This window comes from Arachis hypogaea, chromosome 7 (assembly GCF_003086295.3).
Source record: "Arachis hypogaea cultivar Tifrunner chromosome 7, arahy.Tifrunner.gnm2.J5K5, whole genome shotgun sequence".
Lineage (NCBI taxonomy): Eukaryota > Viridiplantae > Streptophyta > Magnoliopsida > Fabales > Fabaceae > Arachis > Arachis hypogaea.
This window is the reverse complement of record NC_092042.1, coordinates 77,180,587-77,324,765: the sequence shown is the minus strand read 5'-3', so window position 1 is coordinate 77,324,765 and position 144,179 is coordinate 77,180,587. Positions and strand designations below refer to the sequence as shown.

General features: G+C 32.4%; 5 protein-coding genes, 3 long non-coding RNA genes, 1 other non-coding gene and 1 pseudogene across 21 annotated transcripts in view; 6 read left to right on the top strand and 4 right to left on the bottom strand.

Moving 5' to 3' along the window:
* Window positions 1–564: 564 nt before the first annotated feature.
* On the top strand, window positions 565–1,630 carry LOC140173043 (uncharacterized). The gene is made up of 3 exons (XR_011864172.1): window positions 565–716; window positions 1,230–1,335; window positions 1,459–1,630. It is a non-coding gene; the product is annotated as an uncharacterized lncRNA (long non-coding RNA).
* An 89-nt stretch (window positions 1,631–1,719) lies between these two features.
* LOC112701635 (metal tolerance protein 2-like) lies at window positions 1,720–4,131 on the top strand (annotated as a pseudogene).
* Window positions 4,132–9,104: 4,973 nt separating this feature from the next.
* Window positions 9,105–9,662, bottom strand: LOC112701634 (mitogen-activated protein kinase kinase kinase 20-like). Its single transcript, XM_025752373.1, has one exon. It carries the CDS (start codon window positions 9,660–9,662, stop codon window positions 9,105–9,107), a length of 558 nt encoding a protein of 185 aa, XP_025608158.1.
* Window positions 9,663–47,638: 37,976 nt separating this feature from the next.
* LOC112701632 (homeobox-leucine zipper protein REVOLUTA-like) lies at window positions 47,639–51,139 on the bottom strand. Its single transcript, XM_072198865.1, has 11 exons — window positions 51,059–51,139; window positions 50,903–50,977; window positions 50,455–50,561; window positions 50,139–50,322; window positions 49,699–49,887; window positions 49,503–49,583; window positions 49,138–49,272; window positions 48,715–49,046; window positions 48,496–48,601; window positions 48,248–48,397; window positions 47,639–47,868 (listed from the first exon to the last, which is right to left on the bottom strand). The coding sequence occupies exons 1-11, from the start codon at window positions 51,137–51,139 to the stop codon at window positions 47,719–47,721; spliced, it is 1,590 nt and encodes a 529-aa protein (XP_072054966.1). The 3' UTR covers window positions 47,639–47,718.
* Window positions 51,140–51,277: 138 nt separating this feature from the next.
* LOC140173107 (uncharacterized) lies at window positions 51,278–51,645 on the bottom strand. Its single transcript, XR_011864168.1, has 2 exons — window positions 51,579–51,645; window positions 51,278–51,393 (listed from the first exon to the last, which is right to left on the bottom strand). It is a non-coding gene; the product is annotated as an uncharacterized lncRNA (long non-coding RNA).
* Window positions 51,646–61,416: 9,771 nt separating this feature from the next.
* On the top strand, window positions 61,417–61,989 carry LOC112701631 (protein FAR1-RELATED SEQUENCE 5-like). Its single transcript, XM_025752371.1, has one exon. It carries the CDS (start codon window positions 61,417–61,419, stop codon window positions 61,987–61,989), a length of 573 nt encoding a protein of 190 aa, XP_025608156.1.
* Window positions 61,990–65,318: 3,329 nt separating this feature from the next.
* On the top strand, window positions 65,319–66,818 carry LOC112703546 (uncharacterized). Its single transcript, XR_003154640.3, has 5 exons — window positions 65,319–65,552; window positions 66,007–66,089; window positions 66,196–66,271; window positions 66,368–66,644; window positions 66,747–66,818. It is a non-coding gene; the product is annotated as an uncharacterized lncRNA (long non-coding RNA).
* An 852-nt stretch (window positions 66,819–67,670) lies between these two features.
* On the bottom strand, window positions 67,671–72,782 carry LOC112703545 (uncharacterized). The gene is made up of 2 exons (XR_003811229.2): window positions 70,422–72,782; window positions 67,671–68,034 (listed from the first exon to the last, which is right to left on the bottom strand). It is a non-coding gene; the product is annotated as an uncharacterized protein (transcript).
* A 24,224-nt stretch (window positions 72,783–97,006) lies between these two features.
* Window positions 97,007–130,665, top strand: LOC112703544 (receptor-like protein 14). 13 transcript variants are annotated; one of them, XR_011864171.1, is made up of 8 exons: window positions 97,007–97,742; window positions 124,643–124,798; window positions 125,080–125,154; window positions 128,308–128,382; window positions 128,509–129,427; window positions 129,500–129,657; window positions 129,771–129,933; window positions 130,005–130,665. XR_011864171.1 is itself a non-coding variant. In XM_072199700.1 (8 exons), exons 4-8 carry the CDS (start codon window positions 124,717–124,719, stop codon window positions 130,524–130,526), a joined length of 2,178 nt encoding a protein of 725 aa, XP_072055801.1. In that variant the 5' UTR covers window positions 97,191–97,742; window positions 116,680–116,896; window positions 117,021–117,740; window positions 124,643–124,716; the 3' UTR covers window positions 130,527–130,665. The 13 variants fall into 13 exon arrangements, 12 of the variants coding, with proteins under 12 accessions (XP_072055805.1, XP_072055795.1, XP_072055803.1 ...); XM_072199700.1 differs by adding exons at window positions 116,680–116,896; window positions 117,021–117,740 and having other exon boundaries at window positions 97,191–97,742; window positions 129,500–130,665; XM_072199704.1 differs by having other exon boundaries at window positions 129,771–130,066.
* Window positions 130,666–142,244: 11,579 nt separating this feature from the next.
* Window positions 142,245–144,179, top strand: part of LOC112701627 (uncharacterized) — an 18,896-nt gene continuing 16,961 nt past the window's right edge. The window contains exon 1 of the mRNA XM_025752367.2: window positions 142,245–142,751. Coding sequence (XP_025608152.2) covers window positions 142,349–142,751 — 403 coding nt within the window. The 5' untranslated portion in view covers window positions 142,245–142,348. The remainder of the gene's footprint in view (window positions 142,752–144,179) is intronic.

The following is a 144,179-nucleotide window of genomic DNA, read 5'->3' as shown; positions in this document are numbered from 1 at the left end:
ACATTACTCTCTGGCTAGTGAGATTAGTCTCTTCTACTTCTTGTTCTGTATTAAATGAACTGTCCAAGGGAGAAATTTGGGAAGCTCCAAAACTATTTATTTGAACCTTTTATTTATAAAAAATAATAGTATTAATATTTGATATAATTTTTAAAATTAAATTGTAGTATTTTAAAAAATTATTTAAGTGTTTATAGAGAAGTTAAAAAAAAATTCTTCTTTCATAATAAAAAGTTTTTGATCATATTTCTTTTAAAATAAATACTTTTAAAATTAAAAAATCAACCCAAAATAATTTATTTATAAACTACTCTTAATATAAGCATTTGTTATTTAAACTATTTTTTTAAAAGAAACTTAATTAAGCTAGGCCAAATTCGGGTTTGGTCTATATATGATTTGATAAAGTGGTTAATAGTTATTGAATTTTACTTTGATAAGTGAAACTTGTCGGAAACAATAAAATGTGATGCTCTTGTAATTTTTGGAGGTTTCATGTAGGCTGAGGCAAAAATAGCCCGTACAACATACTGAACATAGCAAAGTGGGCTTAGCGTGGAACCTCTTGTTCTTTTGAGTGCAGTGGTTATTCTTTTGTGGTCGCCTGAAAACTTGTGTCATTTTTCCACTGCAGGTTCTGAGTGGCATAGCTTTGTTATCTTTTAGACTTGCCAAGGCGCCTAGAGATAAAGAACATCCATATGGTCACTTGATTTGTATCTCCATGTTACTCCTTTTATCTCTTATATGCTTCAAGTTACTGTTTCTTATCCATATGCATGGACATTAAATGTTGGCATTTTATTCATTACTAAATGTAGGGGTCATTTGAATACGATTGTATGTTACATGTAAGATCGTGGTTATAAGAACAGAGGAGTATCACATAATGCAATTCTTTTCCTGATATTTTGTTGTGATTAGATTACTGAGTAGTGCATGGTTTCTGTTGATATTTATTTATGAGGAGTGTTATTAGAGTCAGCAGAATTTGTGATGTTTAGCCATCAATTAGCTATCATCAATATTTTCAATGATGTGAAATGACATTTAATGGTGTAGGATTACTCATTTTTCTTTTTTGATAGTTAAATGCTAGCCAGATTTCAATAAAAGTGCTGTTCCTAACTTTCTCTTTATTTATTTAGTAAAGATTCAAAGACTTGATTCTTTCATGTGGTTTTTTATGTCTTTTAAGATTACATTTCTCTATCATTGTTGTATCTCAGGACATGGAAAGTTCGAGACTTTGGGAGCTCTAGGAATCTCTTGTATGCTTTTGGGAACAGCAGGTGGCATTGCATATTTGCATGCCATGCGGTTGATATTTTGATGGTACACTTCAATAGTTGAATAATTTTTTACTTCATTGTCTTTGTTGCTTCACTTATTACTATGACCAAAATCATTCAAATAAATGCTGAATAAGCTTTTTTTTTTCCTCTTTTTTGGAAATAGATTGCAAGACATCTTTTCAATACTGCATTCTTATCAATCTGCAGGGATTGTTCTCATCTGGCCCTGAAATGGTTAGCCATGCAGTGGCACATGAACATGTGCATAGTCATGGACATGGAACATCCTATCCTTGCTTTGAATATGACAATTCTGTCAATATGTATTAAAGAAGGTGTAATGATATTATTTAATTTTAACATGCACATGTGTTAGGAAGAGGCCCTGTTTTCCTAATTCCTATTCTAGTCACCTATTCTAAGTATGTTAACTTTGCAGTGTGTTAACTATTTTAAGTATGATTTGATTATGTCCACTATTAGATTCTGTATTATATTTTAAATGTTGGGGATGTAACATATTGTTCCTTCTCCAAGAGACCAAGACCTCAGTATTTATAGGTGCTTGTGAATTGTTAGGCTTTACTGGATAACAAAACGAGCTGGTGAGAAGCAGGGTAGTGGACTGATGAAAGCAATTAAGTAAATGCATGGAGTAGTTGCTCTCATTGGAGTTGGTAAGGACTAAGGAACTTTGTTTCTGAAAGGTTATTCATTTTAGTTATTTGGTATATTCTGTTAAGATACTGGCTAAGTACATGTCACGGATTACGAGGCACTAAGGGGTGTGTTGTTGCCTTGTTGGGTTAAAAATAGTGACGGTTATGACGGGTTGAAGCTATTAGTATAATCATGACATCATTATAACTTATAAGGTCAAGGGACTAAATCAGTTGGAATTTGTAGTTTGAGGGATCAAGTTGATAAAGTTAATATCTTAGCTGCTATACAAGTATGCATATATTTGTCTTTTGAGGGACTAAAATTACATTTCGATCTAATTTCTGAAAGGCCGTAGATGTCATGCCTCTGTTTACATATCCTCTTTGCACAGGATTTGTTTCTCTAAACTTGATTTATGTCTTTTTAATTGCTTACAGGCACTGACCCTGGACTTCTATCTCCATTTTAGGAGGGTCTATTCTTGGAGTGAAGTTTCTAGATCCCCTTGCAGGACTGCTTGTGTCAGGCATGATTTTAAAAGCTGGGGCTGAAACTGGTTACCAAAGGTAAGGTTCATAATTATATGTTCCACCTCAGTTTATCATTGCTTGCTATGTGACTGTGAAGGGAGTTGGTAAAAGATTGTCCTTCTCCACAAGTATCTATATGCAATTTTAGTTATGTCCAAACTTCTAATCTAATCAACATGTTCCTTCTGATTGATTATCAGTATCTTGGGATTGGTGGATGCTGCAATCCCAGCGAGCATTTGAATCCTATTAAACCAAGAATATTGCAAGTTGATGGCTTCAAGGTTTTTCTTCTCCTCTTTGGACTTTGCATGTGATATCTCAAATAATGTCATCCTTTTTACTTGAATAAATACATGAAATTCTTGTTTCCATTTTTTTGTATGCACTGTGCTCTCTAGTTCTGTTTTGCATATTAATTTATGGACTAAGGTTGTATTCATTTCTGGTTATTGTTTCAAAACTTTCTTTCAATAATTTGTATGCAGGGGTGTCATCGCTTAAGAGGAAGGAGAGCTGGCTCATATCTATATCTTGATGTACATATTGAGGTTTGTTCTCCCCAATCGTATGTTATGTCACGTATTATGCATTGGATATTCCTGATTTAATTGCATTATGATCCTATCTCCGGGACTGACTTGCTGGCTTCCGGTTGTGGGTTGATCCTTTTTTAGTGTTAGACTGTTAGTGCTGCACATAACATTGGTGAAAATGTCCGAAAATGAATTCACAAGTTCCATCCAACTGTGGCTGAAATCTTCATACACATAGGTCTTAATATTCAATTTTCATAGTTTCATAAATTTCTTACTTGCCCAAGGAAGAATCTTATTTATTTATTTTAATATCAATTTCTTAGCTGATAAGATTATCAAATTTCTCTTGTAGATCCTGCAATGTCATGTCTTTCTCCCAGCACAACAGATCAACAAGAAGATTCTTGGAGTGAAGACAAGGAACATGGTAGTATTGCTTCTGCTAAGGATAATAACATTGAAGGAATTGTTTCTGATATAATCTCATCGAATTTCCCACAGGTAACATTTGAATCTATTCCATTGTTTGTGGAATTTGAGTTGAGTTTTGAAGTTAGAATCACTTGTATTTTCAGATGTCAGTTGAGGCGTAACACAGCACATGTTTCAAGGCAAAATTTTAATTTCCTAACTTTGATGAGTTTGACATGTAATTTGAACGAGTGTCTTGTAGTAATCTACGTTGAGTTACTCACAGAGATGCAATGGAAATAGCAAAACAAGCAGAAAGAGAGGTTTTGAAAGCTGTCTCAAGTGTTATTCATGTTGGCATTCAGCTACGTTTGGGGCAACCATTTTCACATATTAGCCATGGTTAGAAGTTAGACACATTCAAGAAAATTAGAGAGAAAAATTCTTGCATTTTGGTATGCATAAGGTTAAGCAGATTAACATTAAAAAATTGTTTTTTTTTAAGTATTATTCTATAGCCAATATTTTGGAAGCGGGTTCAATAGTTGCGAAAAATTCAATAATTTATTTATGATGAGAAGTTATGTTACCATGACAACAACAGAACACACTGCAGCGTGCAGAGTTTCCTTGCAGCCATGTAACACTACTGAATGAATGTGGTTAAACAATTAACAGATTTCTCTTTGAGAACCTTGTAGCTTTGGTTGACTGAGAGTTAGTTCAATCGTGTTTATTACTACTTCTGATTATTATTAAATGTCAGAAATTAAGACAACACTTTTCACCTTCTAAGAAAATTTATTTCTCAATTACAACAATTTGAGTGACTGTGACACTCCTGAAGTCCTGATACTAAGTACTAACCACCAAACAAATAACTGACCCTATCTTTTTTCATAAATAAACAAATTTCGATAAATTTGGCATTGGTCATTTTATCAGTCTTAGAAGATGTATCAAGACTCTTTAAAAGTTTATGCTAATCTATTTTACTTTCATGAAAATGTAAGAGTAGAACCCGCTTAACAAGATTGCCTTCATTTTGCTTCTTAATGACTTGAATTAGGGACCGTTTAGAAAAAAATTTTTTTTACCATTTTAGTCCAACATTATAATTTCTAACAAATTTAATTATCAAATGATTTCTAATTTTTTACTTTTAAGGTAACTAGAGTGAGACCCGCGCAATGCGTGGAGAAATAGATTATTTATACTATAGAGTATATTTTAATAAATGTTATATTAAAAATATTTTAGAGAATATATTATAAATAGGTTTTGAATTTATTTATTTTTAAAAAAGACATAAATTATTTATATTAGAGTTATACAAAACTGTATTTTCTTTTTTTTTTTTCATTTTTCGATTTGCATTAATGGCTATTCTTTGTCTTTTCTGCGGTTTTCTTGTTTGTAAATAATTAAAAGAATAAATGAATGAGAATGAAAAACATATAAAAATGTTACATTAAATTTAAGAAATTTTTGACAATTAGTATGAGAAATTAAGAAATGAAGAGTAGTAAGAGTCTTAATATGTATAAGTTGTAGAATTTGAATATTTGTAACTGAAATTTTTTATAATTATTATTATTATGACACTTTTAATGTATGTTTATTGCATTTAATTAGTACTTGATGTTTCAATTGAATAATAATAAATAAGAGATTTTTGTTTTAATTTTTTTAAAATATTTTACTAAATAGTGATTGGTTGATTTTCATCTTTTGTACTAACCTGAAATGAAAGGTAAATTGGCACTCCTCTTTGACGAAGATATTAGTTTCTCCTCATCCTTGCTTGTCTAAATTGGATAGATCTAAGTGTTTCAAATAATTGTGTTTCTACATTTTTAAAATAGGCATCAAAATCACCTTATGAATCAATTTACAATAAAATAAGAAAGGTGCAATAAAAATTATGTTAAACAAACCAAGCTACATAATCATATGCTGGAGGCACATATCGTCTTGTCTTCCTTTTTTTGACAGGATTTCTCAACAAAATATGTTATAAGATTTTTTTTGTACTAACCTGAAGTGGAAGCTAAATTGGCACTCCTCTTTGATCGAAAATATTGCTTTCTCCTCATCCTTACTTATTTAAATTGGATAGATCTTAATGTTTCAAATAATTGTGTTTCTACATTTTCAAAATAGGCATCAAAATCACCTTATGAATCATTTTACAATAAAATAAGAAATGTGCAATAAAAATTATGTTAAACAAACCAAGCTGCACAATCATATGTTGGAGGCACATCTTCTTGTCTTCCTTTCTTTGAAAGGATTTCTCTCTGCCTCTTTAATCTAGCAATTTTGGGTATTAACTCTTTCCGTCTATCATTACCACTGCAAATCCTTCTACAACAAAGAGAATAAGACATGGTCAAAAAATGATAATCCATTCCAAGTAACTGCACATATGGAATAACAATTTGAAAAAGAGGAACACATAAATGTAAATTGTGGAAGCACATTAATTTTGGTTGTGACTGTTAGACAGAACTGTTTAAAAAAGAGGAATACATAAACATGTGCTACTTACAATGAGTTCACAATTAAAATATTATTATTTATAACAAATAAATAGAACTATTGAAAATGATATTGAACAAAAGAATGAGAAGAGTAAACGGCAAAGTTAAAAATCTCTAGGAAGATACCTGGGACGAATTTCCTACGTTGGCGGCGTCGAATGGTGACATTGGTCTGAGACCTGGAATCGAGCTCCAGCAGAAAAACCACAACAGGAGGAATAGAGTTTGCCCTGATTTCTGCAATTTATGCAATGCGGCTCCGTCGGGGATGGACATTGCGATGGACAATTTGTTTCGAGGAAAAAACAATGGCTCATGGGACTGGAAGTGGATGGAGGAAATAGGATCTTGGTACGGAAGAAGTGCCAAGAGGAAGAGAGTTTCGAGAAGTATGAAAAAGGTAATAAACTCTTTGGTTTTCAGAACTTTTTGAAAAAAGTTAAGTTGTTGGTTTTGTTTTTTGTGTTTTTTTTATTTAAAAATAAAAGTTGATTTGGCAAGATTTGAGTGGTAGATTCTAAAATTTTGCCAAGTAAGCGATAGTGCTGACATGGCGTAAGTAGAAGTAGAAAAATAACTTAAAAGTAATGTGGGTAAACCTATGTACCTACTTTTATATATTAAGAATAGATTGATTTAGTACTATTCTTAACTTTTCTAAACCCGGTTCACTTGCCCATTACACTCAGAGACTTTATCGCACAAGAGTGTTAACTGCATTGTAAGTAATTTCATTGAAATTTAACTGTTGACCGGATAAATAAACTATTGACCAAACGTTTCGGTCACTTTGTCAAATAGAATATATATTTTGGAGGTTATTTTGTCAAAAATAAATGTTGAGATCTATTTTATCAAAAGCTAAATATTTCGGGTGTCAAAATAGCTATTTACTCTATAAACGAATTTAACAATAGTTATCAAACCCAATTTGACCAGAAACCCGATGGTCTAACCAGGTTGAATTACCCTTCAAACTGCTTAAACACCAGACATGCACAAAATCGGTTTGGTCCATTCGGATTTAAGCAAAATCAGTGAACCAACTGGTTTTCATAACTGGGACCAGGTCATGGTTATTTTTTTTAAATTGAAAACGACGTTATTTTCTAGTAAAGGAAAGCTAAAATCGTTCAGTGTCTCAGTCTCGTCACTCTCTCACTCAAGCTCTCTCATCTCTCGTCTCCAGTCTCTCTCACTACCTCCGGTCTTGCACTCAAGCTCGTTGTCGCTCTCTGTCTCGTCACCGTCTCACAGTTAGCATGCACCTTCCCTGCGCTCGTCGGCGGTGGCGGCAAAAGCAGAAGGTCCTGGTGCTGGTCGTCGTCGTCGCTCTTTGTCTCGTCACCATCTCACACTCAGTCGAACGCCTTCCATGTGCTCGTCGTCGGCGGCGGCAGAAGCAGCACGTCCCGGGATTGGTCGTCGTTGTCGTCTTCTTGCTTCGAGCCTCGCCATCAGCTTCCTCCTCGCCGGCATTCGCTGGTCTCCGATTTGGTGCGTTCAAAAAATTCCCCCGCTCTTTTTCCTCAATTTTGTTGCTGTAATTCATCTCTTCATCTTGATTTTGATGCTGAAAGTTGAATTTTTACTGATTATCATCACCGCACCTTGAATCTGTTGCTGTCTTGTTGAAAAAATCATTAGCTAAATTTTTTGTTGCTATAATTCATCACTGCACCTAGATCTTGTTGCTGAAAATATCACTAAACTAATTTTTTGTTTTTGAAAAAATTCACGGAGTTGAATTTCTTAATGATTATCATCACTGAAGCTTGACTCTATTATTGTCTTGCTGAAATAATCATTTAGTTAATTTTTTTTTGCTGCAAATCTATAAATCATATTTTGAGCTAAATCTTTTGTTGCTGAAAATTATTATAGTTGAATTTGTTGTTGAAAATGAGGTTCATGTTCTGTGCAACTCATAATAAAATTGTTCAGTTAAATTATTGTTCCCATGCTCTCTATTTTTTTGCTAGAATTTTTAAAATGTCTTCATCACAACTCAGTTGCATAATATTAAATTTAGGAGAAAAGATAAACAAATAATAGAATTTTTGAAATTTCATCAATTATTTTTCCATCACCCTTAAATAGCTAGGCTATTTGTAGTTTTTATTATAAATACTACAACTAGAAAAAAACAAGTTAATAATCCCCTAGAAAGAACGAACAGTGATGAGAAAAAAAAGAAGAAGAAAGATAAGTTAAGCATACAATTTAATTAATGAGTCCAATCCCTCCCTTTCAATTTCACATCCTTGCATCTTAATATTGTATGTATATTCTGCACTCACTTATTCCTCTTTGAGGAACACTAAGAGCTCAACAAGTGACACAAGTTTTACCTATTGATGATATTGCTCATAATTGATGTTATTCAGAGTTCAATAAATTGATGGTTTACTACTTCTAAAAGAATAACAACACAAGTTAACATTTTTCTATCTAATTAAACTATTTGATTATATACTAAAAGCAAGATTATAAAAGGAAGAAAGAAAAAGAAAATTGAAACATAAAAAGGAACTTATAACATCTGAAGCACAAATAGCAAACAAAATTATTGTTATTAACATAGTTTACTCAATCTTATAAACCACCATAAATGTTAAGGAACAGACTCATTATTCATCAATATTTTATACAGCTTTTCTATTTCCTAAGACCGCCCGACTCCAACTCTCTTTCGGCAAAGCCATCAAGGAGAAGAAGATGGCCTGACCCAAGAGACACTACAGCATAGCCATCCGGCCTTGGACAGGGGACACAATAAACAAAACCATTCAATCTTACCATGTCATCATAATATCTCTAACTACATAAACTATAAATAAGATTGCAATGAAACTAACTAAGAAAAACAATCATAGCTAAGTTGCAAGATAATATGAATGAAAAAGTGTGACATAAAAGAAAGGATGATCAAGAAGCATCTGAGCAAGCCACCTCTTGCTAGGATCTTTCACAAAGCACTTTTCTAGAAAATCATAATAGAAAAAATTGATTCCTTTCGGCTTCTTGGGTGATAGGTTCAAGATACTCAATAAAACCTCAAATACTCCTCATTAAGCAAAAGGTTCTCACCCCATGCAGGAAATCTAGTGAGCATTTCAATCACTATGCAACTAAGTGCTCATATATCCCTCGGAGCATCATTATGCCCGAAAAATGCTCCGGCGACAAGTACGACTGCATACCTCTAGACTTGGACTTCCAAACCTCAACATCTGCTTTCTCCTTTTTGGTCTTAGATAATTCGAAATCCACAATCTTCAATTGACAGTTTACACTCTCTTTGTCCAGTAAAGGAAACAGAAGAATGTTCTCTGACTTGAGGTGACAGTGGACGATTCCTTTGCCATGAATATGCGAAAGCCCTTTAACAATCATGCGTGCATACTTCAATAGAAGATTGATAAAGTACTGCTCGTTCTCTACCATGATCTCAGTTCGAAAGCCTCGAATGATTTCTTGGCAACCACTGCTTTCACCTTCGCACAATGATTTGAAAATCTGTTCTTCTTTCTTCAATGAGAATGCCAATCTGGGAATGGAGCTCTTCATAGCAATGAAGCTCTGATACGGTGTTTGTGTATCAATAACAATTGCAAGATAAACAATACCATAAGAACCCGCTCCCAAGACCTTCAGTTTCTTCCATTGTAAACTACTCATCTTTGATTGAGTTTTCTTACTCCTGTATCAACATCAAATGTTACATGTATACAGTGATCAAATAATATTATTTATCAATATACAAATTTTGAAGTACCTACAGTAGGCTAGTTCTTTTGGCTTTTCTTGTGGATTATGAATTGTGTCGTTTTGTGTTCTATTAATTATTACTAAGTTTGTTATAGCTTGTGCTATTTATATTAATTACTTTTTATCATTTGAACGAGTAGATTTCATTAGCAGCAAGATAATATTTTTGTTTGCATATATAATAGAAAATATAAAGACAGTGTCAGTAGGAATAATTTAAACCAAAAAACAAATTCAAAAATCTTGAAATATCTCTATCTTATGACAATTTTAAACCAACTTTAATTTTTAAACCCAAATAAAAAGTGAAATAAATATCTCTATCCCTATTTTCTTAAGGATTATAAGAATTTGTTAGTTAAAAAGGTTATGAAATAGAGATAATTTAATTTCAAAATCTTTGCCTTTGTTTCATAGTATTTATGTCTACTATGATCTCCATAATTTCTTTTAAGGTTTAAACGTCAACCAAATATTTCATTTGCAAATCGATCTATCCATCTACTTATTTAGTCTAGTTTGATTATCCAAAATTCAAATAGATGATATAATTTAAATTAGTGATTTAATTTAATTTGATAAAAATAAATGTACTCATTTTGCTATATTTATATGATTAATTATGATTAGTATTTTAATTTCCAATAATTGAAGAGCAGAGTGTCTGGTCATTGGACAAACTAGTTTAGGTTGCTTGCTTATTAGACGAACTGCATATATTATCCCAAAAAAATAGTTTTTTAGAAATAATAATTTTTTATTTATATAAAAAATATCCATTAATTGTGCCTATCATTTTTTTCCTTTATTATTTTTAAGTATTAAGAATTCTAGGAGATACATATTGGTTTATATGTTTCTACGTGGTGATTGCATTGAAATATTCATTGAATCTGAGGATAGTTTAAGGTTTATGGTTAGGTTTCATAAACAAAAAAAGTACCTAACAGCCAATGAATATTGGTTCTATCATTTTTTGCTTTAAAATATGAAGAGATGAGTTTTTGTGATTAACCTCATATGATTTGGACTCTCTTGCTTTCACTGCTGAGTTTATATGTTAGCTCTAGGTGCTAATTTTGCAAAGAGTTCTTGATTAATACAAAATTTACAATTGAGTGAAAAGAGTAATAAAGCATCATCTTGAGTATGTACATGTTACTAAAGAATTCGGTACAAAACCAATGCTCATCAAGAAGGTACAATAGTATACATTACATCTAACATGTCCGTTTTTTCTTTCATCTCCATCTCATGCATCTTATGACTTGTGATATCACTACAAGAGCGAGCTCTTGATATAAAAAACAACAAACATGGTGTTTAGCTATAGTTAAAACCGTGGCTAAAACCTAAAAAATTTTGACTAACACAACAGCCATGAAAACAGAACTGTGGCCATTCGGGGTGTTGCATTTATGATTTGTCACGGTTTTTTGGCTTTTAGCCACAATTTCAAGAACTGTAAAGAATTTAACTTAGCCACAACATAACAAAAATTAGCCACAGTTTTAATCGTGGCTAAATCCCATGATGAAACAAAAAAATTATTGGCCACAACAAATTTGCCATGGTTTTAACTGTGGCTAACTATGAAGATTCCAATTAAAAAGTTATATTCTACATTTTATTATAATTATATCAAATTTGGCAATAAAAAATATTTTCTTTTATATATATGAAATAAATTCAACATCTATACATATAGGATAGAACAAAGAAATTTAACAATGTAAAATAACAAAAAATACATAGAATTAACACTTAGAATTAACATTTCATCGTGTGTTCAATCAAAGGATTGGTTGTTAATAGCTTTCAACCTCCTCTGCAACTTCACTAGTTAGAGCTAAACATTGTAAGTGAAGACTTTCAATGTCTCCTGGAATGCTGGAATCATGCAGTAACGAACACGAGCTCAATCGTTAACGATCTGTGCACTGCCATGAAAAAAAATTATGCAATGGTGGGAAAGAAATATAGTGAAGCAAAGCAACAAGAAAAAAGTGAGACCCAACTTCAATGAATCAATGAATGACATGACTTATATTATTTGTGCTTTTTCTTGATCTGCCTCTCTTCTACATGTCCTCCATCATAATCCAAAATTCTTGAAATATTAATTTCATTTCATAATGTATTAAGTAATTAAGCATGGCGATAAAATCACGTACAAGATAGAACCATGTAACTATAGTAGAGTTGCTTTTACATCCAAGTAGTTTCTGAAAATTTTCATTGTATAATATCACCATCACCATTCCTACCTACAAACACGATAAAACAATCACCCACCTTTTTAATTAGAACATGATAAAAATTCTCAACTATATAAAATTTTCTTTACACTAGGTCATGAATTGACTTCTCTAAATATATTAGTAGAGAGTGTAAACTCAGGGCACATAATTGAAAAAGAAAGATACAACGTGAAAGCAGAAAACCAGAGCAAGGTGACAAAAACTCTTGCAACAGCAACACAATGTCAGATTGGGCCGAGATTTTATAGTTTAATGAGGTAGAGCTAATTAAGAAAAGAATTTTGACACTAATTTTAAAAAATTTGGCCCGAGATTGGGCTAAACATGCCGAATCGGGCCCATATTGGGCCTCCCAATGGCTCATTAATGAAAGGCAACATCCCTTCCTTCCCCACTCAAAAACTACATATGCTGAAACACTCTTGGGGAAGAGAAGAACAAAGAACCCCAACTCTAAACCCTTGATTTGATTCAAATCCAAATAACTTTTGATCTGGAGCTCTGATCGCCGCACCATTTGCGGCCAGGCGACCGCAGCTCTACTATAACACTCTACCACAGAGAGTCTTATGCTTAAGTAATAAGACAGAGGTAGCGAGGTATTATGACTTCTAAAAATAAAATTTAGTATATATAGTAGTGTGAAAATGTGTATAACTAAGAGCCTTTGAAGAAAAATGGGTAAATCAAAATCTTTAAAATGAAAGCGCAACACTTCGATCAATAACGTAAACGAAGCAGATAAAGTAAGACGACATGGATATATGTACAATAGAGTGCCAAGATACAGCTAGCAAAGCCTAGGTCTTGGTTCGCGAAGGTAACCAGTCCGAGCACATAGTTATACATGTATAGATGTATAGGAACAACCCAAAAGAAAACCCAAATACAGAGTTACTAAATCTGAGTCTCCAAAATAACCTCTAAGAGGAGTCAACACAGTATAGATATATACAATGGGGATAATAAGTATCTAAGTAAGTACATAAAACCAAAATAAAGTCCTGAGAGCTAAGGATCTTCGCTAAAACAGAAGTCTCCAGCATCCTCAATGAGGAGCCTCACGTCCTGCATCTGAAAACCATAAAATTCGCATGGGTGAGAATCAGAGGTTCTCAGCATGGTAACAGTGCCCACATATCTAACATATAATATCCTGGCAAAGCCGAAGGCAATCCTAGAACTCCTAAATTCATAATTAAAGCGTATAAACATAACTAAACCCTTAGAAATGAAAATAGGCAACTAACTAAGGATCTTTAGTCTAACAAAAACTCCCTTTTCCATCTCCTCTGAATCTCCCAACCGCCACCGATAATTTTATACGGAAACACAATTATATCAAGTAAAGAAATCACAAACAGGAAGCAGATATAGCAGTTAAACAAGTGGCCAGTATTTATACAGTCAATTAGGCATTCCAAACAAATCACACCAGACAAACATATAAATGCATATGATCCATGTCTGTCCTAGTGGTTGATGAGTCTCATCTGTCGATTATAAAACCAACCCGACGTGTCTGGTAGCTAACCCGGATACTATCTCTTTGTTGCATGTTAATACCGTTAGAGGGAATACGTGCCCTGTCACCGTTAGAGGGTATCTGTGCCCTGTCATCCTTACAAACTAGAGAGAAAACACAAGCACATTAACATCCAACACTTTCCATCATGATTCATTCATTAATTCTATATGCAACCCTAGCACACTCGCCACATGTTCAAGCTTCCTCAATCAATCATAATCATTTAATCATTAATCATATGCATATACATGCCCAGTCATAGTTCAATGTTTATCACAGCCATTCGGCTCATAACACACATACACTACAATTCCAGCATCATACTCAGCAACTCATACAAACATCATTAATCATGTTTCATCATTAATCCTCACTTTACTTCATCCACAAGTTACCACATTTCCTAACTTCTTTTCATTATTTAGGCTCACTATAAAGACTTAGGACTAAAAGGTCGACAAATGGAGACTTAGAGGTTTGAAATTATATTTCAAAAACACAAATTATATTTAATAAAAATAGGGTCATGCGTACGCGTGAGCGCCAACAAAATCCCCTGTTACGCGTACGCGTGGGCCACGCGTATGCGTGAGCATGCATTTTAGCCCATTACGCGTACGCATTGCTTTTTCTCGCGCACGCATGCGGACCAGGCAGAATCGACTGATCGCGTAAGAGAGTTTCATCTACGCAAAATTCCCATGTTATGCGCATGTGTGGGCATGCGATTTTGCCCGCGCACGAGATGAATGCGTATGCATGTTATGCAGAAATACGAAAAGCTACTAAGTCCCATCTTATCCAGTTTACACACCAAATTTTGATCGAGCATAACTTCCTCATTTTAAAATATTTTGCCTCCGTTCTTCGAACGACATAAACATCTCGGGTCCAATTTCATTTCTAAATAAATTTGACATAAATTGAGGGTCTAGAGACCAAGTTATGTTCCTTCAAAGTTGGGCCAAAAATTACTATTTTCACAAAATCCACAAACCTCCAATTTTCAAAACATACACTTCCAAATCCTTTTAAAACCAACCCAAACTTACTAATTCAACATCAAATGTTCTCAATCCATATAATCAACTCCCTCATTATATCCACATCCAACCAAGACTCCATTTTCATCAATTTCCAACCCAATATTTCTAATTTCACAACAATCAATATAACTCATTAAATATCCATATCAAATACAATATCAACTTCAATTTCATCAAATCATTATACACAACCTAATATATATCATAAATAATTCATACACTCATCAACAAGAACACCAAATTCATAACCTCCATGGATATTAGCCAAATGCATCATAATCATTTTCAAGCCAATCATCAACATCAACCATCCAATCCCTATCCTAAGGTCACTAGCCTATGTTTTCACATTACATTATATTTTAGATATAGGAAACCGAAACCATAACTTGGCCAATTCTCCGCTCAACCTGGAACATTTCCAAATTCAACTTTCAAGGTTCCAAAACTTCACTAACAGATTTTCAAGCTTATGGCTCCACTCCAAAGCTTTCCAAAACCATCAATCAAGCTCTAATGTACACACATACATTGACCAAGGATCAAAGAGGCACTACTAAGCTTTTCCTTCAAGCTAATTAGATCCTCAAGAAAAAAGTTATGGGCTTTGTAGAGCTCAACACCGCGGTCGTGTGGCCGTAAACGGTGCGGCGATCGGTGCTCCGGATCAAAAGTTATGATGGATTAAATTCCAAGTGAGGGTTTGAGCTCAAGGTTCTCTCCCCAAGTGTGTGTGCAGTGTGTGTTTCACTTTTGAGAAGAAGAGGAAGCTGGATTCTATGTGTTTATTGAACTTGCATTGGGCCAAGGGCCGAATACGGGCCCGGTTGGTCCGATTTGGCCTGTTCGGCCCAATGTTGGGCCGAATTCTTTAAAATTGGTGTCAAAATTCTCATTTTAATTTTTTCTATCATATTAAACCATAAAAATCATATTTATAATTTTTTAGAATAAATTCTAATTTGTGGGTTAATTGTATATTAATTAACCGGATTTTGTATCTATAAAGAACAGTCATTGATTAAGTATGAAATTCACTTCTCATTTTTAGTTCTCCCCTTCCTAAATTTTGAAATTCAATGAGTATCCCTGTTGAATCTTGTGTAAATTTGATGTTTAGGTTTGAATTAGCTTGCGGGTTTTGCCAGATTTAGCTCACTTGAGTTGTTGGTAAGGTAAGCACCATCAAACCCTTTGTAGAATGTTGAGTTAGTGAGCTATATGTTAATTGTGGTAGTAATTGTGATCTTAGATTGGAAATTCATTGTTAATTGGTGTGAAAATTGAGAATATGGAGCTTGGTTTGAGCTTTGGAGGCTATAGGGCTGTTCGGTGAGATTTTTAGAGTCTTAAAGTTTGGAAACGTTGAATTTTGAGGTGTTCTAGGTTTAACATGGAATCGGCCAGGGTATGATTTCGGTTTCCTGTAGTTAAAATATAATGTGTTGTGAAAACTTAGGCTAAATGACCTAGAATAGGTTGAATTATGCATTGTTGTATATTATGTTGAATTGAATATGGAATGGTTGAGTTGGTTATTATTTGGTATGAGAAAGTGATGGAGATGATGGTGTATATGTATATGTATGAGTTGTTATAAATTATGTTGTTATTGGAAACGAGGTATTGTGTGAGAGTGATTATAGTTGTGAAATTGGTATGATATAAAGCTGAATTGTATGTTGTGGAATGTTGAGACTTGGTTTGATATGGGTTGGAATTTGTTATGTTATAAAAATTGAGGTTTAAAACTCTTGTAAAACTTTTGTGAAAAATGAAAATATGTTATACAAGGAAAAGAAGAAAAAATACATGTTGGAAATACAATTTCATTAATAAATCTAAACCTTTCCTCTCAAATTCACATCCTTACATCTTAATATTGCATGTATGTTCTATACTCACTTATTCCTCTTGGAGGAACACTCAGAGTTCCACAAGTGACACTACAAGTTTTACTTATTGATGATGTTGTTGAGAATTCTAGTCAAGACAACATCATCACTAGTGATAATAATCTAGTTCATGTTTTTTTCATGCTGCTAAAATCAGTTAGAATTAGTCCTTAATCAAGGTAGCAATTCCAAGCAAAGACATGATAATTAGGGTCTATTCAGTTTTTGTTTTTATTTGGTAACTTGTATAATGAGTTAAACAAGGCATGGATCAATTCTGTTGGAATGTAATTCTATATTCGGTATAAATATTTTGCGTCTTGTTCTCTCTGAAATACGAGTAACACTCATGTAAACTAAAGTAATGAATCAAGTGTTGAACTTACTCAATTTGCATTGCACATTTGCACCAAATTTTAATGGTAAAGATATGTATCTTTGCTTTATATGAAATATTTTCAGTATACCCAAATGTTATTTAAATATTAAACGGTCAATAATTTTACTAAATAAAAATATAAATCACCTAACATCTCTCAATTTATCTTTTGATAAATAAGAAATTATCCACGAAACATTGCATACGCCATACATTTAGTTCTAAAGGATCAAACCTAGGACATTATCTTTAAACAAGTCAAATAACTACCATTTGTGTTAGCCTATTTAGGTATCCTAGTTTCCAATCAATTATTTATTTGATCATATATTGAAAGCAGGATTATAAAAGGAAGAAAGAAAAAGAAAATTGAAACAAAACAAGAAACTGATAACATTTGAAGCACAAATAGCAAACAAAACTACTGTTATTAACATAGTTTATTAAATCTTACAAATCATAAATGTTAAGGAACAAACTCATTATTCATCAACACTTTCTACAACTTATCTATTTCCTAACACCTCCCGACTCCAACTCTCTTTCGGCAAAAGGCATCAAGGAGAAGAAGACAGCCTGACCCAAGAGACCCTATGGTATAGCCATCAGGCCCTTGGATATGGGACACAATAAACAAAATCACTATCCAAGCTTGAGGTCACAGTGGACAATCCCTTTGTGATGAATATGCGATAGCCCTTTAACAATTATGCGTGCATAGACGCTCATGTCGGTCTCCGGGAGAGGTTTCTTGTGCATCAAGTCATCCAAAAAATCGTGAGGAGCATACTCCAACAGAAGATTGTAAAAGTAATGTCCGTGCTCTACCGTGGTTTCAATTCTAAAGCATCTAATGATTTTTTCGCAACCACCACTTTCACCTTCGCATAATGATTTGAAAATATGTTCTTCTTTCTTTAGTGAGAATGCAAATCTGGAAATGGAGCTCTTCACAACAATGAAGCTCTGATATGGTGTTTGTGTATAAAAAACAATTGCAAGATAAACAGTGCCATAAGAATCTGCTACCAAGACTTTCAGTTTCTTCCATTATAAGCTACTCATCTTTGATTGATTTTTCTTACTCCAGTATCAATATCACATTTTAGATATAATTATCAAATAATATTATTTATCAATATACACATTTTTGAATACCTGCAGGCTAGTTCTTTTGGCTCTTATTGTGGATTATGAACTCACTTTTGTGTTAGTTCGTTACCTTGTGCTATTTATATTAATTACTTGTATCAGTGAAAATTACATAAAATATATCTTTTGTGTTTTTAATATTGTTTATAATCTTATAAATATTTATAAAACGAAATTTAAATAAAGCTTTGCTATATATTAGGATTATATATAGGAATATAATTTTTAAAATAAAGGTATGTAGGTATTATTGTTATTTTTTCAAAATTCAATGATTAGATTTGACATAAATACGAGACACGACACAGTCTTATAAGATACGGCGACATGTATATATATATATATATATATATATATATATATATATATATATATATTGTAATGATATTTTGATATTATATTGATATTAAAATATAAATTATTTTTTTAATTATTTTTAATGTCTTATTTTAATTATATAAATTATTTAAAATATTTTTTTGTTTTAATTAATATTTAATAATAATATAGAGTATTTCTAAATTTATTTCAAGAATACATGTTAAGAATAAAGTTTGAACACGTCGACACATGATGGTATTTAAATGTGTCCAAGCATGTCCAAGAGAAGATTTTTTATATTTTATTAAGACACGGTTGGACACGACAAACACACTTGTCAGACGAGTGTCGATGAGTGTCATGTCTGAAACATGTCCAACACGCAAACACGGCAACTCAACAAAGTGTCCATGCTTAATAGAATTTTATTAACAGAAAGATAATATTTGGTTTGCATAATAAAAAATATAAAGACTGTAGAAATAATTTAAACTAGAAAACAAATTTTAATTTTCAAACCCAATTAAAAAAGTGAAATATATATCTCCATCCCTATTTTCTTGGGGTTTATAAGATTTTGTTAGTTAAAAACTGTTGTGAAATATAGATAATTTAATATCAAAATCTTTGCCTTTGTTTCATAGTATTTATGTGTCTATTATGATTTCCATAATTTCTTTTAAGTTTTAAGTCAACCAAATATTTTATTTTCAAGTCTACCTATCCATTTACTTATTTGGTCTAGTTTGATTATCCGAAAATTCAAAAAGATTATAATTTAAATTAATGATTTAATTTAATTTAACAAAAATAAATGTACTCATTTTATTATATTCATATGATTAATTACGATTAGTATTTTAATTTTCAAAACCAAATAAACATAATTAGAAGAGGTGGTTTCTAATTTTTTTCAGGTTAGTATAATTTCTCTTTACCTTTCTGAAATTCAAATTTACTATTTTTGTTGAAAAAGAAGTAAGTTATAATAGCTTGATTTGGGAAGGAATTATTTAGATACACTTGATGACAAAATGGTATTTCTACTTTTACCACGTACTGATGTGTTTATGATGAAGCAAATAGCAGCTTAAGTTTGGTTCATTAATTGTTCTCCATAGCTGAAATATTGAAACTGCAATTCAATGCTTGGTAGCTAGTCATAATGTCATTGGTGGTGCTTTAGAATAAAAAAATATTCATCAGGAATCTTTTTAGCCATAACTCAAGTCTTCCTTTTGGGAAACATATTTTCGAATGCATTCAAGTTAATTGCATCAATTTAGACATACGTTTGTAATGTTGTTACTTTAAAAAAAATCTATCATGCTTGTGAATTCTGCTGGATTGTCAAGCTTACTAGCTCTGCTTTGAAAATTGTATTGAGTTTTTAAACTTCACATCTAGTCTAACAATTGATACTTTACTGTTCAAACATTTCATTAAAGTATGATACTCTAATATATTCTTTGTTGTTGTCTAAAACATGCAATTATTTGGCACTCATTAGATAAAATAATTTTTTATTTCTAATTTATAATTTTAGATCGTCATGTGCTTGCTAGGGTTTAATTGATATGACACTATTTTCTTTGCAAGCCTAATTTTGATATTCCATTTGAATTTCAGTAATACATGAAGAAAATCTGAACTTTGAAGAGATTGAGAGCTACTAAGGTGAAGCATTAAAATGTGCATTGGGATGGTGAGCATGTAAGTACTTGTGTCATTTGACATTCTACTATCGTAGAAAAGTCGGTTATCTTGGTATTTTAAATTCTGATTTTGAAGATAAAAAAGATTCTAACAATATTGAAGTGCTATTTCTCCATTTATTACTATGGTCATATTCTTGTGTATTTATTATGCAAATTCTGGTCATTTCCTATGTTCAAGGTACAAGCCAATTCAGTTTGGAGTTCTCTACACTCCCGTTGGAAGGTTTAGTTTATCCACACCATTCTTAGAGTGAATGATCATTTTACAATGTTAAGTATCTTGCTTATGAAAATTATATTGAGGTGCATTTTATATAACTAGTAGCTTAATTTTTTCAAATTCCAAATATACATACAAGAAGGAGAAAAGCTTCGTTTCTAGCCTGGTTAAATATATCATCTAACTTTCTTTCATTTCATCTGCTTTTCTCCCCCTTCTTTTTTGATTCACAAATAAGGTATAGTTATGGATAAAAATGTCTATTGAAAAATTATGCTTTCTAACTTCTAATACTTTGGTGCATTTGTATGTGCTTCTATAACAGAAAAAATATCAAGAAAGAAAAAAATTAAAATAAATACGTAGTTTTTTTTATGAAACTATCTTTGTAATTAGTTTGTTCTATGTAATTGCTTTCGGTTTTAACTTCTTAGCTAGAATCCTTTTGAGAAATTTGGGTTGGTTGAATAAATTTTTTAACTTCCAACTCTAGGTTGAAAAAAATAAAAAAATACATTATGGTCTTGAGCTAGTGGATTTCTATCTTCTAGGACGTATTTCTTAGAAAATATGTGTTTGAAAACTCAGCTGTCAACTAGAATCTAGAGTCATAAACAGCTGAATGTAAGTTTAAGCATGTGTGTATGTGCGTGTGGGTGGGTGTGTTTATATAATAATAAAAAAATAATAATAAAGCTAGTTTTTATATATGTGATAGAATTAAAGAAGTATAAAATTTGGGGTTAGTAGTGATGAGCTAATAATAAGTAATAGACCTCTAAAAGAAATTTAGAAGCCAAAATACCAATCTACATAAAGCTGAAGAGAGCAGTTTAAACATGAAGTCATAACTAATCAACCAACTAACCGTTGAATAAGGCAGCTAAAGACACAGACAAAATGTGTCCCAAAAAGATATTCAAAATCAAGCTACCAATTAGTGCCGGATGCCAGCTTATATAAGGAAATGCTTATATTGTCATTTGCTAGAACAACACTGTTACAAGCATCAACTAATTTGACCTAAAATTTAAAGGTTGTGAATATCTTTTATCGTATATGCAGCATTTGAGAATTTCATTTGATATATTAAACACATGGATGAATCAAATTTACTATTTTTATCATCTTCTGCAATTGCTTCTATTGAGTTACAAGTGCCCAGATGGCTAAGATTTCAGTAAGTAATCTTTATACAATACAACCATATTGACGTTACCTTCGTTGAATCTAAAACTCCATTCAGGTTAGTATAGTTACTCTATTCTGAGGAGACTTCAAGGTTTAGGGTTGGGTTCCATAAACAAAAAACAAGCACCTAAGGTGCCAATGAATATTGGTTCTATCTTTTTCGCTTTTAAAATATGAAGAGATGTGTTTTTGTGATCAACCTCATATAATTTGAAAACTCTTGCTTTCACTACTGGGTTTATATGATAGCTCTAGGTGCTTATTTTGCAAAGAGTTTTTTATTAATAAAAATTTACAATTGAGTGAACAGAGTAATAAAGCATCATCTTAAATATATACATGTTACTAAAGGATTCAGTACAAAACCAAAGCTCGTAAAAAAGTGGTAAGCATTGCATACATTGAGTGAAGTGGAGGATTTGATTGTTGTCTCAATGATGGGAAATATTGAAAGATTTTTCCTCAATTCAAAATTTAAATAATTTGGTATGGGCTTGTTCTGTAATTTATTATTGAGAAATGCTAGATGATCATCAAAATTTATTGTTTTTAGCCATTATATAGTCATCAATGTTTAAAAGTATGTTGTTGGATTACTAGACTAAGAATTACACTAAAAAAATTGAGTTGACGGCTAAGTGAGAACCAAAAGTAATATATTTTGATGACCCCGTAATATTTCTCTTAATTATTTTCCTTTTTAAGTTAAAAGTATATATTAAACTTTGAGATATAAATAAGAGTAAGTGTTAAGTCTGTTATTAGTAAAATTTTTCAAAATTGTTTAATAAATATATTAAAAATTCAAATTATGTATATTTTTTATAAAAGTATTTCAATTATGAATTTTAACATGAGATTTTTTAATATATATTTCTTAAATTCTATGAATAAATTGGATTAGTTTTCAATAATTTTTTAAGGGTATGGAGTAAACAGCTAGAATTTCTTTTTTTAGATCGTTGTTACGAACTTGATCCAAAGTTAGAAAGAGAGGATTTAATTTGTGAATTATTTTCTTCGACAAATGCCATCAAAGATAAACACAGATTAAACAAAATACATATCACACTAAAATGGTATAGAAAACTAACAACCAAACCATAAAAAGACCTTCAAACAAATAAACAATAAGTAAAATTACATGACAAAACATGAATAACGCTTTCCATGTTTGTTGTTGAGCATTCTAATGTGTTTACCTTGTTTTAATTTTTTTTTCAAATGATTTTACCATACTGACCACTCATATCATTCTAATTTTTTATTGTGGTCTATCTGATATATCAATGATAAAGTTACCGTGCCGTGACAAGACTACGATAATCACTATATTAATATACTCAATGACATAGATCAAATTGAATTTGGATGAAAATTTTCAGAAATTAGATGCGAAAATAATCTCATGCATATCTATTTTCAACTGGTCCAACTTTAATAAGCTTTGAGAGATCATGTGTCAGAATGAAAACAAAATTAAATACTTTATTTCTGTAGAAATATTTATATTAATAAATTTGACTAAATTACATGATCATCAAAATGCACACTCCCAGTGAAATAATTTTATAAAATGTATGACACCTATATAAATAGACCCATATGAAAGACCTTAGATGTTTGTTTTGTACTAACAAAATATGCATGCATTTGTGGAGTGTGTGCTAACTTACTCACAAGATACTTAAACACCCTTAACAAAATAATTCAAGTTGTATTTTAAATATATATCCATTATTTGTGACAAGTATTTGTAGTTACCTAATTGACTGTCTTTAAAAAGCATTTTATATTCAAGTGCTTTAACGGAAGGAGTAACAAGTGTCTTCTCAACACTTTTTCAAAGAACTCTTCCAATGAGCATATCAGTATACCTGCAGTGGATCAAAATTACCTAGACATTCAACAAATTCAGAATCAATAAAATACCAAATGATCTCTCACTTTATTTTCTTACTTCATATATGTGAACATATAATATTTTTTATAACAATTTTTTTTACTATACTATTTAGTGTGCATTCTTACCTTACTCAAATTTCTGCTAAAGATACCAACAATGTACACAATAATTGTAAGTGCATAGACTCAGTATCCATCAAACTACTTCTGAACATATAAAAAAATTTATGCATTGTTGAACTTTTGAGGCACCTAATGAGACTATACTTATCTCTCTTAGAATTGATTATATATAACCTTATTTACAATTTCGCAAGCCACTGAAATACAACAATAGTAAAAGTATATTTACTCCTACTGAATTGATATACAATCTTCAACTATATTTATCTCAAAACTTGATGCATTATGAAATACTAATGATAAATTTTTTTTGAGAATATAGATGGAATTCTTAAACTTACAACTTATATATTTATTTATATCTTGTGACACAAAAAAATTCTACATAACAATTGTCTCATCAACATTGTTATTGAAAAATAATTTCTTATATTTATCTACAGTAACTCAAAATCAAAATATATCATCAATATTATTATGGTCCTAAATAAGTCTTCCCATAAAACTGAAAGGAAATTCTTCTTATAACTAATGCCTTACTTTTGAGTGGAGCCTTTTATAACAAAATATACTTAATATCCTCATATTATCCATCTAGTTTATTTGGTTTTCAATACCAATGACCTAATATTTTTAGGTAATTAATTAGATGAGTCTAAAATGTTATCATCTTTTATGGAGGTAAACTTTTTACTCATGGCACCAATACATAATATCCCACATAAAAGTAGGGTGGAGACTTGATATTTAGCGTTGGGTGGGTTTAGGTCATTGAAGATAAATTTTTTTGTTAAAGCCTAAATAATTAATAATTGGCATTTTCTATGTAACTATATCAAATATTATTTCAGCTATTAAGTTTCATTTACTTGCTTATAATATTTGAAGATATAAAATTAATATTATATAAATTGTGTACTAATTATACATTGTACCTAAATCATCATATGTTTTATGTACTAGTACTTGTGTCATGCAATTTATGCAATGTAATAACTTCTATGAATTAATGAGAACGTAAAAGATTAGTTCTAATTAAGCATTCATGATGTTAATCTATATGAATACATAGGAATCATGAAACTATTATAAATAAATATGAATTAATATATTATGAAGTTATTATTGCAAAATAAATCTCATGATAATTGGATGAACATGTATAACAAATATTTGCTGAAATTTTTTAGCATAATTCAAAAAAAAAATATTGCATTTTTAATGTATAAACAAGTTAATATATTCTATTAGAAATGTTGTGAGTTTAATTGAGTTTTGACTGATGTTGTCGATTGAGATTGGTGGGATTTGTGAAAATTGTAAAGGTAGATATATATCCAATTTTAGGTGAGGTTATATCAAAATTTTATTGAAATAATATAAATATTGAAGGCTTTGTGTTGTATATATGCTTATTAGTGTTAATAAAATATTTTCATTGCAGACTTGAAGACAGATAGCAGAGGTAGAACGACTAGGTCTCGTAGTCGTGGTAGAGGAAAGGCTTTCATTGGATCCCCAGGGACTGCTCAGTCATCGCCCTCTATCCTAACGACCGCGTCAACCCCTGTGACATTACATGCGGGTCCAGCAGACCAGCAGTTCATCATGGTCCCAAAACCAAACTACGTGACTCCTTCTACTATGCCCCCTCCGTCCTCTACAGCTCCAGCGACAGAACCAGTAGTGGTTGATTCCTCTAATGCGTCCTACTCAGATGTCCCTCCACCAACGCTCGTCATACTGATGAGGATTTGACCTAATAGCATACAGGCGTGAGTACATACTATTTTAATATCTTTTATTCGCAATTTATTTTGAATTTGTTAAGTTTTATGTGTTTCTTATGTGTTTGCTAATCTTAAGTCTTTCATTGATAATTTTCCACCAAACAACAATAATGCATGCAAACAGAAGATCTCCAATGTGATTAAGTCCACATACGACAACCCATGGTCGAGCTACACGAAGATCCCTTTTGAGACCAGAGAGCGATGGTTTTAGAAGTGGGTAGTAAGAACCCAATGTTATTAAATTAACTGTATTTTATTTTGACTAAGTAATGTTGTCGAATTACTTTGTACAGGAGAAATTTATATGGGATAAAAAACATGATAAATTGATCAAGAAGATCTACGACCACCGAATAGTTAGGTGACTTCAGCAAATGATGCAGGACATTCATTAGGGGCACGACGATCTCACAATTTGGCTCGATCTATCCAGGTCTTGAAAAGGAAATGGAAATCCATTTTAGTACCGATGAGGAGTTCAAGAGTTGCCGTCTGACGAACAGAACTAATAGGGCTTCGCCGAGATCGTCAAAGTATACCGGTGGGTCGGCGACCTTCATAAAGATAAAGAGTATGATGGTATGTAGTTTATTTGCTAATCTTTGTTAATTATTACTTGAATTAATTGTTGCTTGATTTTTTTTATTAGTTGGTTTCAATATGTGTAGTCTAAGTCGTTAGATCGTGAGGCAACATTGGCAGAGACCTTCATGTATACCCATACGTTGAAGGCCACCAAGGAGAAATTTTCTGATGAGCAGTCTGCAGCTCATTATGTGAGTTTCAATTAATTTTAACTTTGAAATTTATTCGGTTTAAATTCAATTAATTTTCATCCTAATCACAACGTGTGTTACACAAGAGGACTATACACAAAGATTGGATGACCCCGACTCTGATGCCTCAGTGGTAGATCCTGAGAGGGATTGGCACGAGACCACCTCTGAGCCCTACAAGAATCACATCTTAGGGTTGGGGTTGTTTTTCACCGGTGACCTCCGCACCTCTGCAGGCGGCTTCATCTACCTTTGTCTCTGCCACCAGCCTTGCTGATCCTGAAAAAGTTGTCAACTTGAGGGAAGAGGTGCAGAAGCTCGCACAGGAGCTTCATCACCAACAGGCTCAGCAGTCTAAGCAGATGTACAACAAGCTTTTTGCACGCGTGGGAGACACCATTGCCATCAGCTTGGAGCTAACGGAGAAGCTAAAGTGGTTAGAGCGTTTGCGAGAGCAGATGGAAGTGTACGACGAGTAGATGTGAGCTGGAGGCAGCGACACTGCTGAGACCAACGGCAACACTACTGCTGGGGCATCAACATCAGCACTTACCCTGCTGCCTTAGCAGGGTGAAGACGACGACGACGATTACTGGGATCTGTAGTATTTAGGGATATAATTTATTTTATGCCTATTTCATTGTATATTACTTCTTTGACTTTTTATTATATTCAGAAAATTGATATTTAATAAAATCACTAGTTGATTTCTGGTAATTTTAAATTTTTGTCCAAATTTTATAAATAAAACTTTTAATTTGACTACTAATTGTGCACTAATTGTGCGAAAAAGAAAAGAAAAAAAATTACCGTGGAAATCCGGCAGTCATTGAGCGCCACAAAACATAATACGGCACTAAATTTACTGTCAGAAAAACCTAACGGTATTCAATCGCTTTATTTTTGTCGTATTAATTGAAAAATCTGAAGCAAAATCTGCCAATAATTACCGTCGAACGAAATAATCAGCTGGTAAAAATTTTTTGGTGCCGTTAATACCGTCCAATTCAATTCGACAGTAAACTAATTACTAGAGAATTTATTTGATAAATCCGCCAATAATTCTGACGTTAGTCAGTGTTTATGTTGTAGTGTTCTCTCATGGTGGAACTAATACTCTCCAAATAGTTCTAGTAAAGTTATAGCTTGTGACTTCTTCAGGAGCTATTTCTGCTTACAACACCTACACAAATGAATTAGTAGTAAAGCACCTTGCCTATTAAATTTTCACACAACTCTATTCTCTCTGTCGTATGCTAGTGTAACTGGCCTCAATTTATCATGTAACTAATTCACTAAATCCAACTCCCATTGGAATAACTCTCGCCTCCACTGGAAGTTCTAAATCCACTCGACCCTATCCCAAAACCCACAATTCTCTATGACGTACCCTTTTTAGTTTGAAATTGAGAAGAGTCTCAAAAATTGATCTTTCAACAAACTACTTTGTAACCAGACATCCTCCCAAAAATGAGTCCTTCTGCCATCACCTACCTCCATAGACAATCTCGTAATTATCTTATCTATCATATATTGCTCCTTAATCTGTACTTGACACATATCCTTCCACGAACTCCCTTTTGTAGGTATTGACTAATTGGATAACATCACATTGGGATTCATATTATTAAAGGAGCATACCACCTTTTTTCATAACAGGCACTTTTTCTTTGAAAAGTGCCACCACCACTTAAATAGAAGTGTTGTGTTGTGGACCACCGCATCTCCCACGCCATACCACCTAACTTTTTTAGAGCCTGCACTACTTTCCACACACCTTACCATCGCCATGCCATTCTTGCCATCTTCCTTACACCACATGAACCTCCTCTGTAATGATATCAACTTATCTGCAACCACCTGTAGCATCGTATACAGACTTAAGTAGTATATCGGCAAGCTATTTAACGCTAATTTGATGAGAACCAACTTGCCTGTTTTATCGAGCACTTTAGCTTTTCATAAATTGAGCTTTTTTCCCACTTTGTCTACCATTGACTTCCACATCTTCACCAACTCGGGATTAACTCCTAGGGGGATTCCAAGGTATTTAACTGGAAGAGTAGATTCTTTACAACCAAATAAGCTTCACATACTCTGAACCCACTGCTGTTCACAATTAATTAGGATTAAACTGGATTTGTCCAAGTTAATGCTTAGCCTCAACATTAGTTCAAAGCATTGTAATAACCTCTTGTAGTTCCTTATGGTCTACTCCTCAGGTGGACAAAATAATATACTCTCATTTACAAACTAAATATGGGACAACTCTATATCATTCTTCCCAACTAGCAATGGGGATGTCTATCCGTTTCTAACTGTCTCTCCCACCATTCTATGCAATACATCAACAATTGATACGAACAAGAATGGAGATAGTGGATCTCCTTGTCTCAGACAACTTTCCATTTTGAATAGTTTAAATGGCGAACCATTTATCAAAATAGACATAAAAGCAGTACCAGCACACTCCATAAACCACTCCGTTCATCTCCAACTAAAGCCCATCTTTTGCAATACTACATCTATAAAACTCCACTTGACCTTATCATATGCCTTTTCAAAATCTAACTTGATCATTTATGCTTTCTTTTTTCTCAGTTTAAGCCAATGCACCCTTTCACAAGCAATAAGTTCCCGATTATGTATTTTCCGACCCTTAACAAATGCACTCTGGGTCTCCCCTACTAGTCCTTGCATCAATGACCTTATTCTCCTAACCAATACCTTCGAAATCACCTTGTACACACATCCAGCCATAATAATTGATTGAAGGTTTTTGATCTCCTTAGCTCCAACAAACTTTGATGCTAGCGCCACCTATGTAATATTTGCATAAGGAGGTAACCTAGCTGTCTGAAAGAAACCCTTCACGGCATCCGTAAATTCCAAATCAATCTCATCCCAGCATTTCTTAATGAATTTCATGTTATACCCATCACTTTCCGGTGCCTTAGATGATTCACAGTCTCATACCCCTTCTCTGATCTCCTCAACTGACGGCAATACTTCCAAAGCTTTTGATTCATCTTCATCTATTTGTTTCACTAACCTATCTTTGAAACCCACCGTGATAGACCTCTCCTGATGATACAAGTCCTTATAGAACTCTCGAATAGCAATCTTTATTCTGTCTTGATTCCTTACCAACCTACCATTAATCAAAAAAGCATCAATTCTATTGTTTCTCCTTCTTGCTGAAGCTATGCTATGAAAGTATCTAGTGTTTTTGTCCATGTTTTTGTCTATTTCGTTCGCATGTTAAGACCATGACATATGTTTCTAATGTATTTCTTTCCTCTCAAATCATTTCTCATAGCATCTCACCAACGCCTTTCTCCTTGCCTCTACCATTCCATCATACACTCCATTACTTACCATATCATCTAACTTCTTTATCCCTTTCTTAAACATATTAATTTTCTTATCCACATCGCTAAATTTGTCCTTATGCCATCTCTTCAACAAAACTGTCAGAGCCTTTAGTTTATTAGTGAACTGTGCATTTCTTAAACCTATCCATTCCTCTTTTACCATCCTTAGGAAGCCCTCATGTGTAAACCAAGAGTCTAGGCTCCAAAACGGTGTTAGTCCGCTTTTTTGCTTTGTATCTTCCACAATTATTGGATAATGATCTGATAACCCCCTTGGTCCACCTTTTAATAGAATCTCTAGAAACTCCTCAACCCATTCCAAACTAACTAGAACTCTATCAAATACGACTGTACAATCGGCCCCTGAACCATGTAAATTTGCGATCATATATTGGTAAGTCTATCAGCTACATATCTTGTATCCAATTTCCAAAATCTCTAGCAGAAGTTGTTAAGCTATCAGCACCGTTTTCTCTCTTCCACCTCTATAATCTCATTGAAATCACCCATGAAACAGAATGAAACATGGCATAACCCAGCTATATAGCTTAGTTCCTCCCACATAAGAAGTTTCTCACCTCTTGTATGTGTGCCATACACCAAACAAAATGCATAATTGAAATTATTTTTTAACAAGATTCCTTCAACACACAACCATCTCTCCTTTTTATAGCAATTACTCATTTTGAACATTATTTCATCACAAATTAACAAAAACCACCCAATGCACCTTCAGACCCTACATACTCCCATCTCACAATATCGCTCTCCCAAATTCGTATTATCTCAAATTTTGACACTACTTGTCTCTAGTCTCTATAAAGCTAGCATATTTAACTTATGTTTTTTCTTAAGGTCTTTTACCATGCTCAATTTTCCATCACCCCTAAATTTCCTAACATTCCAAGAACTAAATATCATAATAAAAAATTTTCACTCACCTTTTTAGAATTATTAGGTCTGCATCGTCTTATTTTCTCTTTTTCTTTAGCTAATCTCCTCTTATAAACAATCTTTTCATTCAGTGCTTGGAAAATAGTCATGATATCATCTTCTTCACTATAAAGTATTACACCAGATTCTACTGCTAGTTCCCATGTTTTCTTATTTTCAATCATCTGTTCTTTCAATTCAAAACTCTAATTATCTCTGCTCCCAGACTCATGGCATTTGTGTTTGATTCACCATTACCCACTATACCCTATTCTCCAACATCTTCACCATGCAAACTTGCTACCCCCATCCCCTTCAACTCGGTTATTCCTTCACCAATCACTTCCACATCATTGATTCATACTCATTTTCCAAAACCTGATCCATAGCTCGTCTCATCATCATCCCTTCATCATCATTCACTTCATTCATATCTTCAATCCCAACATCATCGTTAGTCTCCTTCTCACCGTCATGGCTTCTCAGTGTTCCTTCCCTCATCTCCATTGATGGACTCACGAGATGGTGCTCCACTTTCAAATCCCGTCATGGCCGTAATCCTTTGGTGAAAATGTCAAGGTAGATCATGCATCCTGGCTCATTCCACCACCGCCGGAATTGTCATTTCCCCGCCCTTCCCCATTGAGAAGGCCTCATTCACTATGAATTAGAATAGCCGCACCATCCCCTGGTCTTCCACACGCCTCTGAAGTCGCCACGAGTTTTTTTTTCACCAACCCTATACCCGAATTTTTCGTACCCCAACCCGCACGTTTTGGGTCTGACCCAGCTCTAGAATCCACTCCATCAAGGCCAGTCTGATTCGATAAATCGTTTGGCTCAATGACATTGTTTCACCTTTTTTGTAATTCATTAGGACTAGCACAATTCACACACATGGTCTTATTTTTTTTCCTTATACCCACTATTTTTAGCCTTCTATATTCACATGCAACAGTTTTTTTAGATTCATCCTTATAAATTACAATCCCATATCCAACAATATTAGCTCCCCTTTTAATACCTTCATAACCTATATGATACATGGCAATTTGTTGAGATTTTGTTTTGAATGGTTATAATTTCATTCATTCAAAATTAGCTAGGAATTTACCAAACTACCCTTATCTTCTCCGTCCTCCCTTGACACCTCCACCGCCACTTCAGCTCCCTGATCCCTGTAGCCCGCCAGAATTATTGTTCTTTCATTCCCTGCATCTACCACCACGCACTCACTTCCTACACCTTCTCTATGGCGTTCACAATAGGCCCGCATTCAACATTACCTCCCTGGTTACAAACCGATCCATATGTCTCGCGTCCAACCTCTTTCACCAATACATCAAACTCACTAATAACTATTGTGATAGGACCCATTCATTAATCACATCCATGACGCAAGTATCAATTTGCACATGTCCAACGCTGAACGATTAATGACACATCATCTTAAGTGATTTTAAGGTTATTTTTCATTTATTTTTAATTAAATTATTTATATTTTCTCATAGAATTTGATAAAAATTACTTATTTATCTTAGGGATAGTATTTTTATGTTTTCAGAAATTTTAGGCTAAAAAAGTGGCAAGAATCAATGCTTTTTCACCAAGAAAGCATACAGGAAACTGAAATGTGGCCCATGAAGTGTAGCCCAAGAAGTGTGGCCCAAGAAACTAAAACCACACAAGCAAATGGTGCACACAAGTCCTGCGCCTGGTAGGCTCCGCGGCATGTACCCACGCCTGGGGGAAGCACTCCCTGCACAGTAGAAGATCCTCCTCGCCCAGTGGCCTTGATCAACGCCCAGTGGACTCTAGCACTCCCTTGACGCACGCCCGGCAGCCTCCATTCCACGCCCAGCGGGTGTATGCTCTGTAAGGTGAAATTTTAGACTTTTTTTCCCAATCTTTCACTAACACAAGCCTGGATTAACTATAATTACAACTCTCAACCTCTTCGGATTTAATAATTAAGGCCCAAACTCAATTATCCACATCACTTGAAGCCTTAATCACATCCAAAAAATTGAAGATCTGGAATATTTGTAATTTGAATCTCTCTAAAAGCATAGGAGATTTGGTAGTTTCATATTTAATTTGAATTGCTGTTTTGAATTTGAAATTGGAGCCAATACCTTATCTTTCTCTTCGAAGGATAAGATTAGTTTAGTTTTGAAATTTGAATTCTAAAAATTAGGCTATAAATAAGTGAGCATATGTCACAGAGAGGATGATTCGATTCCTCTACATCTTGTTTCATTATTTTCTTTCTATTTCATGGGTAACTAATTTTCTGTCAAAGGATTAGGAGCTCTATCTATGTTTTCTATGGCTTATTAATCTATGTTTACTTAATTTTGAAGTTTTTCATTGATCTATTTTATGATTGAGTTATTCGTTCTTCATTCGGATTAGTAAATCAAAAGGTAAGCTAATCTCTTTTAAATTCATTTAATAGAAATAAAAAATTTGATATTTGAATTAAAGTTTGAAAACTTTTTTACATGACTTTTTGAATTCGACTAGGGATAGCGGCTCAATTAGTGGGCGACACATACATGATTTTTAATCACTCTAATTTTGAATAAGTGACATATAATTATGATTACAACAACTTTTGAAAATTGTGTTTTCTTTAAGCTTTAACCAGGCAGGACTAGCTTGAATACGTGATATATAATTCGACCTAAGGATTACTTTAAAATCTTATTTGAATTTAAAATCAGTTTTTGTGCCCAATCTCTTGATTAATTAATTGACACCTAATTAATACTTGAGAAACTGAGGAGCCAAGGAATTGGAAATCAATTACTAAAGGTTTTGTCGTGAAAGATCTTTGCAAACTTTAAGATAAATAAACAAGATTTGTTTTCCTAAGAGCATAAGCATCTCCAATGCCTTGACTCTCATATTGACTCTCTATCAAAGCATGATGAATATTGACTCTCACTATTCGTGTCATCCAAGCATTCAATATTTAAGATTCTCACGCTCTCAGCAAGATACTCTCTTACCCTCTTTGATCATCAATTAGGCTCTTTTGATCTAATTAGGTATTTAATCCACCCTTTAATTGTTCAATCCTTTAATTCTCGTGAGAACAATATCCACTCACCGTGGTATTACTTATGCGATCCGGTGCACTTGCCAGTGTCCGCAAGCTTTGATGTCCGCTCATCAAATTTTTGGCGCCGTTGCTAGGGATTAATTGAGATTGACAACATAACGTTCGAATAAATCCTAATTTAGATCTTGTTCATGTTCTTTTCTTTATTTTACTGGTAAGTTTCTTTATTTCCTTTTCTTGCTCCACGTTCTTTTTCTTTTTATTTTGTTCGTTTTTAATTTTATTTTTTCTTATGTTCTTTCTTTTTCTTATATTTCTCCTATTTCTTTTTCTTTTTCAAGTTATCTTTCTTCCAGTTTTCCACGTCTCTGCCTTTTTTTTATTTGATTCTATTAAAAAAAACTTCAAAGTTCAAATTAAGAATTTAAAAATTAAATTAAGAATTTTTAAAATTCAAAAGTTTTTTAAACCGGGATTTAATTCCTTATTTTGTGCATTTCTTTTATTGATTTAAATTCCTTCTTTTGTAGTTTTCTTAGATTCCACATTCTTTTTATTTGTCCCTATTTTCTTTCTACGCTCTTTTAATTTCTTACCCTATTTGAATTACATTTTTTCCTCTTTATTCCACAAGGTGTGTTTAATATTGTTTTCATTATTGTCTTACATGCAAGAAGACGGAGATTACATACTTCACTATAATCTTGAAATAGAGTTAACTCTCTTCCAATTAAGAAAGAAAGCAGGATCCAGGAAACAAGAAGAAGAAAAAATAAAGGACGATTAAAATAATGCAAGAAAGATCCTTAGAGACTACAACACACCCACCTCTGACAGTTGTGGAGACAGCATAGTAAGGCCCACAGTTCAAGCAAATAACTTTAGACTCAAGCCTTTACTCATCCAACTAGTACAAAGGGATCATTTTGGAGGTAGTCCTCAAGAGGATCCAAATATCCACATAGCAAACTTTCTGCAACTATGTGATACTGTGAAAAGTAATGGAGTTAGTCCCGAAGCCATTCAACTAAGACTATTTCCCTTTTCTCTTAGGGACAGAACCACACAATGACTCCAATCACAATTCTTGAGCAGCATCATTTCATGGAAGGATCTAGTTAGTAAATTCCTAAGTAAATACTTTCCACCTCAAAAGTTGGCCTGATTAAGGAATGATATCAATTCATTCTCCTAAAAGTAGGGTGAGTCACTCTATGAAGCTTGGAAAAGATATAAAGAGATGCTTAGAAGATGTCCACATCATGCTCTTTTTGAATGGCTTCAAATCTAACATTTTTATGATGGTGTTTCTCAAACCTCGAGAGCCATGGTTTACTCATCAGCTAGGGGTTCTCTGCATAGAAAAACAGCTGAAGAAGCATTGGAATTAATAGAGGCAATAGCGGTGAACAATTTTATGTATTCATCTGAAAGAGCCACGAAAAAGGGTGTGATAGCACTAGATACCGTAGATGTTCTTATAGCACAAAGTGAGGTGATTGCTAGACAAATACAGTCACTCACAAAATAACTCAAGCAGAATCAATTAGCAGCCATCAAAAGCCAAGTTTCATATGATATGTGTGGAGGAGAACACCCAAGTAAAAAGTGTAATTTATACACTGGGGGCCACTCAGTCTCTTCATGGGACATTTCTTGAGGGCGGAGAATGATCCCTTCTCAAAAATTTATAATCTTAGTTAGAGGAATCATCCCAACTTTGACTGGAGTAACCAAGAATAAAGAAATTTCAACAATTCATATCAACCAATGAACCAGAAAAATCACTCCTTGAGCTTACGGTAGAGAAAATATCTCAAGCCACTAAGGCTTTCATGCAAGAATCAAAGGAAATTTTCAAAAAAAAAAAGTTTCAATAAGAAACCTTGAGGTGCAAGTAGGACACATGGCTAAGCATCTAGCAGAAAGGGCCACAACTTCCCTCCCTAGTGACACCATATCAAACCCTCAAGAAGAATGTAAGGCCATTTTCTTAAGAAGTGGAACAATGATCAATAAAGTGCTCCCCAAGGGAAAAAAGAGACAATCGAAGGCCTTCCAAAGGAACAAAGGGAGGAGAACTTAGAAGAAGCTCAAACATCAATAGAATTCAAAAAAGACAAAGTGAAAATCTATGAATCAAGAATCTCATACCCTCAAAGGCTCAAGCAAGATCAAAAAAAGAACTTTTCAAAATTCTTAGAGGTTTTCAAGAAACTACAAATCAACATTCTGTTTGCTGATGCCCTTGAACAAATGCCTCTGTATGCCAAATTTATGAAAGAGCTGTTGTCCAAGAAAAGATCATTTCAAGAAGATTAGAAAGTAATCCTCACCAAGGAATGCTTTGCTATTATTCAAAGAAAACTACCACAAAAGTTGAAGGATTTAGGAAGTTTTCAGATCCCTTGCACTATTGGAGACATCACTATTAGAAAGGCTTTTTGTGACCTAGGAGCTAGTGTCAATTTGATCCCCCTATCTATGGTGAAATGCTATAGATTAAGAAGATAAAACTGACTAGGAAAATTTATCTTATCCGCCGGTTTTATAGTTCTTAACATGGAAGAACATGAAGACGCCTCAATCATCCTAGGAAGACCATTCTTGACCACCGGATAGGCACTTGTTGATGTTGAAAGAGAAGAGCTCACACTGATAATTTATGAAGAACAAATGGTCTTTAATGTCTTTATGACCATACAATATCCAAGCGAATAAGAAGAAGAAGAGGATTGCATGTCCAATGATTTGGTTGATACTCTAGTCAAAGAAGTTGTCGATGAAGGAACCTTTGAGGATCCTCCATATCACAAAAATTTTACAACTAAGGAGAAGATGGGTAATACAACTCACATGGAAGAAAATATTGGGAGGTGTAGTAAGATATCCCAACGATCAACCTAATAGACTCAACGTGTAACACCCTATCACACCAAGCTTCACCCTATAGCCATGAAGCAAAGGCGATAAAGCATCACGACAGTTATAAAGCTCCATACAATAGTATATCGTCAAGAAATAGTATAACTAGAATTCCGATGAAAGGAATAAAGGATCAAAGACACATAGAGCAGAGATACAAAACGCGACGCATTCACACACGATAACCAAAGCACATGGGCACAAGAGATGAACATAATACATAGATTAAATAAGTTTTATATATATATATATATATATATATATACAAGACGACTAGTCATAGCCTGTGGACTTTAGGCCGGCTAGCCATAACAGAAATACAGCAGAGTTTAGAAGTTAAAACAGATGCATCCTCTCTCTCAAAGTTAAGCCTCTAAGACAACAAGTACAATATACAAAACTGAGAGAATAACTACATCAAGATAAATAAAAGACAAAAAATAAAAATGATCCTCCGCTCTGTCACCATCCCACAAACTCACCGACGTGGGCTGTGACTTGCATCTGAAAAACAACAACAACATATGGTATGAGAATCAGAGGTTCTGAGTTTGGTAAAAGTTCCCAATAGATAAGATATAAGGTTTTGGAAAGCCAAAGGCAATCCTAGAACTTCGCATGCAGAAGATTTAAGCTTACAAAGTTATAGAAATTAAACCATGATGGTTATGAGTGGCTAAGAGAAGGGGGGTTGAATCTTAGCACCTTTTTGCTGAGTTATGCTTTCTGCCCTTTTAAAATACTTCAGAAGATTTTTCTTCTTTTTGTCTCGTCACTAGTCAAGAGACATTTTCTTTTTGTCTCGTAACCAATGAGGAGATATTTTTCAATTTTGTCTCCTGTGCAGCAGAATCAGAAATAGAGTAGAAGAGAAAGAGAGAATCACACCAAGAAGTATCCTGGTTCAGCTGCTAAGTGCAATGCAGCCTACATCCAGTCTCCATCACAACAATGATAGAATATCACTATAATCATGCAGATTACAGACACTAATTCTCCCTAGGAACTACCCTTTCTATCTGGGACAAGTCCAGAATCTATCCTCAATCCTGAACTTGACTTGGTCACCTACCAAGCTTTCAAATGCTAAGTGCTAACCCAACTTGCAAGGGGATTCCCACAAAATTATGAAACATAACACAGATGTACAAAGGACCTTTACGACATCTATGGCTTTTTCTTTTAATTTTGTATACTTTTCCTTTTTCCGCTCTATGATTTTTTCATACAAACCTCACTGTTTGCCTTTTTCATACAAAATAGAAAACATTGAAGGAGAAGAACTTCTGTTAACTTGGGTAGCTATGAGAACTCTGTGCTTTCACTCTATTCTCCTTGCTTCAAGTCTTGGCTGTTCTCTCTTATTATAGAAGGGGAAGCCTCCAAGGTTGAAACGGTTGAACCGAGCTAATCTTCTTCTTCTTCAAGCATCAAAACCGGTTCGGCCAAAGAGAGGAGAGAGGAAACCGAATGCTAAAACCAACATGCAATTACCTCTGTGTCAACCCTTCTCACCAAGCTTAATCAATCTGAGCCTTCCATCTTGACTTGCTCCCGAAGAAGGATTCCTGACCCTTGATGAGTCCTTGATGCTTGACAGCTCCATCTGTTCTATGTTCTGCCTTTTCCTCCACGTAGCTACAGTAGCTACCTTCTGTGGTGGTTGATCAAAAGTAGAGACGAGCCATGCCCCCAAAGGATCTTCTTCCTCTGACCGAGTTGGATCTTCTCCATTTTCAGGTATGGAGAGCTTGATACTTCCTCACCACTTCTTACCATAAGTGGCAAAGATCTCAGCCACACCTTACTGTAGATCTTCTTTTCCTAACGCCATCATCACCATAACTTCTTGCATGTGCCTAGCTCCCCTACTTCTACCTCTGATGGCTTGCTTCTTCATCCTTCTTCCTAATAAAGAAGTGACCGAAACTTGAGAGAGAAGAGAAAGAAAATTGAAAAGCTTTCAATGGAACTAAGAAAGAGAATTAGATGAATTAAGTTTTCCACTTCCCTTTTGCTTAGTGGCGTGTGATAGTAATGATGGCTATCAAATCAATTTCCACTTTCTCTTTCATGTTTCCAATGCTATTAATGCAAGTTAATTGAATTTTGAAATCCATTCAATAATGAAAGTGGGTATCTGTTGCAAGTATGCAATCTTTGCTTTCTCTCTTTTTCAATTTCAGACCAAGCTAGTTGATCTTGCACCAAGATTTTATTTTTGGGCTTGTTTACCAAAATTCTGGCCTAATTAACAAAATATTGCTTTAGCCATAACAATTATGACATTTTTGTACCAAAGCTGAATATTAGATTTACTTTGGGCTTGCTAATTTTTCAGCCCAAATCACAATCTGCAGACAACAAAATTATTAATTAATAAATGTGAATTGAAGTTCAAATTAATAATTTTGTAATTAATTATTTTAATAATATTTGTTCATCATCAAATTAATTTGGAGTTTTCCAAATTCATCAAACCATAAACAGGGTAGTTTAACTTAGGAAATTTCTAACTAATACTAGTCAGCGCTGCCCCACAGCCTTCACAAACCTACCCTCCATGCGAGCCCATCACCACCGCCTATCGAGCCTCCTCAATCCCAGCAGAACACACAAGTAATGCAAACAAGTAAAGCACAAGTAATATACATATACAACAAGTAAAACAAAAAGCAAGTAGGCATGTGATTCATTTAAGAGTAACTGATGTTAAGCAAAGCAAACAAGCATATAGAATATGCATATGATGAATGCTTGTCCTATTGGCGGTGATATCACTTGTCGGTTCAACTGTCAACCTGACACATCCTTTTAGATGTAGCCTTTCTACCACGTCTTGGGATATAGTGCCCGGCTCACTTTGTTCACCCAGGGATATAGTGCCCTGCTCACTATCATTCTTGGAATATAGTGTCTGGCCCACTTTTAATCAAGGAATATAGTGCTTGGCTTACTCTTGTGGCAGAGAAGGTTATGTGAGTGGGATACCACCTCAGCCCTCACATCTGAACGAAGGCAGGAAACTGCGACAGCCCCTACGCCGGCGCCGCCACCTCGACAAGCGAGATTCACTACTGTCCTTGCCCGAGGAGCATAGCGACTTACCAAAATAATGTATCATACTTTATCATTCAGGGATCAGTTCTTATATTCAACATTTTCCCCAACCTTCACTTTCTCAACTCATCATAATCATTCTCATTTCTCGAAACCTTTCAAGTTCTTACACCATTCAACTAGGATATTGCTCAACCCCATTTATCTTCTCAATTCTCATTAATGAACTACTCCACAACTTATTTCTCACTAATTTCATCCACTAGCCTTCTAAAACCTGAGTCACTGACTCTAAATTAATAACAAGTAACCTTATTAATTCGCCCAAAACCCTCTCACTCGTCCCAAGCCTAACCATTAGCTTAGGTATCTCGAACAATGACTAAAGAGGTTTAGAAGGCTAGAGGGGTACTAAAAAACAAAAAAATTAAATTTTTAAGCAAAATAGGATCATGCATACGCTGATACGCATGCACAATCTCGCATATGTTCGAAACATAAAGGATTCCCGTATACACATGCCAATGGCCGTGTGCGTGGGAGAGTAAAAATGTTAATCTCGCATACGCATGCCAGGGTTGTGTACACATGAGTGTTTGGTTGAGGCCATTGCTCGCGTACGCACGCCTTGTTCCGCGTACGCATGTCACCCAATTTTCACAAAAAGCTGTTTTGCTGTAAAATTCAGATTTTTGCACCAAACTTCAAACATGCATAACTTTTTCGTTTTAACTCATTTTTTATCCGTTCTTCAAATAGCATAATCCTTACATATCCAACTTTCATTCAAAATAAGTTTCATCAAAATTAGGAGTTCGGAGACCAAGTTATGGCTCATTGAAATTCGTCAAAAACAAATTTTTACCAAAAGTTGTAAAAGCCTCTAATTTCAAAACACTCAAGTTACAACCAAACTAGCCATACCCAAAATAACATATAAGTAGTTCTCAATCATCTTTCAAGCATTTTGACACATAGATCATACATCTCTCTCTATAGTAATTCTTCCACAATCCCAAATTCAACCTAAATCACAATAAAACTTATAAATTTCCATCATTGTCTAACCATACAATATTTAACCATTTAGTTCCAAATTTATGAACTACTTCCACAATCCCCACTCATAAATCACTATTCTCAAGAATTTTCAATCCAAACATCAATAACACTACATTTTCACTATTCTAAACCATCACAATCATTGTTCATCAATTTATCATTATCAAAGCTCACAATCCTCATCATTTATCATCAACATCAATAACCACCATCATTCATCAGGAACATCAATAATCATCATAAATTATCATTAACTTCAAACCACTACAACATGCTCAACATCAAGTAACCATTTCATGCAATTTCATACAATTCAATCCTATCTTAAGGTCTACTAGCCTAAGTTGCCCACAACATTACATATTATTTAAAGAAAACCAAAACCATACCTTGACCGATTCTCACACAAGCTCAAAACACCAAAAATACCTTTCCACACAAGCTTTCAAGCCTCCAACAAGTAATCAAATACAGCCACCACTTAAGCTTAATCTCCAAGCATTCCAATCATTAATTCCACTCCACACAACATCAATTCAAGCTAGATATCATATAAATTACCATAAATCAAGCCTAGGGTTAAACAAATTGACAAACCACAACGATTAAAAACATCCTTACCTTACCCATTGTGGATTGGGATAAAACTCAATAATTTCCCACTATTAGATGGCATCTAAACAACCAAAATCACAAAACCCACTCAAAAACGAAATCCAAAACACAAAAATGTATAGAGCAGAGAACTGGAGTATGGATTTCGAATTCTTACCAACTTTTTATCTAGAAATAACGGGCTCAGCAAGAATTTGCGTGGCTACAAATGACACGTAAATCGGAGTACCGTAACTCAAGATATGAGCAAACAAAAAAGAACGTGAATAGTGTCAAAAACCTTCTTCTCTTCTCTTCTCTATTCAACTACTCCTCTTTAGTGTTCTGAGTGAAATGAGCTGAATGCTCATTAATTGGTGCTTATATATGTTGAGCTTGGGCTCAATCTAACCGTTTAGCGTTTTAGGTTCGTTTGGCCCAACTTTTGACCAAAACCTTTAAGATCAGCATTTGGTTTTCAATTTTCAATATTTTTCTAAAATTTTCTACAGTTTTTATTACTTTTATACAATATCAAACAAACTTAAGCCAATACTGCTGGCTAATTTTCTGGTACGCAATTTTCTGCAGAAAATTATATTTTTCCACTCGAAAAAATCTATTGAATTCAAATCTCACCTTAAAATTATAAAATTAATATTTTTAAATTTTGAACCTATTTCAGAAAATAAAAATTATTATTTTATTTTATCTAAGCAGTTAATTTAATTCCAGTTCTTACACAACATCAAGCTACTGATGATAAAGAAGCGCTTGTTGGGAGGCAACCCAACCATGGTTAGTCTTTCTTTTCCACTCTACTTTCTTTTGTTTAAGAGGCCTTCGTCATCATCACCATCTTCTTCTTCTTCTTCCTCTCCTGTTGCATACATATTTCCTTTTTTTATTTAAAATCATATAGGGTTTATCTTATTTTGTTCTTTTCATGCACATATGCTTTTGTTTATGATTTACACTCATTATTCTATCAATTCTTAAGTTTAAAGTCAATCTCTAAGTTTGATGTCAACCCTTAAATTTGGTGTTGATAACACCATGGATCATAAAAAACTGGCACAAGAAACAATTATGATAATTGAATAGACTTAGGTGAGATCAGAATAAGATAAATCCTCTTTACTAGTGGTTAGTTATTTTCTTTCTCCTCTACTTTCCTCTTTCTTGTTTTAATTTCTCTTAATTCTCTCTCCATGCATACGTAGCATATTCTATCTTTCTTTTCTCATCTTAAACTTAAAATTTGAATACTTGTTCCTCCAGTAACCATTTTTATAGAGGATATCTTGATAAAAAAAATTGAATTAAATAATTCAAAAATAAACAGTGGAGGTGCTTAAGAATATGTGGTTGTATTTGAAAAAATCTAAAATACTTAAATCTTGAGGAAACAAAAAAAGAATCTTCAATAACAAAAATTTAAAGAAGTATTATGATATTTCGATTATCAATTCCTTGGAGCAGTAAAAAAAAGGGGTCTGGAAAGATCAAAAATCAAAAGTTTCAAGACTCTGAGCACCAATGACTAGGATCTAGTTATGTGTCTGTCGTGTTTTTGTTTTAAGGATAGACTTAGGTCAGTAAATCTGAGGGGTGCTTTATCACCCGATAACTTGGGTCAAGTGGACCGGGATTATCGATTGAAAGTCTGTTTAAAGAGTTACCTTAAGACAAAATATTTAGAAGTCCAAAGAGATTCTAGACATCGATGTCTGGATCAAAACTCTAGTTATGTATGCTTGTGCGGTGATTGTACCATGGAAAATCCATTAAAAGTAGCCTTGTGGTAGAACCCTTCGAGTTAAAAATCACAAAGATCTTTTTCTGATTCAAATAAAAAGTAACTGCTTTCAAGTCATAAAAATTCAAAAGAAATTTCATAATACAATTCGAATTTTAGTTTTTGAAAATTCCTAAACCCTAAGTATGCAAGATTCATGAAGGATAAGAAAAGTCGAATGTAACTACAAGGAATATCATAAATCCCACTTTTTGTTTTCAATCTTAAAAGCTTTTCAATCCTTTTTCATTAAACTAAACTCCGTTTATCTTTCTTTTTACTTGAGGATTAGCAAAGTTTTAAGTTTGGTGTTATGATGATATATCATCTTAAGTGATTTTCAGGATTATTTTTCATTTAATTTTCTTAAATTTTAATCAAATTTCTTATGTTTTCTCATATAATTTAATAATTAATCAAATATTTAGAGTTAGAATAGTATTTTTATATTTTCAGAAATTTTAGACTCAAAAAATGGTAAAAATCAATTATTTTTCACCAATAAAACATAACGGAAATAGAAACGTGACCCAAGTAGCATGGCCCAAGAATCGTGGCCTAAGGAACTAAAACCACACAAGCGAATGGCGCACACAAGGCCCATGCCTGACGGGCTCTGTAGCACGTACCCCACTTGCCGGTATCCATAGTGATATACATGATTTTGTTGCTTGATCGCATCCGACTTCTTCCCCCATTGGCCTCCTATCATCGTAAATATATCCACCGACCAAAGGAATTTATTCTGTCCAAAATAAATACACTTTTTGTATTTGATGTTTTTAAAAAGGTGTTTGCTACGGTACGATGATAAATTCATACGTACCGATACGTTAAAAATATGGACAAATAGTAACAAGCCACTTGGAATTTATTTTCCACATCAGCATTTAATTTTTCTTTTTTAAATATATATTATTTCACCACTTTTACTAATACACCCCTTCAATTAAATAAAAACAAAAATATATTTTTTATTTAATTTTATAAAAAGTCTTAGACATCCTTACTTTATTTGATTAGACAAAAATACCCTTTTAAATTAATCAAATTTTAGAATTCAATTAATTCTAATTTTATAGTTTCAATTAATTTAAACAACAAAACAAAAACATATAAAAAAACAAAAATCAATCGTTCTTCGTCTTCTCCAATTTCTATAATCATTCGTGCGCCTTTTGAAGCAAAGCAAAACATATCAAAAAAATAAAAAAATCAATATGTTCTTCATCTTTTTCAATTCTCCTAATATCATTAGTGCCCCCTCCCCTCTCCTCTGAAACACGCCAAAACGGCAAAACCCTAGCCCTAGGTTCTTTGCCGCCGGCGTCCCCGGACTCAGCGCTTCCGCTTCTTCCTCTTCCCTCTGTCCGGAACCCAGGTAGTTTGGCACATCGTCCCATCCTCGCTGGCTTCTCTGTCCCTGGCTTGGAGCAGCTCGCCATCGGGTCACCGCTTGCCGTCGTCTCTACTCTCGTCGTCGTGTCGCCGGTTGCCGCCGTGTCTCTGTCGAAGGTTAGTGGCCCTGCTTTTAATTTTGCTTTAGTTGCTGAATGCTCGATTTTTTCTTCTTCCTTTTAATTTCTAAAATTTTTCTTTTCTTTTTTTTCATCAGAAAAAAATTGATAAAAAAATTTTAATTTTTTGGTCTCAAAGATTTCTGTAGTGAAGCTAGTGGATCCTGAAGTGAAGGAACACAATGATGAGGAAGAAGGAGGTGAAGAGTTGTCTGATATATACCACTCACCGCAGTTTTCCAAGTTGAACTACGTGGAGATGATGGAGAAGTTCAAGGTTTGTATATATGCTGATGGAGATCCCAAGACATTTTATCAAACACCTAGGAAGCTCACTGGGAAATACGCCAGTGAGGGATATTTCTTCCAAAACATTCGGGAGAGCAGGTTCCGAACCCTCGATCCGGATCAGGCACACCTCTTCTTCATACCAATCTCCTATCATAAGATGCGTGGCAAGGTAAATATTTTCAGTATTTTTTGGTTTTTGCAATGTCTTTGGATTATTTTAACTAACTGTATTTACAAGAATGTGTAGCACTTTGTTGGATAGGGGAGCGTTGTTATTTTTTTAAGTGGTGGTTACTATTGAGATCTGAGAAGGTTGTGGCATTTGGTTGATGTCTTAGTGTCAATAGCTGTCTTGTTATGGTAATATGTTAATAATGGTAATGAATGGTTTTTTAAGGATTAATTTGTGAATAAGGAATGAAGATACGGCAAAGTGTTTGAACTTTGTTTCGGATATGCGGTATTAGCATCGTTTTTCACTTGTTTCTTCAAATGGGAGGCTGCAAAAGCTGCAGTAAGTTTCTCAGTATAATAGCTTAAATTATATTATTTTATATCATTTTGAATTTTTGTTTGTTGATCATCCACCCCTCCCCCCAAACCCTACTTTTTCTTGGCAGATGCTTGGAAATTCATTTCAAAGGAAGCCTACAATCTTGAGAAATGGGGGTACTCCACCAGTGGTTGTAAGGCATCTTTTCTTTGCTTCCCTGACAGTTCTTGAATTATAGTTCTCTGAAGATTCACTTTTCATTTTCATTTTCCTCACATAATTCTAGTGTACTTCATCTACTAATCTGCTCTACATTATTGCATAGTAGTGAAAGCATTGACCTTCATATTTATATTTTGTTTCCATTTTCATTTATCCTTTTGGTTGTTGAATATTTAACACGTTAACAGAAACCAAAACGAAGACCATCTTTACAATATGGTGATAAGTGCCAGCATTCCTCGCGCAGCATGTCTGTTAGTCCTACTCCTGAACGTGTTCGTGTCAAGGGCGGTCGCCAGCATTTAACACCATAGCATCCACGTTTGAGAAGCCTAAAGATAGGAACCTTTCAACCCCACCTCCAATTGTGAGAAAAGTGTATCCAAAATCAGGGACAGCAAACTTGAATACTCTTTCTCTTGGTCTTGGATCTAAGTCTTCAGCCATAGCTCGGCTTACTTCTAGTTTTGAAATGCCTTCAGCACGGGGAAAGTTGATACCTCAGTCGCTTAGAGGTATGAAATAATAAACTTGATGAGTTTCCTCCTCCATTGATATTTGATTTCAGTAATAGATTTTGCTTTAATGTAATATTCCTCATCTGTTTCTTGTGTTGTTATGGTGTAAAGTGACTTCCAATACACTCAAATCAAACCCAAAAAGAAGTGATAGTGAAGATTCTATGAGCAGCGGATTAGAATCTCTTACAGAGGAAGATGCAAAAGAAGGTGAAGCTGACGACGATGAAGGACTCCCAGTTTATCCGTATGGTAGCGTTAACACAGCTTCTAGCAATCCAGTACCAGACAACGAGAGGTATAAGCTTTTTCTTAAGGTGATTCAAAGATGATAGCTAAGATTTTACACATATTATATTAAACAGTTTAGTCAAACATATTAAACCATCTAACAGTTCTCAGCTATCATCTTCATATAAAATCACCTTCATCTTAGTCACCTTTTCTTAATACCTTCAAAACTGTATTTATAAGATTTATTCATTTTGGTTCTTACTTGTTTGAGCTACATGCATGCAGGCTTATCTGTTAGCAACAGAGTTCAAAGAAAAACTTGGCATGACGAAGACTGAATCTTACAAGTTGCCGAAATGGAAACAAAACAAACTCAAAGTGACCGTTCAATTGTTCTGAGGTTTACATTATACTTTGCCTCGTGTTGATTCAATGCAGTTCAAGTTGCAAGTAGAAGGAAACTTTGCCTGTCACTGTCTACATATTTTTTAACTTCCACATTGTTGTCTTTGCTCTTTTTCTTATACACCTCAGATATGCTATCTATTCTGTAGTGATAAACTGGCATGGATTGAAAGGGACAGCATCAGTGTTTTTTAACATAGCTGCTTCTGCTCCTCCCAAGATGGATTTCATGATGTAGAGAGAAACTGGAGATTTTCCACCATTCTCCACCTTTATTTGTAGTGGTTTGATGATGTGCAGAGTTTTTTTTTCTTTGTTGAGAACTGCTTGAGGTTGCCTTTATTGAGTTCTCTCTAATCATTCTTTCATTCATTATTAATTTTGGTGAAGCAATTTTGAGCTTGCAATTTGATAATATCTTAGGTTGTATTGATAATTGAGGATAACATTTGTACAGCAGAGTGTATAAACCACTCAAGTTATCTTTTTTGCAAATAAAAGTATCATTTTTTTCTCTTCTTATTCTTGTTTATGGCAACTTTTTCTTGCTTTTGTTGATCTTCAACTCTACAAATTAAGTTGAGAAGAAAAGCATCTTAAAGACTACCAAGAAATGGCTACAGTCATGTCATCCTCTGCCGACTACCAATTTAGAACTGAGAAGATCACAATATGGAACAGGTTTTTTGACCCTTTCTCTTCTTTTTCTTCTGCTTTGGAGGCTGGAGAACTACTTTGATGGCCGCATCAAAAACAGCCTTCACATTCTGTATTCAATAATATTCTGTTTCTAAATTTTATATTCTGTAACCTCTTTTACCTTGAAAAAGTTTATTCCCCCACCCAAAAAAATAATCTATTTGAAAATTAAAAAAAAAAAGGGGTAAGTGGTTGGTCACAAAAACATATGATACTAACATTAGTAGTCATCAGCCATGAATTATAATACTAAGTTGTCAGAAAAACATGAAATTCCTTAAACTATCAGAAAAGCACTAAAGAAAATTTACAACATAATTTGGTCTCTGCACTACAATAAGAAATAAATGAAATCGAATTAAATGCAAACTTGATCCTGCACTACAAAAATTTGGAACTTCCATATTTGCCCCCTTTCAATTCTTTTTTAATGTTCAAAGTGGGAAACACCAAATTGGATCCATTATCATACAAATGACCAATTTATAAAAGAGAAAGCTAAGCAATGAACAGTGTTGTCTTCTGCAGCAAGCACTTTCCATGCTATGGCTTGTTCATATGAAACATGCCTCCCCATTGTTGACATGCATATTCCAGCTGGTAGATAAGCATAACCCTGATACAAGAACACACATTCACCATTTTTTTAATAGGGAAGTGTAGTTTGCAACAAGAAAATGCAATAACAATGTGAAACAACATAGTTTCCATCTTTTGTTTTCTATTTTCCATATATTATATTCTCAAGATTTGTGAAGAAAAAACTAAACGACAAAAATAAAATCTTAGGGTGCATTTAGTTTGCTTTTCATTTCAAGTGTTTTCTATTTTCAAAATTTCAGAAATTAAAAGGAAAAACAGGCTGTGAAAACAAAAATCAGTTTTTTATTATTTTCACTGTTTTCTCTATTTTCTTAAAATCCTACAAAACATGTGGAAAATGAAAACGCAAACCAAATGCATTCATTCTAGACTTGGTTCAATTTGGAAATTACCTGCTGCATTAACTTGGCAAAGTCTGCACACAATGCCTTGCGACCGGATTCGTCAAAAATTTTGTCCAATGTGATGTCTTGTAAAGCCACTAGGGTTGTTTCCAACATGTCAAGGCCAGCTTGATTCGCAAAGATGAACACTGGCAGCGACTGCAATGCACAAAAGAATATCACATAATTGTCGCATGGTATGCATTTTAAGGGCCATCAGAAAAACTTACAAAAACCGAAACCAAAACCATACATACCTTCCGTGAGCAGCACAAAATGGCATCCTGATGATGCCACAAACTCTTCAACATCGAGTCGCCAACAAGAGAATCTGATCTCAGCAAGTCAGACCCTAAATAGTAACTGTTATTGGGAAGAGACATATTACTATTAGGCCTTTTTCCCAAAAAGAAATACCAACTATAATGCTTCAATGGGTCTAATCCTAGAATCATTTAACAAAAATATGAACTTACCTATAACTCTGGCAGATCCAGTGAGCTAGTGTAAGGGCTTCTGGAGAACCAGGAGATAGTTTAGACCCAACGTTAGGGTTCATTCCAGGAGATATAGCCATAGCAACCCTTTGGACAGAAGAAATCACACTACGGACATATTGTCGTGCCATGACAGCAACATGATCTTGCAAATTGCTGTCAAAAGGAAACTGGAACGCGATGGTCAACACTGATCGGGTGTTTTGACTTGATGATGCATCTCCTGCGCCCTGAGTAGTCGCCGGGCCAACTTCAAGCCCAGATGTCAAGTCAAGGGTCCTGTTAGAAGTCGTTGCGTCCTTTTTATCGCCCTGAAACATGGTAGCATACGGGTTCATAGACCAACATCAGCAACAGTGCAAAAAAATAGAAGGGGATGATGCAAAAGAACCAATACTCAACTGGTTTTGAATCCAATGGGATGATGCGGAAGCCAGATGGTACCAATGGAGCATCATCAGGGAACATTTCGTCAATTGGAGCAAATATAAGCTCGGAACAAGCCCCCACAACATTCTCATCAATTCCGCTGCATATCTGAAAAAATAAGGCCAAAAGAAACATCAGCATGAAGTATATCTTCGTAAGAATTTGATAATTGAAAATCTTAACACTTCAGAGACATTTGATCAGACAATCACATCATTGAAAAAGATAATAGCAATGCCGTACTGAAAAAATTATACTTGCATTTTACTTGACATTGCATAGCTAAAAAGAATTGCATTAGAATAACTTCCAACTTCAACAAGAGTCGAACGCATTACCTGTAAGAGATGAATGTCCCTAGAAGCAAAAGCATGTTCTTGGGAAAGAGAGTGGCCTTCAAGCCGAATAACTTCCAGCATCTGGAGTAAAAATGAAACCTTGTTGGCGATTTTGCTTGAAAGTACAAATCATTTATCGGCCCGAAAAGGAAAGACATTGTGTGGCAAGTAGCCGGGAATGAAAAAAGCAAATTACCTCTTCATGTTCAATTGTATGGCCAAGGGGCATGATTATTTGACTGCCAGTGAATCTTGTAGGCCTCATTCCTGGATAAGCATAGGAGCCAGCTTTCAGTGATGCAGCAGCATAAGCATCAACATTGAAATCAGCCCACTGTGAGCGGTGCTCCCTGAGAAAGCGAACCAAAACAGCAGGAGGGACGTTCTGAAAACAAAGTAATATAAAAGACTTGTCATAAAACAATTCAATGTATATTAAGGAACTCTTCATCCATTTCAAATCACCATGTTCACATTTTATCGAAGAATGTCTTCCCCCTCGATGATCATATTTGATATCAAACTTTTCAAAAGCCAGTTTCACTTTTCCATGTCATGCACAAAAGACTAATAGTAATATCCCGGCAAGGAGAAGCTTTTGCAGAGAATTTCAGGCAATTGGATTTTCGGACTCACTTGGAGCAACATAGAAGCTTTTGCACAGAGAATTCCTCCAAGAAATGTAAGGGAACTAGCAGGATTAGAAGTGCCACTCAAATTCTTGGTTGAATTAACTGCAATAATTACATCCTCAGCACCATCACAGTTTAGTACAGTCCATCCGTCATCATTGAATCCATTCACAGCATCATTGAAGCCTCTGTAGGTGTGAGATTTCAATTTCAGCCAAGGATGAGTACATCGTATAAGAGAGAATGATGCAAAATAAACACAATGGAATTGGAGATTGAAATAAGTTTCAAAGAAACAGTGATTCATGCTATTTGCCTACCTGCTCAATCTTTGGCTAAATGTTCGAAGAACAGCAGGCTGCCGACCCAATCCATATACCACTTCACCACTTGTTTCCTGGGCTATTTGCCTTATATATCTAAGTGCCTATCACAAGAACCATCAATTAATAACTATCTTCTAAAATACGAAATGACATGAAAGTATGTTCCCTAACAACAGGTTAAAGACATGAATAGATGAACAAGAAGAGGAAACGAGGGAAATATACGGAGATATTCAATTTGTATGTCATAAAGACAGAACCTTACAACTTCCAGATTATGTCTTCACACAGTCAAACATCTATTTTCCCCATATTATTTACTCATACCAGACGAAATCGTCAAAAAGATTTGCAGTTCAAATTTGGACATTATTCACAATTATGACACTAGTCAATGATAATTTACACACATTATTTAACAGATTAACTATGATAAACTTACTGCAATTGTCATTTTTTGGGCCACCACTTTTGATGATTCGTAAAGTGGACGCAACACTTCTGGTACACTCCAGGCCTGGAAGAAAACAACAAACAAGTTAATGTGTGAAAGAAGAAATGAAAAACAGATGCCAAATTGTAAAGCAGTCGGTCAAACCTCAAGATTTAGGTGGTCTACGATGTGAATAATTGACCCTCCACCTTCACATGGTCGAATCAAATAGCCGCTAGGAAGCATTTCAGCCCTTACAAACTGAGCAGCAGCAACTGCATTAGGGCCACTCCCAGAACCAGATAGAGATCTCTCACAAATAGAATGCAGAGTTTAACTTGCATACAAAGAAATGGAAGAATAATCACAAATCATACTCACTTATTTACAAGACGATACACTACCTTTGTAGGTTCTAAACTAACAAGACCGCAGGCTCGAGCTGCCACTCCACTGCAACTTTGTGAAATGGCAAAGATCCCAACCGAATCCGGACCAGGCTGACAATATTTTTCAACAAAGAAAAAAAACGAAATTCGTAAGTTTAGCAGACTAAACTTTTAGCCCTCATGATCGTAAGAAAATATCAATACTGATCTCCCCAAATACAATAATTATTAACTCATTTATTAATTTCACTTCTAGGATCACCAAAAAAAGTTAACAAAAAATAAAGAACAGCAACCTTCATCCCAGGCATCTGGACCCAATCGACAGCAGTCCCCGTAGCCTTGGATAGGAACTCTGTCAAAAAGAGTTTGCATTTACTTATGGTTCTAAAACAAAATCAAAAAGAGTGAAGCCCCTTGGTTCTAGATTAACCTTTCTGTTGCATTCCAATTGCTACAATTGAAGAAAAACCACTGACATGCAACATACTAAGGCCAAAAGAGTATAAAAGAGTATAAAAGAACTAAATTTCAATCTCCAAAAGAGTATAAATTCATACATAGTCAAATGGAGAAATTAAATAATCCGGCAAACAAATACCAACACAAACGTAAACAAAATATAATATCGTATGTCACTAGACAGCTCATATGCCCATAAGAAAATAATAAAAACAAAAATAATAATAAATATCCTATGTTGCAAATCTAATCTTGTGGAAATTCATAATCATCACGATGGTGATTATCATTCAGCTTATTAAGATTTTCAATGGCATTATTTTTGACCGTATAGCTGATCGTATTATGAATCTTTAACACGAGTGAGACTGCAATCTTCATGCGAACCCCATCATCCACCTAATAAAATTTGAATAATTAACATTAGGCTTAACTACTTAAATATAGAAGAAAGAACGAAGGAAAAGATTAGTGCATAACATTACCTTTATGTTAAAATTATCATCTTCAAAACAAGCTATCATCCAACTTGCAACCCATACACCCGCGTCACTCCTACATATCGAGGAAGCTATATTAGAGTATTATATAATTGCATAAATTTCATATCAATAACTACTAATTATACGATCTTACGATCCAGCTTCGAGGGTCGGAAGGCCTTCCGGCTCTTCAAATTCAAATTGTGAAGAAATCAGATTTGGAGTGGTCTCAAAGTCATAGAATGAACGATCTTCCAATACCTCGTCCAAATAAATGGCCTGTTTATGTCTATGTTAGAGTTTGTTTTTTTAGTCATATATGTAGATAATTAACAAAAAAAAGGAAAATATAGTTACTAATTTCAAGGCTGTCCTCTTTCGCTTGAACTGTTTCTCAATGGGTAATGGGTCTAGCAAAATGATTTGTCCTTTAACACGATCAATCACTACGAGGTACCAGTGTTCATGACCTTCGTCAGTAGTTTCAGATACAGGGATAAAGACCTAATCAAGAGAAAGTCATTTTAGTTATTAATATTATTTTATGCCAATATTTGCTAATATGAATTTAAAATGATATAAACTTACTCTTTTTAAGCAGTCAACTTTGCCCAAATAACCATATGTGATACAAAGTGGCAGACTTTTAGTATATGCGCAATACAAATAACAACTACCAATATTATTTTAGTATACACTCCTAAATACTTACCGCAAAAGTTGTGGGTAAAAACCAATAACCACTTTCTCTGGTCAAATGTATGCTCATCATATCTGCTACTAAGTCTAGCACAAGAGAAACGATTGGCTTTTCTGGCATCAAGCTCCTGAATACATCTCTGCGAGCTGTAAACTCTAAAATTACTATATCCTCCTTGTAGCTGCCAAAGATAATTTAACATAAATAAAAATAGCTAAACAAATCAACAACACCGTTAACAAATAAAATTCTAATTGAGTTTACTTACTTATCCATCAAATGATTACCATACAAGTATGCTGCAATTGCAAGTTCAGTTTCGTTCAAACCCATTGAAGCTGTTGGTCTAAAACAGACTTGCACCCACTAAATATATAAGAAAAACTGTTATTAGTAAAAAAATAATAACAATAATAATAAACTACTTATTACTTAGTACTCACACTAGGTAGCTCTAATCCAGGAATATCGATTGGAGCAAGTGAATCTGTTCTCCTTTTTTTAGCAATTGACAGATCTGTCTTGGCCTTTTCAATACACCATAGCAACAATGAATTATTCGACGCACTACTTTGTTGGTTAAGAGTCTTAGAATCGGAACCAAAGACCTTAAACACCTTAGAGGGAGAGCTGACATTATTTTCCAATCGTTGAACAAGAGATTGGACTATTTGGGTCAATTGCTCAACAGAATTAGCTAATGAGTCTAAAGTCACTCTGTCCTTCAATGATGGATTGGGTTCACTGTAATATTAGAACATTGCATGCAGGGTCAAAATCTCATTTTATTCAATGTGAAAAAACCCAAGTCCATATAGCTTTTACATAAAAGAATACAAAAATATAATTAACATGAAGAATATGTACAACTAACTGAGAACAAAATTTCGAGATTTAGATCAATAGCACAAAAATTCAGATCAAAGTAAAAAACTAACTCTGAAATTTGAAAAAAAGCAATAGTAATTAACTCAACAAAAACAAAAATCAACAATTCTTCCTGTTAATAACAATCAACAATCAAAGAAATTACCTCAGAAAAATAAGAATACTCAAAGAAATTGAATGAAGGAGGAGGGGGAAATAGTTGGATTGATGTATTTCTCATGCATTTCCTTGTTCTTCACTTGCTTTAGCACAGGGGGGCCAACAAGATTTGTAATGTGGGAGTAGAAAGTGCTGCACTAGGCTGAGAAGCATTGGAAGAAAAATTAATGTTTGGTTCAAGAATGGAAATTGAACGAAGGAGGAGAGGAGCTTGAGGCTACTTTGTTTGGGGGTTCTTTAGACTCTCGGAACAAGGCTGTTAGTCAGGCATGTCTGTGCTGTGACTGGGAGGTCGAAGCTAAGACGTGGAACATGTCTCCCATTAGCCAGTTACTTTTCCCCAGTGGACAATGCTGCGCCAGAGTGAAAAAGAAGAAAATAAAACAGAAGTAGGTTTGTTTTGGAAGGACCAATGGGGATGGAGGAGATGCCCCGTCAGGAGGTGTTAAATGGTGAGGATGGATAGCTGCTCTAATGGAGTTTTTACCTTTTAGGGTTGGGTTTGGTCTCCTTTTGGAGAAAGAAGGGGGAGGGGATAGTGGCAGCATTTGTTTCTTTTTTTTTTTTAAGAATTAACATAATTTTTATTTTATTCTTTTAATGAAATATGTAAATAAATATACTCATTATTAACAAATTATACAAGATCATTTAGAATAAATTTATAATACAAGAAACCAAAAAAAAATAGTACGTACTTGTTCAGAATTTTAGTTGGCTCTTGACAGATCTTCATGTTAGGAATAGAACTTGCCTCAACAGAAGTAGCTCGATTATTTCTTCGCGTTCTTACCATTGTAATTAGCTTGTAGTGTTATGTGTTTCAGAATAAAAATACATACAATGATAAAAGAGAGTTGTTATTATATATCAATTTACGCTAAATCTATATTAAATGCAAATATTCATTCTAATTATTGATAATCTAATTAGTTTATAATCAACATAAATCACATTAATTATATTATTTATAAGTAAATCATATATTCCATCAAAATCAATATTATATCTAAATCAATATTACAAATTTAAATACTAGTATTACGTAGAGTTATAAGTTAAAATAAGCTAAAATAATAATATCTATTTTAAATCATGTATTAATAAACAAAGTAAATTTTCAGTAACTTAAAAATATTAGGAAAAATTATTCTAAATGACCGTTAATATTTAAGAATATTAGGAAGATTTAATTATTAAAAAAGATCTTTAATACTAAAATTATTAAAAAAGACCAAATCTTTTTATAATATTTAAGAAAACGAATTAAATCTTTTTATAATATTTAAGAAAACGAATCAAATCTTATTATAAGGAGATAAATATATCTTTAATTATTTTTTATTTATTTTTTATAATTTTTATGTTGATAAACTTTATTTCTCTTAAAATTTCAGTAATTTTTATTAATTAAATAACTAATTAATCCCAAGTGAATATTCATAAATATCTTCGTTACATTGTAAATCAAATAGCATATATTAAAGATTATACAAGATAAATAAAAAATAGTTAAGAATATATCTATCTTCTTATAAAAAGATTTGGTTTTTCTTCTTAAATATTATAAAAAGATTTGGTCCTTCTTAATAATTTTGGTATTAAAGGTCATTTTTAATAATTAAGTCTTCCTAACGATCTTTTAGAGTATTTTTTCCAAAATATTACATATTTATTGTCACGTTGAATAATAAAATTAAATAATAATATCTGTTATGAATAATTTCGACATAAAAATAATAAATTTACAATAATATATAATTTTGAAAATACTATATAACTATTATTAAATATTACCTATTTATTATCATATAGAATAATAAAATTAAAATTAGCATGTTTTGGTAATGTTATGATTTTTTTAAAAAAATTAAATATTTATTAATAAATATTATGTATTAATAGGCAAAGCCTTTCGCATTATAAGATCTTTAGCATGTACATTATAATATCAAGTTAAAATAATAAATTTGAATAATATGATCTATTTTAAATTATTTATAAAAAAATAATATCCACTTTAAATAGTAAATCTTTTTAAATTACAATCATAGATACACATTCTTTATAATTATATTATATAATATATAGTGATATATATATATATATATATATATATATATATATATATATATATATATATATATATATATATATATATATAACAATAAAATCCTTTGAAAGATATTTTTCAATAATAAAGAATAAACAAACAAAATTTTTGTATATATATAAGAACACTCCTCAGCATATCATTAGCAAATTATATTCACATTATAATTTTAATTGTGTTACATATATATTTGAGTGTTTGATATGGGTAAGCGAAAATCATCCGGATCACCTCAACGCAGAGATTACAAGAGAGACACAAGAGATGTTAGCATTAATGCTATTGATAACCAACTCTTACATTATTCGTACTTGAACCATATACCACACATGCCCCAATTTTTGTATTCTATCTACCCTGGCTTTTATACTGCTGCAGTATATTCTAACCAATATCCGACAACCATGCATCCATCACTATACAACATATTCCCACCATCATTTATTGTAGGTCCAACTGTCACAAATTTTCAGCCTCCTACTTTCTTATATCCTTCTAAATCTAGTAATCCAAGAGATACAGATGAAATTCTTAAACTGCTAAAGTCTCCACAACATCATCCGTCTGACTCTGGTACAAATAAAAAGGCATCAAAATAGACAAGTGTACGCAATAAGAAGATATATACGGCCAAGAGAAGAATTGTCTGGAATTCACATTTGTCTGAAAATAAGGTTAGTGTGAAGGCTGCCTCCACTAAAGACAACTTTTCAAAAAATAAAAAACTCCACCAGGGACCTCACACAAATCTGTAACTGAGGAGCAAAAGACACTCTTAAAAAAGAGTACACCAAGTGGATATTCTATTAGCATGCCTACCCTACACCAAGAAAATATCGAGCACAATAAACGAAGAATTGAATGGCCATCTGTAAGTTCTCATATCTCAGGCATTCGCATGAATCCTCTACGGTTACATAACTTAGTGATCTCACCAATTTTTTGTTTTTTTTTTTTTGCAGTGGATTCCGATTTTATTTAAGCCTCCTGCATACATGGATTTGGATGACTTAGATATTAAAATGGCAACCTATGTGTTTGCACCAAATAAACGAAGGTTAAATATCTCATTATCTATATACTAAATATTAAAAAAATAGTTCAATATTAATGTGATTCGTATTTGTAGTGATGAGTATTTGGTGACAACAAACAAATTTAGCGGAACTCGTGACAATTTCAAGTCATTAATTCCCAAGGAGCGGGTACATGGGGATGTAAGTGCATAATTAAACTGCTATCTCTAGCATACTTTAATTCCTAATATATTTATTATTTACCACATATGTGTTAGATTTGGTGGCTACTATGCTAACCATGCAGGAGAAAGAAATAGGATGTCAAACACACTGGTATTTGCCAGCTGTGTTTTCGGTACGCAATGTCTTCTTCAAGCTTGTTATCGTTTTTATTTATTTTATCTTATTACTTAATTGGTGTCACTGACTTAGTCCCTAACTATTAAATTCAGCAATTCATACTGCAATGTGATACCAAAATTGAAGTTCTGTTGAAATATTATCAAAAAGAATTTATGGAAAAAGTTGATGAAGGTCTAAAAAAGGTATATAATTTATTGTATTTTTAATTTTTTTTATTATTTAATTGCATTTATATTTATGAACTGATATATACCTTTAAAAAAATGTATCTAGTAATATTCTAATACATGAAAGTTGGTATTAGATTTTTTTACCTGTCAACGAGAACAACACACATTGGTATCTGGTTGTTTTTGATTTGTGCAATCATCAAACAATTCTGCTAGACTCCCTACCGATTGCTACAAATAAAGAGCAAAAGAGATCGAGTATAGTAAAGCTGGTAAATTAACTTTCCCCATTTTCACTTTTATGACATTTTTTTAGGTTTCAAATATTGTCCTTTATTTAATTTTTTTCCTATATAAATAGGCAAAATATCTGGAAGATATGCTCAAGTATGACTCGTTCTATAAATACAACACTCCGTTCAGGCCAAGGATACTTGATTTTGCATTTGTGGATATGCTAGAAATAGGAGAGCAAGCTCCTGACTCGTAAGGAATATCTGTATTTGTGTTTTCCTCTTTCAAATTTTTATCTGCATAAGCTAACCACGTCTTATTTAACACAGCAATGATTGTGGGGTATGGGTGGCAACTTGGATGACAAACTACAGGAAGACGTATAGTTATACAATAAATGTAATTTTCTTTTGCTAGAAAAAAATTACTACAATTGCTAATGTGTATGGTTTTGTTGGTAACCTAAAATACTTATATTTTTCAGGTTAATCATGGTACAAGGATGCGACTTGCGTTGGATTTGATTCTAAGGCCCCACAACTTGATGCTGCGTAATGTCATTGAATATGCTACCAGGAATTACAATAAGTATAAACAAAAGGAGTCAAACAAAAATTAAATAATCGTAATTGTTATGTAGTCATGTTTAGATTATATTAACTACTAAGACTTGTTAGTTTCATCTCTTTTACTTAAAAAATTATTATGCACTATATTTTTATGGACTCTTGTTGAAAATTAATGTTTCTATCTTTCGTTCGATTATGGTTGAATTTAGGTGAAGATTAAGTTTCACTCTAGCATTTTTATTCCTTGAACCACTTATGTGTTGTAAGCTTAATTGAAAATTTGATACTAAAATGTATTAAGCATTTTAAAATAAAAACATGAGAGAATGGTTATAATTTATCTTTTGAAAATCGGTTTGGACTAGCCGGTTGAACCGATTGAACCATGAACCGCTACAAAAAACAACTCAGACAAATGTTAAAACCCCCAATCTCAATAACCACAATTGAACCGTCGGACCGGCCAAGAATTGGTCGGTCGAACCGAACCGTCACCTATACGAATTTTTGGAATAATTGAAAAACGCCAAGTTCTGCAAACGGTTTTCGAATCGACTGCTCGAACCGGATTGACCGGTTCAACCGAATTAATCGGGATCCAGTCAACTAACCGGTCCAAATAAGCCTAGAAACCGTCTGGCAAATAACTGGTCGAACCGGCGGTTAACCAATGAACCGATAGAACCGTCTAGTTTTTAAGAAAAAAATATAAAAAAGAAAAAATAAAAGAAGAAGAAAGGCAAGTGCTGGAGCCATAGTTGTAAGAATCGGACCGGACCGACCGGTTCGATCGAAAAATCGGTGAACCGGACCTAGAACCAGTCCGGTTGAGTGATGTAACCGGATAAGGAAGAGATCCGTTTTGAACCGAGTTGAATCGGCCGGTTTTGATGAAAACCGGAAAACCGGCGGTTTCTGGTTAACCGACCGGTTCATTAAAATTTTTTCTTTTATTCCTTTTCCAAAACGACGTCGTTTTGGTTTATTTAAAAAAAAAACAAAGAACAAAAGCCCTACGGGCTACCAATCCCCACCCCTACCCGACCCCAGTTTCCACTTTCCCTCCCCTTTCCCCCCCAACCCTAACGGCGCCTAAGCCTAACCCTATCAGCCCTCCGCCAGTCCGCCTCACCTCACTCACCCAGCCCCCAGCCCCCCGCCGTCATCCTCTTCGTCTCACCGCCGGTCTGAACTCTGAAGGAACCGACTCAACCAAGGGAGTAGGAATAGGACAGATACAGACTCGCCACCCGCGAACTCGCCGTTGCCGCGCAGTCGAACTCGCCGTTCCAGCGCCGTCGCCCTCGCCCAGTCGCCATTGCTTTTCTTGTCGAACTCGCCGTTGCCTCGCCCTTCTGCTCTGTGACTCTGTCAAACAGGTAAGCTCCAGTTCTGTAATCTGCTTCTGCTCTGTTCTGCACTTGAAGTTTAATGATTGTTCTGTCAAATGCATTACACCCGATCTGTTCTGCATTGCACTTGTAAGTTGTAAACTTACTTTTTTTCTGCACTTCTTGCTGACTTGCTGTTATGAATATGAATATGCTTGTTGAAATTGTTAAGCTGAATATCCTTGTTGAAAGCTTGAAATATGAAACTGTTGAATATGCTTGTTGAAATTGTTAAGCTGAATATCCTTGCTGACTTGTAAGTGAAAATGTCCCCCAACACCAACTTGGTTGACTGGTAGCCAAACCCAATTTCTTTTTAGGGGCCTTATATTAGAAATGATTTAAAATAAAAGGAATGGTAAGATAGAAACAATATAGTAACTAATGTTCTTTACACACAAATAGAGAAGATGTGGACTAAAATTAAAATCCCTTTCAATATAGTAACTAATCTTCTTTACACACAAAAAATCTTATAGACAAGAAAAATAATACACAGAAGAATTCTCCCTCTGTTGGTACATGACAAAGCAATGTTACAGTACTTATATCAACAAAAATCAATGTGACCCAAACATGACAAGAGCACAAAAACTTACAGTAAGGTATTAAAAAAGACCCTTAATAATACAAATTTCCACTAGAAAAAAGAATATTTCCTTTTTTGTTCCCCTCTAGTATTGATATGGACAGACTCAGATTATTCTCCAATGCTTATAAAGCAAACAAATGTCTTCTATGCTTCAATTATTATGGTAGCTGTTTGACAACTTGAGTGATTTATACCTCAAGCAGGAAGATCATTCTAACATTACAATGCACCTTTGAATTCTTCCAATTTGCCCTCGAACTACAGGAAGATCAAAGAGTTCTAGTAGCAGTCCCACTACTTCCCTCCTCTCTTCTGCATCTCTTGTTAGAGACTTCACCACTGGTGATAAAAACTCGGTTTCTGCCATCTTCTCCTGGACAGTACTGTTACAAAAGATAACTAAGTAATTAACAACAACAAATGCAGTCAATTTCACAAGAAATGTTGCCTTATTTTCAGAATTCTACTTTTGTCTCATCTTTGCCCGAAGCCATATTTCCTAACAATTGAATGATGTTAAGCTTCTGTTTTCCATAATCATATTCATAGAAAACTGGATTTTTTGTACGAAAAAAGAAAAGAAAAGAATAATCAGTTACACAAGTAGTAAACCGTAACTGGGAAACACATGATAAAGGAATTTACTTTATAAGAAACTAATGGGAAATTGAAAGCAAAAAAGGGAAAATCAATCACACACAGAAATTCAAGAAATTCAGAAGAAAATTGAATTGAACTTGTTGAGAAAATGCAATGGATGACTAAGAAAACTGTGAAAACACCTAGAAGTTGAGCTTAGACTTCCACATGTTTCTTCGAATTTTTTTAAGTATGAAAAACTGTTTTAACACTCTTATGCACTAATAGCTCTTAGGTTTCATAGGATTTGATTGACCAATAATTTTAATTAAAAAAAAGTTTAATTCATTTTGCCTATTCCATTCTCCTAGAATTTAGTTAGTACCTAACATGTTAAAATTTTAAGTTCAGTCATGGAGAATGATGGCAAAGAGTCGTATAAGGATGGTGATCAATCTGAGGATTTAAGTGTTGAGTATGAGTGTAGTTCTGACGAAAGTGATGATATGGTGGATGTAACTGTAGATGAAGCAGAGGCAGATATAATTAATGCTGGTGGTTTGGAAAAGTTGATAACTGATTTGACCATCGAAGACATATGGGGATTGGCGTTTGATACAGAATCTCAAGTTTGTGAATTTTATGCCAAATATGCCAAGTGCTATGGATTTGTGTCCCGAAAAGACTTGAAGACGGTGGATGCTAATGGCAACATTAATACAAGACAGTTGGTTTGCAATAAAGCAGGAGAAAGACATTGGAAGCACCTTAAAAGGGACAATCGGCAAAGGGAGCATAGGGCAATTACTCGTGTCAACTGCAAGGCGAGGATTCGGTTCATTCGTCACTATAGAACGGGTAAGTGGAAAGTCAGTGTCTTTGAGAGTGAACACAATCATCCACTGTGTCCACCTAAGTACATACATCTTATTGCCGTGAATCGTGGGCTTGATGAGGCCGATAAAACACAAGCAGACAGCTTGTGAGCATGTGGTGTTAAAACTTGCCACATAATGGGTTACATGGTTTCCCAAAAAGGTGGATATGATAAAGTGGGTTTTACTAGCAAAGACTTACATAACCACATTAGTAAGACTAGGCGTGGCAAAGTGAAAGACGGTGATGCATTTGCTGCGTTGGCCTATCTGTTTTCTAAGGCAGATAGTGACCCATTATTTCTAGGAAAGTTCACCTTAAAGGATGGTAGGTTGGATAATTTGGTGTGGGCTGATGGAGAAAGCGTTGTTGATTACGAATGTTTTGGCGATGTACTGGCTTTTGACACCACTTACAAGAAAAATGTATACAACAAGCCCTTAGTCATATTTTCAGGGACCAACCACCATGGCCAGACGACTATCTTTGGATGCGCTCTGCTCTCAGATGAAAAGTCCAAAACTTTCAAGTGGGCACTGAAGGAATTTTTGGAAATCATGTCAGGAAAACTACCCGGAGGCGTTGTGACAGACGGAGACCGTCCTATGAGAGAGGCTATCTTAGAAGTATTTCCTGGTATACCACACCGCCTTTGTGCATGGCATCTCCATCGTAATGCGGTACAGAATATAAAAAATAAGCATTTTTGGGATGATTTTAGTGTATTATTGTATGGACAATTTACCGTAAAAATATTTGAACAGAGATGGAATGAGATCATATCCAAATACGGACTTGCCGAGAATGAATGGGTCCAGGTCATTTATAATGACAGAATGAAGTGGGCTACCGCATATTTGAGGGAGCACTTCTTTGGCCGCATAAGTACTACATCACAGTGTGAGGAAATTCATTCATTATTGAAGAACTATGTTGACAGTAAAACCAGTCTCCTTGAATTCATGCATAAATTTAGTGAAGTACTAAGGCATTACCGAAATAACCATCTTACTGCTGACTTTGACACCTTTTATAAGTTTCCTGTTTTGACTACGTGCTTGGAAAGTTTTGAGAAACAAGCTGCTAAACTTTATACTAGAAATATTTTTAAACTTGTGAAAGATGAGATAGAAGCAGCAGGTGCTTTAAATGTGACTGAATGCCCAAACAGTGGAGACATTGTTGAGTACAGCACGAGTGAGTATTTTAATCAGCAATGGGAATTTAAAGTGTCTTACAATAAAGACAAGGACCTGTTTGCGTGTGAGTGCAGGCTATTTGAGACTCGTGGACTACCGTGCTCCCACATCTTTGGGGTCTTGAAGCATCGCAATGCAAATTGCGTCCCTACATCTCTTATCCTGAAAAGATGGACAAGAGATGCAAAGAGTGATTTTATATGCTCAATTGGCGAGCAAGACGCCGCTGATGATATAGCGCCCACACTTAGACGCGGTGCAATGGCATCTATTTGTTGGAAGCTTTGTGATATTTCTTCCAAAAATTCAGCAAACTATAGGGAAATCTCAGGTGAGTTACTTAAGCTAATTTCAAAGGTGCAAAATAAAGGTGATGCACAAGCGAGGCTTTCCCCCACTTCAGCGCTAATCGGTGATCCAGCTGTTGTGAAGTCAAAAGGGGCTCCAAGAAAGGTTCCAAAAGGGCAAAAGAGGCGAAGATGTTCGCATTGTAAGTCAGGCAGGCATTTCGTTAGGACATGTCCATTACTCGCCAAGGATGACTCCCCCGCCGAATACTCAAATGCTGAAGATGAACCAATGGTATTAATATAATGCCTTGCTTAAGGATATACTTTATGCTTACCTATTATTTTAGTGTCTTTCGCAGAACTATTAAATAATGCTATATTTTGAGCAATTTTTAAAATTTTTTTTAGCAGGTTGAAGAATGTGATGCCAATAAACGGACTCCCTCTCATAACACAAAATCAGTAGAAAATACACCCGTGCACAATAAAAATAATTTTAAAGTAAGCACTTGTCCATGTTATACCATCTATCAAATTTATTGTCATTTCAATTCAAATTTGCAACATATTATTCTCGTAGTGCTTATATTATTTCTTATTATTCTGTTACAAAAAATTCAAGGGTTATGGAAGCAAGAAGTCTGTATCTAAATTGACAGAGACACCGAAGATTAGAGCAAATGGCAAAAAAAATCGACAGAAGGTAACATTTTGCATATCTAATCATTTATATTAGATAATTCAAGAAGGAAAATTAAAGTATTAGTTTGAATTTAAATTATATTAATCCAATACCATAAGTGCAACCGAGAGTTTAATGGCGAGTGAGACAAAAACTTTGCATAAATTCTGTATTGTAATTATTTAAAAATTGTGATTTATGTTTAGACCGAAGAAATCAGTCTAAGTGAAGAGACATTAAAAGCTAAGACCAACACATCAGGAATAGAAGCGACCGAAGTTCCAGATGCAGCCACAACCAAGATACCAGGATTGCCACAGTATCCTATGCATCATTATCCAGTGGTCCTTCCTTATCAACCTTATGGTGGAGTCCTCCCTATTCCTTTTCATCCTGTTCCAAATGGCATGGCGTACTTCAACCAATATCCTTCTACTACCGGAATTACATCATATCCTCAGTTTTCGCATGTCTCGTCGTATTCTAGTGGACCCCGTGATAGCAATACATGGGCTGGACTTTTGAATGATATCATCAACAACAAAAAGTCATAGAGTTATAATCTATATATTATATTTTTAATTTATGCAATTTGAAGTTCCAATTGAGTTATTTACTTATCAAATTCTCTGCTAGCTTCATGTCAAAGAAAGCTCTATAGCAGTTCCATGCAGTTATTAAGAGAAATAACTGCCAAGAAGTTGAATATTTTGGTTAACAAAGTTAAATTTCTTGCCACTTTCTCATATAACTCAAGCTGTTTCATGAGTTGTAAAGATTCTTTAAATGATTAAGGCTCAAATATTTATTTATCATCACATGACTTGTACTGGTTTAGGCTTATAAACAATGCTTGCCTGTTTCCTTGCATAAGAAGGTGGTTGTGAATTTTTTGTCTTTATGCTGTTTAGTCCATTCACTTGCCGTTATTTTTTATTTCAGTTGAAAAATCTTTTGTTTTGTTACCAAAATGCTAAGAGTTTATTGCCTTTTGTTACCAAAATGCTAAGTGGTTATTGCCTTTTTCATTGTTACCAAAATCTTTTGCATTTTGATCATTCCCTCTTGATGCGGGAGTTCTAGTGCAACTCTGGTTTTCCCTTTTTTCTGGGATTTTGAAGTAGAAGTGGGAGTTCGAGTGATTTAGATTATACCCGAGAGAAGGGGCTGGTTGATGCAGCTTTTGGTTAAATAATTAAAGGTTCATTTATGCTCAGTTTTGAATATGCTACCTGATCAGAGAAAAAAGGTAAAGTTACTCAGCTCATATGTGTGTCTTTCACTAATCTATTATGTTTCACTCAGTAAATCACTATTGATGTCTTTGTTATTTATGGTTATCTTTCAGCAGTTTGTTGAACTACAATTCCCAAATTCACATATTTTTTGTTTATTAGGCAGTCAATGACAAGCAAAATGAAGCCATCACAGCTGCATCTAATGAGTTGGCCAAAAGAAAAAGCGATCTTGAAGAAAATATAAAACTTTCACATGATTTAAAAGTAAGTATAGTTTCATAATGATCTTAGGCTTTCTATTTCTTGTATTTGTAATTTTCTTGTTCTGATACTTACTGGAAACTATTTAACTGGGTTGATGGATTCTCACGCTCATACATAGCTACTGCCTCTTCAAAAGTTGTTAATACAAAATACTGACTTCATGTGTTGTTGGGCTTATTGAATGCCTGAAATAATGATTGCTTAACTTAAACTTAGAAGTTCACATTTTGCTTGGGTTGGGAATGGTTCTTATATGTGGTATTTCATGTATTGAAACATAATATGTCTAGAATCAAAGTGGCATTTCATGCATTTTCTTAGAGTATAGTCTTGATCTAAAAGTAATATTAGAGTGCCCACTAAACTCTAGTTGCTGCCTTGCTTCGATGAATTCATAACTCTTAATTCCATTGATAAATTCTTGGTTTATGATTGATTATGTCACTCATGGAAGGTCTAGGCGCAGCATGGAATGTTGCTAATGTGACAAAAGGATCAACTGGGGTGATATTTGGTCTCGGAACTGTTGGCCTTTCTGTAAGTGCAGCGAACAACTCTGTCTATCTTAACTTTTCAGTTCTCAATTGATTACTAATTATCATTTCCAAACTACAAGATAATTTATGAATTCTCCTTTAATTAGGTTGCACAAGGTGCAAAACTAAGGGGAGCATCTCGAATAATTGGCGTGGATAAGAATCCACATAAGTGTGAAAAAGGTGCCAAAATCAGTCCTGAAATCGATCTGAATATTGTTTTTTCACCTAGCACAATCCTTGGTTCATTACTTGTTATTGTGTTTGTTGTTGCCGCAGCAAAAGCTTTTGGATTTACAGAAGTTGTTGACGCGAGTTCCTACCAAGAACCTATTGCTCAAGTTACTATTCCTTTTTCAGTTATACCATCTGACAAGGGCTACTTATTACAAGTATCCAAAGCAAAAGTTTTCATTCCAGTGGCTAAATGGTGATTTATTTTCAAAATTATAGACAGGGATATTGCCTCCGTTTGTACCTTTTGCGCAAGCATTTGCAGCTGTACTCACAGCTGTTCTTACTGGTTCTCTGTATTATGTGGCTGCCTCGCCCAAAGGTCCTCTTCTTATTGCCCTTCAACATGTTTTCCCTTTGTATTGACTTATTTTGTTTTTAAGCTTGCTTAACGATTTCTTGCTTATTTGTTTACTTCTTTCAGATCCCACTTATGTTGTGGCACCTGTTTTGCAATCTCGCTCGGGCCGTCAAGATTTGAAAAAGCTGTTTGAAGGTTCAATTACTTATCCCTGCAGCAAAGCATTAGAATCAGTTCATAGATTCATAGATTGAACAAAGTTTCATTTGGTTCAGAAAGTGGTGGAATAAAGTCATAAAGTTATAAAGTTTCTCTATGATATAATATCTACTAGTCATTGATTAAGCAGTTTCTACTTATTATATCTGTTTCATGAGTCTGATTGCACTGTCTGCTTTCGGTTTGCAGCATGGTATGAGAAGCGCCAAATGAAAAAGATATATTCCCCTCTTCTTGAAGGACTTCTTGCCCTCTACTTGGGTTTTGAATGGATTCAAGTAATCTTCTTAGCTTTACATTTTATATAATCTTCTGAAAATATTTTTCGGTTTTGTGTAATAGTTTCAAGGATAAACTAATTGGCAATGGTTATGTGACAGACAAATAACATTCTAGCTCCCATTATCACACATGGCATATACTCAACGGTTATATTGGGACATGGCCTTTGGAAAATTCATGACCACCGGCGTAGACTATGGCAAAGAATCCAACAGCTCAAATCAGAAGAAAGATATTCCAAGTAGATTTTGAAATACCATCCATGGCTGACACAGCTTGATGAAAAATTGTATATGTATTAGAGTTGTTAATCTTGTAAAGGAAAGTTGTATAATTATGTTAGTTGAGATCTCTTACATACAGAATAAGCAAGTTCTGATTACAAAATTTTCCAGTTATGAATGTTTTCCAGTAAAATGGGGAAAATGTTTGGTGAAACAAATAGCACATTTACTGTTCTATTTAAATTATCCATGGAACGTTTTATTTGAACCACTAGCTATCCTTTATCTAATAATTGTAGATAGCTAAAAAGATTGCTCAACATTACCCAAGTCATAAGTATATTATGTAATCAGAAATATATGGGGGTCACAGATTGGTCCTACACTCACAAATCAGTACACTGTCTTTGCAATCCGGCATCATATTTTTGTTCCTTTCTTGACAATCTACACAATTGATTTATAAGTCTAATGCTCACGCTGCAATAGCATAACCTCCCCGAAAACATGATTTTCTAACATAGAACTTCTCATCAACACATTTTAAAAAATTCCCTAACAAGAGAATGATCTAGGTTGTACAAGCAACAATCACCGTTTAACTACAAGATGGTTTGCAACATGCACATGTCCAAGGTCCAAATCTTCAATTCTTTAGAGCACCAACAATAACAACTCGAATTTAGCTGCACAGTAATTTAAACATCTCTGTTTAATAGAGACAAAATGAGGGATGCTAGTTAACCATAGGTCAGAGCAGATAAGACAAAAATGAACTACAAGATGCTAATACAAATCCAAGTTAAAGATTTAATAAATTAGTTGTAACTAGTAACCATACAAAAAAATGAATTTCTTCATAAAAAATTTAGCCCACAGATTCTACAATAACCAGTGAACTGGCTGAAAGTAATGTTAACATGTCAGCAAAAAATAAAGGTTGCTGAAAATGCAGATAGAAAAAATCAGAGGCACATAATTCAATGGATATGACCGTACAATTAAATAACAGATTGGTCACGGAGAACACCAGGTGACAGCCCCACTTCTAACTAGTGGTTAATACTTTTATATAGAATGAATAGAATGTACTACTCGTATAATAATATTAATACCAAATTATTCAGCTCATGTAAAAGTACCCAACCAAAATGAGATAAACAAAACATACGATACATACAATCTGTATCATGTTTTAATTTAACGAAAGTATAGAGAACCACCTTTTAGTTAGCCAACATTAGTGTTTAGGTTTATAATTTAGGATTTAAGGTTAAAGATTTACGAGTTAGCGTCTAGATTTTAAGATAAACAAAATAATTTTAAAAAAGTTGGCTGATGTTGGCCAAAAAAGGTTGGTTACCTAGAATCACTCTTTAATTTATATTCCAAATATGTAGTCTAAGGGGTCAATCAGTTAATTCAGCTTCAATAATTTCTATTATTTGATTAATGAAATGCATTTTTCTATAAAAAAGAATATGATTAAGAATGAGAGAAGATAATAAAAGGAAATGGATGGTAAGAGATCCTCTATGGAAGATCATGGGAAAAAAAAAGGAGAGAGAGGAGGGAGAGAGGGGGGATTTAAAGTGCTTTCTATGCCGTGTAGCTTACAAATCTCAACATGTTTAAGTGGGAAAGTCCTCTAAAAAGAACATTAGCTTTATACCAAATAGATGTGACAAGTTTAATCACATCCTACAAAACATGCTTGTTCTGAAAATCTGTTTTATGCAAGGCAATGAAATATATTCGACAGAAAACGGGAACATATGTGACAGAAGTATACTAAGTTATTCTAATTATCTTCCCCCCCACCCCATCCCTCTCATTCTCTTTTGATTTTGTTATTGAATTTGGATCCTCTGAATTTTCAATTTTCATTTTAGAGAGTAAAGTGTAATCTCTCATTATTGAATGATTTCTCTCTCATATTTTTTTCTTGGCCCCACTTATGAAATAAATGGTGAGAGATCACACTTTACCCTCTAAAGTGAAATTTAAACTTTAGAGAATCCAAATTCCTGTTATTTGTCATCCACAGAGAGACAAAAATATTAACCAAGTAAATTTTATTCCGTTATTTATTAGCAAAATACCATTGACTAGCATTGAAATGCCCAAAATAAAGCTAAACAGTTGTGCTGACTACACTCCTGCATGAAAACCACGGAATGAATCCAGACTTGAGGATAAACGAGAATCTTCAGCAGGAGGTATCGAGTTTGACCTTGGAATTAATAACAACTTCAATGGCTATGGATAAGTGAATAAGAGAATAAAATGAAAACTGAAATCTAAGATACATGGTCACGGGTTCAGCTCAACTATGAAGAGTGAGAGACAGTGTATTTCATTTTGGGGGAGAACAAAAGCATCTATAGATAGTTTATTCATAGTAAAGACATCCATAGATAGTTCAAATTAGCTACATTATTATTTAAATAAACCAAAATTATTTGACAATGAAGGCTACCTAATTCAATTAGCAGGATTCATAGTCAAATCACAAACACAAAGGAAGAAAATCCATAGAAATTCCCTATAAATAAACCCACATATAAAAAGGTACAAGTGAAAGACAAAAGGTTTATCACAAAACTCATGTAAGTTGCTGCTACCATTATACTAATAAACTTCATACCAACTAACTGATTTCCTTCTATTACTCAATCATAAACTAACAAAATGATTTATTAGGATTATACCCTATATCCAAAAGTAAACTCATAAACTGTTTATGAGTATGACTATGATATGCCAAATACTGTCTTCTTTGTCTGCAGCTAATTGCTTCTAGTGATAGATTCTAACATACCTACAAATCATAATACCAAAATACATGATGAACAATTTCATTTTTATTTCAAAACTGCAAATTCCCATCGTATCTTAATTTCATGAACTTCCATGACCACTCTTCGTCCATCAAGACATCACAATCTTAGACAGAAACAAAAAGAAAAATATAATCCTACACAAATTATGCTAGATAACCATAAGACACAAGCTATATTAGTTATCAGAAACAAATCAAAATAGAAGAAGAAAAAAAAAAATAAGAAATTACCTAGTTCATTACCACTACTGCTGTTGCTGGTTTTGTGGGTTCGGTGGAGGAGGCATGCCTGGGCGAGGAGGTCCGAACACCGGAACGCTGCTGCCAGGTGGAGGAGGCATCCCAGGACGAGGCGGAGACGGGGCGGGAATCCTCGGCCTTGGCGGAGCAGGAGGCCCTCTCACTATCTGACCAGGTGGTGGAGGACCCATAGGCTGCTGCCCAAACCGTGGTGGAACAGGGAAAGGCTGTGGAGGCCCACCACCGGGCCTGGGTGGTGCAAATTGCCCAGGCGGCATCGGAGGTGGCGGGCCTCGTGCCATTGGCGGTGAACCCTGACCAGGAGAGACAGATGAGAGAGATCGAGGAGCAGAGAGAGACAGAGAGAGGATAGGAAGAGGAGAGAAGATGAGGAAGACTGAAACCTTCATAGCTGAACGAGGAGGTTTCTGAAGATGAAGAACAATTTTGATTTTTTATTTTTTTAATATATTTAACATAGATGAAAAGAATAATTTTAATTTTTTATTTTTTTAATGTGTTTTTGTTTTGTTGTTTCAATTATTTGAAATTATAAAATTAAGATTAATTAAATTTTAAAATTTGATTAATTTAAAAGGATATTTTTGTTTAATCAAATAAAGGAAGGATGTTTAAGTCTTTTCATTAAAATTAAATAAAATTTATTTTTTATTTTTATTTAATTAAAAGGGTGTTTTAGTAAAAGTGGTGATATATTATATATTTAAAAAAGAAAAAATTAAATGCTGACGTGGAAAATAAATTCCACATGGCTTATTGTTATTTGTCCATATCTTAAACGTATCGGTACATATTAATTTATCATCGTACCGTAGCAATCACCTTTTAAAAAAACTTTAAATTATTTTTAACATTTTACTAAATTCTATTTTATTATTTTGAACATTCTAAATAAATTTTAATTCTACTTGAGTCTTCTACAATCAATTTTTTTATAATCAATAATTAATGAATTTTTTCTTTTAGTTTTACTCTTATCAAAATTCTAATTTTAACTCCAATTTAATCCAACTCAATAATCTTAAATTAAACCCTAATCCCTCACCATCCCACCCATTTCCTTCTCACCTTCCACCAAGCACCCCACTATCTAATGTAAACCCACTACTCACCAACATCACCTCCCACGTCATCCCCTTATCAGTTATCACCACTGCCTTCCCTCCCGTTTTCCTCTTCCACCAATCACTATGACCACCATTGGCATTGCAATCTTCACCCTACACGGAGGAGAACAATGCAACAATATCACAGGGAGAGGCGGCAAGAAAGCAGAGGAAAAAGGCAAGGGTGAGCCGAAAAGTGGCATACAAGAGAACGGTGACGCGGAGTAGATTCTGACGAGCAAAATAGAGGTAGACACAACTCGACAATGCAGTAGCGTCAGCTCATGGTGGTAGCTGGTTCGACGGCGAACAGAACTGCTACTCTCTCTCTCTCTCCCCTTCCTTTTCGATATCTCTTTTCGATCAATTTGTGTTTTTATTTTATTTTCTTTTTTTTCAAAAAATCTAAATGATGTTGATGATGATGATGATAATTTTGGATTTCAAAGACAAGTTTGTTGAGCTGTGTAGATGATGTAGTGGCGTTGGGGATATGTAGGTGGTGGTTGTTAACGTTGTTTCTCATGGGGACGGAGGAGAAGGATGAGATTATGGAAGGTGAGGCTAATGCGCGTTGGAGTTAGATTAGAATTTTCAAGTTAAATTGAAATGGAGGGCTAAAATTAGGATTTTATCTAAGGATAAAATTAAAAGGAAAAATTTGATAAAAGCTATCAAAATTTATTATTTTTTTGTTATTAATATTTAAAAATATGTTGTCAAATTATTAGATTAAATAAATTAAATTAATGACTAAAAATAATAGTAAAAAAACAATAATGTTACGAAAATAAAAATAAAGATAAACAAAAAAATATGAATTGAAATTAAATATAAAGAGAATCACTTAACTTTTATTTAACTAATTTTTTGATAAAACAAGAAAGAGACTTCTCAATCTAATTTGTCCACACCATAATTTAAAAATTGAATCGAAAAAACTCACTAAACCTTTTACTCAATTTTTTGCTATAATAAGAGAAATATTCACTCAACTTCATTTGTCCACACTATAATTTTATCATGAAACAAAAAAGAAAATTTTACACCTCTAATTACTTAATGATAATATAATAATTTATGAGATTTTTATAACCTTTTATTAGGCTAAAATAAAGATAAATCCTAAGTCCATAAACATAAAGACTAATTTAGTAATTAAATAAAAAAAATTAAAATACATCAAACTAATTAAACATTCTAAAAATAGAAATTAATAACTTTTAAATAATATTTGAACTCTTCATATCCGAATATTTAAAGTACGTATCATTCTCTTTCTCTTCAAAAAAGATTCGACATCAAATTTTGTAGTTAAAAAAATAATATATGAAAAAAACAAATACAAAGAAGATAATTTATATTTTTTATTTCTTTTGTTTTTTCTTTTCTTTTTGCACCGAATGCTTTTCTTATTTTTTTTTATAAATAATAAAATCAATAAGAACGACAAACTAATAATGAAACACAAACATGAAAGACAAGTTCGACAAGAACATAAAGAAGGATGCGAGAGATACTGGAACTCTTTTTTTAGGATACAAGAAAAATAAATATAGATTAATAAAGTTAATCTAATACCTAAAATCTGATACCAAATGGTATGAAAAAAAGATAAACAAAAATATATGAATTGAAATTAAATTAAAAAAGATAAATTGAAATTGAAATAGAAATAAAAAGGATAGATTGAAATTGAATACAAAGAAAAAAATTCTAATGTCTCTCGCGTCCTTCTTTATGCTCCTGTCATTATTATCTTCTGTATTTGTATCTCATTATTATTTTATCATTCTTGTTGATTTTATTGTTAAAAGAAACATACATTGCAAAAAAAAAAAGAAAAAAATATAAAAGAAAAAAAAAGAAATCTTTGTATTTGTCCTTTTTTATATATTTTTTTCTAACTACAAGGTTCGAAAACGAATTTGTTTTGAAAATGAGGAGAATGATACATGCTTCAAATGTACATAATACGAAGAAGTCAAGTATTATTTAGAAATTATTAGTTTATGTTTTAGAATCTTTATTTTAATTTGATGTATTTTTATTTTATTTATTTAGTTACTAAATTAGACTTTATGTTTGTGGGTTTAGAATTTTCTTTGTTTTAAACTAACAAGAGGTTATAAATACCTCCTAAATTATTGTAGTTGTCATATAGAGAAATTAGAGGAGTGTCAAACCTCTTTTTGGTTTCGTGATAAATTTATGGTATGGACAAGTGAGGTTGAGTGAATTTCTCTTGTCAAATAGGAGAATTGGGTAGAAGGTTGAGTGAGTCTCTCGATTCTATTCTCAAACTATGATGTGGACAAGTTAGGTTGAGATGTTCCTTTCTTGTTACATCAAGAAATTAGATAGAAAGTACAATGATTCTCTTTGTATTCAATTTCAACATATTCTTTTATTTTTTATTTTTTATTTTTAATTTCAATTTCATCTTTTTCTATTTCAATTCTTATCTTCTTACTCATCATTAATTTTTTTCGTATCATTTGATATTAGATTTAAGGTATTAGACTAATCATTATTAATCTATATTTATTCTTCTTGTATATAAAAAAAGAGTTTCAGTGTCTGTCGTGTTTCTTTATGCTCTTGTCGTCCTTGTTTTTCATGTTTGGGTCTTATTATTGTTTTGTCGTTCTTATTGATTTCTTCATTAAAAAAAATATATACAATACAAAAAAATATACAAAAAGAAAATGAAAAAATTCTTCTTTGTATTTGTCCTTTTTATATACTTTTTTTCCACCTATAATATTTAAGGACAAATTTTTTTATGAGGAGAAGAATGATGCACGTTTCAAGTGTTCGTGATATAAAAAGTTAAGTATTATTTAGAAGTTATTAGTTTATATTTATAAAATATTCAATTTAATTTGATGTAATTTGATTTTGTTTATTTAGTTATTAAATTGGACTTTATATTTATGGACTTAGGGTTTCTTTGTTTTAATCAAATAAAAGATTATAAATACCTTCTAAATTATTGTAGTCGTCATACTAAGTGATTAGAGGTGTAAAAATTCTTTTTTTTTAGTTTTGTAATGAAACTATGGTATGAACAAGTGAGGTTGAATGAGTATCTCTTGTTGCATCAGAAAATTGAATAAAAATTTAAGGGAGTCCCTTCGATTTAATTCCCAAATTATGGTGTGGATAAGTTAAGTTGAGGAGTCCTTTTTTATTACATGAAAAAATTAGATAAAAAATTGAGTAATTTTTTTTATTCAATTTTAAGCTATCATTTTTATTTGAATTTTAATTTTAATATATCTTTTTTATTTAATTTTAATTCATTTTTTTGTTTATCTTTATTTTTGTATCAATTAAATTTTGAAAAATCTTAAGTATTTATCTAAAATTAAAATTAAATTAAATATTAGGATATTTTAAAATTTTTTAAAAATGTTAGATATAATTACCGAAATAAAAATATAGAGTAGTTAAGTTATGTTGTATAATTTTCTCCCTCCCTTTAAGCAAGTTTCTCTTCTCTCCTGTCTCTCGTATCTTCTATGCAATCAGAGCTATATTTTGAACCAATTATCGTTTAGACTTACAGTCAATCCTAGCACTAATGACCGTAGTCGATAAAAATACGGGCGGGTAAATTCGAAGGAAGGGAGCATTTCTTTTTTCTTTTTTTTTTTATGATGTTAGAGAGAAGCTTTTATTTGTTTTACTGTAACTAATTAAGTTTATGTTGTGATAAGTACGCTTAGGTGGATGTTTATTTATGATAAGCGGTTTAATATTCTCAAAAGAGAATAAACTTTATGAAGTTTAAGAAAGAGAAATCTTGTACGAGTATAAATAGAAGGAGAGTTTGAGGCATATGACAAACAACAATAACAAAATATTCTTCTGTCTCTATACATTAATCTAAATTCTCTTTTCTCTATTTTTTTGTGGGTTTTAAGTTTACAATATATATAATATTAATAAATATATTAATCGTCTCTATTATATTGAGATAATAATTGTGGTAAATATTACTATTAGAGTTATTTAATTATACTTTTTTATTTTATATTTATTACCTCTTTCTTATTTATTTATTTATTTATTTTACAGCACGTTATCAACACGAGACTCTGATTAAATTTTAGAAAGACTAAGGTAATAAATTTTTATTATGTCAAAACTCTCTCATCTTGAATTTAATGCTCTTGATATATCTAGAAACAATTACTTATCAGGGATACTAGATACTGAAATCCATCTTGATTTAATGGATCTTGGAGATACCATTAAGGTTGAAAATAATGCTTCCCAGAAAGATAAAGCCAAAGCCATGATTTTTCTTCGTCGCCATCTTGATGAAGGAATGAAAAAAGAATATCTCATACTAAAAGATCCTACAGATCTGTGAAAAAACCTTGAAGAAATGTATAATTATCAAAAGACAGTGATACTTCCTCAAGCTTGATATGAGTGGACGAACTTGCGTCTACAGAATTTTAAATCCATAAATGAATATAATTCAGCAATATTTCAAATTACCTCACGAATGAAATTATATAGGAAAAAGATAACAGATAATGATATGTTAGAGAAAACTTTCTCGACCTTCCATGCCTCGGATGTGCTCCTGCAGTAGTAGTATCGAGAAAACAAATTTTAAAAATATTCTAAGCTAATTTCTTGCCTTCTTGTTGCTCAACGCAATAATGAGTTGCTTTTAAAAAATCATGAAATGCGCCCAACTGACGCCGCCCCATTTTCTGAAGCAAATGCAGGAAATCATTAACCCAAAAGAGGTGAATGGCAAGGTTTTGATAAAAAGAAAAATTATGGATGAAAGAAAAATTATGTTCACAAAAAAGGATCTCACCAGAAGTGGGATAAAGAAAGAAACAATAGGCAAAATAAACCAATAGAGGATAAATGTTTCCGTTGTGGTGGAAAGGGTTAGTGGTCGCATACCTGTCGTACCCCACCTGTCGTACCCCAAGGCACTTAGTTGATCTTTATCAAGCATCCTTGAAAAAGGGTGACAAAGGAAGGAAACAATTTTGTTTCAAAGGATGTTGATGAAAATTACACCACTCATTATAATGTATCTGATTTCTTTGAGGATCCTAAAGGAAATATTGGTCATTTGATCAATGATGGAAAAATTTAATGTGTGGGTTTGTTAAGTAATCATGTAAATAAATAATGTAAAAAACTTCTTGTTAAGTTTTATTTTCTATACTTTGAATTTCAAGTATGATGTATATAAATAATGTTTAATAAAATATTAATGTTTATGTTTAAGAATTTCAAAATCATTAAATGTGTCAAGTTTTAAAATAATAATAATAGTAATAATAATAAAATTTTTAGTATATAACAATTTTATGTACAGTGAAAAATAATTTCAATCAGAAATACAATTTTACTGTGCATGTACTACTACTCATTTTATTATTATTATTTGTTTTTGAAGAAAATGGTAAGGATATATAATGAAAATATTTGCCTTGCGAATAATGCAAGTTCGCATACCATCTTCAAAAGTAATATATATTTTACACATCTTATACCAAAAGAAGAATATGTTAATACTATTATTGGTTCAGGCAATGTGATAAAAAGTTTCGGAAGAGTTATAATCTTGTTTTCTGGAGAAACAAAATTCATAATAAATAATGCACTATTATCTACTAAGTCTCTAAGGAACTTATTGAGCTTTAAAGATATTCGCCGAAATGGATATCATATTGAAATAATGAATGAGGAAAATCATGAGTACTTATGTATCATAACTCATGATTTAAATAAAAATGTTATATTAGAAAAGTTACCCTCACTTTCATCTGGAATATATTACGCTAAAATTAGTGCCATTGAATAACATACCATACCCAAAGTTTATCAGCCAAATGAATTTATAATTTGGCATGACCGATTGAGTCATCCGGGAACAACCATGATGCAGACAATTGTTGAAAACTCCCATAAATATTCACTAAAAAACTAGAAGATTCTTAAATCTAGTGAATTTTGTTGTGATGTATGTTCTCAAGGAAAGCTAATTTTAAGGCCATCACAGTAAATATTAGATTTGAGTCCCCTGAATTCCAAGAAAGGATTCAAGGCGATATATGTGAACCTATTCATTCACCATGTGGATCTTTTAGATATTTTATTTTCTTAATAGACGCATCTTCGACATGGTCTCATGTGTGCTTATTGTCTTCTCGCAACCTGACATTTGCGAGATTACTTGCTAAAATTATTTGATTAAATGCACGATTTTCAGAAAATTTAATCAAAGCAATTCATCTTGATAATGCTGGTGAATTTACTTTCCAAGCCTTTGATGTTTATTGTATGGCTAACAGAATAAGCGTTGAACATCCAGTAGCTCATGTTCACTCACAAAATGGGTTAGCAGAATCACTGATTAAACGCCTCCAATTAATTGCTAGACCCTTACTTATGAGAAAAAATCTCCTAACCTCAGCTTGGGGGCATGCTATTTTACATACCGCAGCACTCATTCGTTTGAGGCCGACAAGTTACCATCAGTTCTCTCCTATGCAATTAGCTTTTGGCCAGCAGTCAAATGTTTCCCATTTAAGAATATTTAGATGTTTGATATATGTTTCCATTGCACCAACTTCTTATACCAAATTGGGACCCCAAAAAAATTGGGGATATATGTTGGATATGATTCTCCCTCTATAGTGAGGTATCTTGAGATACAAATTGGAGATGTATTTAAAGCCAGATTTTCAAATTGTCATTTTGATGAATCAACATTTCCAACATTAGAGGGAGAGAATAAGCTTCCTGAAAAGGAACTTAATTGGAATGCATCATTCTTGGTGCATTTAGATCCTCGATCAGGCAATGTGAATTAGAAGTTCAAAAGATTATACATTTGCAAAGAATAGAAAATAAATTGTCTGATGCATTTTTTGATACGAAAAGGATCACTAAATCCTAAATACCAGTTGAAAATGCCCCAATTTGAATTGATTTCTTAGTTGGACAAGTGGCCAATGAAACAATTTCACGCCAGAAGCATGGTAGACTTGTCAGTTCCAAAGACAAAAATCTTCGAAAAAGAAAAGAGGTAAATACTATTCCTGTTGAAAAAGATAAAGACATAGTAAAGACACCTGCAATTGTTCGAAATTCTTATATAGTTTTGACACTAGAAGACGTTCAAGTACCTAAAAATTTTGAAAATGATGAGATCTCGATAAATTATGTCTTTACAGGAGAAAAATCAGACCGAAATAAGACAATTGTCAAGGAAATATTTGCATATGATGTGGCATTAAATATCATGCATGAAAGTAAGGATCCTGAGCCAAGAACAGTCGAAGAATGTCGACAAAGAAATGATTGGCCAAAATGGGAAGAAGCTATTAAGGTTGAGTTAGACTTACTTGCAAAATGTGAAGTCTTTGGACCTGTAGTCCGTACACCAGAAGATGTAAAACTGTTGGATACAGATGGGTATTTGTGAGAAAATGAAATGAGAAAAATGAAGTTTCGCTACAAAGCTCGACTTATGGCACAAGGATTTTCACAAAGGCCATGTATAGATTATGAAGAAACATATTTTCCTATAGTGGATGCAATAACATTGGGTTATTTGGTTAGTTTATCCGCATACCATAAACTATATATGAATTTAATGGATGTGGTAACAACTTACTTATATGGATCATTAGATCGTGATATCTATATGAAATTCCCTAAAGGATTAAAGATATCTAAATCATCCAATGAATATTAACAGGGATTATACACAGTCAAATTGCAAAGATCTTTATATGGTCTAAAGCAATCTGAATGAATGTGGTATAATCGTCTTACTGAGTATCTGACAAAAAACGAATTCAAGAATGATGATATCTGCCCATGTATTTTCATAAAGAAATCTGCATCTGGATTCATTATAATTGCTGTGTACGTTGATGATTTAAATATTATCGGAACCCCTGAAGAGATTCCAACAATTATAAAAGCTCTAAAAGAAGAGTTTGAGATGAAAGATCTTAGAAAGGCTAAATTTGTCTCGACCTACAGATCGAGCATACAGAAAATTAGATCTTTATTCATCAAACAACATACACAAAAAAGATCTTGAAGAGATTTTATATGCATAAGTCACATCCATTAAGTACCCTAATGATCGTAAAGTCTTTGGATGTAGAAAATGATCAATTACATCCTAAAGAAGAAAATGAAGATATCCTTATTCTTGAAGTACAATATCTTAGTGCCATTGAAGCGCTAATGTATCTTGCTAATAATACACGACCCGATATATCATTTGCTGTGAATTTATAAACAAGGTATAGTTCCTCTCCAACCAGAAGACATTGGAATGAAATCAAACAAATCCTTCTATATCTTCATGGAACGGTTGATATGGGTTTGTTTTATCCATATGGATCCAAGTCACAATTAGTTGGCTATGCAGATGTTGGATACTTGTCTGATCTACATAAAGGGAGATCTCAAATAGGATACATGTTTACATATAGTGGTACAACTATATCATGGAGGTCCACAAAACTGACGACTGCAACAATATCCTCTAATCATGCTGAAATACTAGCGATACATGAAGCAAGTTGCGAGTGTTTTTGGCTCAGGAGTTTGATCCAATATATTCTGTCATCATGTGTACTGATTAATCATAAGATAGCTCCAATTGTTTTGTTTGAAGATAATACAACATGCATTGCTCAACTTAAGGGTGGATACATCAAAGGTGATAGAACAAAGCATATTTCTCCTAAATTCTTTTTCACATGTGACCTTCAAAATCAAGGAACAATTGATGTCCAACAGATCCGCTCAAGCGATAATCTGACAGATTTATTTACAAAGTCACTTCCAAAATCCTTCTTTGAAAGATTGGTACATCAGATTAGGATGCGCCGATTTCGAGATATTAAATAATGTCGACAAGAGGGGGAGACTGTACTCTTTTTTTCTTGGTCAGGTTTTTTCTCATTGGATTTTTTTACAAGATTTTTAATGAGGCAATCTCCATCACAAAGGATATTATACTCTTTTTCCTTCACCAAAATTTTTTTTCATTGGATTTTTCTTTATTAAGATTTTAATGAGGCATAATCCTAAATAGACATTCAAGGAAGAGTGTTGTGATAAGTATGCTTAGGTGGATATCCATTTATGATGGACAGTTTAATATTCTCAAGAGAGAATGAACTTAAAGAAGTTTGAAAAAGAGAAATCTTGTACAAGTATAAATAGAAAGAAAGTCTGAGACATATGACAAACAACAATAACAAAACATTCTTCTCTCTATACATTAATTTAAATCCTCTCTTTTCTCTATCTCTTCGTAGGTTTTAAGTTTACAATATATAATAATATTAGTAAATATATTAATAATTTTTATTATATTGAGATAGTAATTATGATAAATATTACTATTAGAATTATTTAATTATATTTTTTATTTTATATTTATTATTTTTTTATTTATTTATTTATTTTACAACAGTTTAAAAGATTATTAAATGAATTTATCAGTGAAAATGGCTTTTTACTTTATCATTGAGATAAATAAAATTTATTATTTAAATTAATATTTTGTCAATAAAAATATTTTTATAAAAAATATTCAAAAAATATAATATTAATTAAATCTTAAACCTAAATTACAAACTTTAAATACTAAATATTAAACCCTTTAAATCCTATACTATAAATTTTAATAATATAAAAATAAAATATTCATTTACAATATAAAATATTAATTAATATCAATAAAAAATATAACATTTTTCTTTATCCATTGTACTACTGACTAATTGATATGGAGAGTCTATGGTATAGATGAGTCAACTCAACTTTTCCATAATTAACATTCGTCGTCTACTGCGAAGGACTCTCTCCCAAACAAGTTGTTATCATTTATCAGAATAGATAACCCAATGGAAATCACCCAAAAAGAGGAACGATCAAAGAGTGTTGACTTGAAGACTTTGCCAAATTGACTTGACCCAGCATCGTGTCTAGCGGGCTAATGACTTAGTTACTACTAATTTTGACTATAAAAAAAACATTTAGCCCAGTACATACCGAAAGCTATTGAATATGCAGCATCTTGCAGCTAGTTAATTCCATATTTGTTTGATTCTTCCATACCATGTTTTTGAAAAAAGAAAAAAATAATAAACTATTAAAATAGTATCTAAAAATTTATATGGTTGATAAAAATAACTCAAAAGATATTAATGATAAAAAACTCTCAAGACGTTTAAAAACGTAACAAAAAGAATTATATATTAAAAATATATTTTAAAAAAGATTTTGTAGATCATATTTTATTGTAATTTTTTATAATTACTATTAGAATAAGATTTTTTATTTTTAAAATTGATAATTTTATACCAAATGAATCTTTTTAAAAAAATTATTGTGAATGTAAATTTTTCTAAGATCAAATTTTATTCAAAATTTTTTATACTTTTTAAATATTTATTCATATGTCGCTATGAAAATTCAAATCAAACAAATAAGCTATTTGTTAAAAATAATATAAAAAATTTTATTATTTATAGAAAATATAATATTTATTTATGCTATTTTTATTATATTTTAAAATTATTTAAAATTTATTTTATCAATAATATTTTTTAAAAATTTTTTATAAATATCAAAAATTTTTAGATACCAAATTAATAGCTAAAAAAAAAAATTCAAATTCCAAGCAGTAACCTGAGGCGCGAGTTGACGATTCTCTAATCAAATACTACATCCCTTGCACTTTAAGGATATGGAGTGTCCTTGGAAGATGCCAGGGTTGATTTATGTTGATCGGAGCAACAGTATTGTTGACTCAAATATTTGGTAAATATAACAGTTAGGGCTGGCAATAGATAAGATAGGATAGGGTTTGGATTTTACTCTAACTTTATCTGTGGATTAAAAATTTTATTAAAATTCTACTTTACTTTATTTGCGGATTGAGAATTTCTCAATTCTAATCCTATCCACACCTTAAAGTTTTAAACCCTACCCTATTCTACCCTACCTGCAAAAATATCAAAATTTTTTTTAAAGTAAATATAAAATCCAATCCTTTCAAATTTTATATATATTAGTAAAATAAAAAATAAAAAACTAATGCTTTAAATTAATAAATTAACTAACTAGTTTAATGATTATTCACTTATTATAAGTCATTACATGAGAAAAGTTGTGGGTTCAACCCTCACCCCCTTCACTATATACCTAATTTTTATAAAATATGTTATATATAGGGTGCAGGTAGGGTAGAGTAGGGTAGGATAGGGTAGGGTAAGGTATACCCTAAACCCGTATGGCCGTACCCTACCTTACCCACAGGCATACTGTCGGGTAGTCTACCCTACCCAAACGGATTGGGTACCCGCAGGTAAGGTATGAATTGCCAGCCTTAATAGCAGTAGCACTAGCGGGTGATATTTTAGTCATTTTAATGCAAAAATTAAAATTAAAATTTTTAATTTACAAAATATTTTATTTTTTAAAATTAATTCTAAAATATTATTTTCTTCAAAATATTAAATAGGATATTTTATTTTTTTCATAATATTTTTCAAAAAGATATTTTAGTCTTTTAAATATTTTAGTATAAAAGATATATGATTCTAAAAATCGAACCAGACCGACCGATTCAACCAGATTAATCGAGAATCAGTCCTCTAGCCAATTCGATTAAAGCAAAAAATTGTCGGACAAAAAATCAGTAGAATCAGCAGTTAACTGGTAAACTGCTTGAACTGAACAAATTTTTTAAAAAATTTTTATTTTTCAATTAAAAAAAAAAACAAAACCCCATTTTCTCTTTCTCTCTCTCACATGAAACCTTACCCTAAACCAAACCCTATCAGAGTTTGGAGGCTTAGTTGCAGCCACCTTCAAACTTCAGAGCCCCTATCTCTTTCTCTCTCTCTATCCTCGTCGTCACTTCCTTTCCTCCCAGCCTCCATCACCGCCAAAGGCAGCAACCCCATTCTATTATTCACTGCGTGTCTCAACTCAGTCTCTCTTCACTGTGTGCATCATTGCTGCTTTTTCACCCCTTTGTCGTGGGTCGTCGCTGCTCACTCTTTGCTGTGGGACATCGCTATTCTGCTCCTCGTCGTGGGTCATCGCTGCTTCTCTACTCCTCGCCGTGTGTCATTTTTGTTTCTCTGCCTCTTCGCCAATCTTGCTATTGCTTCCTGCCTCCTCACCAGTCTTGCTGTTGCTTCTCTACCTTGTGTCGTGTCTCGCAGTCGCTGATGTTCTACCCTTAGTCGTGTCTCCCCTTCACTGCTGGGTGGTCTCTGCTCTTCTGCTTTTAGGTAACTGTCTCACACCCTTTTTGCGAGCTCATTGTCACCACAAGCTCACTCTGTTATCACTGTTCATCTCTCACCATTTCTCCGGTAGGCTAAGGCTTCTTCAGTTTCATCTCTTTTTCCAATCGATTTTTAAGATTCTCTGGTTGTAGCACTATATGATCCCTGCCACTTGAAATTGAACATTTTTATTTGTTAGATACTTTGGTTGTTGATAATTGTGACAAGCTAGAATTATCAGAGGGACGTAATGATCAATGTTCCAATTTGAGATAAAGGTTCTAAATTTTGTATCTATGCCAAATTGGTGACCTTGCCCTAGTGGCTTCAAAGATCTATGAAGACAAATTATAAGAAAAATACTGAGTACCATCAAATTTATCGTCTGATTTAGCGTCGCAGAGTAGCGACAGATTTACTTGTAATAACAACATCGAATTCATAAGGTTAAGTAATTACTAGTGGATTTATGTTCCGACGGTAAATTTGCCGATAATAATTGGAGGAAAACAAAAATAAATTGACATGTCCTTTAGGGACGGATTTATCGTCGGAAAAATCCAACAATAAATTAAACCCACATAGTGAAACGCTGCGTTTTGGTGACCCACAATGGTTTACCATCGCAGTTTTTTTACGATAAATCCAACGGTAACTGTGCCATAAATTTGAAGAGCAACCCCTCTTCTTCCTCATTCGAATCTCTCTCTCTCTCTCTCTCTCTCTCTCTCTCTCTAACCTTCTCGCCTCCCACTCTCTCTCTAACCCTCTACCCTTTTCTCTCTTTCTCTTCCCCTGTTTCTCTTCCTTCCCTGTCGCTGCCGGCCACCCCAAGCTGTCGCAGCTACCTTCTCTTTCTTCTCCTCTCTCTCTAACCCACTCTAGCTCGGCCCTTGTCTCTCATTCTCGTTCACAGAACAGAGCAACAACACAGCCACTGTTCCTCATTCTGGCTAGTTTTAACTTCGACGACCATTCGTTTGCCACTGCAACTCCTTTCCTCTTCTTCGTTCCATTCTGTTTTGGCAACCCAGGTTATTACTCTATTTTTAATTTTTATTTTAGTCAATTTTAGTTTTATTAATCTAATTTATGGCTAGTTATTTATAATTAATTTTTTATTAGTAGAATTTAGGTGGTTAGGATAGGTTAGATTAGGTTATTAGGTTTTGAATTGCTAAAAAGTGTTTGGATTATTAAATTGAATTGCTGAATATTGTTGCTGGAGTTGTTTGAAATTGTCTGAATTATGTTGATTCACTGTGTTACGACTGATTTTGCTGAGATTTGATTGTCGGATTATTTGGATTATGCTTAGTTGTTGCTGGTTTTGAATTATTTGTTACTGGTGTTGATTGTTGATTCGAAATTGGGGCTATCAATTGCTATTTGATCTTGATTTTGCATGTTTGATGTTTGTGCATGCCAAGTGTTCATCAATATGCCTCAGAGCTTTAATGTAATTTTTGGTCTTATTCTTGAAAATCAATGTTCGTTTGAATGTTATGATTGTTATTATGCATTGATAATAAAATTTGATTTATTTTTAATAGACCAAAACTTTTGAATTTTTGAATGATTAAGGCATTTATTTGATAGTACAAGATTAAACAAGTTGGTCCTTTTGAACCCAATTATATCAACTTTGTATGTTTAATTGGTTTTGGGTTATATTAGGAATGAATTTCAAATATTGAAATTAAACTTGTGTTATTAGTTATAAGAATTACATCGGTGTTTAAACCTATTATTGATTATTTAGTTCTGAACTTAGGTTATTGAACTTATTTTGAATTTAGGGTTTTCTAAAATTTCGAACTTAGGGTATTGAACTTGTTTAGTTTTAATTTTAATTAGAATATGTTCTAATTTCTGTTTCATATTGAATTCTGAACTTAAGGTACTGAACTTGTTTTGAACTTATGTTTTTCTAAAATTCTGAATTTAGGGTATTAAACTTGTGTGATTTCAATTTTAATTAGAATATTGCGGATTTAGGTTCCTTATTTAGTTTCGAACTTAGGGTACTGAATATGTTCCAATTCTAATTAAAACATGTTTTTCTTATGGTTGATTTGTTCCGAACAAGTTACTATAATTTATAAGATTGATTTGTTGTTTTGAATTTATGATTATTGTTGATTTGTGTTGATTATTGTTGATTTAGTTCTCTTTGTTTAATTGATATGCTCTTTGCAGATATGATGATAGGTAGAGGTATTATAGATCAACCTAGTGGTCGTAGTCGTGGTAGAGGGAGGTTTTTGCCGGTACCCTTGGAAATTTTGGATCGTCTCCCTCTACTCCAACTACCCTGGTGATGTCACAGGTTGCAGGTGTATCAGACCAGCCCTTCATCATGGTCCCTAACCCGAGATACATCCCTGCGTGTACGACGACAACGCCACCTCCATTCGCTTAGTAGCCCGATGTCTCAGCGACGCCGCCTCCAGCGACGAACATCGCGACCCCAGAATCCTCTCATGAAAGTGACCCAGCTGATGCCCCTCCATTACCTCCCATCATATGGTTGACGATTTGGCTTGATGGTGGAACGACGCAAGTACTACTTTAAGTCTTGTATATGCTGATTGTGTATAATTATTGATTCTAGTTTTAGTGGATTTAGAGTTGTAGGTTTGAACTACTGAAGTGTTTGATATATCTTGATTAGTGATTCTTGATAGTTGAATCTAGTTTTAGTGAATTTAGGGTTGTAGGTTTGAATTGCTGAAAGTATTAGATATATCCTATTTATTGATTCTTGATTATTGATTTTAGTTTAGGAGATTTATGGATTTTGCTTCTTGATTATTGATTGTTGTTCATTGATTGTTGACAACTAGTGCTGTTTAAGTTAATTGTTGATGGATAGAGTTTGTGGTGCATTCTAGTTATAAATGAAACTCAGCCGAAATTTCTGAAAAATCATCTATATATCATGCTTATTTGCTTTTGAAGTTTTAATTTATATTGTCATATTGGTTTATTTGTGAATTGTTGATAGGTTTGCGCCAAACAACAACGCATGTACTCAGGAGATGACCAATGTCATCAAGCTGATGTACGACCATCCATGGTCGAGCTACAAGAAGATCCCCTCCCTTCTGAGACCAGAGAGCAATGGTTTCAGAAGTGGACAGTAAGAACTTAATATAGTTAAATCTTCTTAGTTAGTTTATAACTTCTATTTTGTTTAATATGATATATTTTGATTAACTAATTTTAAAGTTTCTTTGTACAACTAAACTTTTTTATAGGACAAGGAGTACGATCTCTTCATCAGAAAGATATACACGACCATCGTATGGGTAGGCGTCTGCAACAGATGCTGGAGGAAGTACATGAAGAGCGCGACCATCTCACTTCCTAGCTCTGTCCAGAAATCAAAAAGATATTGTACGTTCACTAGGAGACCGATAAATGATTTAGGCATTAACGTCTCACAAATAGAGCTAACATTGACAGAGGCATTTCTACCTTCTTCCTTGCCTTAGCAGGGCCACGAGATTGATGACGACGATGACTACCAGGATTTTTAGGGTTTAGGATTTTTGTTTTACTATTTCATTATATTTGACTTATTTGACTTTTAATTTATTTGAACATTTGATATTTAATAATATTACATAATTTGTTTATATTATTTATAATTTGATCACTAATTGCATGAAAATTAAATTTAAATAAAAATTAAAATTAAAAAAAAAATTTAAAGATAAATTGTCACAATATTTTTTTAAAAAATTGACATTACCATTGAATTTACCGAGGATATAATCCAATGGTAATAGTGGGAAAACTATATGTTATGGCGCCAACGTAACTGTCAGAAAAATCTGTCGGTAACGGAAAGGTTTTTTAGGCAGGTAATCTATCGCAGAATTTGACAATAACTGATTACCGGTGAAATTTATACGGTCGAATTACTTTCTATACTAAATCTGACTGTAATTAACTTTCCATCAGATTTTATTTATTTTTTTGATGATAATTCTGACGATATTTAATATTTTTTTATAATGACATTACAATATGTATTGGTTTCAAACTGCATCAATCTTGTGATACTTCTTGAGTGGCTACCAACTATGAATTCAATTTAAGAGTTTTGTTGCTGATGTGTTTTTGGATTCAAAAATTAGAATTATGATATTGATTTATTGATTAGAATTCCAAAAATTAAATATGATTATATGCTTTGACTGTTTTAAAATTTGTAATTGAATTAAACTTTGTTTTGTGTTAAGATTATATATTTTTTGGTATGAGAATTTCTATTATTCAATTCTTTATGTGATATGTTAAGTTAATAGAAATTATCTTTCTAAAAATATTTCTAACAATAAATTATGGATAAATTATTTTGTGAAATTATGAAATTTTAAAATTAATTTAAAAATGATTGAATTTGAATTTTTAAAATTATGTATTAAATTATTATTAATTTTATTATATATTTAATTAAATCGATTTAATTACGGTTCGATTTCAGTTAAATTATTAAATCAGATTTATTTAATGACTGGTTCGGTTCTCGCAACCTTAATAAGATACATATAATATGATATATTTTTTAATTTAATTAATCTTTAGAACAGACTTGCTACACATTCATGTGTTTTTTCATCCAAGTTTATCCAACTAACAAAAATCACTCTCATTGAAAGAGACTCATTATACACGCTTTTTCTTCTTCTCCTCTCCCGCGTTTCTTCTTCTTCTCTCTCGCGCTTCTTCTTCTTCTTTTTTCAAATTCATGCATACATCCTCTTCTTCTTTCAAATTCACGCATACCTCCTCCTCCTTATTCTTCTTCGCGCACGCAGATTCTTCTTCTGCTTCTCCTCCTCCTCCTCTTCTTCTCCTCCTCCTCTTTCGTTATCGTCATCACCAACAACATCAACATTTTGCTAACATCTTTATAGGTTTTGATTTTCTCTGGTGCCATCATTAAACAATTTCAGTTTATTTTTTAGTTTCTTTTGGTTCATTTGTGAATTAATTTCGGTTCATTTGTGTGTTAATTCCGGTGTGAATAAAAAATTTGATCAATACTTATCAGCAGCATCAAGTGAAACAAAATTAACACAGAAATGAACCGACAATTAACTATAAATGAACCGAAATAAATTAAAAAATGAACAAAAATTATTTAATGAGGACAGTAAAGAAAATCAGAACTAATAAAGACGTTTGCAAAATGTTAGTGTTATTGGTGATGGCAATAAAGAAGAAGAAAGAGGAGGAGGAGAAGAAAGAAGAGAAAATGAAGAAGAAAAGAAGAAAAATCTGCGTGTGCAAATTTGGAATGAAGAAAAAAGGAAGAGGAAGAGGAGGAGGAGGGGAGAAGAAGAAGAAGAAGAACGTGCGCGAATTTAAAATAAGAAGAAGAAGAAGAAATACGAGGAGGAAGAGAAGGAAAAAGAGAAAGAAAATAAGCGTATAATTTAAAAAGTTGTTATAATAATTTAGATAAATTTAAATAAATAATATTTTATTTAAATGTAGAATTTTATTCTATTTAAAATGGATATATAAAAAGATATAAAGTTAGGATTTAAAATATAATACCAACTAAGACTAAATTCCTATTTTGGTCCTTGAGATTCACGCGATTACTCATTTTGGTCCTGAAATTCAAAATTACTCATATTGGTCCTCTAGATTTAAGTTTAGGCACCAATATGGTCCCTCAATTCTTTTCGATGATGACTAGGCAAACGAAGTGCTGAGATTGCACCCTCCTTGCCACGCTAGATGATGAGTAAACGACATTGTTTACCTTTGCTGTCCAAACAAGTTAGAAATGAAAAATAGTAGAGGTAGAGAAAAAGACGAATACTTTATTTTGGGTCTCCATTGTTTCTTCTCCCTTTATATACAAAACGACGATATTTCTGACTTTTTTGGGTGCCAAGGATAAACGACGTCGTTTACCCATCATCCAACGTGGCAGGAAGGGTGTCATCTGAGCACTCCGTTTGCCTAGTCATCACCGAAAAAAGTCGAGGGATCATATTGGTACCTAAACTTAAATCTGAAGGACCAGTATAGGTAATTTTAAATTTTAGGGACCAAAATAACTAATCGCGTGAATCTCAGAGACCAAAATGGGTATTTAGTCTACCAACTAATATATAATTTTTACCCTTCGCTAAGAATAGTATAGGCAAAAGCACCTTATCTTAAATATTGAAAAATTTAAATCTAGGTATAAGTCAAATGGAAGAGCCATATTCGAATGATGATAATCTCAGGAAATTTTAATACGTGTCGCAACTTGAAAAGCTATATTTAGGAAATATATGGATGGATTGGATGGGATAGGATCGAATTATGGGATAGACTAAGATGTTGCTTGTGCGATGTAACCCTACCCCAATTCTGGGCCTTTTTTTTTTCCTTCGGAAAATCACGTATTTGTTGTAAAATAAAAGATATGTAAAATAAAGATATATAAATAGAAGATTCTAGTATTAAAATAATTAGCTCAATAATAATTTATATATATATATATACTAATATATGTTGTAATGTGTATATATATACAAAGATAGAAAGAAGTATTAAAAATAAAGAGAGAGAGAATCGCATATGTTTATTGTTACTATCTCAATATAATAAAGATGATTAATATTGCTATTAATATAATATGTAAAGAGTAATAGAAAATAGAATTTAAAATACTTATAAAATAAAAGAAGAGAAAGAATTGTAATAGTAATATAAGGAGAATGGTATTTGATTGCAACATAAAAGGGAATCGATCTCTTATTATTTGGTTGTGTGTAGTAAGAGAAAAGAAACTAAATGCTTTATAATAAGAAAGAGAGAGAGAGAATTAAAGGTGTTATATTATTGCTGTGTATTTATTCAGATGGATGCTACTCCTATTTATACACACAAATGGTCATCACTTTTCAACCTTCATTAAATCCATTCTCTCTTGAGAATGATTCCTTCAATATTGAGAAGGTGAGTCTACGTGGTCATCCATATCACAACACTCCCCCTTGGATGACCATTTAGGGTTATTGCCTCATTAAAACCTTACTAAAGAAAACCCTGTGGGAAAAACCTTAGTGAAGGAAAAAGAGTACAATATCCTTTGTGATGGGGACTGCCTCATTAAAAACCTTGTCAAGAAAAACCCAATGGGAAAAAAAACATGACCAAGGAAAAAAGAGTACAGTCTCCCCCTCTTGCTGACATCATTTAACGTCTCGAAATCGGCGCATCCCAATCTCATGTACCAATCTTTCAAAAGAGGATTTTGGGAGTGACTTTGTAAATAAATCTGCCAGATTGTCACTTGAACGGATCTGTTGGACATCAATTGTCCCTTGATTTTGAAGGTCATGAGTGAAGAAGAATTTGGGAGAAATATGCTTTGTTCTATCACCTTTGATGTATCCACCCTTAAGTTGAGCAATGCATGCTGTATTATCTTCAAACAGGACAGTTGGAGCTATCTTATGATCAATCAGTCCACATGATGACAGAATATATTGAATCAGACTCCTCAGCCAAAAACACTCGCGACTAGCTTCATGAATTGCTAGTATTTCGGGATGATTAGAGGATGTTGCAGCAATCGTCTGTTTCGTGGACCTCCATGATATAGCTGTTCCACCATATGTGAACAGGTATCCTGTTTGAGATCTCCCTTTATGTGGATCAGACAAGTATCCAGCATCCGCATAGCCAACTAATTGTGACTTGGATCCATAGGGATAAAACAATCCCATATCAACCGTCCCATGAAGATATCGAAAGATTTGTTTGATTCCACTCCAATGTCTTTTGGTTGGAGAGGAACTATATCTTGCTAGTAAATTCACAGCAAATGATATATTGGGTCGCGTATTATTAGCAAGATACATTAGCGCTCCAATGGTACTAAGATATGGTACTTCAGGACCAAGGATATCTTCATTCTCTTCTTTAGGACGGAATTGATCCTTTTTCACATCTAAAGATCTTACAATCATTGGAGTACTTAATGGATGTGACTTATCCATATAAAATCTCTTCAAGATCTTTTCTGTGTATGTTGTTTGATGAATAAAGATCCCACTTTTTATATGCTCGATTTGCAGGTCGAGACAAAATTTAGGTCTTCCAAGATCTTTCATCTCAAACTCTTCTTTTAGAGTTTTTATAATTGTTGGAATCTCTTCAGGAGTCCCAATGATATTTAAATCATCAACGTACACAGCAATTATAATGAATCCAGAAGCAGTTTTCTTTATGAAAACACACGGGCATATATCATCATTCTTGAAACCGTTTTTGGCCAGATACTAAGTAAAACGATTATACCACATTCGTCCAGATTGTTTCAGACCATATAAAGATCTTTGTAATTTAACTGAGTATAACCCTTGCGAATATTCACTAGATGGTTTAGATATCTTTAGTCCTTCAGGGACTTTCATATAGATATCTCGATCTAATGAGCCGTATAAGTAGGCTGTTACCACATCCATTAAATGCATATGCAGTTTATGATATGTAGATAAACTGACCAAATAACGCAATGTTATCGCATCCACTACAGGGGAATACGTTTCTTCATAATCTATACCGGGCCTTTGTGAAAAACCTTGTGCCACAAGTCGGGCTTTATATCGCACAACTTCATTTTTCTCATTTCGTTTTCTCACAAATACCCACTTATATCCAACAGGTTTTACATCTTCAGGTGTACGGACTACAGGTCCAAAGACTTCACGTTTTGCAAGTGAGTTAATTCATCCTTCATGGCTACTTCCCATTTTGGCCAATCATTTCTTTGTCGACATTCTTCAACTGATCTTGGCTCAAGATCCTTACTTTCATGCATGATATCTAATGCCACATTATATGCAAATATTTCATTGACAATTGTCTTATTTCGGTCCCATTTCTCTCCTGTAAAGACATAATTTATCGAGATCTCGTCATTTTCACAAATTTCAGGTACCTAAACGTCTTCTGGCGTTATATCAGAATTTTGGACAACTGCAGATGTCTCTACTATGTCTTTTTCAACAGGAATATTATTTACCTCTTTTCTCTTTCGAGGATTTTTATCTTTGGAACCGACAGGCCTGCCACGCTTCTGGCGTGTATTTGCTTTCGTGGCTATTTGTCCTGCTGGGACATCAATTCGAATTGAGGCATTTTCTGCCCTGCCACGCTTCTGGCGTGAATTTGCTTCAGTGGCTACTTGTCCTACTGGGACATCAATTCGAATTGGGGCATTTTCCGCTGGTATATAAGATTTGGTTATCCTCTTTGTATCGGAAAATGCATCAGGCAATTCATTTGCTATTCTTTGCAAATGTATAATCTTTTGAACTTCCAGTTCACATTGCCCTGATCGAGGATCTAAATGCATCAATGATGATGCATTCCAGTTAAGTTCCTTTTCAGGAAACTTATTCTCTCCCCCTAATGTTGGAAATTTTGATTCATCAAAATGACAATCCGCAAACCGGGCTTTAAACACATCACCAGTTTGTATCTCAAGATACCTCACTATAGAGGGAGAATCATATCCAACATATATCCCCAATTTTCTTTGGGGTCCCATTTTGGTGCGATTAGGTGGTACAATGGGAACATATATCGCACACCCAAATATTCTTAAATGGGAAACATTTGGCTGCTGGCCAAAAGCTAATTGCATAGGAGAGAACTGATGGTAACTCGTTGGCCTCAAACGAATAAGTGCTGCGGCATGTAAAACTGCATGCCCCCAAATCGAGGTTGGGAGATTAGTTCTCATAAGTAAGGGTCTAGCAATTAATTGGAGGCGTTTAATAAGTGATTCTGCTAACCCATTTTGTGTGTTAACATAAGCTACTGGATGTTCAACACTTATTCCATTAGCCATACAATAAGCATCAAAAGCTTGGGAAGTAAATTCACCAGCATTATCAAGACGAATTGCTTTAATTGGGTTTTCTGGAAATTGTGCTTTTAATCAAATAATTTGAGCCAGTAATCTCGCGAACGCCAGGTTGCGAGAAGATAATAAGCACACATGTGACCATCTCGAAGATGCGTCTATCAGGACCATAAAATATCTAAAAGATCCACATGGTGGATGAATAGGTCCACATATATCACCTTGAATCCTTTCTAGGAATTCAGGAGACTCAAATCCGATCTTTACTGGTGATGGCCTTAAAATTAACTTTCCCTGAGAACATGCAGCACAACAAAATTCACTAGTTTTAAGAATCTTCTGGTCCTTTAGTGAATGTCCATGAGAGTTTTCAATAATTCTTCTCATCATGGTTGTTCCCGGATGAACCAAACGGTCGTGCCAAGTTATGAATTCATTTGGGTTAGTAAACTTCTGGTTTACAGTGGCATGTGATTCAATTGCACTAATCTTGGTATAATACAACCCAGATGAAAGTGAGGGTAATTTTTCTAATATAACTTTCTTATTTGAATCATGAGTTGTGATACATAAGAACTCATGATTTCCCTCATTCATAGTCTCAATATGATATCCATTTCGGCGAATATCTTTAAAGCTCAACAAGTTTCTACGAGACTTGGTAGACAATAGTGCATTATTTATTATGAATTTTGTTCCTCCAGGAAACAAAATTATAGCTCTTCCGGAGCCTTAATCATATTGCCTGAGCCAATAATAGTATTAACACATTCTTCTTTTGGCACCAGATGGGTAAAATATATATCACTTTTGAGAATTGTGTGCGAACTTGCACTATCCGCAAGGCATACATCTTCATTACATATCCTTGCCATTCTCTTCAAAAACAAATAATAATAAAATGAGTAGTATGCACAGTTAAATTAAATACTTAATCAGAATTATTTTTCTAAGAAACACTGTACATAAAATAATGTCATATACTGAAATTTTATTTTAAAATTTGACACATTTAATAATTTCAAAATTCATATTAATATTTCATTATTTATGTACATCACATTTGAAACTTAAATATATAGAAAATAAAACTTAACAATAAGTTCTTTACATTATTTATTTACATATATACTTCACAATCCCACATGTTAAACTATTCCATCATTGATCAAATGACCAATATTTCCTTCAGGGTCCTCAAAGAAATCAGATACATCATAATGAGTGGTGGAGTTCTCAGCATCATTTGAAACAAAATTTGTTTCCTTTCCTTTGTCGTTCTTTTTCAAAGATGCCTGGTAAAGATCGACTAGGTGCCTTGGGGTACGACAGGTACGTGACCAATGGCCCTTTCCACCACAGCGGAAACACTTCTCCTCGGTTGATTTATTCTGCCCGATATTCCTTTCTTTATCCCACTTCTGGTGAGATCCTCTCTTTTGAACATAATTCTTTTTCCTTCCATAATTTTTCTTGTTATTAAAAGCTTGCCATTTACCTCTTCTGGGGTAATTTGCCACATTTACTTCAGGAAATGGGGCGGCGCCAGCTGGGCGCGCTTCATGATTTTTCAATAACAACTCATTGTTGCGTTCAGCAACAAGAAGGCAAGAAATTAACTCAGAATATTTTTTAAACCCTTTCTCTCGATACTGCTGCTGCAGGAGCACATTTGAGGCATGGAAGGTTGAGAAAGTTTTCTCCAACATATCATGATCAGTTATTTTTCCCCACACAATTTCATTCGTGAGGTGATTCGAAACATTGCAGAATTATATTCATTTATAGATTTAAAATCTTGTAAACGCAAATGCGTCCATTCATATCGGGCCTGAGGAAGTATCACCGTTTTCTGATGATTATACCTTTCTTCGAGGTCTTTCCAAAGATCTGCAGGATCTTTTAATGTAAAATATTCATTTTTCAATCCTTCGTCAAGATGACGACGAAGAAAAATCATGGCTTTAGCTTTATCCTTCTGGGATGCATTATTTTCAGCCTTAATGGTATCTCCAAGATCCATTGAATCAAGATGGATTTCAGCATCTAGTATCCATGATAAATAATTGTTTCTAGATATATCAAGAGCATTAAATTCAAGATGAGAGAGCTTCGACATAATGAAAATTTGTTACCTGAGTCTTCCTAAAAATTTGATCAGAGTCTCGTGCTGATAACGTATTGTAAAATAAAAGATATGTAAAATAAAGATATATAAATAGAAGACTCTAGTATTAAAATAATTAGCTCAATAATAATTTATATATATATAATAATATTATATGTTGTAATGTGTATATATATACAAAGATAGAAAGAAGTATTAAAAATAAAGAGAGAGAGAATCGCATATGTTTATTGTTACTATCTCAATATAATAAAGATGATTAATATTGCTATTAATATAATATGTAAAGAGTAATAGAAAATAGAATTTAAAATACTTATAAAATAAAAGAAGAGAAAGAATTGTAATAGTAATATAAGGAGAAGGGTATTTGATTGCAACATAAAAGGGAATCGATCTCTTATTATTTGGTTGTGTGTAGTAAGAGAAAAGAAACTAAATGCTTTATAATAAGAAAGAGAGAGAGGGAATTAAAGGTGTTATATTATTGCTGTGTGTTTATTCAGATGGATGCTACTCCTATTTATACACACAAATGGTCATCACTTTTCAACCTTCATTAAATCCATTCTCTCTTGAGAATGATTCCTTCAATATTGAGAAGGTGAGTCTACGTGGTCATCCATATCACAACAGTATTAAAGTTTTATTTAAAGATGTTCAGTTGACCAATAAATTTATCAATAATGTTTAAAAAAAATTAAAATTTATTTTATTTAATATTCAAAAATTTTTTGTATATAAAATAAAATAATTAATTATTTTTTTAAAAAAATTTTTTAATTTTATTTTTAAGGATATAATTTTTTTCTTTTGGAAATAACAGTAAGCTCGTCATACTTCCGCTGAACTCTATAATTTATTTTATATACAAAAAATCTTAAATAAATTATAGAGTTCGCTGAGAATGCATCAAACCTACTGTTATTTCCAAAAAAAATTATATCCTTAAAAATAAAATTAAAAATTTTTTTCTAAACAAATAATTAATTATTTTATTTTATATACCAAAAAATCCTTAATATTCATTATTCTGATTGACTTCAACTAAATATTTTTAGTTATTAAACATTACATACATAAAACAGAATTTAAATTTTAATATTTATTTAAATAAATTAATAAATTAATTATTAGACGATCCAAATTGGTTAGTTCTGGTCCTACTTATCCAGTGGCTTTTGTCTTTAGTCATGAAAAACACGGTCTAGGCGCGTAAATGGTGTGCCAATTTTCTTCGGGAATTCAAGTATGACTAAACTTAGCCACTCCATTTCATAGGCCAAGGAGGAAACAAGAAAGATAAAAAAAAAAAAAAAAAAAAAAAGAGAAAAGAAACAGAAACTGAGAAAAAGCTCGAAAAATATAATAAAGAGTACAACTATTTCTAAAAAGTAGTATTCAATCTCGTTTTCCATATGGAGTGGAGTTGGAAGAAGCCATGGTTGGTAATGATGATAGCAATAATAGTGATAGGACTACTTCTATTCCAAGTATCCGGGAGTAGCAGTAGTAGTGGTTGCTTTCCAGAAGAGAAGAAGGCACTGCTAGAATTCAAATCTGCTTATTCCAATGAGTCTTTGCTGCCTTCTTGGGTGAATGACTCAAAGAGTAATTGCTGCGAATGGGAGCGGGTCACTTGTGATCGCTCTTCCGGCCATGTTGACCACCTTTCTCTTGAGACGCTAAACAAAAACCATGGTCTTGGAAACGGGGCCATCGGGTGCTTGAATAACTCAGCGACACGTGTCAATTGGTCCTTGTTCCATTCCTTCAAGGAGTTGAGAAGCCTAAATTTATCTGATAATTGTTTTGATGACTTTATTTGGGAGGAAGGTACTCTCTGGACTCTAATCTAGTTTTTTTTTTCAGATTTATTTATTTTATGATTTACAATTCACAGAATGAATCTAAACTTATCATAAAATATTACTAAGCTGGTTATATATATATATATATATATATATATATATATATATATATATATATGTGTGTGTGTAAAGAACGAGGAATACACACAAACAGACGGAATAAATTAAATTCAGAAAACTGAATCAGATAAATAATAGTTGATAGCGATAGAGATTGAAGATCAAAGAGAAGAGCGACTATAAAATTATTTTTTATATTATAATTCTTTTTGTTTCGTTTTCTTGTACTCAATTAGTGTTATATTTAATTTATCTATCACTCCATGAAAAGAAATGTGTTTGTTGGTCATTTGGTCAGAGTCCAGCAGGACAGAAAAATATTTTTATGAAAAATATTAAAAAATTATTAAAATTTATTATTTTTAGTTATTATTTAATTATTAATTTAATTTTTTAGTTTAATTTTTTAATTTAATAATTTAATAATATATTTTATTTTATATTTTTAAATATTAATAATAATTAATAATAAAAAATTATAAATTCTGATCATTTTTTAATATTTCTCTAATTTTATTATGGTAATAAATCTCATGTTTAATCAGAAAATGGTGCATTTTGTTATAAAATAACTAAATAAAAAAGATAAAATAAAGAAATATAAATGAAAGGTTCTAGTATTAATATTCACTAATATTAATATCATCCTACCATAATAACTATGATTTATATATTAATACTATATTTGTAATATGAAGATAAAGAAAAGCTTCGTAGAGAGAGAAGAAATGCTTTTATTGATATGTGTATTTGCCTGAGGTTTAGGGTCCTATTTATATGCATACATGAAGGTAATTTTTTCAACCTTATTAAATACGTTCTCTCTTGAGAATGTGAGCTTCACATGGGAATGGGCATCCACGTCCCATTCTTATCACAACACTCCCCCTTTGATACCCATTTAGGATTATTGCCTCGTTAAAACCTTACTAAAGAAAACCCAATTGGAAAAAACTTTAGTGAAGGAAAAAGAGTACAATATCCTTTGTGATGGGGACTGCCTCATTAAAAACCTTGTCAAGAAAAACCCAATGGAAAAAAACCTGACCAAGAAAAAAAGAGTACAGTCTCCCCCTCTTGCCAACATCATTTAATGTCTCGAAATCGGCGCATTCCAATCTCATGTACTAATCTTTCAAAGGAGGATTTTGGAAGTGACTTTGTAAATAAATCTGTCAGATTGTCACTTGAGCGGATCTGTTGAATATCAATTGTCCCTTGATTTTGTAGATCATGAGTGAAGAAGAATTTGGGAGAAATATGCTTTGTTCTATCACATTTGATATATCCGCCTTTAAATTGAGCAATGCATGTTGTATTATCTTCAAACAGGACAGTTGAAGCTATCTTATGATCAATCAGTCCACATGATGACAGAATATATTGAATCAGACTCCTCAGCCAAAACACTCGCGACTAGCTTCATAAATCGCCAGTATTTCAGCATGATTAGAGGAGGTTGCTGCTATTGTCTGTTTCGTGGACCTTCATGATATAGCTGTACCACCATATGTGAACAGGTATCCTGTTTGAGATCTCCCTTTATGTGGATCAGACAAGTATCCAGCATCTGCATAGCCAACTAATTGTGACTTGGATCCATAGGGATAAAACAATCCCATATCAACCGTTCCATGAAGATATCGAAAGATTTGCTTGATTCCACTCCAATGTCTTCTGGTTGGAGAGGAACTATATCTTGCTAGTAAATTCACCGCGAATGATATGTCAGGTCGCGTATTATTAGCAAGATACATTAGCGCTCCAATGGCACTAAAATATGGTACTTCAGGACCAAGGATATCTTCATTCTCTTCTTTAGGGCGGAATTGATCCTTTTCCACATCTAAAGATCTTACAATCATTGGGGTACTTAATGGATGTGACTTATCCATATAAAATCTTTTCAAGATCTTCTCTGCGTATGTCGCTTGATGAATAAAAATCCCATTTTTTGTATGCTCGATCTGCAGGCCGAGACAAAATTTCGTCCTTCTAAGATCTTTCATCTCAAACTCTTCTTTCAGAGTTTTTATAATTGTTGGAATCTCTTCAGGAGTCCCAATGATATTTAAATCATCAACATACACAGCAATTATAACGAATCCAGATGCGGTTTTCTTTTTGAAAACACATGGACATATATCATCATTCTTGAATCCGTTTTTGGCCAGATACTCAGTAAGACGATTATACCACATTCGTCCAGATTGCTTTAGACCATATAAAGATCTTTGCAATTTAACTGAGTATAACCCTTGCGAATATTCACTGGATGGTTTAGATATCTTTAGTCCTTCAGGGACTTTCATATAGATATCCCGATCTAATGAGCCGTACAAATAGGCTGTTACTACATCCATTAAATGCATATGCAATTTATGATATGCAGATAAACTGACCAAATAATGCAATGTTATCGCATCCACTACAAGGGAATACGTTTCTTCATAATTTATACTGGACCTTTGTGAAAAACCTTGTGCCACAAGTCGGGCTTTGTAGTGCACAACTTCATTTTTCTCATTTCGTTTTCTCACAAATACCCATCGATATCCAACAGGTTTTACATCTTCAGGTGTACGGACTATAGGTCCAAAGACTCTACGTTTTGCAAGTGAGTCTAATTCAGCCTTCATGGCTTCTTTCCATTTTGGCCAATCATTCCTTTGTCGACATTCTTTGACTGATCTTGGCTCAAGATCTTTACTTTCATGCATGATATTTAATGCCACATTATATGCAAATATTTCATTGACAATTGTCTTATTTCGGTCCCATTTCTCTCCTGTAAAGACATAATTTATCGAGATCTCATCATTTTCACACTTTTCAGGTACCTGAACGTCTTCTGGCGTTAAAACTATATCAGAATTTTGGACAACTGCAGATGTCTCTACTATGTCTTTTTCAACAGGAATAGTATTTACCTCTTTTCTCTTTCGAGGAATTTTATCTTTGGAACCGACAGGCCTGTCACGCTTCTGGCGTGTATTTGCTTCAGTGGCTATTTGTCCTACTGGGACATCAATTCGAATTGGGGAATTTTCCACTAGTATATAAGATTTGGTTATCCTCTTTGTATCGGAAAATGCATCAGGCAAATTCATTTGCTATTCTTTGCAAATGTATAAGCTTTTGAACTTCTATTTCACATTGCCCTGATCGAGGATCTAAATGCATCAACGATGATGCATTCCAATTAAGTTCTTTTTTAGGAAACTTATTCTCTTCCCCCCTAATTTTGGAAATTTTGATTCATCAAAATGACAATCTACAAACTGGACTTTAAATACATCTCCAGTTTGTATTTCAAGATACCTCACTATAGAGGGAGAATCATATCCAACATAGATCCCCAATTTTCTTTGGGGTCCCATTTTGATGCGATTAGGTGGTGCAATGGGAACATATATCGTACACCCAAATATTCTTAAATGGAAAACATTTGGCTGTTGGCCAAAAGCTAATTGCATAGGAGAGAACTGATGGTAACTCATTGGCCTCAAATGAATAAATGATGCAGTATGTAAAATAGCATGCCCCCAAACCGAGGTTGGGAGATTTGTTCTCATAAGTAAGGGTCTAGCAATTAATTGGAGGCGTTTAATAAGTGATTCTGCTAACCCATTTTGTGTGTGAACATAAGCTACTGGATGTTCAACACTTATTCCATTAGCCATACAATAAGTATCAAAAGCTTGGGAAGTAAATTCACCAGCATTATCAAGACGAATTGCTTTGATTGTATTTTCTGGAAATTGTGCTTTTAATCGAATAATTTGAGCCAGTAATCTCACAAACGCCAGGTTGCGAGAAGATAATAAGCACACATATGACCATCTCGAAGATGCGTCTATTAGGACTATAAAATATCTAAAAGATCCACATGGTGGATGAATGGGTCCACATATATCACCTTGAATCCTTTATAGGAATTCAGGTGACTCAAATCCAACCTTTACTGGTGATGGCCTTAAAATTAACTTTCCCTGAGAACATGCAGCACAACAAAATTCACTAGTTTTAAGAATCTTTTGGTTCATTAGTGAATGTCCATGAGAGTTTTCAATAATTCTCCTCATCATGGTTGTTCTCAGATGACCCAATCTATCATGCCAAGTTATGAATTCATTTGGGCTAGTAAACTTCTGGTTTACAGTGGCATGTGATTCAATTGCACTAATCTTGGTATAATATAACCCAGATAAAAGTGAGGGCAACTTTTTTAATATAACTTTCTTATTTGAATTATGAGTTGTGATACATAAGTACTCATAATTTTCCTCATTCATAGTCTCAATATGATATCCATTTCGGCGAATATCTTTAAAGCTCAACAAGTTTCTTTGAGACTTGGTAGACAATAGTGCATTATTTATTATAAATTTTGTTCCTCCAGGAAACAAAATTATAGCTCTTCCGGAGCCTTCTATCACATTGCCTGAGCCAATAATAGTATTAACGTTTTCTTCTTTTGGCACAAGATGGGTAAAATATATATTACTTTTAAGAATAGTGTGCGAACTTGCACTATCCGCAAAGTAAATATCTTCAGAATATGTCCTTACCATTTTTCTTCAAAAATAAATAATAATAATAATAAAATGAGTAGAAGTACATGCACAGTAAAATTATTCACATGAATACTTAACAAACACATATATATATATCAAACTATTCCATCATTGATCAAATAGCCAATATTTCCTTTAGAATCCTTAAAGAAATTAGATACATCATAATAAGTGGTGAAATTTTCATTATTTGAAACAAAAATTGTTTCCTTTCCTTTGTCATCTCTTTTCATGGATGCTTGATAAAGATCAACTAGGTGCCTTGGGGTACGACAGGTACGTGACTAATGGCCCTTTCCACCACAACGGAAGCATCTATCCTCAATCGATTTACTTTGCCCATTATTTCTTTCTTTATCCCACTTCTGGTGAGATCCTTTCTTGTGAACATAATTTCTTTTCCTTCCATAATTTTTCTTGTTATCAAAATCTTGCCATTTACCTCTTTTGGGGTTATAATTTGCCGCATTTGCTTCAGAAAATGGGGCGGCGCCAGCTGGGCGCGCTTCATGATTTCTTAAGAGCAACTCATTGTTGCGTTCAGCAACAAGAAAGCAAGAAATTAACTCATAATATTTTTAAATTCTTTTTCTCGATACTGCTACTGTAGGAGCACATTCGAGACATGGAAGATCGAGAAAATTTTCTCTAACATATCAGGCCTGAGGAAGTATCACCGTCTTTTGATGATTGTACCTCTTTTCAAGGTCTTTCCACAGATCTGCAAGATCTTTTAATGTGGGATATTCATTTTTCAATCATACGTCAAGATGACGACGAAGAAAAAACATAACTTTGGCTTTATCCTTTTGGGATGTATTATTTTCAGCCTTAATGGTATCTCCAAGATCCATTGAATTAAGATGGATTTTAGCATATAGTATCCAGATATATCAAAAGCATTATATTCAAGATGAAAGAGTTTCGATATAATAAAAATTTGTTACTTGGAGTTTTCCTAAAATTTTATTAGAATTTCGTGCTGATAACGTGTTATAAAATAACTAAATAAGAAAGATAAAATAAAGAAATATAAATGAAAGGCTCTAGTATTAATATTCACTAATATTAATATCATCCTACCATAATAACTATGATTTATATATTAATACTATATTTGTAATACGAAGATAAAGAAAAGCTTCGTAGAGAGAGAGAAGAAATGCTTTTATTGATGTGTGTATTTGCCTGAGGTTTAGGGTCCTATTTCTATGCATACAGGAAGGTAACTTTTTCAACCTTGTTAAATACATTCTCTCTTGAGGATGTGAACTTCACATGAAAATAGGCATCCACGTCTCATTCTTATCATAACACATTTTAGTATTTTCTGCGTGTTTAACACTTTAACCAGTATAGCCAGTCACATAAATAAAGAATTGATTGAGTTAAAATTTTTCACTTGTCATAAATATATTTTTTCAAATAGTAATAATAAGTGGATAATTAAAATATTTAACATGATTAGTTCATTTTTCATTTTGGTTTAAATTAAAAAAAGGCCGAACTTTAAAAAGAAGGCTCGGTGTCTGCTTGCATTTTTTGAATAAAAAAAATAAATCACAAAAAATGTATCTGTTGATAAAAATGTATTCGAATTTTGTTATCGATAAAAATACTTTCGAATAATTTAAAAACACGACAAAAATATCGAACATTAAATATATATTCTCAAAAAATATTTTAAAAATTGAATTTTAATATAATTTTTTGTAAATATATTAAAAAATATTTGTATCCTTAAAATTTAGTAATCGCTAAGTATCTTTTTTTGTAATTTTTTCGTCAACAACTAATAATACTTTTAAAAAATAAAAATGTATAGAGATAAATTTTTTATCCGATTTTTATTTGTATTTTTTAAATAATTATCTAAATATTTTTATAAATTTTTGGGTCAAATGCACAAACAGTTTGTCAAATACAAAAATCGTTTGTTATTTATAAAAAAAATTTGGACATTTTTATCGCATTTTTAAATTATTTGAGAACATTTTTGTCCATAACAAAATTCGAGTGTATTTTTATCGATAAAATTATTCAGGTGCGTAGTTTATCCTTAAAAAAAAACTTGAATAGTTAAAAGCTCAAAATCCAATGCATGCTCTATTTTTTTAAAAAATTTAAAAATAAAATTAAAATAATACTCAATTAATATTTACTTAGCAAATACTTCAAACAATATAATAAATAATTTAATTTTTATTATTTAACTAATTAATTTTTTTTTCATATTTTTAGCTAATATATAAGATCAAATCCTATGATAACTACAATTATTCCCAGCAATTTTTTTTTACACTTATTTTTTTCATATTTTATTTTCTCATTTATTTTTCTTCTTTTTCTTCGCCCTTTAATATTCTTTTTCTTATTCACTTAAATATCAGCAATGTATTTCACCCTTTTTCTTCTTTTTCATCCTCAATTTCAATTTCTTTTTATCATTTTCATGTACATAATTATTACTCTTTCTTCTTTTTCGTAGGTCATCATTATTTCGTCATTATTAATCTTTTAATTTTTTTTCATTTATGCTTTTTCATTGTTTATGCTATATAATCATCTCTTGTAAATTTTTGGTGATTAAGAATATTTCATTTTTTTTTATTTATAGGCTATATAATATATTTTGTAGCTCATCCCAGTCTTCACACTGTAACACATCCATACTCAAGCGGACACGCCTATATAGTACACCGATATATCTCATAATATTTTTCCATTATATGCAACATAACACATTCATGCTCTCATATTTTGATTTTTTGGTTTTTATTTTGAATCTATTTTTATTTTGTTTTGAATGTGATGAGAATTTTTAAGAATATTGCCTTCAAATTTAATTATATTATGTGTATATTAAAATTTAGCTTTTGAATTAATCATTAATATAAAATAAATATTAAAATATAAAATATATATTGATGACTATTTTTTGTGTGCATATCATATTTTTGTTGAGTTTTAAATGGATAAGATAGGTATGAAAGAAATAAATTTAAATTTGTTGTCTCTATAATTATTTTGTTAGATCTCATTTATTATTTACTAAACAATGACAACCAATTAGTGTTGGTTATCTAGCAGCATTGAAAATAAAAAAAAAAATTAATGAACATCAATTATATTGTTCTTTTCTTCCTAGCTATATTGTTTACACATACTCCACTTATTATTCTTTCTCTGCCTATTCTTAGCTCCTTTCAAAAAAAAGAGAATATTATTCCTTTTTTAGTCACAAATCCTTTTTTAACCACCAGTTTTTTCTGTTTTATTTTTTCTCTTCATCATACAACCAACCATATTTCCTCTTCATCGTCAACCACCGATCTTGTTCCTCTCTTAGCTTTCATCGTATTATCAACTATATTCTTCACCACTCTATCTATCTTTCCACCAATTTTTCTCTAATCGAAGGACAAAGAGGAGAACGATAATGTGGAATAACAACTTTATATCAGACTATTTATTAGTTAGGACAAGTTAGTTATGCCAATTAAAAAATTGTGAATTATAAGGTACAGATGTAAGTTTATAGGTGTTTCCTTTAATTGGATGAAAGAGAAATTAATAAAGCTAAAATCCACATTTTGAATAATAATAAAATAATAAAAATAATTATAAAAAAATTTATATTCTCTCTATATATCACCCCAATCTATATAGTAGAGTGTCCCTTAAAAAATTAATAATTAGTTATTTCAGTTAATGTAGTTTTTCTCTCTCCTTTTCATATAGAGAATTGATAGTCACATTCATAAATCACCTATTTTTTAAATTAGTCCTCAAATGATTTTTTTAGTCATATTAGTCTTTGAAAGATAAAACGTAAGTTAAATTGGTCTTTCTATTAGTTAGATGATGATGTGTCACGTTAAGTGTCACGTGTTACCAGATGATTGGTTGACGTGTCAAATCAGTGACACCTAGCACGCCACGTGTTACTTGACATATAAAAAAGTTATTTATAATCAAAATAATCCCTAAAAGTCCAAACGTAAGTCATTTTCATCCCTAAAATTTAAAAAATTAATCAAATTAGTCCTAATATAATTTTTTTATAATATTAAATTTAAAATATTTTTTGATAGTACTAATTTTAATATTATTTTTAGACCTTAATAAACAAAATTCTCTTTACATAAAATAATAAAAATAATTAAATTATTATAAAATTATTTTGTCATTTGTATTTTAAAGTTTTACATTTTTAAATTGTAAGTTTTTTTTTTATGCTGAAATTTTTTTATTTAAATAAGTTTATCAAATTATTGTTGATTATATATTTAAAAATTTAATATTTTAGTGTAGTAGTTATTTTAAAATTTAAATCTTTTACACTTTTTAAAATTATAATTTATATTATTGTTTAATTTATATGATAAAACTCAATATTTTAAAAACTTATTTGTGGGATCACTTGTTGAATAAAAGATTATAAATTTAAAATAACTACTATATTTATTTAGAGAAATCCAAAATATTAAAATTTTTAGTATATACTAGTTATATACTAGTTATTAATATTCAACAATAATTTGAGTTCTATCGTATAAATATTTTATATTAAAATATTAAGATTCAACAAGTGATTCGACAAATTGGTTTTTTAATTATATATTGAGTTCTACCATATAAATTAAACAATAATAAAAATTATAATTTTAAAAATTTAAAAGATTTAAATTTTAAAATAAATATTATATTATTTAGTGAGATTTAAAATATTAAATTTTTAAATATAATCATCAGTAATTTGATAAATTCGTTTAAATAAAAAAGAGTAAAGTATTGTTTTTGTCCCCAACGTTTGGGTAAATCCTATTTGTGTCCCTAACGTTTAAATTGTCCTATTTGTATCCCTAACGTTTGTAAAAGTGATTCAATGTTATCCTGCCGTCAATTATACATCATGAACGCTTTAGTTTGAGTTTTAAAAATCTCTTCTTGAAGTTAGAATACAAATGTCTGGGATAGAATTGATGATCTAATCCGAAAAATAGCTCATCAAAAGTTGAAACTAATTCCTACAATATTTACATAATTCACTTTTCTAGGGACATAATTGAATCTAAACACAAATAATGGGTATAATATTAAAATCGAACACATCCAAGTGAGACCTAATTGAGAATGAATACATTCAGGTGAGAATAATTGAAAAATATAATCTAATTTGTTAGTATAATTGATAGTAGGATAACATTGAATCACTTTTATAAATGTTAGGAATACAAATAGAACGATTTAAACGTTAGGGACATAAATAGAATTTACTCCAAACGTTGGGGACAAAAACGATACTTTACTCATAAAAAAATTTCACTATAAAAAAATTACAATTTGAAAAGGTAAAATTTTAAAATACAAATGACAAAATAACTTCATAATAATTTAATTATTTTTATTATTTTATGTAAAGAGAATTTTGTTTACTAAGGTCTAAAAATAATATTAAAATTAGTACTATCCAAAAATATTTTAAATTTAATATTATGAAGAAAAAATAAAAAAATTATATAAGGACTAATTTCATTAATTTTTAAAATTTTAGGGATAAAAATAACTTACGTCTGAACTTTCAGGGACTATTTTTGAATTTTGATTATAAATTACTTTTTTACATGTCAAGTGACACGTGACGTGCTAGGTGTCTCTGACCTGACATGTCAACCAATCATCTAGTGATGACACCTGACACTTAACGAGATACGTCATCATGTCACGTGGCACTTAACGTGACACGTCATCATCTAACTAACGAAATGACTAATTTGACTTACGTTTTATCTTTCAAGAACTAATATAACTAAAAAAATTATTTGAGGATTAATTTGAAAAATGAGTGATCTTTTAAAAAACGAGTTTGACTATTAACCCTATATATATATATATATATATATATATATATATATATATATATATATATATAGGGTTGACTTTTGGGAGTTGACTTTTGGTGAGTCTAAATTTTCTTTGGGATTTTCTTTAGAATTTTGTGACTCCTCATGAATGATGTTAATGGCAATTTTTGTGGATTGTCTAGTGACTCTTGTGGATGACTCCATAGTTTGAGGAGTTTTAAGGATAGTCATTTGGCTAAGGAGATGGTTAATTTTTTGTAAAACTTCCAATTCTCCTGAATCTTATTTTAATATGGTAGAGTTTGTTACGATGGTACAAAGGGTTTAAGAAAGAAAAGAATAATAATTTAGAAAAGTATTATTGATTTCTTGTCACTTTTGATTACAAGGTTCTTACCAATATATAGACTAAGAGTACACTAATGAATACGCTAATTATGAAATAATATCCTAATAAATTATATTGATTTTTTCTGATTTTTTTGATATTTTTCTATTTTTGTTCCCTAATTATGATATTCTAATACTCTCCTTCAAGGTGAATAGTGGGATCACCAACACTCAGTTTGATTAGAACTTTAGCAAGATCTCGTCATGAAACTGCTTTAGTAAGAATATCTGCTAACTGATCTTCTGATCTCACAAATGGAAAATCAATAGTGCCATTTTCAATTTTTTCTTTGATAAAGTATCGATCCACCTCAACATGTTTTGTTCTATCATATTGTACAGGATTCTCTGAAATGCTGATTGCGACTTTGTTGTCACATTTCAACTGCCTTGGCAATTGTTGTGAAAACCCAATCTTAGTCACCAATTTTCTTATCCACAATACTTCAGTTATGTCTTTAATGATCCCTCAAAATTCTGCCTCTGCGCTTGAAAGTGCTACAACTTTCTGCTTTTTGCTTTTCCAAGTTACCAGGTTGCCCGCCCAATCTACGTCAGTGTATGCCTCAACCTTCAAATGGCCATTCCTTTTGAATATGATTTTACTTCTTAGAGCTCCCTTTAAATATCGAACTATCCTCATGGCGGCTTTCATATGATTTTCTTGTGGCTTATGCATAAACTTACTTACTATTTCCACAGCATAAGCTATGTCAGGCCGAGTATGTGATAAGTAAATTAGTTTTTCAACCAGTCACTGGTACATTTCCTTATCTGCTAGGGTGGCACTTTCAACTATCTTCAACTTGTGATTAATTTGCATGGGCATATCTATTGGTTTGCAATCTACCATTTCTGTTTCTGCCAGAAGGTCCAAAATGTACTTTCTTTGGGAGATAAAAAGTCCTTTGCTAGATCGTAGAACCTCTATTCCTAAGAAATATTTTAATCTTCCTAAATCTGTCATTTTAAAGTTTGTAAATAGGTTCCTTTTCAATTTTATAATTTCTTCAGCATCACTTCCCGTTATGATCATATCATCCCTATAAATTATTAGACAAGTGATTAAATCTCCCATTTTTTTCAAAAAAAGGGTATGATCAGAATTGCTTTGCTTGTGCCTATACCTTTTCATAACCACTGTGAATCTTCTAAACCAGGCACGTGGAGATTGTTTAAACCCATAAAGAGCTTTCTTTAACCGACAAACTTCATGTTTTCTAAATCCTGTTGAGAAACTTGGAGAAGCATGCATGTACACTTCTTCTTTCAACTCTCCATGCAAGAAATTATTCTTGACGTCAAATTAATGGAGTGGCCAATCTTCATTTGTTGCTATTGAAAGCAACACCCTGATGGTATTAATCTTTGCAACCGGTGAAAAAGTTTTAGTGTAGTCGATACCATAGGTCTGTGTATAACTTTTGGCCACCAACCTTGCTTTGTACCGTTCAATGGTGCCATCTGCTTTGTGTTTAATGGTGAAAACCCATTTGCATCTGACTAGCTTTTTTCCTATCAGTAGGATACACTTCTCCCAAGTTCCGTTCTTCTCTAGAGCTTCCATTTCTGTATTCATAGCTTTTCGCCATTAAACTTTCTCATTGGCTTCTCGAACAGTTCTTGGAATGTCTTCTATCAAGAGTATGGTGAAAAAATTCTTTGCAACATTTGCTATTCCTTCCCTAGCCACCCTTATCGGGTATTTTGAGTTACGGGGAACATGTTCTGGTGAGTACCGATCAGGAAGCATCCCTCTGTTTCTTCTTGGAGAAAGAATAAAGGTATTAGACTCTGGCTCTTCATGTTCTAGTGCTATACTGTTATTGTTAGTAGCCTTATTGAAAATAGGGAGTAAATTACTAGATTGGCAATCTTACCTCTTTTCTGACATTCTCAAAAGGACTCTCACTGGTTATATGTACCGAGTTGTTTCCTACGTTGAGTGAAGTATGCTCGGTAGCTCCATCTGCTTGTTCTGTTTGAACAGTTTCTAGGCAACAAAGGTTATTAGCCAATTTAGTGGTTCATTATTGTTCTCCCCCTGAATGTCATGTTGGCAGCTGAAGTAAAATTCATATTCTAAAAAATCACAATCCATGGTCATATGAACACGACGTGTGATTGGATTGTAGCACCTATACCCCTTTTGGTGTATAGCATACCCAATGAAAACACATTTTTCTGCACAAAGATCAAGTTTAGTACTATTGACTTTGGGGTATGGACAAAGACAGAACATCCAAATACTCGAGGTGGTAAGGTTAGAAAAGACGGAATTGCAGTCTGAGTAGCCAAGACTTGTAACGGTGTTTTGTGGTGGAGAACTTGGGTAGGTAGACGATTCAGTAAGTAGACAGAGGTCGCTATAGTTTTAGACCAAAAAGTTTTTGGAACTTGTGCATCAAAAAGCATGGCTCGAGTTATCTCAAGTAACTTACGATTTTGCTGCTCAACCACACCATTTTGTTGGGGGTGTATTTGGGCAGGAAGTTTGATGGATAAGGCCATTTTGCATAAAAAATCGCGCATTGATTGGTTTATAAATTCTCCATCATTATCTGAACGAAGTACTTTGATTTTTTGTTGAATTGAGTTTGAATCGTTTGGTAGAAAGCAAAGAATTTATTAGGTACTTCAGATTTGTGTTTTAAAAAATATACCCAAGTCTTGCTAGAGAAATCGTCCACAAATAGCACAAAATATTAAAAATTATTATTGGAAATAGGGGATGGGCCCCACACATCAGAGTGTATTAGAGAAAATATAGAATTGGCTCTAGTGTTGGTTGGAGGAAAAGAAACTCTATAATTTTTTGCACAAATACAAGTTTCACATTTAAGAAATTCAGTGCTACTTGTAAAAAGATTAGAAAATAAAAACTTGAGGTACCCAAATGAAAGATGTTCGAGACGCCTGTGCCACAACAAAAGTTGCCTAGTACACGTTTCGTGAGCAAGCATGGCATGACCCTGGTGTGCTACTTCATCAACGTAGTAAAGGCCTTCTCGCCCAGTACCACGCCCAAGGATCTTCTTCGTAAGAATGTCCTGTAAAGGACAAAAGGTAGAGTACATGAGTACCACACAATTTAGTTCCTTTGTTACTTGACTAACAGACAATAATTTTGATAATAGTGCAGGGACATAGAGATAATTTTTTAATTTTAATTTTTCTGAAAAGGTAATGGAGCCTCCTCCTTTAACATCAATTAATTTTTAACTAGCTATTTTAATATGGGCTTTTGAGGGTATAGTCAAGCTATTAAAATCATGGAGGTTATGAGTCATAGTATCGGTAGCCCTACAAAAAAAAAATTCATTCATTTATTTGTTTAGTTGGATTCTAATTTTGGGTTTCTCTTTTATATTGAGTCGCGATCTGGGCTGAGCAGTCAAAGAGTTCAGTAGTCCTTGAGCCATAAAATCTATTAGGGCTCAACAAACTTTCTTCCTTCTTACCATCTGGCACAGTTTTAGCCCTTACTGTCATTGCTGCCTTGCCATCGCGACTTGCTTCCTATTTTCTGGCCTCACCGCCGCTGCTGCTGGTGACCTCTGGGAGGCTCACAGCGGCGGCTCTCTTACTCTAATTTCTCGATGACTTGGGATTGTTTTTCCACCAATCTGGGTAATCCACAATTCTAAAGCAGTTTTCTTTTATGTGTTTCTTCATTCCACGGTGTGTGCAGGAGAGATGACTTTTATCCTCCTTGTCCCGTGGTGACAAATGCTTGAAAGCAGTTTTTGAGTGGCTACGTCCTTGTACATCTTAGTTTGCTCTATTTTTTGCAGCTAGTTCGATCCCAATTTCTCCTTGTGATGCATCGCCTACATCATCGGTGGTGGGCTTCAAGATCTGAAGTCGTGCCGCCTGCCTATGGAGAGCGGTGTAAGCGGACTCGACTGAAGGAGATGTCTCTTGTTTCAATAAATTCCTTCTGATTGTTTCAAATTTTTCATCAATTCTAGTAAGAAACTGATACAACCTCTATTCTTGTTTTAGTCGGTTGAAAATAAGAATATCTTCAGGGCATTTCATGGGATTTGGTTGTTTTCTATCGATGGCCATCCATATGGCTTGCAATTTGTTCCAAAATTCCTCTAAAGTATCCTATCCTTGTTTTTGAGTGTTGGCTCGTCGATGTAGGTCGTAGATTTGCATCGGATTGGTACCGCTTCCATAAGTGGTGCCAGACCGTCCCATAATGCCTTTGCAGTAGGAAATTGAGACACATTGTTCATCAAGTTTGCTTCAATGTTCTAGATAATCTAAGTAAAAACTATTTGATCTGCTTGTTCCATTGATCATATGTTGGTTCCGTCTTTGCTGGTGCCAGAGGTACCCCTGTTAGGTGAACCTTCTTTTCTCTTCCACCAATTGCTTTTTTCATCAGAGTTGCCCATAATGGATAATTATCTCCATTTAATTTGAAACCAATTGACAAATTGTCAAAATTGGTTTGTGATGATCGTATTCCAAGACTATTGCGTAGCATATTTGTAATTTGTAATGTCAATTCGTCAGAAATGGTTGATTTTAGGTTGGTAGCATTGCTGGGACAGTGATGTTACTTCTGAGTTCCCAGAACCTAACTATGCTCGGATACCATGTTATGATGGTGCAAAGGGTTTAAGAAAGAAAAGAATAATAATTTAGAAAGTATCATTGATTTCTTGTCACTTTTGATTACAAGGTTCTTACCAATATATAGACCAAGAGTACGCTAATAAGTACACTAATTATGAAATAATATCCTAACAAATTACATTGATTTTTTTCTGATCCTCTTTGATATTTTTCTACTTTTGTTCCCTAATTATGATATTTTAATAGACTTGCAGCTTTGTCTAGCTTTGTGGCTGATTTTGAAAGGTTTAAATAAGGATTTTTTTTTCAGCAGTTTAGATGTTGAAGCCTCTTATATGCTAAAGTTTTTAGAACTGAATTTTTATCCTAAGGTTTGGAGGTATTTATTAGTATAGTTGGCTTGTTCTATAATATTCTTTATGTCTTTAGGCTTAACGAGTTCGTCCAAATTTTTTGTTTTGAAAGGCGAAGCCATAACGGAATTATGTGTTGCATCAATTGTATTTATAGGGATAAATTTTTTTATTAGGGAAAACTTAGATTTAACTAAATCTCCATCCTTAAATTTTTAAGTTATTATGACGTTCGTAAAATGAGATATGCTCATCTCAGCTTTGAAATGATAATCTATGTTATATTTGATGCTATATACATAAAACCATTCGAAGAATGAGATATCATTTTGGCTTGCTCGAGAAAGTTATAATATTTTTTCCTAAAATTTAAGACTTGTGATGCCTTGTAAGTCTGTAAAAATTATTCTTTCTAAAGTGTTCATTCTTTATAGTTAATATTTTTACGTAAGAATTCTTGATCAATAGTAAATTTTTTAGATGACATGGACATCATCATTTAAAAAAGAATATGTTGGGGATTAAATAGACTGTTCGTCTATATCCTCTCTCTTTTTTGGTAGATAGATCTGGAAATGTTAGAATTAGATTGTAATTTTGTAAGATTAATTTCAGAGTTGGTGGTTCTGGTATGTGGGTTTCGAAAATAAGATTGAGAAGAGATCGAAAGAGACCTTCTGATTGAGGCAAAGTCTAATCTATAGGTAAACCTGCTTTTGACCTTGAAGAGAATGAATTTTTTCTATTAAAAAAGATTTCAACTCTACCAGTTTCATCTTGTTTAATCTATTGGAGTTGGGAGACTTGTCTAGGAAGACTAGGTATAACTCTGTTTATGGCCCAAGATTTAGGAAGATCAATTTCATCCTATTTGATAAAGATGTGGTATGGTTACATTTGTCTTTGTCATGTCTGTGACAAATAAAGTTGTTTTTCGATCACTTGTTTTTAACAAGAATCGAGAATTACAAGTGTTCATGACGTTATATTGAATCCTATAGATTAAAGCTACAAGAATAGATCCTTTTTTTATGTCTAGACCATGAAGCCGGATATTCAAGAATAATGAATCTAAGATATTTCTATCTAAGAAACTCATTGTTTTGTTTGAAAAACAATTGAAATATATTGGACCGTGTCCTAGAATGGTTTCAATTGTCCCTATGAGAGTCATGAAAATTGTTATGCCGAATATCTCTTAGACACGTGAGGATAAAAGCATTTAAACATTCTCTGATGAGTGGTTTAATTGCAACCTGAACACATCCGATGCAAAGGTAATTATACCTTCTAGTATATTCTTGTATAGATTGTTTGTTTAAGAGATGAAATTTCTCACTGGATTTAGGCTCTAGAGGGATGTTATTTTTAGCCATTTTAAATATATAATTAGATTTGCCGCTGCGTTTGGTTTCTTCTGGAATGTATAGCACATTCTGGGAGATGCTTGGTATCTCCCAATTGTCTATAACTTGATTAATATCTTCAAAACAGACCTCTTCGTCAAAGATATTATGTTTGTGAGAGAGTTCCTCAAGTAAAGTCACCTTTTCAATAAGAGGATTGGATTGTGAATGTGTGGAAGAGCTTGGATTACTAGGGCTTTTAATGGTAAAGCGATAGGATATAGAACGGATTAGCTTTGACATAAATTCAAAACATCTGATAGCATTTCTCTCCTTTAGTTCTATAAAAATATGCTTATAAATATTAAACTAGCACTTATCAATTGAAACTGGGTTTTTACTCTTTTTTTTTTTCACCAGATCCATAGCCACCAGAAATCTTTATCGTTTTGTTCTTATCATTTACAAGAACATTGACAGGTTAGTCTTAATACCCTTCCAGCAGGTCTTACTACTACTGTTTTGAAAATGATAGGAAGAAACGACCTATACTTCCAAATCGAAGAATTAGATTCTTTATAAATTATGTACAAGGAAAAATAAACAGTAAATCATAAATAATTCTAGTTTTATGTGAATTAGTGTTAGTCTAATATTAATAAGAATATTCCTACTTCTTTATTAGGCTCTGATATATATATATATATAACCTAAACTCAATAATATAAATTTTACCACTATTTTCTCAAAATTATTTCTCTTTTTCTATCTTAGATGACATTATCCAGACTCATCCACATCCCTTCAACCCTCTTTATAACTCCTTCATCTTCACTCTCTAAAACTTTTTCTTCTTTTTCTCTATTTTTTTAGTCTCATACTCAAAGTCCAACAACAAAACTGATAAGAGTCATTTAACTTAATGATTCAATAACTTGATGAAATGAATGCTCTAATTATGAGACTGAGTGTGGGAGATCTTTTCGTTCAATCTCCACATTATTTTTTCTTCTTCTGCAGATCTTCAAGATCCTTTAACCACAGCAGATCCGTATGCACTTTCTGCAGCTAATCAACTAGTTCTAATTCTTGTCACTCAGTAATCATTAAGGAAAATTAACACTCATGGAGAGTCGTGCCATGAAGAAAGCACTCAATGCAAAAAAAATCTCATGAAAAAACGTGGCTTCCTTACCTAATTAAGTTCTGAGCTTTGTAGAGCTTGACGCTGTGGTCGCGTGGCTGCAAACGGTGTGAGGATCGGAACTCCGGATTGAAAGTTATATGAGATTTAGTGAAGGGTTAGGGTTTGGAACTTACCCTCTTTTTTCCCTTTGTGTTTTTGCATTTTTCACATGCATAGGAGAGAAAATGAGCTGAAGCTCATTTATATGAGGTAATGACCAATTCGGTATCCGAAAGATTCAAACGCTGACATTTTGGTACCTGATTATTGTTATTGACAAAATGGTACCTGAATGTTTTAAAAATTTGCCAAGCGTTTCCACGTGCTTGTCGGACCATAGCTCTGGTGAGTACGATGCTTATGTGGACACCGATTTTTGCTGACAAGAGGAGTTTTATATGAGTTGAAATTTGTAATTAAAAATTTGATTAGCCTACCTGGAAATTAAGTTAACCTAATTCAATTTAATTTTTGCCCCAATTTAATTTTGCCCTAAAACCCAATTTTGCTTTCTTCGTTCACTCGTAGTACAGGATCCAAATTTGGAAAATGCAAGCAACTAGGGCTCGTGGAAAAGCTGCAACCGTGAGAAAGCATTCATCCATTCAAGCCTTCAACGTGGATGGTAGTTCAGAAATTGTAAGTAAAACCTACGATGGGTGTTGCTTTTGTCTCCTTCCAGTGGTTCCGTTGAAGTCGAAGACAAGTAGCAACCCTGATAGATGGTTTCTACGTTGTCCTATATGGAAGGTAAGCTTAGAATGTTGATGGATACGTGACGAAATGATGCAATCTTCTTGGGTTTACTTTCTCCGCTTATTCAGTTTTAGTTTTCAATCGCCCTCTGATTCATGAAATTTTTGTGCCGTGCTAGAACACACAAATACGTTGTGGGTATTTTCAATGGTTGGATGAAATAGAAGAGCAATGTGTGAAAGGAGAAGTTTCTTTGGAGAATAGCAACATGGTGGGCAAAGTAGAACCAAAGAAGAAAAGAAAAATCAATCTGGAGTGTAGTGATGGCCAGGAAAGGGATAGGATGATGATGGTGCTATCTGTGGTGAATGACATGAAGGAGCATCTGAAGAGGGTTGAGTTGTTATTGATTTTTATATGTATATTGTTTGGGTTAAATCTGGCTTTGAGTATGTTTTATTTGGATAAGTAGGTAGACAATGGACAGTTTAAGAGTTTAAGAATGATATTTTATTTCTTTGTAATGTTCTCCTTATTGTTGGATAGTTAGTCCTCGAACAGTAACACAACCAAGGGCAGTCGGGGTCATAGCAAATCACCCTGCACCTCTTCTTCTCATTCCTAAGATAGAATACCTATCTCTCAATTTGTATGTTGTACTTCTGCACTGCTGCTTTAAAGTGTTCCATGGTCTCGAACTCCATGTTCAATTGCAGAGTAATTTTCCCAAATGGTGTGTTCGGGTTATGTTGAGAAAATACAGGTTCATCTTCATCATCAGATCCAGGAGGGCTATATAGTTCATCAGACTCGTATTGATACATCTCAGGTCCACTGTCTTCATCTGCTCTGTTCGGGTTAGGCACCTCTACCCTTGGTGCTTCATCATCCTTTCCAGGTACAATTCTCTGCCCAGATGGTTGAGGCCGTGGATGATTTCTCCTTGTATTTGTCCTTTCATTTGTTTGTATAACAGTATCTATTAAAACATCAGTTGATATATGCCAGCCATGATGCAATACTTATCCAAACATGCTATAACAAAACAGGAACAATAATTTTACCTACTGCATTTTCTGTAACTGGTTCCTCTGGCCTCAACTCATCCACAACTGGTTCTTCAATGTTAGCACCTTCATTGGCAACATGTGCATCATCATCATCGGTCTCATGTGTGGATTAATTTACTGTTTTAGCTTCTCGAGGATTACCCTCAAGTTGTTCAGATTCAGCAGCTCTTCTTTCTTGGGATAAACCACTTGGTGGTGGTCTTGGATGCCTCTTTCTCTGCTTCTTAACAACCTTCTCTGGAGCTGCATCTTCTTTAATGTCTTTATCCCCATTCCCGTGATTCACATCTTCATTCATAACACCACTCTCACATTTGTCTGACTCGTTAACATCAACATCCTCCTCAATCACAACTTCATTCAAAATCTCCTTCACAACAACAATCAAAGCCTTATTCAACTGATTAACCTCACCAGTGGCCTCATTCACAACTTCAGTTTTTCTCTCATCACCTGGTGGATTGACCTCAACCACACTCTCACTGCTACCATCAGACACCACATCGTCATCAAGGATTTCAGGGTTGGCATCAATGGGGTGATCAAAATAGAGATGGACAGTGTTGTTATTTTTTATCGCACTCTCACACATCCTCATCACTTTAGCATCCGTCTTAAGCACTCTAAGACCCTTATCTAAGTCGAAACCAGGTTCTAGCCAATACGCTTCATTATATCCAGGGTAACCCAGATCTAAAAATAACCCCTCAACAAAAAATAAATTTCATGTCTCCACATTCACCCTGTGTATCTCAATTACTAAACCCCCTTCATATATCACATTACCATCTCTACCCCTTTTCAAGCAACCCATGTGATGATACACAAATGTAACTACACGATCCATCTAAGAAATAGTAGATGAAAGATACAATGAATAAACAAGATGTCACAAGCAAACAAAATAAACCACAATAACGGCCACTACTTAAACAAAGAACATGAAGCAGAACGTACCTCTTTGTAGGGTTGCTCCTAGTGAAGAATGGTGAGCCAATGATGCCACTTGAAAACCCTTACCCTTGATTCAACAATGTCTCTTGCCTAGTCTCGTTCTTCTTCGCGCCAAGCTTCCAGAGCAACGTCTCTCCCTCTCTACGTGACCTTTGAGTTTTGCTAGTAGTGACACACAAAGTCATAGTAACTCAGTAACTAGTAACAGCAGTTGCTAATTGGGTTTTAGGGCAAAATTAAATTCGGAAAAAAATTAAATTGAATTAGGTTAATTTAATTTTTAGGTAGGCCAATCAAATTTTTAATTACAAATTCCAACTCATATAAAACTTCTCTTGTCAGCAAAAATCGGTGTCCACGTAAGCATTGTGCTCACCGGAGCTATGGTCTGGCAAGCACGTGGACACGCTTGGCAAATTTTTAAAACATTCGGGTATCATTTTGTCAATAACAATAGTCAGGTACCAAAATGTCATCGTTTGAATCTTTCAGGTACCGAATTGGTCATTACCTCCTCATTTATATTAAGGAATTGGGTTGGGCCTTGGGCCCAATACAGGCCCAGTTTGTCTGGTTTGGCCCGTTTGGTCCAATCTTGGGACAAATTCTTTAAAATTACTGTCAAAATTCTTGTTTTAATTAGCTCTACCTCACTATAAAATTCTATTTCCTAATTATTTTTATTAATAATTAATTTATTGGTTAATTATTAACAAATTTTGCGGAGTTTACATCCTACCCTCCTAAAAGAAATTTTCGTCCTCGAAAATTCACCCTCAAATCTTCATATATGCCCTCTCAGATTTAACCGACCTTTTACCATTCATTTTACCATTCTCCCAACATTAATTCAAACATTAATTCACATTCTCTAGTCTCAGGTACAAGATCATAAACTTATTCAAGTCCGAGCCTAAGTTATATAATTTGTTTTACTCTCAGCTTCATCTAACTCTTTCTCAATAGTTAATCAGATGTCTAACTTGCCTCATCTCTTATAAAACCTTCCACAACTCTCATTCGAACATACTTCCAAAACTCCCAACACCTTCCAATTTCTCTTCAAGTTCATCATTCAAAACTCATCCATTCCGTCAATCATTCATCAAAGCCATACATATTCTATACAATTCCTCAACCAACCAATCAATCCTCATCAGTGCTAATGGTCACATAAGCCTAAAATATTTTTAATCATCCTCTACTACTCCTCATTGCAACTATCCGCAAGCTTCCACTGCGCCACTATAATCTCAAATCACTAAGGACTTATTTATCTATCAATCTTAACTAAACTCTCCTTGAATCTTTTCACTTACTAACTAAACATAGTCCACTTCACCAGTGCAACCATAAAGTCCACCGTATCACCTCGCTCGCCTCCACGAGTCACCATTTGGGTTCTATTCACACTAGACGAGTGATATTAAGGTGATCAGTCTTAATATCTTAAGGCTAGTGCTTCGAATTCCCAAACGTATGCTAATGAACATTCATGCCACATATGTCAAGCAAACATTCTAGACAGCATGTACACATAACTAGAGTATGCTCAGAAGTATAGTCAGTCCATTTTCCAGGCTCTACGGGAACGAACTGCTCTGATACCATAATGTAACACCCTACCATACAGAACCTTACGCTCGAGTCGTAAAGCAAAGGGTGGCCAGGTATTACGACCTCTAAAATAAAATATGTATATATATAATAATTAAAAAAAATGTACTATACGAGGAGCTTTGAAGGATAGTTAAAGCAAAACCATAAAATTAAAAGTGTAACGCTCGAAAATAACATTTACTTGCGTACGAAGAAAGCTTAAACACATAATATATAGGCATATATAGACAAAGAGAATAGAAGGTCAAGGATACATGATAAACAAGCTCTTAACTCAACCTGCGAAGCAAAGGTCGGCCAGAGTATACATATATATATACAACCTAAAATTGTCCCAGAAACATAAACAGAACACCTATCTTTCCAAAAGTCCATTCAAAAGGCGAAATATAATATTATATATATATATATATATATATATATATATATATATATATATATACACACAGAAATATACACATAGAATAACCCAAAATATAGTAATCCCAATCTTTGCTTGCAGAATGAACTCCAGACATTTATCGAGGTGCCTCTCGACCTGCATATGAAAAACAAAAATGTTGTATGGGATGAGAATCAGGGGTTCTCAGCATGGTAACAGTGCCCACATCTCTAACATATAATATCCTGGAAAAGGCAAAGGCAATCCTAGAACTTCGACAATCAGATTATAAAACTTAAAGATAATAAATTGTAAAGCACAAATAGGATAGGTCATCTAAGGTTCTAAATCTTAACTAATCTCTAACTGAAACCCTGCGTCATTTACTTTCCTCCAAAACCTCCAACTCCAGGGGAACCACACAGACAAGCAAGTAGACAATAGCAAACACAAGTAAAATACAATTACAATAGGTAGCAAATTTAGCAAGTAGGCATAATAATCATGTAGGCAAGCCCAATTAATGCAGAATCAAACAAGACACACAAATGCATATGATGCATGTCTGCTCTATGGCTAATGATATCATCTGTCGGTTATGTAACCAAACCGACATGTCCTGGTAGCTAACCATAGACAGAAACACCCTTTGCGGAGCAAGCGGGTTTGAGCTACAATCCCCTTACTACTATCTGCTTAACCCAAAGTCAGTGGAATAACCACTATTGTGACTACTATCCATGAGGGTGTTTAAAAGCTCAACCTGGAGGAAGCAGAATAATCGACTACTGCTGCTACTACCTAGGTGTCACAATCACTGACATGAAGCAAGTGGGACGAACCAGAATCCTTGCTACTGCCCAGATGTCACAATCATTGACCTAGAGCAAGCGGGACAAACCACAATCATTGCTACTGCGCAGATATCTCATTCAAGAATTCATTCAATCTCAAGTCAATCATTAATTATAATTCATCAATATTTCATCATCAATCATTCTCATGTATCATATTCATTCGAAATTCAATAATTAACTTAGTTTTTCATAATTCTCCTTCCTCATCTCATACCCAGAGCAAGTGAACAATGCCACTGCCTACTATCCGGGGTCACATATCACATTTATTTACAAACCATCATTTTCGCACTTCCTCAATCACAATTCATTACTCCAAAACTTTTTTCATCAACAAGTTATCTTCCTCACAGCCCAAAATCATACTTCACTACCCAAAGATCCACCTACTGGGCTTTAAACAAGTCTTAAAAGGGTTTTGAAAGCTAGAGAAATACATTTAGAAACAAAAATTAATGCTTTGGAAAATCAGGGCTTGCGTATGCATCACTACGCCGGCGTACGCATCATTGAAAAATTCGCCAATGCCGCGTGCATGCCACTCAGCCGCTTACGCAGAGGCACTGAGCAGAGACCATCATCCGCGTATAAGGGGTCCGCCGTCCGCGTATGCAGGCTTAGCAGCAGAAGCAAAAAGCTGCTAAGTCCAAAATTCCTGTTTTGCACACCGAACATCGAACATGCATAACTTTTTCGTTTTAAAATATTTTTCCTCCATTCTTCAGACCTGTAAACCTCTCGGATCAAATTTTCTTTTAGGAAAAAATTTGATAAAATTCGGAGGTCCAGAGGCCAAGTTATTCTCCGCCAAAGTTGGCTAAAAATCATAGTTTTTATAAAACTTTACAAACCTCCACTTTTCAAAGCATATCAATTATAAACCTTTTTTAAAACCAACCCGAACCTTCCCAATTCAGCATTAAATGTTTCCCAACACATATTTCTAACTTCCTCATTCAATCCAAAACCTACCAATTCTCCACTTTCATCAAACTCAAATTCAAAGTTTCAAATTCAACCATATTCAATACTTCAAGTTCCAACAATACTCAACTTAATCAACGATTATGCATACCAATTAATATCGCGTACAAATTACATATTCATCAACAAGAGCATCAATCTTAACCTTCAAAACCATTAACCATATAATCAATACAATGCACCTCAACCAATTAACAACATCAATAATTCAATTCCTATCCTAGGGTCACTAGCCTAAGTGTTCACAATACATTATATTTTACATACGAGAAATCGAAACCATACCTTGAACGATTTCCCGATAAACCCGGAACACCTCAAGCGTTCTCGTACCACAAGCTCCACAACTCCAACCCCCTCACTAATGACACCCAGCCTCCAAAGTTAATCCTCTAGCTTCCGATTTCTCAAATTAACTCCAACCGATAACCAATTTTAATCTAATATCACAATTATCAATATAATCAATATAGAATTTACTAATTCAATATTTTCACAAAGGGTTTGAGGGTTCTTACCTGACCCACAACTCAAACAAGCTAACCTGACAATACTTGCAAGTTAACTCGAACCTAAACACCGAAATCATGCAAAATTCAGCATAAATTCATATTGAGTTTCGAAATTGGGAAAGATAAAATTGAAAAGGAAAAAGTGGCTTCCTTACCTAATTAAGTTTTGGGCTTTACAGAGCTCGACGCTATGGTCGTGTGGCCGCAAACGTTGCAGTGATCAGAGCTTCGAATTGAAAGTTATATGAGATTTAGTGAAGGGTTAGGGTTTGGAACTTACCCTCTTCTTCCCTCTTGTGTTTCTGCGTTATTCACATGCATAGGAAAGAAAATGAGCTGAAGCTCATTTATATTAAGGAATTGGGTTGGGCCTTGGGCCCAATACGTGCTTGGTTTGTCCAATTCGGCTCGTTTGGCCTAATTTTTGACCAAATTCTTTAAAATTAGTGTCAAAATTCTTATTTTAATAAGCTCTACCTCATTAAACTATAAAATTCTATTTTCTAATTATTTTGATTAATAATTAATTTATTGGCTAATTATTTTTACAAATTTTTTGGGTTTTACAGAGTTTGTCCCAGATAGGATTAGGTTGAATCCTAGGAAAATTGGTGTTTGTAATATTTGAAAGATAGTGAAAATTTCACCACTGTTGTGGGAGGGACTAGATATAAGTCGCATTGTACATAGTGACTGAACCAGGATATATGGCTGTGTCACTTTTTTTTTCTCTGTTTTAATTCTGATTTTATCTTCTAAGAGACAAAACAAAATTATCTCCTACTTATTCTAACCAACAAGACGTCACAGCTACTTTTCACTCATACAATTCAGTTCTAACTCCTTTATTAAAAAGAGACAAAATAAAAATGTCTCCTAAACTTTAAAAAAAAAAGACTTAGCAGATTCTCAATAGTTCTATCCAATTTGAAGTAAAAACAAATAATGTAAAAAGAGGCCTATATTCAATCTCCCATTTTCTAAGTTACTAATATCCATCAGGTAGTTATAGCAATTAGTAAATTAAAAGTTAATTATTTTAGCTAATGCATTATGACTCCATCTCCCTTTTATTTCTAGCTCTATTGTTTGTATATGTGTGTCAATAATATAGATTTCATCCTTATTCTCTCAAAATATCCCTCTTTTTCTTTCCCAAATAATACACTTGGTTAAGAGAAAAAGATAAAATAAAAGTAAAAGACTCTTTTAATTTTATTTTATTTTATTTTAATATTATTATTATTTTTTTTCTTTTCTTTTTTTTGCGTAGGAATTCCAAATGTGTCAAATAAGACCTTTTTTTTAAAACTAGTTTAACTACCTATCCGAAGGTGATTCACCCTTCAAACAATATATGCATGATTATCTTTATTCTTTGGTTACGTTATGGATGTGATTTTTTTAATAATCTTTTGAAGGCAATAGAAGCAAGTCAACATTAAAAAAGTTGGAGAATTTAGATCTCAGTTCTAATAACTTCAAGAAGAGTGTAATGGAATTCTTTTCTGGTCTATCATCCCTCAACAATTTGAACCTTGCTAATAACATTCTTGGTGGACTCTTTCCTAGCAAAGGTATGAATTTGCATGAATTATTAGGACATAATTTTCATGCACTATAAGTATAAATCAATTAAAAGAGTTTTATGTAAAAAATCAACTTGATATTACGATATTAACAAAAATAATTAATTTTCAAACTTACTATTTAAAAAATTATCTAAATACATAAATCTAATTGGATAATTGTATGTAAAATTTTTTATTGTGTTCATGTATTAAAATTAAATTCTTATATTATTTTATACATAAGGATTTGTTTAATTTGTAGATTCTGATTAGAAATATTTGTTTAGAGATATCACATCTGCAAAACTTGGTGATGTTGGACTTGAGTTTTAATTATCTTTATGGCGGCTTGACAACTCAAGGTACCCATTTCTATTTGAGGATTCATTTTTATCTTGTTTGGTGGGTTTATCGAAATTATTGTGTTATTCGTATTATCTATCTAAAAGCATTAGGTATAATTCATTAGTTATAAGGACAGTGTTAGGGTCAGCAAATTTTGTGATTTATAGTCATTAATTAGTTATAATTAGTATTTTTAACAGTGTAAGATTATATCTAATGGTATATAATTATTCACTTTTCTTTTGATGGTTAAGTGCTGGCCAAATTTTAATAAAAATGCTGTCCCCTAAACTTTTTCTTAGTTATATTATCTATAGTTGATTTTTATTCAATTTTTTTTTTCGTTTAGGAATAACAATGCAATTGGGGGGAATGCAATTGGGGGGAGGGATAGATTTTCGGATCTAGTCCTATTTTATAGGGGTGAGCACGGGTAGCGGATATCCGATTACTCGTCTGAATTTAAACCGAACTAATTAAATTGATTTTGGAATCAATGGGTAATCGGTTCTAATCCGAACCAAACCGATAGTCTTTGTTAGTAATTAGTTCGGGTATTAATTTTGGGGGTGCAGAACCCGAACCAATCCGCAAACCCGATCATATATTAATTAAATAAAAAAAATAAAAAATATATATGACTTTTCTATTAGACAATGATTATTCACTATTAATATGTTTGGATTTTAATGAGTTTAGTTTTCAATGTATTTGGTGTTTAACATGTTTGGATTATTTCTATTGATGTTACATGTTTATTGTACTTGTTGAATTTTTAAGAAAAAAATTTGATTTTTTGTTTTATGAATTTTAAAATCATCGGGTACCTAATTACTCATCGGTTTGATTTGGTTCGAATACATGTACAAAAAATCACAAGTTCAAACCAAACCAAATCCATTACATTTGATTGATTTAGTTCTAATTTTACCATAAACCCAAACCAAACCGACCCGTGCTCACTCCTACTATTTTATTCTATATAAATCCTATCCTGTTAGAACTACTCGTGAATCATAAAAATTTGTATCCTAATTCGTTCTGTGGAGTACTTGTCCATGGCCGGATATACCCATATCCGATCCCGTTTCCCCCCAAGCACCAACTGTCTTATCAAAATTCACCACGAACTAGGTTGGATAATTACCCACCCCAACTAAATAAGAACGAGACGAGTACTCGCAGGTACAAATTATATTATTATCTCTATTTTAGTCATTTTGATTACATTGTAAACTCAAAATTCGATTGCAAGCTAAGTACGATTAAACGGAGAAAGTTTTGAACTGACATTATATTTTCACTTAGTGATTAAAAGTTCGTTTTTGTAGTGACACATATAAAAATAAGGAAGATCTACTATATTTTAAAACACCATTAAGAAGAGTTTATTAATGAAAGGATTATTTTAAAAATACTTAAGAGAATGACCATTTTTTTTTTTAAGTAGGCATTATATTCTTAGTTGTTGTTGTCAATTGTTTTACTATATAACCAAATCTTAAATGAGCGTATGAGACAATGGGTGAAAGTATCTACATAAAATTCTAATGCTAAAGTCAGCAGATATTTTAATAGAAATATATATCAAACTGGATTAAAATTACCTGTGTTGATGTAATATTTATAGAAGTGTGAATTTAATGTAGCTGACTATTTCAAAATGGGAGAACTTACTCTGTAGATTGAGGGCACTTAACTATCCTCAATATGAGGAAGGTTTTATGCATAAAAAAAAAAAAAAAAAGTTATTCCCTCTACACGTAGTGATTTTGGAGGAGTGAGGGAAGCATATGGCTTGCTTCCTAAGTTAGATCGGGTCATGGATGAAAGAATCCGAATTGGAACCCTTTTGGATATAGGTGATCTATCAGCCGTCAGCACGTTGGGTCAGATCGAGTTAAACTTTAATATAGAAACAGGATTGGGCTTCTTGAGTTATTGAACTCATATAGAAACGGATAGAAAAATTTTCGATATTTCAAGTTCAAATATTAACATTTGGCAATAGAATTGCAAATTAAACTTATTTTAGTTCGATTTAGTTGGAAATTAAATATGAGAATTAGAATTATCTAAATAATTGAAAATTATATTTTTATTTTATTTCAATATAATTTTTTTAGAGAGCAGAATTGAACATGAATCTTCTAATATAAAGACCAACCTAATAACTACTAGGCTGATTTCATTATGGTTATTTTCAATGCTTTTTAAAATATATTTTTTATTTTCACATTATATCCTAATTAATACACGATATCTTAAGTATATATTTTATTATTATTTTTAACTATAAACTCATTCTTAAATTAATTATATTTTTATTTAATAATAATTATAAATTTATTTATTTTTTTATAATTATATGATATTTATTAATATTTTTTTTAATAAATACTTATAGTATATAATAGTATAATAAATATAAATTAATTAATAAATTATTAAAATTTAAAAATAATAATTATTTTATTATAAAAACAAAATAAAAATATTTGATAGAATAAAAATAATAAATACTTATTGTTTTTGTTCTATATTATTTTAGAATAGTTTGGTTATTTTTAAAATATTAGTAGTAAAGATATGTATTTTAAATTTTAATTTTAAGTTTTTGACTATTTTATATTTTTATTTACATAGTATCGGGTCAATCAGTTCAATAAATGACCCATCAGTTAAATCAATAACTTAGTGACCCAATAATTTGATCGTTTTGATCACCGATTCAATTCTGATAACTATGTTTGAGGATATTCTCAGCGTGTTTCAAATCTACTATTAAAGATTTGACTATTAATGCTTTTTTTTAAAAAATAAAACAAAGAGAAATGCTAGGAGACTAGTAGGTTTTGTAATTTGTAGTCAATTAGTTATCATTAGTATTTTTAATAGTGTGAGATTAAATTTAATGATAAAAGATTACTCATTTTTTTTAATGATTAAATATTGGCCAAATTTTAATAAAAATGCTGCTTTTCTAAACTTCCTCTTGAAGAAAATTACAAACATACACCAAGTTCTCTTTAGGTGCAACCTGTTTTTCTTTTCTTATTTAAACCAAAATAATAAGTTGAAATAATTAAATATGATCATGTGTATATATCAGATTTTGTTACCCACTTATTATAGCATCTAAACGTATTTCTCTATCTATTCTTGTAAAGCTTTGGCAAATCTAAGCAAGTTGCAAGTCCTTAAATTAGGTCAATTATCTCTCAGTGGATCTCTCCCAATTCAAGGTGAGCAAATCTTCATTGTTACCTCCAAAAAAGAATTATGTTTTTACCCTCAGCTTTAATTTGAATACCCATGATGACATGATGTAAAATTAAATTCTAATCATGTTATATACTACTCATATGTAGGTTTATGTAAAATGAAACAACTAGAAGTGCTAGACTTACATAGAAATGCATTCGATGGAACTTTGGATGCATGTGTTGCAAATTTGACGTCGCTTCGAGTTCTTGATCTCTTCGGAAACTCCTTAACCGGGAACGTTTTTGAACCTTGGATTTCTAGCCTTGCATTGTTGGAGACCCTTTCCCTGGGTATGAATTCATTTGAGGGCATATTCTCATTAAACATGTTGGCTAACCATTCAAAGCTTAAGGTGTTAGAACTCGACGAAATGGATTCTGAAACGTTTCAAGTGCAAACCGAAACCTCCCCTTGGATTGCATCATTTCAATTGGAACAATTAGACATCTCCAGTTGCAAAGTCAACTCACATACAAAAACACTTCCTTCTTTCCTTTCATCTCAGACCAGTTTGGAAATTATTGCCCTATTAGATAACGATCTAGTTGGTTCATTTCCCATCTGGTTGCTTCTAAACAACACAAAATTGGAAGGAGTATACTTTGGCGGCAATTGTTTTACAGGATCTTTTGAACTACCCTTTGATCTAAATTATCATCACATGGATCAACTAGAGTTCTTGGACATATCAGACAACAAAATCCAAGGTGAGCTCCCCAGGAACATAGGAGTTGTCTTCCCAAATTTAATTCTTCTGGATGTGTCTAACAATAAGTTTGGCGGTCATATTCCCGAATCAATTGGAGAGATGGAAAATTTGACAACATTGTATCTTGGAAATAACAGATTCTCTGGAAACTTACATGAGCACATTCTCAATGGATGCCTGTCATTGTCCAGTTTGATTATGGATAATAACCAGCTAAATGGAACACTTCCCAGTTTTACTGGAAATCCAAAGCTTGTCTTGTTATTTGCATCAAGGAACAATTTTCAGGGTTCTATAACGAGAGAGTTTTGCAGGTTTGGACTTGTCATTTTGGACCTCTCTTTCAATAACCTTTCTGGTACCTTACCACCATCTTGTTTAAACAGGTTGTTCATAAACTTGCAAGGAAATAGCATCACTGGTAAAATACCCGAGGCATCGACGAACATGTCAGTGTTGATGGATTTGAGTGACAATAAATTTACAGGAAGTATTCCAGAAAGTATATACAATCTCCCGAATTTGAGGTATTTATTATTGGCAGGTAATGACCTACAAGGCCAACTTTCCAGTCAAATATGTCAGTTAAAAAATCTCCAGGCCTTAGACCTTTCACGCAACAACTTATCTGGCTTTATTCCTTCTTGCTTGAACAAGATACGATTTTCAGAAGAAATTTATGATCCACCGAGTAGAATACCTGGATTCTCTTCAAGAGGTGTAGACATCATCGAGAAAACTTTGATGCTTGCTTTGATGCTTTTGTTTATGGAACAGAAAGTGCAATTCACAATAAAAGCTTCTTCTCGTGAATATGAAGGTGATATACTTGAAGACATATCAGTATTAGATTTGTCATCTAACCAATTGACAGGAAAAATTCCTTATCAGATAGGAGATTTACATGACCTTTTTGCACTTAACCTGTCCAACAATAATCTGAGTGGATCAATTCCAAAGAGCTTCAAGAAATTGCAAAGTATAGAGAGCTTGGATCTTTCAAATAACAAATTGAGCGGACAGATCCCACTTGAGTTACAAGACTTGCACTCATTAGCTATCTTCAATGTGTCTTACAACAACTTATCAGGTAGAGCACCTGATCAAGGACAATTTGGCACCTTTGGTGATAGCAACTACAAAGGAAACCCATATCTCTCTTGGGGTATTAGCAATAGAAGAATTGCAGCATCGCCACTATCTCCCATTCAATTGGATGAGGTAAACCACCATGATTCTGCAGTGGATTCCACTTCCTTCTATTGGAGTTTTGTTGCCACCTTTGTCACGGTGCTCTTGGCAATGCTGACGATCCTTTGGATCAATCCTCATTGGCGCGGAGCATGGTTTTATTTTATTGAAGGAGTTCTTCTCAAATGTTTTGGTGGACTTCTTGGAGATGCATTCTACTAGGAAAAAGAAAATTGTGTATGATATATCTTGCTAGCTTGCTTAAGAAGCCATGCTTGTATAGCATCACTCAAGAAGAATAAAGTTTGTATGCACTTCTGAACTATTTCTATCTCTCAAATTCCCATAACTTTGTTTTTAATGTCATTTAGTAGTTGTATGTGCTAGTAATATGTTTTACTATCACAAATTCACAATGTGCTAAATCTATGGCTGTATGCTAAAAATGGTGTGTTATTAATTAGATAAAAATAAATATTAAATACATATTAAAAATTAATTATTAAATTAGTTGTTATATATTTATATATAAATATATATTTTATATTTTAATATATATTTTATACAAATAATTAATTTTAATTTTAATATACAATTAGCATCATTGTTAAATCAAACTTGATAAATTTGACGTTATGGTCAACGAAAGAAGACTCGAGAAGATAGTAATGATGCCAAATATCGAATAAGTCGAAAGTTTCGTTACAATAGATTAATTATGTTAACTAATTGATTTGATTAGATATTTAAATATCACATAATTTAATATTATGTATATCAATTAATTAAATATAATAAATATAAATTAATTTTAGTAAAAAATTGAGTAAATCTCTAAAATGGTCTTCTAAATTCGGCCCGTGCACCAATGTTGCTTCTCAATTACTAATTACTCTAAATATACTCTCCAATTTGAGTTCCGTGTAAAATTCTGGTCCTTCTACCCATTTCTGGCATGACTCAGCAGCCGTAGCGCTAAGCTAGCGGTGCCACCTACCTCCACATAGGATGCCCGAACGACGTCATTATGCTTGTAGGGGTGAATGAATCAAAACAAAAAAAACAGAGCAACTCAAACCCCATACTAACATCGTAACCACAAAAAATCTAACAACATAGAAATCTCAACAAAACACCAAACGAAGATGAAATTACCTCAATCAACAACTCAAGTGAAGAGCCATCAATGAAAACCCAAAAAAATTTAAACTTTAACTCCTCACTGTATTGCTAACCTTGTTGATGCTCACGATGATGATACCCTCTGGTTCACCAACTTTCTACGAATGGTATCCTTCCTTCTCTTGCCAATGAACTCAAAAAATCGCTAACGAAGACATGCTCTATTGTGACTGCATTTTTTGGACGAAAGGGAGAAGAAACGTTTGAAGAGAAGTAGAAGAAAGACTAACGAATGATCAATCCTCCCCCAAGAAATCTTTCACTTCCCCTCCATCATAATATGACACCGTTTTCATTCATTCACTCCCTACAAACAAAACGACGTTATTCGGGCGTCCTATGTGGAGGTAACTCTGCCAGCTCAGTGCTTTGACTGCTGAGTCATGTTGAAATTGGGTAGAAGGACCAGGATTTTGCACGGAACTCAAATCAGAGGATTCATTTAGAGTAACTAAAAACTAAGGGGCAACATTGGTGCACGGGTCCAATTTGGAGGGCCATTTTAAAAATTTTCATTATTTGATAATCTTATATATATATATATATATATATATATATATACATGATAGAATAAAATTATAAAAATAATCTTTTTATCACTTTAGATATTTTAACTCTTTTTTTTCTCTTTACATACAATTTTGTTTTGTATTAACTTTGTTTATTTAATGATAAAATATAATCGTATTAATTCTATCATAAATAGTTTATTTTTTCCCATATATTTTGATTTATATAGTTACTATTGATCTTCTTGTTTTTGTTTTCTTGAATGTTCTTTATTTTTTTATGACTTGTAACTTAAAAAAAAAAACAAAGAAAAAAAAGATGGCCAAAAACAGAGAAAAAAGCTACATCATTTCTCATTATTATTATTATTATTATTATTATTATTATTATTATTATTATTATTATTATTATTATTATTATTATTATTATTATTATTATGAACTTTATTATTTTTTTAATATGAGCTTTATTTTTATTTTTTTATTATTATTAATACTTTTATTATTTTCTTCTTTAATTATAAATCTTCTTATAATAATTTTTTGATAGAATATTTTTTTGGTCTAATAATTTTCTTTCTACTTTTTGTCAAAAATAATATATATTAGGAGAAAAAAAGAAGATACAAATTAAATTTTAAAATTTAAATTTAAATAAAATATGCAAATTGCAACTATTGAATTGAGATCTAGAATTCATTTGATATATTTAAACTCTTTGTAGTTTGTATTATCGTCATTGAAAATTTTAAATACTATTATAAAATTCTCGATATTTTTTATCTTATTGTTCTTAAATTATACATTATACCGTGTATTTGAAGATTTTCTTTTTTTTTTGAAATAAGTGTGACATTATATACTTTTTTTGATATAAAAGAATAATAAAGTTGAAGTGAGTAACAAAATTAATTATATAATAAAATACAAATTTCTAAAATTTTTAACACAATTGATAAATTTTTCGTTTCAAAATAATTTTTTTTAAATAAAATAATTTTATTCCTTTCATCCAATTTTAGTTCTTTCCAATCGATCTGATAAGGATTATTTTCCTATGCCAATGGCTCCATTTTTTTAAATATTAATCTTATTTTAACAAATTGAAATATTTAAGAAAAAAAGGAAAGAGGGGCTTCTCAATCTTGCCGCGCAACCCATATCAGCAAATTTTATTGTTTTGTTAGGATTTTTACACTTAATGATGGAGCTGATGTGACTTACTCCGGAGAGTATTTTTCGATTTAATTATTTGGGTTAAATATGATTTTGGTCTCTAACGTAGAAGCCGAAAATTTATTTTGTCCCAAGCCTTTCTTATGCTACAAAATGGTTTCGAAAGTTTAACTTAATTTTAAAACCGTCCTTCGGACCAAAATGCCCTTTCTCTTTCTTCCCCAAAATCAAGCACAAACACAAGCAGAAGTAGAAGCAGAACCAGAATCAGAACCAGAAGCAACAACAACAATAATGAATCAACAATGTAATCAAGTAGAAGCAGGAGCAGAACAACAACAACAACAATAAATCAGCAATGTAATCAAGCAGAAGTAGGAACAGGAGCAGAAACAGAAGCAGGAGCGGAACAACGACAACAACAACAACAACAACAATAAAACAATGTAATCAATCAGAAGCAGAAACAACCAGAAGCAAAAATAATCAGAAATCAACAACATAATAGAAGCAGAAGCAGAAGAAGAATGGAAGCAGAAGAAAAAGAAGAATGGAAGCAGAAGTAAAGACCGGCAAGTCACCCGAATCTGCCATCACAGCGATCACAGTGCTGATCCGGCATCACAGCGCCGCAACCCTTTTCTTCTTCTCTCTTAGTGCTATTCTAGTGCCACCATCACAACGTGACCTCTTCTCCTTCCTCGGCACACCACCAAAACCTTCTCCTGTTCTTGCCTCGAACCAGAACCCATTGCCACTGAGCACCTCTGCCGAGCTCAAAGGAGCAACGGTGAGATCCAGTGACCAAACGACGACGAGTAGCGGTGGCGAATTAGAGCAGTGGCGGTGGCTCTTCCCCCCTCTTCTTCCCTGAACCAACTCCCCCCCTGCGCGCGCGAATCCCTTCCCCCTTCCCCTTATGCAATGTTTTCTTTTTTTAGTTAGGGATATTTTTGGAATAAAAACTAAAAATTTGATAAAAATTATGATTTTAAAACAAATTGAACGTTTGGGACCATTTTGTAGCGAAAAAAAGGCCAGAGATGAAATAAATTTTTGGCCTCTACGTTAAGGACCAAAAACGTACTTAACCCTTATTTTAACTTATTCAATACAATTTTTTATAGTGACTTAGTTATACCAGCTAATTGATTTTACTAGATATTTAAATATCAGTATAATTTATTATAATTTATATTACTTAATTAATTATACTACATTAATTGTAATTTGTTATATTAATTAATTGATTTATAAAGTCTAAAATAAAATATAATTTGTTATTTATCTAATTGAATTCATTAAAATTAATTATATATTATATATGAATTAATGATAATTGATAAATCACTTATATTATATATGTATTAATTAAATATTATATACACACGGTGTAATGAATACAAAGGTAGTTTATATAGTATTATATATGCACTATGTATTTTTTTTTGTTTTGGTTTTATATAGTATTGATAATATGCTAATCTCAGAAAATCTACCTGTATCCCATTCTGATCCGTCCGATCTAAAGTCCCATTTTTTATCTTCTCTCTCCCAGCAAGTAGAGAGCCTAGCGATGGAGGACGGTATCTTCGGACTGACGACTTCAGAATGTCGACATAAGAGCTTTGAAGAGGCAAAGAATAGTTGCTTCTACAGTGACGAGATGACAACGGGGTTGTGCTGGTAAAGAGGTCGAAGATGATCGAAAATGTTAATGTGACCAGAGGAAGTACATAGCGGACCAGCAAAAAGAAACTTTTATTGATGCTGTCGTTATTCAGATCGTCGTCGCACCGGAACGCTTCTGATCATGTAACTGATGAAGATGAGTTGCTGCAAGAAAGGCATAGATTCAGTCTCTCATGCACAAGGGAAGATGGAATTTGGCTTGAAATCTGGGTCGTGTTAGGTCGGAGGGCTTCTGGGCCTAGGCCATATTGGTGTCCTGGGTCCATGGCCAAAAAATAAAAAGGGTACAGCAGTTACTAGCTAGAACTAATCAAGAAGTGGGAGAGAGGTTTGAGTGAGGGAATGAGAGGGGGAATAAGTGTTATTTTTTTGTCATGGGCTATAAACCCAAAAAGACAAATCCGCCCAAAAGTCTAAACCTACTACTCGACCCGCTCATCATCCTCAACCTATCTGAAACAAACCCAACTATGACCCAAAAAAAACAAAAAGTAAACAAGGAGTGTGAGTACAGTACGCATGACCAAACTCTGAACTTGGAAGATAAAGATAGATATGGTATTGAAGATTTAGAGCAAGAGAACAGTACGCATATAGCTCTCTGAACATGCATCATACTTGATGCTCTACGAGTGGTCGTTTCCAGTGGTTCATGTTTCCATTTATATACCCACAAATTCTGCGCCTTCTAGATTTTCCAGCAATGACAAGCCACTAGCTCCATCTTCCTTATAGGTAAGTTGTTATAGAACTCCTTTCTGATATTTTTTTATGATTCACAGTATCTAATTAGTGCATATAAATATGGTAATTTTTTTCTTCTGTATCACGTTTGTCGTTTGTGTGATTCCAAATATAGAAAGATATATTGTTTCTTATTTTGATTTTTTAAAATTAAACTCTATCTTACCATGTAAATGGAACACTATAAAAGTTAGCCATTAATTACCATCCTAAATTTAAAAATTATTTTATTGACTTAATTCATATTCTTTAATCCTGAATATTGTAAAAAAATTTCTTTTTTTAGATGAATTTTAATGTACGTCAGAACTTCTATAATTTTTGTTAATAGTGGGGTTGAACAGTGCTGTGGCTCTCTATAAATACAACATAGATGATCACCATACTTACTCTTTATTTATACTGAAATTTTTAGTATTTTGGTGATTTTGTTATGGCGAGTTGCAATGACAGCTAGATGAGTTCATGTGCTATGTGGTAAATTTTATAATATTTTCTTATCTTTCGTTAAATCTAAGGACCTTGATTTTTAGGTATGATCTCATCAAGAGTATCAATACTGGTCCATAGCATAAGGTGTGGAAGCGCATAGTACGTGTCATTAAACTTTAGATCGTTTTTCACTTTGCAAATTTTGGGATAAAAGCACCTATTGAGATGGTTGTCCTTGATGAAGAGATAAAATATTCTCTTTGCATTTGAGATTTTCTTTGCCAATAATTGAGTAATAAACCTCATTTATCTATGACCCTATATAACTATTGCATTTCGGGGGGATACAATTCAATGCTCTATTAAAGGCATATTTATTTCTATCTTTGAGACCGTACTCGTTGAGGGTAATGTGTATGTGGTCACTAATTTTGCAATTTCTTTGAATACCATCAAATTCAAGCCTATTAGACACGAATTTAGAATCCACTTCAAGAGCAAAGGACACGATTGTGCGTCCAATACAAGACTCTTCCGTTCCTTTTAATGGATTTATTTTTGTTTTGTTAAAAAAATTCATACAGAGTCTAAGAAAGATGACTATTTAGTTGATAAATATTTTGTTAGAGTAATCTATAACGCATGTGATGTTTAATTCCATAAAAGCTAATTTTTTAAGTAAAATAATTTATCGATCGGATTGTATTATATAATATGTCTATATTTAATGTATATTATTTGAATTGGCTGATGCGTTATTTTTATTATAGGTATAATATCAAAAAAATTGTATTATTTAGTAAAACTTTTCTACAATTCAATAATGACTTTGTTTTTTATTCTTATACGTTTTATTTTAACATATCTAAAAGCAAATTTCATAAATAGCAATTAAAGATTTGGTGCCTTTAAAAGTATAGTTGGTAATAAAAAAAGACTAAAAATAATTGAATAACATCAATGTTATTAGTTCAATATATCTTTTAAGTTATTTTTTTCAATAAAATTATCACACTGTCAACGATAATTTGTTTAATGTCCATATTTAATTATTTGCAATTTTTAGAGTATTAATTTGGGTCATTGTAAACTAATTTATTTAATATAAGACATTATCCCATCTTATTATCCAAAATGAGTTATTGTAACAAATTTAAAATAAAATTTATCCATGTGCATGTGTAGTTGGTTTTGATTGTATTAGTTTTTTTATAGGTAATTTTTTCATATTTTCTAAATGTTTTTTATTGTTAAACTGGTTTGATCAATATATGCGAATGTTTTTTATGGTACTGTTTTTGAACCCTTTTTTTTCATATTGGATGGCAGTGAATCTTTAGGTTATATATATGTATTTTCAGTTTAATTTTTACTCTACATTTGTTCTGTTCAATAATATTTTATAATTTATTTAATCTAATTAATTATTTTTTTATTATATACTAATTTAACTAATTAAAGTTAATAAATTTCAGCTATTTTAATTTTTGAAAATTTTTATTCTAATAATATATTTCAATTAATACATTAATACAATTTCAATATTTATATATCATTAATAATAATTTCACTTTAAAATGACGTTTTATCCCCAATAATATATATTGTTAGAGTATAATTAGAATTAATTAAATCAATTAGTATTATTTATCATATCTGAATATTTATTATAAGATATTACGTCTTTATTATTTCGATTCTCATAACACTTATAAATACCCTTCTATATTGTATCATTATACACAACTTGAATTCACACAAATCTTTTCTCTATTGAGCTCTTTCTTTTTCTCTCTTACCTTTCTAACATGGTATCAAAGCTATAGTATTCTCTTTGAGGAAGATAAGTTGATTTTCTTTTAGTGAAATTATCGTATTTTTTTCATATTTTCTTCCGTGCCATTTTTTTTCTATTTTGTCAATACTTTGATGCTTTTCTTATCTCACCGATTAGCTTATCCACTACTTACTTATTCTCATGAAGAAATCATATATTTTTCATCACCTTCCCATTGTTTGTTATCTTTTCACATTTTGTTACTTTTCAACAATTTTTCGACAGTTCGCTATTTTATAACAGTTTTTCGACAATTAGTTATTCTTGTAGCAATTTTATCTGTATTTTCTTCTGCCAATTTCGTTTGCGTTCTTTTTCGACATGTTCTCTTTCGGTAGTACCGGCTATACTTTTCTTATGACAGTTTTTATCACTATTATTATGATGGTTTCTAAAAGTGTAATTTTATGAATCATTATCAATTACAGTTACAATATTAACTAACATACTACTACTAGATGAATGTTATATTCTATAATTTTATTTTAACATATCGATAATTTTTTTGTAATTTTATTTAAGATATTTTAATTATATTTTAATATATTTATTTAAAAATTTTAAAAATACATTTATCCTGTACAACTGTACCGGTCATCAAGTCACCAAAAACTGTACCGGTCATCACGCTAGTTCGAGTCAAAAAACGCGTTCCTAACATCAACTTCATCCAAAATTAAAATTAACCCATCCTGTAGAATTATAGTATGGACATGTTTCGTTAAATTTCAACATATAATCCACTTGGAATTTCGAAGAAGAATGATAGATACAGACTTGATTTTAACTTTTATGAAATTGACACGACGAGTTGACTAATTAATCAGAAACGTGAGCACTGGGTCATTTTATTCAACATGTTGCGTATTAGTAACCCGTAAATATAAGCATTGCACGCATATTTAATTTCCTAAGGACAAGAGATAAAGTAATTTAAAAATTAGAGTAAGAAAAATAATTATTTTAATTATTTCAATAAAATAAATTGTTATAAATATATACAAATACGTAACTACTGATTTGATAGTTACTTGGTATTGGTGGGAGTAACATTAATTAGCATCATCGTTTCAACAAGTTCAAGTGTTTGGGAATAATAATAATAGTCTTTTTGATATATATTCCACGAATATATTTTAAAAATATTATTGATCCGCTACCTTATATTTTTGTTATATATAAAGAGTTATAAGTCGATTTTATTTGTCTCTATTTTAAATTTATAACAGACGAATTTAATGAGTTTCGTTACCGATTTAATAATCAAATGATTATATTATCAATGTTATTTATCAATTGTTTATCTACAAAAAATATCTTCTAATCTTAATAATAGACACAATATATTTTAAAAATTCTATTTCATAACTAATATTTTATATTTATAGAATATTATATATACCTCTTAAATACTTATTAACATGATATATTCTAAATGCTTATGATATAAAAAAATTAAATATTATTTAATAATTATTAATTTATATTTTTAAATGTTAAAATATTTAATTTAATTTTATATATTTTAATTTTTTATTTAGTTATTAAATTAAACTTTATGTCAGTGAATTTAAAATTTTTTTTATTTTAATCTAATAAGATCATAATGCATAGCAATCATAAAGACAGATTAAAGAAATACGAAAGTATTTTTTGGTTTCGTGATAAAATTATAGTATAAATAAGTAAAATTGAGTGAGCTTTTCTCTTATTAAATCGAAAAATTAGATAAAAGATTGAGTGATTTCCTTTATTTAGTTTTAATTTATCTTTTTTATTTTCTATTTCAATTTCAATTTATATTTTTCATTCAATTTCAATACTTATCTTTTTATTTATTCCTTCGTTCGTATTACTTGATATCAAATTTCAAATATTAGATCAATTTTTATTAATTTATATTTATTCTTGCGTCCTAAAAGAAGGAAATTTCAGTGTCTCTCACATCCTTATTTGTGTTCTTATCGTCCTTTTTTTCTTATGCCCCAAAAAAAGAATTACTACATCTTCAATGTTCTTGCGTTGTATTCTTCTATTCTTGTGTTCTTCATTTATATCTTTCAATTGCTTTTCAAATTGAACAAAAGAAAATGTGTCTACACGTCAAAATGTTATTGTCATCTTATGTAAGTCTTGGTAATTTTTTTTAATTCAAAATAATAAAAAAATATATTTTTGTTTTTTTCATATACTATTTTTTAACTACAAGATTTAAAGATAAACTTTTTTTTATAAAACAAAAAATGATACGTGTTTTAAATGTCTGTGATATGAAGAGTTTAAATATTATTTAATAATTATTAATTTATTTTTTAAATATTAGAATGTTCAATTTAATTTCGTGTATTTTAATTTTGTTTATTTAGTTATTAATTAGATTGGATTTTATATTAGTAAGTTTATAATTTTTTTTATTTTAATAATAATAGATTATAAATACCTCCCAAACTATTATATCCGTCATAGATAGATTAAAGGAATGCCAAAATACTCTTTAATTTCGTAATTAAACCATGATGTGGATAAAAAAGATTACATGAATCTTTCTCTTGTTGTATCGAAAAATTGTGTAAAAAGTTAAGTAATTCTATCGAATCTAATTTTTAAATTATAATGTAGACCAGTTAAATTGAGTGAGTCATTTTCTTATTGCATCAAAAATTAAATAAAAAGTAAAATAATTTTTTTGTATTTAATTTTAATCTATTTTTTTTGTTTTCTATTATTTTTCATTCAATTTCAATAATTATTTTTTTGCTTATTCCTTCTTTCATATTAGACTTGAACGTTGAAGTTTATTTTGTAGGTATTTACTCTTCATATTCTTCTTTATCAAAATATACCTCTTCTAATTTGGAGAAGAAGAAACAAACTCAATTACTTTTAATATGAAATATATCTCAAAATTATTATCATATATACAAGAACAATTATAAAAAATATTTTATCAAAAATAGTTATTTAAAATTCTTGTTTTATATTTTTAATATATTAAATATTAAAAAATATTTTTAAAATTTTTATATATAAAAATAATTTTATATATTTAATGTATTTAAATAATTTTTATATATTTAATATATTTTTAATATATTAAATATATAAAAATTTTAAAAATATTTATTATTATACTCTTAAAATATACTCAATATAGCTAAACTATAATTTTTAAATATTACCAAAATTTTATAGCAAATTAATAGCCGAAGTAACAATAAGCTCGTACAATTCACCTAACACCTAATAGAATTCTTTTTGACAATTTACCCAAAAAAAAAAAAGAATTCTTTTTGACAGCATTATCCACCAGAGGTTGTGTGTTCAATATAAATTATAAACAACCAATTCAAGCCAAGTTAAACGGCCAAAAAGAACCAGTGATATTACTAACTCAAAGCCGTTAGCACCGGGGTTGATTTTCCTCAAACATATTAGGTAATACAAAGGAAAGAGGGGGAACAAAGCAATAAACTACAATTAAGTGATTAACCACTGAGACAGAGTCACGGATGATTTTCGAAAGGAAATTTGTTTGTTGAAGGGTTATAAATATAATCCATAAATATCGACACAAACACCGAATACAATAAAATATCCAATAAAATATGGGATATGTCAATATATAAATTTTAAAATTTGTTAAGAGACAGAAATACGATATATATATATATATATATATATATATATATATATTTTATATAAATTATAATAATATTTTAATATTTTATTGATATTAAAATATAAAATAATTTTTTGTTTTAATAAATAATAATATATATTATTTTTAAATTTATTTAAAAAATACATATTGAGAATAAAACTAAACATGACGTGATTGTATTTAGATGTATCCAAAGTCTGAATTTTTTTATTTTTTATTAAGATACAGTTGGACACTTATCTGTCAAACAAGTATCGTGTCCAAAATGTATTCGACATGCAGATACGATAATTTAGCAAAGTGCCTATACTTCATAGTTGAAGAGTAAAATAAAGCAAAAAATAAACACTTTTATTAAATAATCAATTTTATAATGTCTATAAATTAATGTCTAAATTTTTTAATTTATTTTTTTATAATAAATTTTAAACTTTTTAAAAATTAATTATTTTATATTTTTAAATTAAATATTGATTCTTAACCTTTTTAATAAATCAGACAACATTTATTTTTGTGAATTTTCTTTTGACTTGAAAAATTAATCTCTCTTTTTTTTTTCTTTTGATAAAAAAATTTCACGTTTTTGTGCTAGTATTATTCTTTTCAAAATTCTCTTCAAATAATAGTGCCTACTAGTACTTGTCACTATCATGCACAAATTTTTTCTAACTTGGACGTTTATATATGGACCAAATGAATCTTCAATAATGAAGGGTAAAAATCATTTCATTTAGCTTATGTCAAATTTTTGACTTGTTCGTCCTAAACTTGCTCAAACCGTGATCAATAGCAGGCTAATTGAGTGATATAGATGGAGTGTCCTTGGAAGAAGCCATGGGTGGTATTGATGGGAGCAATAGCACTGATTCAATTGTATGGGAGTATCAATAGCCATGGTTGCTTTACAGAAGAGAAGAGGTCACTGCTTGAATTCAAGGCTGCTTATTCTAATGATTCATTGCTTCCTTCTTGGATGGATGGCCCTAACAACAACTGCTGCGATTGGAAGCGCGTCACTTGTCATCCCTCTTCGGGGCGCGTCATCCATCTCTCACTCTATGCTCTCTATAAACTTGGTTCTTTGCCGGATGACAACGGAGAATATGACTGTGATGGCTCTCCAACCTTAAATGGGACCATGTTTCTGTCCTTCAGAGAACTGACAACTCTTAATTTATCCTACAATTGTTTTGGAGAATTCATCTCGAAGCCCGGTACACTCTAGTCTAATCCATTAATTATTGATCAACTATTTTAGAGCCTGGATTTTTTTTTTGACTTATACAGAAAGTTACATTAATGTTATTTAGTACTATTTTTTAAATATATTTTTAATTTTTTAAAAAATTATTTAAGAATTTTTGAAAAATAAAAAAATTTGATTTCTTTTTTTTAAAAGATATTTTATCACTTTTAATTTAGAAAAATAACTTTAAAATAAATATTTTTATGACGAAAATTTTAATACAAAATAATTTATTTATAACTTGATTTTAATATAAATTTTATATAAAAAAAACTTAATTAAATGGTTTACTATTTGATCCTTAGTGGTTTAAATGATGTTTTGATTTTAAATTTTGTGATATGGAAAAGATTTTTTTTATATTTCAAGGTTGAAATTGGAATAAATATTCTTGCATATTGTATAACTACTTTTGAGAGTGGAGTAATTGTCAATGGGAGAAAAATAAATTCTATTTATCAAAGATTAAACTATCAAATTAAAATGGTATTCAAAAATTTATATCACAGATAAAAATAATTCTAAAAGTTACAAACGATAAATTAAATAAATTTTTTAAAAATTTAAAAACGTGATAAAATAATTTGATATTAAATATGTTATTTAAAATAACTTTAGATATTAAATTTTGATGCAAATTTTTTAAGTATTATTTAAAAAAATAAATTTAAAAATTTTACCTCAAATAAATATATTTAATTCTAATTATTTTGAATAACTGAGTTATTTTAAAAAGAAATTGAAATAAATTCTATGAATCAAAATTTGCTTTAATGCTTTGTTAAATTAAAAGTCGTTTGTCAATTATAAAAGAATATGATACTTTTTGGATACTCTTCTCATGTTTAAAATCATTTAAAACTTATTTGTCATTTATATTTTTAAGGTTGTTTTTATTAGTAGTATAAATTTTTTTTGTGCCATTTTGATAGTTTATCTTTTTTTTTTAAAAAAAGATGTTACGTTTTATAGATAATAGATTATTTACATTTTTTTAGAATAATAACGACGATATTTTTAGTAAATTATTCTTTTAATAATTATTGAACGAATTTGTAAAAAAAATATTATTAAAAATTTTGAAAAGCTAACATACATATGCCAACATTTTTAAAAACATATCTTATAATTTTAAAAATATAATACTTTTTTTCTTTAATCTCTCTTTGTCTTTCTTTTTCTCTTTTCTTTTTTCTCAATCTACTCCCTTCTTTTTTCTTTCCTTATTTACTACCACTATTGTATGTGCTTCTTGTCACGGCTTTGGACACACTCCAACGCTACCGTGCCGACACTCGGACTTACTCAACCTCTTGAGCTAAGACCAAGTCAGCTTAACCCTCAATACTTAGCAAGAAAGCTAAGAACACAAGAGAACACAAGAAAAAGGAAGCTT

What these genes read in the sequence shown, in the direction of transcription:
- LOC112701631 (XM_025752371.1), top strand. Translation starts at nt 61,417, where the DNA reads ATGGAGAATGATGGCAAAGAGTCGTATAAGGATGGTGATCAATCTGAG.
- LOC112701632 (XM_072198865.1), bottom strand. Translation starts at nt 51,139, where the DNA reads ATGCTTCCTAGCGGCTATTTGATTCGACCATGTGAAGGTGGAGGGTCA. An exon ending in TAGACCACCTAAATCTTGAG is followed by an intron (nt 50,978 to 51,058) that starts GTTTGACCGACT and finishes GTTTTCTTCCAG; the next exon opens with GCCTGGAGTGTACCAGAAGT. An exon ending in CCCAAAAAATGACAATTGCA is followed by an intron (nt 50,562 to 50,902) that starts GTAAGTTTATCA and finishes TTCTTGTGATAG; the next exon opens with GCACTTAGATATATAAGGCA.
- LOC112703544 (XM_025755029.3), top strand. Translation starts at nt 97,325, where the DNA reads ATGGAGTGGAGTTGGAAGAAGCCATGGTTGGTAATGATGATAGCAATA. An exon ending in TGACTTTATTTGGGAGGAAG is followed by an intron (nt 97,743 to 124,642) that starts GTACTCTCTGGA and finishes AATCTTTTGAAG; the next exon opens with GCAATAGAAGCAAGTCAACA. An exon ending in TGGACTCTTTCCTAGCAAAG is followed by an intron (nt 124,799 to 125,079) that starts GTATGAATTTGC and finishes ATATTTGTTTAG; the next exon opens with AGATATCACATCTGCAAAAC.
- LOC112701634 (XM_025752373.1), bottom strand. Translation starts at nt 9,662, where the DNA reads ATGAGTAGTTTACAATGGAAGAAACTGAAGGTCTTGGGAGCGGGTTCT.